This window comes from Podarcis gaigeae (genome assembly GCF_964106915.1).
Source record: "Podarcis gaigeae genome assembly, chromosome: 6".
Taxonomy (NCBI): Eukaryota; Metazoa; Chordata; class Lepidosauria; order Squamata; family Lacertidae; genus Podarcis; species Podarcis gaigeae.
The window spans coordinates 72,256,736-72,374,058 of record NC_139682.1 but is presented as its reverse complement, the minus strand read 5'-3'; the positions used below and the strand labels follow the sequence as shown (position 1 = coordinate 72,374,058).

General features: G+C 40.9%; 2 protein-coding genes across 12 annotated transcripts; one reads left to right on the top strand and one right to left on the bottom strand.

Annotated features, from left to right (window-relative positions):
* Nucleotides 1-1,471: 1,471 nt before the first annotated feature.
* On the bottom strand, nucleotides 1,472-29,028 carry CDC7 (cell division cycle 7). 6 transcript variants are annotated; one of them, XM_083743432.1, is made up of 14 exons: nucleotides 28,876-28,984; nucleotides 28,030-28,121; nucleotides 21,339-21,398; nucleotides 20,431-20,517; nucleotides 16,239-16,322; nucleotides 14,473-14,608; nucleotides 13,621-13,714; nucleotides 13,392-13,534; nucleotides 11,993-12,242; nucleotides 10,201-10,296; nucleotides 8,425-8,597; nucleotides 7,303-7,385; nucleotides 4,539-4,688; nucleotides 1,472-2,042 (listed from the first exon to the last, which is right to left on the bottom strand). In XM_083743432.1, exons 4-14 carry the CDS (start codon nucleotides 20,504-20,506, stop codon nucleotides 1,651-1,653), a joined length of 1,677 nt encoding a protein of 558 aa, XP_083599558.1. In that variant the 5' UTR covers nucleotides 20,507-20,517; nucleotides 21,339-21,398; nucleotides 28,030-28,121; nucleotides 28,876-28,984; the 3' UTR covers nucleotides 1,472-1,650. The 6 variants fall into 6 exon arrangements, with proteins under 6 accessions (XP_083599558.1, XP_083599559.1, XP_083599556.1 ...); XM_083743433.1 differs by lacking the exon at nucleotides 28,030-28,121 and having other exon boundaries at nucleotides 28,909-29,028; XM_083743430.1 differs by lacking the exon at nucleotides 28,030-28,121 and having other exon boundaries at nucleotides 28,876-29,015.
* A 17,288-nt stretch (nucleotides 29,029-46,316) lies between these two features.
* Nucleotides 46,317-95,800, top strand: HFM1 (helicase for meiosis 1). Of its 6 annotated transcripts, none has more exons than XM_083743217.1 (39): nucleotides 46,317-46,584; nucleotides 47,759-47,853; nucleotides 49,302-49,414; nucleotides 51,000-51,042; nucleotides 53,181-53,440; nucleotides 55,055-55,099; nucleotides 55,727-55,797; nucleotides 58,765-58,897; nucleotides 61,465-61,616; nucleotides 62,239-62,316; nucleotides 62,402-62,563; nucleotides 63,268-63,468; nucleotides 63,567-63,655; nucleotides 65,189-65,232; nucleotides 65,320-65,421; nucleotides 66,312-66,457; nucleotides 68,518-68,612; nucleotides 70,603-70,736; nucleotides 74,153-74,200; nucleotides 75,454-75,534; nucleotides 76,314-76,405; nucleotides 78,077-78,183; nucleotides 79,084-79,131; nucleotides 79,715-79,812; nucleotides 79,910-80,041; nucleotides 81,240-81,325; nucleotides 82,876-82,959; nucleotides 84,155-84,312; nucleotides 84,394-84,497; nucleotides 85,680-85,832; nucleotides 87,463-87,558; nucleotides 89,220-89,338; nucleotides 90,337-90,419; nucleotides 90,555-90,652; nucleotides 91,267-91,512; nucleotides 92,361-92,451; nucleotides 94,275-94,386; nucleotides 94,815-94,954; nucleotides 95,206-95,800. In XM_083743217.1, exons 2-39 carry the CDS (start codon nucleotides 47,792-47,794, stop codon nucleotides 95,267-95,269), a joined length of 4,170 nt encoding a protein of 1,389 aa, XP_083599343.1. In that variant the 5' UTR covers nucleotides 46,317-46,584; nucleotides 47,759-47,791; the 3' UTR covers nucleotides 95,270-95,800. The 6 variants fall into 6 exon arrangements, with proteins under 6 accessions (XP_083599343.1, XP_083599341.1, XP_083599342.1 ...); XM_083743215.1 differs by lacking the exon at nucleotides 46,317-46,584 and adding an exon at nucleotides 46,853-47,145; XM_083743216.1 differs by lacking the exon at nucleotides 46,317-46,584 and adding an exon at nucleotides 46,853-47,158.
* The last annotated feature ends 21,523 nt before the right edge of the window (nucleotides 95,801-117,323 follow it).

The window sequence follows — 117,323 nt, the reverse complement described above, 5'->3', positions numbered from 1 at the left end:
AAGTTAAACGAATATATCTTTAGTACAAGGTGACAAAAGCTAAAGATTCAGAGGCTAACCTCTTGGGGAAGCAGAAAATCCACTACTATGGTATTCAGTTCTACCAATTAGTGCTTATGATGTAATTATTAGCTTATCTTACATTGCCTTTAATGTGGTGAATGATGTAGCTTTAAAAGAGGATTTGGCAAATTCATGAAACATTAAAGCTATCAATGGCTCATCATGATGGTTGTATACTATCTCCAATATCAGAGGCAAGATGCCTCTGTCAGTTTTGAGATACGTGCTGGCTGAGCCTGTCCTTTTTTTTTCTTTTCTTTTTTTGCAACCAAAGAACAAAAATAAGAGACACACACAATCCCATAACATATTGTTGTGCGATAATAATATCCATTTTTATAGTGTATGAAATATGTTTACTTTTGGTCATTCTAGGAAAATCAAACTGTTTTGACAATCGTACACATTATACAAAGTAATGTAAGCTAGTACTCGACAAACTAGGTCTTGCATATGTAGATATTATGGCACACAATGCAGAGCAACTGGTACCCATCTCAAATGCTAGCAGAGCAGGGAGGAAAGGTAGAAGTTTTCAAAGAGGACAAAAAGAACACAATCCATATTTTCCTTAAACTCCAAAAATTTGGAGGGGGGGGGAATCTTTATGGCAAGCACTAAGCCTTATTAAGCTGAATGGCCATTTAATTATATGAAAATTGTTCAGTCTTGATAGTGACATGGATAGGGAACAGGAACGGCTGGCAGGGAGGGACAACACTGCAGATATGGCCAGCTGGCATCAGTAATGCTGATGTGGGTGAGGCAAGGGAATAGCAAGCTCAGAGTGGCATGGCTGCACCAGCAGGAGTGGCAAGTTGGCTTCACTGGGGTGCTGGCACTGCCCTGTCCTAACCACCATTCTGCCCGAAATGTTCCAGTAAGCGACAGAAAACATCTGCATGGGCATCACTCCCCACCTGCCAGCTCCTGGAAAGAAGTTAAACGTGGGTCTTTTAAGTTGGCTAGGATTGGGCACACTAGAGTAACTATGTTCACAGCTGCTTCTCGTTCCACCTAAAATGCATGCATTCCAAAGCTGTAGTCCAAAGCCTTTAGAAACTACTGTTGTGGGCTCTCAAAACTTCAGAATTCTCCGTTTCTTCCTCCAGAGAGAGAATGTGTTTTGATGACTAGGACAAGTTTTCAAGTATACTTATCGGTCTGCGAGGCTAGAAGTACAGCGGGAATCTTTTCTCCATCAGTCTCACATTAGCACCCTTCACATATTAAAGGCACATTTGTACAGGTATTCGTGCCAAGACCAGACTGGGACCACTGCGGATGGCAAGCTGGTTCATGGAGGTTCAGTGCATCTGCAGATTGCATCATCAGCGACACAACAAAATTAAAATAATTTAGAAATGTATGGTGTAAGAGCATGGGGAAAAATCTGTCCTAGTCTGCCTTTGATTTGGACTTCAGTATGTTTAATAGCTGACAAGGTTTTTGTTTTGTTTCCGCAAGTTGGATGTAGCTATGAAGCAATTTGGAGGAAACAATGTCCCTCTAGGGATTCTGATTTCGTTTAAAGATAAGGAAACTATGACTTCCAATGCTTCTGGTGGTACGGAGCCGAGCATCTTTTCACTGCTTAATATTTTTGAAGAAAGGATGAAGCAAGGCATCCTTTGCAGTTATTCTTGTAGCAGGATTTAGGTCTAGCAGTTTATCCAGAAGATCATAGGCCTCATCAGGGACTTTGTCCCATCCCAGATCAGCTGGCTTTTCAGAAGTCCTAATAACCAGGCCATCACGTTCATGACAACTTGGCTTCTGATACTGCAGGTGCTTTTTAGATGTCTGAAGTGCAGGCTCTGAAATGTTGAAGATTTCAGCTTGTAATGCAGGTTCCTGAGAAAGGTTCATCTGCCCATCACCTGTCGAGATGTCAAAGCTGGTTTTGCTTCCCCTCAGCCTTTCACAGAGCATTCGTAAATCCTGTGCTGGGATATCTTTACTACACAGTATTGATTTACCTGTGTGAAAAGCACTGTGGTTAGAAAGGATGCTCGACAGCTTTCAGAAGACACATTATAGCACTGTAACACAGACAGTGGATGCACACATACCATACATTAAAGCAGTACTGTCGACTTTTCAAAAAACATAAGCTAGTTTGTCACTTAGCAAACTGGTTTGCACTTAACATTAAAGCCATAATTTTAAATAAACTATGGCTTAATGTAAATGTGCAGTGTGCTGGCAAATACTGCTCAAATGTCCCCACTTCGTCCCTACCTATCCCATGCTTGGAGGAAAAAACCTGCATCACTGGCTTGGCACTGCATGTGTACCAGAGCTCATTGTTTTCCCCAAAACCATGAACAGGAAGCCCTAGGGTTCTGCTTGTGGTTTAAAATAGAGAAAGTAACTAACAAAACTGGGCTTGTGAATTGTTTCCTGCAAGCACAGCACAGGACGTAGGAGCCAACTCCTAGGGGCTGTGTGGGCTTTGGCCCCCACAATAAAATATTTGAGGGGCAAATGGCCCCCACAAAGTTGATGGGCATTCCCATTCAAATGGTGTGTGTGCACTGTCATGTGATCTGATTATGTAGGGCCCCACAATATTTTATTCAAGTTGGCACCCCTGGCACAGGAGTAAAGAGGGACTTTTGAACTAAACTGGTGACACGTTATGCACAAATTGGGTCAACTGGACCTTTCATAGAACCAAAGCTTGCAAAACAGATCTCTCTCTCTCTCTCTCTCTCTCTCTCACACACACACACACACACACACACAAACACACACACACAAACACGCCAAGAGATGAATCTGCCATATTGCTATTTTGTAATGGAATACAGAACAGCTAACAGAACTGAGTTAAATCCTAAGTCCAAAAGAACTTTTGATAAGTGTGTTTTGGGGATGTGTGGGCATGCAAAGAACTCATGTTGCACCCCTGGATGAATAGGGATAGGAGGAACACAGGAAGCTGCCTTGAACAGAGTCAGACCATTGTTCCATCCAGCTCAGTACTGTGTACATTGTCCAGCAGCAGCTCTCGTTTTACCAACCGGGGACATTTGCAGGACTACCCGGGACGCAAAACAGACGCTCTGCCTCTTAGTCATATACACCCGTGTGAATCTGTAAAAGAGCAGTTCTGGTGACCCTGGCAGTAATTCCCACTGTGGATACATGATGCACAGGTACATACTAAGACAAGCAGAGCGTATGGCTGGAATACAAGATTATGAGGCCAGTCGTCTGCACACTCTCAACTATGCTAAGAGGGAGGCGCCTTTAGAAAATATGCAGCCAACCGCTATGTCCTTCGGTTTAGGGGGGGACGGACAGCAATTTATTTCGAGAGACACTGCAGCCAATGCTGTGGGACATTCCTCATCAGCTGTTGAGAGGCAGGAGAAAAGACTTGTTGGAAACAGGCTCAATTCCCTCAGTTTTCCGGATTCGCCAAGCAGCAAGGTACCGATGGAGTCACTGAAAAAACAATATACCTGCCTACTTCCCCCTCCCCACCTCGGAATAAACTCAAAGAGTAGGACTAAGATACATGTATGCACTCAGGAACAAATAACAATTGAGAGCCCCACATTAACATCAGTGCATCACAGAGCACCCGAGGATGAGGTCCATTGGCTCTTGTATCCCCCTCTTAAATCTACACTTTGGGTAAGGCCAATTGTTCTTTTCCATATATTTCATTTAAAAAATAATAATCAAATGTTAAGTAACTGACAGCAGCGGTTTTAAGGTGTAATTAGCCTATGTATTACCAGTTGCTACTTTTATTTGCATGAATGGACCTTTAAACACAATCTGTTAAGTACATACCAACGTATTTGGTTGTTTGAACAGTTTCTGAAATATCAGGAGTAACAGATACCAGATAAATATTTATAAGATGATGCATGGAGGAATAACGTCTGTGAGGAAGTAGTGGTGGTGACAATGAAGGCGCTGGCAGCTACTTGCTGGACTGCCTTCAAGTCACCAAGGGATGAGAGGTCAGACGGTTTTGTCCTAACAAGTGCCAGGACAAGCACACAGGGCTTAGAAAAGGAAGTGGCAGGGGTCCAAGAAGGCAATCAGGCCCATGGGAAATTGGCAGGGGGCAGTCTAGGGCAGGAGGAATGAAAGAGGAAATGGTACAGAGGATTGAAGCAAGAAGGTAACTATATGGGAGATTTTAGGAGAGGAAAATGGGAAGAATTCAGAACAGTGGGCTGGACCAGAAGCTGCTAGAAAGCAGAACTTCATATATTGATGAAAAACAACCAGACACATCTTTGGTTGCAATCCTCTATGTCTATAAAGCTTAATTTCTACTGGGATTATTTACTTGAGGTCAGCCTGATTCTGGTGTTTAGACCGATAAATTCCAATGCCATTCGAAAGTCTCTGGGAATATAAACACAAATTATCTACAGAAAGCGGATGGCTACAAAACAGTCTGAACGTACACTGAATTACAAAAAAATATAAATACAAAACCTGCACACCAAATGTTTTAGCAGCTTGAATTGTCTCCCTGGATCCACGAATAGTCATAATCTGTGCCAAAGCTGTTAAATCATCACTTGCTTTGTAAAATGGATACCGGCCACTCAGCAGAGAAAGGAATATGATTCCTGCAGACCACATGTCAATTGCTGCAATTAAAAACAAACTTCAGTTACAATTACTTATACTCCCAGTGTGTTTGAAAGACTGAGTCAAAATCGAAAGCTGATTTTAATTTACATTTGCTCGTGACAATGATAACTGGTATTATAGAAAGTTACTTTCAGAGCTAGACTTTCTGCTCAGCATAAAACTGCTGCATTTACAAAATGGGACTGCTGTTATAAAAGGACAAAGTTAATAGGATTGCCATATTTCAAAAAGTGAAAATCCAGAAACAAGAGTTGTTGAGCTTTTTATCACCAAAAAACCCCCCGACGTTTCTGAGCCAATTTAATGGAAAATCAGTAAAAATGGCACTGCCAACACGGGCTGCCGTACATTCAGATTTTCCCGGACATTTTTCCCATTTATGCCTGGACACTGCTTCCAACTACAGTATTCTGGGTATGTCTGGGACATTCCAGACATAGGGCAACCCTACAGTTATAGCTGTTTTTTTGCTTTGGTTAATCTCAGTAACTACTGCAGGCGCACTGAACAAAGCAGACTCAAATACATCCCTGAAGTAAATCAGAAAAGCTTTGAATTGGTCTGAGCCAAATCAGGCTGTTTCACGAGGGAACACATTGGGGTCTCAACCGAATCTTGTGGTTGGTGCGTACCCCTAAACCAGTTTGGCATGTATGGGCTGCTTCATTCACTTCAATGGAAAGGACAGTTCTGAACTCTTAAAGAGATGCTCCCACATAAATGGGAAAGCACTTGAAAGCAAGAGCACATGGGATCCATTGCAATGGACAAAGTATATCCTCTAATTTGCAATGTCGTGCCATCAAACTCTATGGGTACTATCCCAAGCTAAGTATGTATCTCTCACTGACTTCAGTGGAAGAGAGCTAAAAGTACGTGCTTACAATTACCAATGAAATCACGTCAATGGAACTCAAATGTGCTTAATTTTTGCTAGTGCTGTATTGCCATATGGTTACATCTGAAAAGCGAGATGAGCGCCGTATCCCATAGTCACCTTTGACTGGACTTAACCATCCAGGGGTTCTTTACCTTCACGTCAAGCCAGTGACATGAGAGTAGTGTTGGTGAAACATATATATTTATAAGGATGATCAACATCAAAGAGAAGAGGTGGAATAAACCGGTGTGGCAAAGTCCATAGGGTTGGAATGGCTTAGTTAGGGTTGCCATATTTCGAAAAGTGGAAATCCGGACACAACAGTTGTTGAGCTTTTCTTGGCAAAGTTGTTGCGATATTTTTTTGTGTGAAATCTATTTTTAAAAAATGAGTTTTTGAGCTATTTTTAATGGAATCTGTCAAAATCTACACCACTGCCAGACTGGGATTTGCTGAATTGCTGCTGGCAGGACTGAACTGGTGAGGGAAAGTCCTGGCTCCCCAAGCAAGGGAAGGTTCTGTTCTGGCTTCCCATGCCTACCCCCAAACCTTCCTGAATGCCTCTTTCTTGGGGCCCATCAGGCTGTAGTTGAAGTAGTAAGGGTGCAGAGAAAAACCATTAAAAGCAAAACAAAAACGAACTCCTAGACTTCACAGACCTTGGCTCTTGCCTATTAAACAGGACTTATCTGGAAGGGCAGGATGTTTCTCCCCCTAGCAAGTCACTTGACCATGCCTTCCAGTCGTCATGAGCAGATTTCCATCTGCTTAAAAAGATTAAATATCTAATGTCAGCTTTTTCATGTAATCTTTTAAAAAATCTGGTGTAAGTGTATTATGTTAGTTATGCTTGCTCTAAAAGAATACAAAGATGGATATGATCTCTCACAATCCCTGAAGAATAAGCGGGGGGGGGGGGGGATTAACAAATTCTTCAGCTGACGCAAAACCCTCAGTGTTGGAACTTTCTGCCCACTTTCCACCATTTAAAAGAGAAATGCTGCTAACTCCCAATATCATAGTAAATATCTATGTTCTTCTTCTTTGGCAATCACTTGTAAGTGACTGTGGAGGCCAATTCTGGATCCACACGTCCTTCCACAGTGGGGACACAAGTTTCCGGGTGAGAGTTGATAACGGCAAGGCTTCCTCCTTTTAGCTCATTTCTCCCTTTCGTCCTGAGTTTGTGCTTCTTCGAAGTCCATGACACCTTTAGTAAAAGCTGTTCTCCAACTGGAGCACTTGCAGGCTAGTGTTTCCCAGTTGTCGGTGTTTATATTATATTTTGGGGGGGTTTGCCTTGAGAGCGTCTTTAAACCTCTTTTGTTGTCCACCGGTATTTCGCTTCCCATTCGTAAGTTGGGAACAGAGTAGTTGCTTTGGGAGACAATAATCAGACATCTGAACATGACCAGTCCAACAAAGCTGATATTGAAGAATCATTGATTCAACTATGGGGATCTTTTCAGTACGCTGACATTAATTCACCTGTCTTCCCAAGTGATAGGTATAATTTTTCAGAGACACCGTTGACAGAATCTTTCAAGGAGTTGGAGATGGCGTTTATAATTGGTCCATGTTTCACAAGCATACAGGTAAGAAGCTTGGAATAAAGAAATGTGTTTTATAATAGCTTTTCTTTAGATAACAGTCCAACTACATACAGTCTGGAAGACCTACAGTGGTATCTAGTGCATGGAAATATACATTTTCAATTTGTTATACTGCACCTGTAGTTTGATTCGGAAACTTGGTTAACACTTCTGGTGCTCTGAATCCTGGTGTACCACCCCTTGGAGCAACCTGCTGGCGCCTTGGGGATTAAAACATGAAAAGCACATTTAGCAAATAACAGCACAGTTTGAGCTTTTAGGGGTCCGACAGTAAATAAACCAAGCGCTATGACTTTATGGGGTAACATGAGTAAGCATTTTGTAAAGTAATAGAATGCCACTCTCATTAATTCCTCCCGATGAGATGGCTGCAACACCTTTCAAATTTAGAACTGGGATCATATTCCTCCAGATACCAGAGACTGAGAACTACGTGTGTGCAGGGGATTCACAGCTAGCTACCACACTAGGATCACAAGGAGTCTGCTTATGCATGCAGATCTCATTCAGTCTCAGATGGCTAGCAGAGCACAAAACATCAGAAGTACATCTTCAACTGTTGCATGCTGCCAGCAGAGATCTTTGACATAGTTAAATGACCTAGACCACTGGTCTCCAATTAGCGGAGTACAGGACTCCCTGTTTTTCAAACAGCCATGAACCCCCTACTTTTGAAAATTTTGATATCACTGTGGTAGTTTTTGTTACGTGAATGGTGCCATGGACCCCTTGAGTGGGATATGCAGACCCCCTGGGGTCCACAGACCACCAACTGGGAACCACTGACCTAGACCCATTTACAAGCCAAGGCATAACAACCGGCCCTCTGAACCTGTGACACTACATTGTGCTTCCAACTCCAGTGAGTGTTCTATAACACTGGACCAGCTTTGTGGTGCGAGACACCGTGGAGATTGTGTCACAGAAGAGAGTTGAAACTTAAGAGGGATCAAGTTGTTTTCTGCAGCCTTGCACAGAGAGTATTATAAAGAAAACCTCCTGCAGAAAACATTTAAACAAATGCACTAAGTCAGAATTTGTGGGTGCTGAAAATCTAGTTGTGAAAACGAACACCTGCATGAAATAGGCTGCCCAAAATGAGCTTTTGGAATATTTATCTGCTGTTGCATTGCAAAGATCTAATATTATCTTGTGCTTTACTAAACATGGATTAATTGGACAAATGTTTTTTCTTTAATCATTTCTTGCCAGTAATGCGATTGCATCAAAGCTAATTACCTTGAAAGACAAACACTGCAGACTCTATCTTTTGCATAACAGTCACAGGTCACGTTAGTTGGATAACTGCTGGCAGCTTTCTTCACTAAGCCATTAGTCACAGCCGAAGTTGTCTTCTTCTTCGCCAATAATTTTCTAGCTGCAATATCTGTCACCCTAGGCTGCTTTATGAGCTGCAATATAAATTATATTTTTTAAATCCAAGACACATTTAAACACAATTTTGACTCTAGCTGCCCTCAAAGACATAAAAGTTCTATTAGGTAGCATTTTTAAAGGCAGGTTGCCAAATTCAGACTAGTGAGTGATAAATCCCAATGGCTATTAAACCTAACAAGGTATTATAAGAATTCAAATTTAGTGGGTTTCAAGGAAAAGGTCTATTGTGTTAATATCTAGAATATGTTAATATTATAAAATTATGGAGATGTAAACTCCAGGCCAGAATCTGAACAAAAGGTTAGTCAATTTTACACTAAAGGGCTTTATACAAGAACCAGGTGATGCTCAACAGAGGCTGCTGCGAAAAACAGAAATCCAATCTCAAGGACCATTGTCCCTCCGTAATGTTCTATATTACCCCGTGCCAGTGGGGTGAGTAAACACATGACTTGGGAATTTACATGTTATAGGGAAAAGTAGGGGGAATTCAACACAAAGCTGCCATTTTGTGGCCATCTACCGTCAAATCTATTTCAGCACTATATCTGTGGCAAAGTTTCTCGTTGCTTTCAAAGGGATTTAAGTGTGACCAGATTTTTCTGTGCTGGGGCATCATGCACCAATAGACAAAGACGAAAGGGGGAACTAATTCTCTCACAATTTACAAGAACTGTCATACCTCTTTGCTTAGAGGCAATTCTTATTCATTAGGTTAGCGGTTATTGAATATTATTCAACAGGAATATTGGTGCTCCTGTATCATCTCCAGTTGTCTACAAAATATCTCTCTCTCCTCACTTTTCAGGCCATCAAAGTATGTCTAATGGCTAATGTTGATTAAATAATAATAATAATAATAATAATAATAATATTTATACCCTGCCCCTCTGGCTTGGTTTTCCCAGCCACTCTGGGCGGCTCCCAAGAGAATATTAAAAACATGATAAAACATCAAACATTAAAAACTTCCCTAAACCGGGCTGCCTTCAGATGTCTTCTAAAACTCAGATAGTTGTTTATTTCTTTGACATCTGATGGAAGGGTGTTCTACATGGCAGGCGCCACTACCAAGAAGGCCCTGTTGAGCCATGTGGACAACACGCATGATAATCAAACTGTATCTGGGTTAGTAACTTTTGTATACTCAATTGCAAGACTGTTCTACTGCTGAGTAAAAACATCCCTGACAAAGTTATCCAATTCAGTTCAGTGGATCTGCGCTACTTTGTATCTGCGTCATGTCTAGTAAAGCAGAGCAGAATTATTATTAGACCTTTCGCCTCTGTGTTAAAGGGCGTTCACAAAATACCATTTCACATGCCTGATCGTTCTTAGCTAGATGAGTACATTGCTTGAACAATGACGACAAAGCTAAAAAGAAGAAAAGGTTCAGATGAGAAGACACGCATGCTGCAAGCATATCCACCAGCTTTCAAGCAGTTTGGGTAAAAACCACCACCGCAGTAATACAAAATAGGCATTGTGCCAACAAGTGCAGTTCACATTCCACATCTGCCTAGCAAACTTGACCTATGTAGTCTTAAAAAATGATAAACACTGAACGTGCTGCTGAATATGCAGTTGATTTATCTGTGGTTAACCAGCAATGCTTACTTTAACTGTGGAATTGTCTTGAGATGCAGAACTGCGGACATTGAAATTCCTCTCCCCAAAGACAGAGCGTTGAACATGAAGACTCTCAGGCCCCTCCTGCAGTGTCAAAAAGAAGAAAATAAGGATTCCATCTTTAACACAAAGTCAACTGTGGCATGGCTTTTAAAAAGCGAGATAGTGCAAAAACAAAAAGGTGCATATAAGCTGTCTCACGGGACTAATTTACTGCAAAGAGAACACAGTCTAGGGTGAATGCTTACTCATCCCGATTCATGGTAGTCCTCTAGCAAGATTCAGATGGGTAATGCTATGGGTAAGGATAGGCTTTCAAAATTCTGATAAATGACTTCAGAATGTCCTCACCATTTGGAGAAAGGAGGCCGAATTTTATGCCGAGAAATATTATTGTTGAGATAATGGAGCTAAACTATAAATCTAAAAATTTAATCTAACATGATGACAGAATTAGCCCTCTGCAGGGGAGAAGAAAATTCATTTGGGGAATGAATCAACTTTCTAACTGGCATGTAAATTCTCCTTATATGGAGATGCTCAGTCAGTTAAAAGGGCTTAGCAACACTAAACACACAACGGCCCTGACTTTCTGATTTCCTAACACTGCATTTGTGGTTTTATACATGGATACATTTCGACTCCCCCCACTCCACCTGCTCAATCTACTGAACTAACAGATAAGGGTTGATTCTCCCACCACTGTCGTCAGTTCAGGGACGGAAGAAAGTTAGCTAAATCGAAACATTCAGTGTCATTCATAAATATCAGCTTGCACATTAGGGGCTTACAGTGGAATCCTAAACACGTCTACTCAGAAGTGAGTCCTAATGAATTCAATGGCACTCCCATGTTAGGTGGGGCTGGGATTTCAGCATTAGGAATTTTTTAATTATCCTACGTATACTTGCTTGGGAGTAAACCACTTTAAACTCAAGAGGACTTACTTATGAGTAAACTTGCTTAGGACTGTATTGTAGCAAATCATGGCAATTAAGAGCATTAAAAAGCAGATCTACCCACAAAGCTCTCTTAAAAATAATCTTAGTAAGATTATTTCTAATCTTAGACCCTGATTTTGAAAACCGTTTAGGATAACTGATCTGAAATAATACATATAAGGCTACAAGGAAATTCTAATAAAATGTAACCTGGAAAATTCATCCTGTTGCTCTAATTTACACTGACTAAAGAAGCGGTAAGATAGTTAAACATATCAAAATGCCAGCTTATTCAGAGTTAGTTTATTGACTGAAGATGGGATCTGGGGTTGGCATCTCAGCACAGGTGTACTCTTGTCATATCTAATGCAGCTTGTCATGTCTAATACATGCCTATATACAGCCTTCCCACCATTTTTAAACGGCAAGAAGCTACAAGTGATTACAGCTCTCCAATGTGCACATGCAGTTAGAGAGAGAGAGAGAGAGAGTGAGTGTGTGCCACCTGTTCATAGCGTACACTCAGTCAAATGTTGTGCACCTGACTGCGGAAAGGTGTTTGTGACAGCAAGAACCAGCCCCAGGATTTTAGTCATTCCTGCAATAGCTAGTCTGGAATACAATCTCTTGGGCAAGGCTCTCATACAAAGGTTGTGCAAAAACCATTGCTCCACAGAAACAAATTCCTATTTTGTAAGTTCTATGGGTTGTTGTTTTTTTAAAAAAAAAATTCCGAAAAAGGAGACTGAAGTTTCATTTTGGTACTACATCTCCCCCTGGTGGATGAAGTGGCTCATTAAATGAATTCACGCAACAAAATTAAGGAAGAAGCACAGAACCTTTCTTTTCTGTCCTTGTTTAATCTGTGTTTGGGAAAGGGAACAAGGCCTTTTATTAGCCGTTCTTGCAGCTGGCTGACGAACTAGCTGCCTAGGTGCTCTAGCAGTAACTGAAACCTGGGGTCCCAAAGTTATCTGAGGCTTATTCCATGCACAACTTTCCTGCTGGGCTTCCGACTGGATAACTTTGAGAAGTTCTATTTTGGTGTCAGGAGTTCCTTGCGCCAAACCAAAGTCGACCAGGGCATACCTAAAAGACAATTTGAGAACACACAATTTGTAAACGATTTAATACATACCTCAGCTGCAATAGGGTTGTGTTAGAACCCCGTGAGCTTTAGCTGCTATCCTGAAGGAAGTTTGGTTGTGCTATAGCAGCATGTAAAAGGGGTGTGGCCTGCATTCCCGTGTTCCGAGGATTTTAACACTTTTTTTAAAGTGTACATAATTTGGCTCCTTAATTTGAACAAGGGAGCCCTCTCCGTTTTGACAAGGCGCATTATCTAGATTAGAGAAAACTACTAAAGAAAAGCAGGAAGCAGCAAACCCTCAACTAGTAAAATATATATATATATATATATATATATATATATATATATATATATATATATGAGAGAGAGAGACATCACACACACTTTTGTAAATCAAGAAAATCTTTAATTAAAAAAAACAACCATAAAAACCCCAAAAAACCAAAGGCTGTAGTAGCCTCTCTCTCACTGACTAGGGTGGGAAGCATCCCTGAATGGTCTTATATCCTACAGAAGATGTGACAAATACCCATTGTGAGAGCCCCCTTTGACGAATACCGTATTTTTCGCTCTAGATGCACCAGATCATAAGACGCACCTAGTTTTTGGAGGAGGAAAACAAGAAAAAAATTATTCTGAATCCCAGAAGCCAGAACAGCAAGAGGGATCACTGTGCAGCAAAAGCAGCAATCCCTCTTGCTGTTCTGGCTTCTGAGATAGCTGTGCAGCCTGCATTTGCCCCATAAGACGCACACACATTTCCCCTTACTTTTTAGGAGGGAAAAAGTGAGTCTTATAGAGCAAAAAATACGGTACTTATAAAACTTTGGGTTAGCGGGGGTGTTCAGCAGAAAAACAGCAGGACATATTTAACTCTTTCACTACCTTCCCTGAAAAAGCACTAGATGCGGCAAATACTGGTCTGGAACCTGGCCTGACAGGCAGCAACGCATTGTCTCTCCCATTGTAAAATATGCTATACTTTTGCCTGCTGCTTAGCAGCAGATCACAGCCCTGTGCTTGTCACTGAACATCTCGTACAGCCTTTACATGGCATACTGCTGGACACTGAGAAATGGCAGTTTGTTACGCTTAAGAAATGTATTCCTACAGAAGATCATAACAGTGTCACACTTGGGCAGACGTACCGTTTCATTTGCCTGTTGTACAAGAAGTTACTGGGTTTGACATCACGGTGAACAATGCCAAAGTAATGAATACGCTTCAAAGCTTTGAAGAGATTAAACATATAATCTCTTACTTCTTCAAAGGAGAGAGAGTTCAAGATGTCCTGTAAGAATGCCAGAATAAATAATTGTGCAGCAACTTGCAATTAAGCGTGTTTAGTTCCTATAACAGAAGGGATTTGTAACTCACCAAAAAGGATTCGTGTTCCAGATATGGCATAACAATAACCACATGATCGTTTTTTCTAAAACAGTACCTAACTCCCATGACATTATCTTGTCCCCTACAAGGAAAAAAAAACACACGAATGCTCTCATTAAGCCCATGTATTCAACATTTGCTAGCATTATTCTCTCTCTATACTCCAATTCTTAAAACCTTTCATTTAGAAACAGTTATATCTAACACTTAGTTACTAATCAGTACATAGGGCTATATGTATGCTATGACACAGAACGAGTGCAGAATGCCATATTAGATGGATGTCAGCGTTCACTCCCCTTGAGGTAGGGCATAAATTTAAAATAATGTAATTGTAGCTCTGAAGATGGGCTTGGACAGTTACGTGGGCAATACCGGCTGATACTTTTTTTGCTGTGTTAGGAGTAGCGTTGGCATACAGGGCCCAATATATCTCCTCGTCATGGCAAGCAGAAATAAAAATGGGGATGCAAATTAAAGTGAATTTCAGCACGAACTTTGTAAACTAAGCGAGTCATGCAATACAAGCATTTTCAAAATTACAGAACCTTGATTTTTGAAGGAGTAGGATTTACGATAGTTTGCATTAGCTGTTTCCCTCCCCTTAATTGGCACACTAAAAAAAACACAACAGCCCTACATCGTAACATACTTCTCTGGAAAACTGATCACTTTATGAGCCACATTTGATGTGTTGTGAGCATGGGCCCACCACATTATTAAAATTTCAGGAATGTTCCTCTACAGGTAGGCTTCCTCAGATCAAATAAGGCCATGTGACCAGGCTTCAAAAACCAATTCTCCTGTAAATTTAAGAACTTGGTACATTTCTGAACCTACCCTGCTATTATAAGACACTGAAGTTCAGCAGCAATTCGTACAGGATGACTGGTAGGAATCAAATGCTTCAAAGCCACTTTTTCTTCATGGCCTCCTCGTAGCTGGGCTATGGCCAGGTAAACAGAACTAAATGTACCTGCAAAAAGGCAAAATTTATTTAGTATACACTGAACTTTCATGAGCTACAAGAAAAAGCAAATTTCTTGTAAAGCAGATCTGCTTCCATGCTGACAGTCCACAGTTTCATAAAGCTACAATTGGGGTACATAATCATGAGAGAAGCAGTATTTAGAGACAAGACTTTGTGAATGTTGAGCTGTTAGGGGAACAAGGAGAAAATAATATAGAGTACTGTTTTAAGTGAACAGTTACATTTTGAATAAAGGTATTTCAGAAATTCAGAGCGATCATTAAAAAGGAATACCATCTGAAAAGACTGAATAATTTATCTGTTGGGTTAAATGTGACAAGAGATTCTCAAGTGGGGCAAAAGCTTTACAAGAATCTTCAAAGGGAGTAGTATCTTGTGGAGAGGTTAAAAAAAAAAAGATCTTTTCTTATAAAATAAATAAATAAAGTATACTATATGCTCAGTCCATTTGACACATTTGCATAGTCCAAAGCATTTATTATAGCTTACAGGAAACTAGGCTTAGAAACCTCTGCATGACTGGAGATTCTGATAACCTCCCAATTGTGGGGAGGTTTCTAAGCACCAGGAAGGTCAGGAGTGGAGCACACCAGGACTATTGTGGGTGGGGACAGCACACACACAATTTGTACACACTTTACACCTTCAAACATTCTTTGAATATCTGGACAGGGCTAAAGGTATACCACTCCAGCAAAAGATGTCTGCTGACATTAAACAATTTTTTTAAAAAAAATCAGTTGTGGACTGAATTGGTAGCACAAAGCAGTTAGGCTGCCAGACAACTGTCCCTCTCCTATATCTAGCAAGTAAGTAACACACTTATCAAACAGAGGAACCAAGATGTTCCCACATCCCTCCAGAGTTGTTGGCACTTCCTCTTCCCCATGCTCATCTAAAGCACACCTTTCTCAACCTGTGGGTCTCCAGATGTTGTTGAACTACAACTCCCATCACCCCTAGTTAGCAAGGCCAGAGCTCAGGGATGATGTGAGTTGTAGTCCAACAACATCTGGGGACCCAAAGGGATCTTCTTTAGCAGATAAGGGAGGGCATCTAAACAGAATACTGGGGAAGGTTCCAAACAAGCAACCATCCACACATCCTGTTGCTGCTGCTGAATAATGTGAAAAATGATAGCAGCCATGGAGCTGGATACTTTGCAACCATATGCATTTTTCCAGACATTCTTCTCATGGAACAAGCATTAGGAAGACCATGTGGTCTGGCCCTCAAAAATGACAGATGAAATGGCTAAGCCTGTTTCTGGACCATAGCACCTCCAACTGCAAGTGGGGGCTCACACGTGGCTGAATACTCCACAAAAAAAAATTCCCTTAATGCCCCTGCACACACAAACTATTCCCTGCATACAGGGAACTTTTCTGTATGAATAAGGATTCAGTCACACAGGCTCCCACCTGCAACCTAAAATGGACAGACCGGGTGGCATTCAACTAAGTTGTATTTGGAGTACATCTACTGAAATTAATGAACATGACCAAGTTGGGTCCCTTAATTTCAAGTCTGTATAAAATGTAGTTGAATACCACCCACAAGGATAGGTTAAGCAACATTTTCTAGGATAAAAAGCAAGAATTATCATGATTATTACCTTCACCAATTTTCCCCTTAATTCTGAACACATTTGCAAGCTGTGGCACTGCTTGATAAAGCTGCTCAATATCTGTACTTGCTCCTGTTGAGAAATTAAAAAACAAACAACTTTCTCATTCATATGTTACATATCATTATTGCAAAGTGAACGCTTCAATAGTGAAATTAAATATTAGCATAAACTATCTTAGTCCTAAACAACCCAATACTGAATATAACACCAATGTTTCACAACAAATGTAACTGATCTGTAGAAAACGCAACCTGAAGAAAGAGGCAATGCATGTGCATTGTAAACGAGGAAAATCTTTAATAATAAATTAAAGTAAATAAATAAATGAAAAGTCTCCCATGGATTATATGGATATGTGACTTTCTCTTTAAAATAAATAAAACCGTTACAACACTTCCACTACATGCACATTCCATTGGAATACTCATCACACAGAACAAGAATGTCTGTGGCTAACATCTGAAAATAAGTCGCCAGTTCTATTCTATCAGCACAGCTCAAGACACATGCTATATACCTCCCGTGATGACGGGAGAGGCAGGAACACGAAACCTTCCTCTGGTATGCAGAACAAACAGTAACAATATTAATGCACAGCGCAATCCTAAACAGATTTACACACAAGCAAGACCAGAGTTCAACAGGGCTAAGTGCCAACAGGTAGGAACCCTGACTGGGCAGCAGCAGCAGCACACTGGCTGGCTGGAAGGTTCAGGGCATGCACATCACTGTTCCAGTCTGTAGTTGCCTGATACCATAAAATGATAACAATGGGGCCAGCTTGGGCCCTCCCTGTTTTGGGTTTACTGCTGGCAATACCTGCTTCCCAATTCAGCAGGTGGGAGTAGGGGAACTCCAAGGCCAGCAGAGAAGGGTGTGCTGGGAAGAGAGACACCTCTACCTAATTCCACCCCAGCCCAGTGCGAAGTGGACTTTGATCACAGCCTACGAGCACACAGGACCGTATTCTTAGTGATCTCCACTTGACCGTAGATAGAAACACCATAGCATACTTTACTCAACGAGTACTCATAGCACCCACTTGCTATATAGTTCACACAAAAATACCATTAGTTAAGAGTTTGCTATTGTTCAATAAAGCGGCAGAGAAAATAGCAAACCCATTGCAAGCTGCAAATAGCGTCAATTAAGTTTTAGGAAAGACAGGACAGGAACGCAATGGAGTGTTAATTACATCCATTCAGTTCACGCATTTGAGCTTCATTTTTCCTCCAAAGTGTGAATCAATGTTTAAGATTATTTTTTTTCTATACTTTGATTAGAACTAATCGCTTAAGAACCTACAGCTGAGTCCCCAATGTGGCACCTGTTGGCACCATAGCGCCCTGTTCTCCCTTGGTGTCTTGCCAAGGCCAACTGCACCTCCAATCTTTTTACATTTTTAAACTGAGATTCTTTGGGGACAGGGTTCAGGCCTTTTGTGTCTACGTTTCATTTGCTCTGTATGTGAGGATGAGGGCTTTACCAGTTTTTCTTTTTTTGCCTTCTCACTTTGCATTGCAATAGTCTATATTCCAAGGATATACTGTTGTGCTTCGGTTCAAAATAGCAGGGTGCAATGGCAACAACTGTTTTCTCTGCACTTCTATGAGCTATCAGGTTAGTAGATCAGATTACACTAAACAACATCTCTATTGTCTATGTTACCAGCACACAACAAACTAACCATCAAAGGATGTCAAGGACCAGGCTATGTCAATCACTAAAAATATTTCCTAGAAACAAAACGTGGGCTTGGAAACAAAGCAGGCAGCAGATTTGCACTATTACCTAGAGCTGTTGAATTCAAAAGCTAATTCAAAAGTCACTGCTTTTCATACTCTTTATCACTAGATGGCATGGCAAGGATGTTATACTGCATTTTCTGCAAAAACCAAGGCAACACAAACAAGGTACCCTAATTCTGTTAGACAACTGTTCTGCATTACATGACTGTTCTCTGTAACACAATTAGAGTAGGCTAACCTGTGACCTTTCCTACGCTGTTGGACTACGAAATTCATCATCCCTGTCCATTGGCTGGCTGAGACTGATGGGAACTGAAGTCCAACAACGTTAGAACAGCCTTGCTTGACCAGGCCAGTAGCCCATCAGTTCCAGCATCCTGTACTCACAGTGGCCAACCAAGTGCTGTGGGAAGCCTGCAAACAGGACCCTGAGCACAACAGCACTCTCGCCTCCTGCTGTTTCCAGTACTGGTATTCAGAAGCATACTGGCTCCGAACAGGAAGGCAGAGTGGGGCCACCAACAGCCTTAAAAGCCATCCATAAGAGCCTCCTTGAAAATCCTTCTTAAAAGCCATCCAAGTTGGTGGCCACCATTGCCTCTTGTGGGACCAACTTCCATGCTTTTTAACTATACGCTGTACTTGCTTTCCTCGTTTTGAACCTTTCAATATACCGATTCATTGGATGTCCATGAACTCAAGTGTTACGAGGGAGAAAAACTTTTCTCTGTCCTTTCTCCAGGCATGCATAATGTTCTATATTTCTATCATGTCACCTCTTACTTGACTTTTCGCACAAGTAAGAAGCCCCAAATGTGGTCATCTTTCCTCATAGGACAGTTGCTCCAGCCTCTTGATCATTTTGATTAATTCGCTACTCTTGGAGGGCCACAGATTAGCCACCCCTGGACTTGACATTACTCTTTCTAAAGCTTAGAAAAATGCTGTAACCCTGTTATCTTACTTTCATACTGTTATTTTACAAAGGGCTGTTGGTGTCATACCAATAGAGTTAAATGAAAAAAAATCTGAAATAAAAATATACATATGAGCCTCTTGGGCTTGCTGATGAGAAGGTCAGCAGTTTGAATCCATACAACGGGGTGAGCTCCCATTGCTCTGTCCCAACCCCTGCCAACCTAGTAGTTTGAAAGCACGCCAGTTCAAGTAGATATGCAGGTACCGCTGCAGTGGGAAGATAAACAGTGTTTCTCTGCACTCTGGCACTTGTCACAGCATTCTGTTGTGCCAGAAGCGGTTTAGTCATGCTGACCACATGACCCAGAAAGCTGTCTGCGAACAAATGCCTGCTCCTTCGGCCTGAAAAGTAAGATGAGTGCCACACCCAATAGTCACATTTGACTGGACTTAACCATTCAGGGGTCCTTTACCATACCTTTTTACCTTTACCTATAATTTTGGTAAAATATGCTTTCATCTGTGAACCACTTGAGTGTCACTGAATTATACTTAACCAGCTGAAAGCTACTGAAAGTTGTTTATAAATGCAGTTTTCCTGTTCTGAGGCTTAGCATGATGTAATGCACTGCTCTTTTCCACAACAAATCTATTTTTGATAAGCCAGGCTAATCCCAACCCACTTCAAAAGATACCACACACATTACATCTTCAGCTGCAGGACAATGTACACAATTTTCGCATCTGCTCCCCCTTAAAGGACAGCTTACTCAGTTGCCTGGCACTAGAGCCACCGGGCAGTCTCTCATGCTGTTATGAAGTACACTTTTTATCCTCTGTTGGGCTGCTGCAAGCCATGTCCACAATTACTCCTCATGCCCCACAAAATTGTGAGTTAAAGCTAGGGGCCAGGATCCAAAGAACCATAAACCTACATCTGTTATGTGAGCCCAAAGGGGTTTTAGACTTGCATTCCTCTACCAACATCCCTCTATTCTCTTGCTTTAAAGCAAATTGCTTTTGAAACTGAGGGGCAATTCAGAAAGAGGTTTGTGATATAGGGATCAGTTGTTCACCATCAAAAAACCAGGCAGGTGAGTGTAAGCCCCTTGCATGATCCCAAGCAGTTTCTTGGATCCTAGCCATAAAAACCTAACAAAACCCTCTCTCTTTAACCTCCACACAGCTCTCGTCTAGCTTGAATGAGATCAATTATTTAAGAAAAACAAGTTTGGCTGGAATTCAAAACAAGAATAAACCTGTACATATGAACCAACCAAGTACATCAAACGTCCAACTTCTTTCTGCTACAAGTTCCTCTGCAATAGCATTCACCAGATCACTTCTTGGCTCTGATAAAGTTAACATCCATTTATCATCTTAAGAGAACCTAGCAATCATTGCACAAACTAGGATGCAAATGTGCAACAATATGAAGACAGGAACAGGGAACGGACGGGGGAATTAGTGATAATATCGCAGAGGACGTTAAGATGTGTGACAATGTATACCTGACAGTTTCTTGCTGTGGTCGTATTTCATACGAGAGTCTTCACAATGCAAGGGAGGGTGTTCATCTGCATCCATCACAAAACTACCTGCAAGCAAACAGGGAAACAATGATAACAAAGTTCAGAACAAGCAAGCTATGCTTCTGAGGACTAAACAGGTTCAAACAAGTCTGGTCCCTTCCAGCTATATAAAGAACAGTAATGTTGTATGAGAATGAACATTGGATAGTCTGTACTGTACAGTCTGATCCTATGCATCAGAAGTCCCCATGAAGTCAGTAAGATTTACTATAAAGTGTGCATAAGACTTTAATAAAAACTGAAAGTTCTTAATGAATATGGAAATATATTTGCTTTTCTATTCAACAGGAATTAAACAGATATTAGGAATCAAACGTTTATCCAATTATCAGAAAGTATTGGTCAAACGTTGATTTTTCATAAGGATAATAAGCAATGCACACCAAATTTTGAAGAGCCTATTGAAGAGCTTCTCCACTCTACTAGCTAAATATAGTTTTAAAATCACATTAGGAGACATTAATGGAAAATATGCAAGTAATAAAAATCCACAAAATGGTCAGATTCTAAACTATGACGCACATTAACAGCTGTATGTACACAAGAATTCTTCCAAGGGTAGAATTTATTTCCTACATTTTAACTTCCTTCAAAATGTCAAGTAGATGTCACCCTCCATGTCTGAGTACTCTTTGCAATTATCCATTTCATTTAACACCTCCAATTAGGGCAGAATTGCGAAGCTGATCCTGAAAATACGTGCTATTTTTATTTAAGTATGCACATGCACAAAAAGCTCAAAATTGCACATTAGGAAATATTGTTACCAGAAAGCTGCCAGTTACTCAAAATTCCCAGATAACCACAAATCTCTTTTAACTACATACCCTCACATCGGGGTGTTCAGACCATGTACCTTTCACAGGATGTTCTCGTGTCTTGATAACCTAGAACACATTAAACGGTATTAAAGACAGTGATGTGCAGGCATTGAGACGATTAAAAGGCCACGTGGCAACCATTTTCAAAATATCTGGAGGGTTGTCATGCAGGACAGCAAGGCAGTAGCTTCAGGCAATTCACTGGAACCTATCTATTGGGAATGGCATAGTTGCATCCTGCTCCTCAGATTCTGCATTGCGTTGGACTAAATGATGCCAAACATCCCTTCCATCTCTTAAGATCCTATGTTTGAAAACAGCAGGCTATCTTGTTCATTATCTAATCACTTACAGTGGTACCTCTGCTTACAGACGCTTCAGGTTACAGACTCCGCTAACCCAGAAATAGTACCTCCGGTTAAAAACTTTGCTTCAGGATGAGAACAGAAATCGCGCGGCAGCAGCAGGAGGCCCCATTAGCTAAAGTGGTGCTTCAGGTTAAGAACAGACCTCCAGAACGAATTAAGTTCTGTAATTCCATATGCTTCAAAGGAAGAATTTTACTAGCATAGGACACTGATATAGCACTCCATTCCTTTATTGATGAATAACTGGATTTGTTTTTAACAATAGTATTAAAACATTATTGTTTGTGGATAATGAATATCTCAGGAAGTGTATGATGAAACAAATTCCTTTACCTTTCATTCTATATACAGCTCAGACCCCATCACCTGGAAAGCATCACTGCCCAACAGCCATTGGGAAGATTTTATGCAATCACTTGATGGGCTCAGTTGATATACTAGTAGTCAAGTGATTACATCACAAAGGACATTATCTTAACTGTTAATAAAAGACACACTGAGTTGAATCCAGCTGTCAAGAGTAGGACTCAGTTTGACATATCTTTTAATCAGTGGACTTCTCGTTAGCCCCATTGATTTCAATGAGTATGACTTCAACCCTTGATATCTGAAGATTGCATTTTTATATACAATGGGTCTTTTTTTTTAAATGGCTTTTAGAAACTGATGGACTTTATTCTGAAGATTTAAAATTCTAGTGAGTAAGTTCTCAGCTTGGTAAAGTTCTTCTAATTTTATTTTGAAGAAATTTTTCAGGAGAGAGATTAACATAAAATTTTACTTGTTACTAAGGTATGGTTTTTTGTTGTTGTTTTTAGTTTGCTGTATATTGTTATTATTTCTGGGGGAACTGAACCAGAGTAATTCAAAAACAAATTCTGTTCAGTTACTGCAATTTGGGGAACAGGCTTCTATAAAATAGTTGGTAAGATTTCTCTTATACTCGGACTTACCTATGCATTCATCTTTGAATTATGTACTATAACTACATCTACTTTTTATTCATTTTTGGGGGAGGAAACCTATAGCATTTCCATTAGTTAAAAACCATAATAAAAGTGATAGAATGAGCTTAGCTGCATAGCTTTGCTGATCCTGCAGCTTTTAGAATTCTATTACAGAAATCAATATAGTTATCAAACATAAAAGAATTCTCCCACTACTCAATGGGTCTTGAATCCTCGTCTCTGGAGGGCTGTGCGTGCATTTTGCAGGCCTTCTGTCCGGGGAACCATAAGGGTGCTGCAGTTTGAACTTTTCATCTCTTATTTTTTGTACTGCACTCCACAACAGTGCCTGTGCACAGTCTGTAGCTTAAGGGGGCTTAAAGCCCTTTGCATGAAGTATAACTGGTAGCACCACTGGGACAGTTACTGCCTGTGTCAGAGAAGCAGATGGAAGAATAAGCAGGAATGTGTGGTGCCATCGTATGCATTGTGATGCAGGGAGATGTCCTGGGGGAATCGTCCCATCAATTAATGGGTTTCTTCTGTGTGCTTGTGTCAACAGCACAGACTTTGACTAATAGGCACTGGAGATGCTTCCACAGATGTTAAGGGCATGGCTGCTCTTTTGGGATATGGTGGTCACTGACTCGTGTTGTAGAGGACTTTCCCTCCCTTTCACAACTGGCCCATAGAATCTCTCAGTAACACTCACCTGCAAGCATAGGGATATGGGTTCCTATGGCCAAGGGGGAAATTGGTCAAAAGAACCTCACCACTCCTATCACCCCTTTTGGCAGGAAGGTAATTTTAACTTAAGTAAAAGGATTCAAAGCATCAAAGTAATGCAGAACAAAACAGAGTTTAGGAACCAAAAGCAAAGCTTACGATAATTAAGTATTTCAGATAATGACCTGAATAAATGTCATTTATATCATGAAATTCTGATAAGCCATCATTCCATTAATTTTTTTTCAAGAAATCAATAAACAAAAAGACTGCATATAAGGAGTCTTTTATTAAGCTCTCTTTATTTCCGCCCACTACAAGCTTGAACAATTATTGACCGTTTTTAACAGATTTAGGAATCCAGCATTCAGCTAATTGATTGCAAGAATATTGAACAAAATATGTAGTAAGAGCTATCTAGGCTGCTTTGGAAAAGAATGTGAAATAGCTGTCAAAGTATAAAACAATATCAAATTCAAATTATACTATTTTTTCCTTTTATCAATATTAGATTAGAGATCAAGGGCAAATTTTAATACCCTTTGAACAATACAGTAACTGCAGTTAAGTTTTTGTATTTTCTCATTTCTTCTTGCTGGACAAATATACCCATCTATTATAGCTCAAAATGTGGAAATCATAGTTCCATGATCATTGTTTGAGCTCTATCAAATCATTGGTCTGGAGAGAAGAACAACATCTGGGGCTTGTCAGAGCAGGTTAACTTTACAAGGTAGCTCCTTGTAGCAAGACTCCTGGTCAAATACAAACCTTCCACTGCATTTAAACTGAAGGTTGCAAGCATAAATATTAAAATAACCAAGCACAAGCTACCTTAAACTTTGTCGTTTAGTTTGTACATGATGTGAAACTATTTCTAAAAGCACTGAATGGAATGCCACCCATCATATGGAATGCCCAATACTTTGTGTACAATTTTTAAAGTCATTTCAAATTTACATATTGATCTTAAACATAGCTTTAGGTTATTTGTTAGCCTTTTGCCGTGAAACCCATACAGTATGGCATAGTAATTTCTTAATTGTACCACATGCTGATCTGGTACACAAAGCAAAGATGGGCTTTGGTCAAAGCAAGATATTTGCTATGGCGATTTTTGTAAAAAGAATATTTCTAGTTGAAGATTTGACAGTGTCTACAATTATTCTAAGAACACCCCCCATACACTGATACAAAAAGCAAACAATTGTATTGCTTCTACACTCAAAAAAAGAAAGTTTTATGACAAAAGTAATCACTAACTGAAATCTGTGCACAGTAAAGGCTCTCAGAATTCATCCATTATATCATACAGTTTTATTTATTCATATTTACTTATATCTAATATTTCAGTCTCAGGCTTACTCAGAGATCCCACTGAGTTCAAAGGGATTTCCTGGTAAATATGAGAAGTAAAAGGTAGAATTTTTGGCCCTTAAGAAAAATGGGCAGTATTTTTATTAGAACAACCAAAAAGGCAAAAATTGTGTGCAAGTTTCAAATGGTAAATACTGCATGCTTTGGTTTGCAGTCTAAATCCTACTTTAAGCAACAAAGCTGTCCCAAAGGTGGGGGGAAGGGAGTCAATGGCATACTTTTCAAAAAGTATAATGCACATCTTGAAAATAAATTACCCTCTAGTTATAAGCTTTTGCTAACTGTGCCAAACTAGGTTCTTAATTCACTTACTTTGGAAAAGTTTCACTGAAGTAAATGGAGCTGTTCTATACTTACTAGTTCAAAGTACATAGATACAGATGGGTAATTTACTCCAGATTTATTATCTATTACTTTTGCAAATGTATTAACAATGGGCATGGTATTTTATAAAGAAAAAAATGATAAAATTTCTGCTGTGAGCTACTTGCATTCTGACACCCCCCTCCTGGGGGTGGGGATTTTCTGTGAAGATAGGTGGCAGGGATAAAAATGGGAATAAAATGCATTTAACACTTACATGTACTTAGGCTTAAGTTTAGTAGAGTATAGGATTGTGAGTTACGCAAAAGGCTTCATGGAAAAGAGCTTTAAAGAAAGTACCGTAAGGGTGGTAGTAATCACAGAGATGTTCTAGCCTGCAATTTCACACATAAGCAGAAGCCAGGAATAAAAGACAGAATTGTTTGAGGAAGCAAGACACCTTTAGGTGACTGGTGGAGCAGAGACCTTCAGAATCCAATTGTTAGAACCAGAATCCTGGAGCTGCTGAAGTCAATGGCACAATTAAAAATTAAGAGGCTTTTTTTAATAACTAAGAACTAGCGTTCCACCTTTTTGCCTGCTCCCTCATCATTACAAAGAATGCCTATACCCAGAATTACTGGATACTTAAATTAATTCAGTATTTATTTAGCTGTATAGTCTTGCTTCTTTTTTCCTTAACACAAGTCTCTTAGCAATTAGGTAAAGGTAAAGGTACCCCTGCCCGTTCAGGCCAGTCTTGCCAGACTCTAGGGTTGTGCGCTCATCCCACTCTATAGGCCGGGAGCCAGCGCTGTCCGCAGACACTTCCGGGTCACGTGGCCAGCATGACAAGCTGCATCTGGCAAGCCAGCACAGCACACGGAACGCCATTTACCTTCCTGCTGGTAAGCGGTCCCTATTTATCTACTTGCACCTGGAGGTGCTTTCGAACTACTAGGTTGGCAGACGCTGGGACCGAACGACGGGAGCGCACCCCGCCGCGGGGATTCGAACCGCCGACCATGCGATCGGCAAGTCCTAGGCGCTGAGGTTTTACCCACAGCACCACCCGCGTCCCTTAGCAATTAGAGTACTTTAAACAAAAATAAAGTAAGAAAAGATGCAGGAATTGTGAGAGTAATGAATGGAGCTTTTAGGCAGGCTAGCGCTCCAGTCTTTCATTTCAGAAACTAAAGCTACAATCTCATGCCCACTTACCTGGAAGTAACCACCATTAAACTCAGTGGGACTTATTTCTGAATAGACACATAAATAACTGCACTGTAAGCTATGCATACTCCTCCCCCCGGGGGGGGGGGGCACAGAGTGGGGAAGACACAAAGATCCACTGAAAGGTAGGATCTTAAAGCAGTATGAGCCTTCTTTTTTTGAACTCAATTAAGACCCGGGTGGGTTGAATAATACCCTGTCAGGGTACCTCCACTGATCCACACTGTATTTAAGGGAGTAATAATATTCACACTACCTCATCATTCCATGAGGTGGGTTTTATTTTTTGAAGATGGGAGGATGTGAGCTGTCTTGTTCTACTGTACTTTTAATGTCAATTCATTTTTACTTTGACAAAATGTTAATTTAAATGCTTGATTGCAATAAAAATATTTTAAATGGTATACAAAGGGAATGAAAGATTTAAATTATCAATGAAACAAAAACAGGTATTGGAAACTTTCAGAATACAATTAAAATCAACAGCAAGGTAAAAATAGGTTAAAACATATGTGAATGTGTATTAGAGTAGAACTTCACAAGCAACAACAGGGCACATGGAGGTATTAGACTGCCAGAACTCATTATCAGCATTTATAAGGGATGGAGAGTAAGAAGAGGACAACCTGTGGAGAGTTGTTAGGAAAGGGCTCAACTTTAGCAAAACACTGAATTGAGAACCTGGAGTAAGCACACAATGAGGTCAGAGCAGAAAGAACCTCAAAATCAACACCTCTTCCATTTTAAGAAGCAGATTTCAGAATGGTAGCTGAAATTTACAGCACAGTTCTAGTTAAGTTTACTGGGAAGTAGGTTTCAGTATGTTTAAGCTTACTCAATAACCATAGTCGTACCCTGGAAGTTGAATGGAATCTGTTCTAGAAGTCCATTCGACTTCCAAAACGTTCAAAAACCAAGCTCCTGCAGCCAATCGGAAGCCCCGTCAGACGTTCGGCTTCCAAAAATAATTCGCAAACCAGAGCAGTCACTTCCAGGTTTGTGATGTTCAGGAACCAAAACATTTGGGAACCAAGCTGTTAGACTTCCAAGGTACGACTGTACTTAGGGGTGGAAAAGCATTCCCAGCCAGAAATCAGGGCCAGCAACGGATACGGCATGGGGAAGAATCCAGGATTTCCATGGTTGGCCATCAAGCTTTTACTCAGAAGAAAGTCCATATGCCTTCAGCGGGATTTCCTCCCATGTATGGGCACAGAGGATTGCAGCCATGCAGTGCAACACCGTGAATGTTTACTCAGAAGCAGGGCCTGCTGTGTTCAGTAGAACTTATTCTCAGACATGTGTTATAGGATTGCATTGTTATTTGATTATATGTCACCTTAAAAGCTAAAATCATGTATACTTGTGTCAAAACCCCAGGAGGATTTTTTTGGGGGGAAGGGTGTCGTATTTAGGAACACAAATGCCTAAGATTGGGCTACAGCACTTTCAGGTGTCCCACAGCGTTCAAATATTGCACGCTAATTCTTCTAACTTAGATTAGCAGTAGGAAGCAGAACACCTCAGGAGGGGCCAAGCAAATCGAAGGAAGGGAGATGGGTTGAGTGCAGGTCCAGTGATATCACTGGGCCAACTAGGCAGCTAACCACAGAATGGACATTTGAATGGCATTTTAATTCTAAAAATTAGTTCTTGTTATATCTTGCAAATTTCCAACAATATTTTACTTTTATTCTACAACTTCAACGCAGCTTCTCAAAGCCCAAACTTGCCAAAACTTACATACACTCAACCACACTGCAAGACAGACCAGCTGGCTTGGCAGCAAATTCCAACTGAACCTGCACCAGTCCTGAAGAAACTGGTGGCCAAACCTGCAACGCGAGATTTTGACGTGCTTTTTAAGAGACTTGAAAGCACCGCCATTGGCAGGAATATTCAAAACGACTTGTGCGCAGAAACATTTTCATTTTATTTATTTATTTATTATTATTAATTTATTTTATTTCTATACCGCTCTATACCCAAAGGTATTTAAGGAAGCTAATCGGAAATGGCTGCATTACTTATTCTCGCAATCTGGAATAAATTTTGCAGTTTCAAGTTTTTGCGTTTCCTTACAAGTTTTTGAAAACTGAAGTTATGAAAAAAAAACAACAACTGGGGGAGCAAGTTGTTAGCCTTGCCTAGGGCGCAAAAGAGCCATTGCACCGTGAAATCCAGAGTGAAAACCTGGACAGAAAAGTTGTAGAGCTTTCGGGGAGGGAAGTCATTGTTTTTGAGCTACGTATTTTTGAGAATGGGCAAAAACCGATAAGGGCTGCCACACGTCCGGTGTTTTCCGGGCACCTAGGCGATTCCCGCCGGGACACTGTGGGCGGCCGCGGTGTTCCTTATGTGTCCGGGAAATTCCGGACGTATGGCAAACCCACTCCCCCCAAAAGGTCCCTCGCTACGATGCTAATCAGGGGCTCAAGGAACGACCCGTGTGGGGAACTCTCCCTTCTCCCTTCCCAACGATTTCAGGCAAGAGCCACCCAAAGCGCTGAGCGGGAAACCCACCCTCTCAGCCTTCCCGCCTGAAGATGCGGAAAGACGGTGTCCGTTCGGAGACTTATCCGGGGCTACCTCAGAGACGGGCCGGCCTCTCGCTCTCCCTACCGGGAAACTTCTCCCTCACGCACGCGCGCCGAAGTCCGATCTCTCCCTCCGCGAAGCGCTTGACGGTGCCGCCTTCCGAAGCCTGCTCTTGGGCGGCCAATCCCCAGCGCCCGTGCGAAGCGGTCGGATCAACCAATCCAGCCGCCGACTTGAAAAACGCGGAGGGGGATTGGCTAGGCGAAGTTGCTGACGCGCCCAACACACGCACCGCCCTTCTCAGTGCTGGGGAGGAAGGCGAAGAACGGCGCCGAGCTGCCGAGCATGCTCGCTGGCAGAGGCTGAAGCTGCGTTGCCCTTAAGTTGCCGTCACTTGCCCTATACAATACCTGCTTCATGGCCTAAGGCCTAAGCAGTCAAAAGTGGGGTTTTTTGGCGCATCATATTTGGGGGAATGGCCTGGGTTTTGTGATCCTACCAAGGGAGGGAGGTCGAGAAGGCCCAGGACATCATAATCAGACTGACACACGCAGAGAAACGGAAAATAATTAGGGCACCTCATTGGGAATCCTATGGAAAGTTAGAGGAGGTTATTATTATCTACACTGATGGGAATCGCTGAAAATGCAGCTGCTGCGATTGATAGACCAACCCAAATGTAATTGGATGTCGATTTAAAAAAAATACAAAAACCACAGCAATATAAGAACTGGACAAAAAACATTGATCAAGGAGCTCAGGAAACCACTTTGGTTAAATTCTGCAAAATTGGAATCATTTTGATATTCATTGGAATCCATATAATTGGCAAAACTGTGTAAATATTGGAAAATTAATTTTAAAAATATTTTTTAAAAGAAATAAATCTATCACATCTCCAAATAGCTATTTCCCAGAAACTCCCATTTTGTTATTCTGAACCTTTCCCCATTTCAGAATAGTTGATCTTCAACGGATTTGCACTGTCTTTCAAAGTGGGGTGGGCGGAGGGGAGCTGTTTCTAGTTTAAATGGCTACAGATCTGGAGGAAGATTTTGTATTAGAACATGGGGCAATTGCCTTAGATTTCTGAAAACAATTTGTCCCCCCTCCAACATTTCCAAAGTGGGGAGGGAAAACTTGACTTAAGCACCACAGGGTCTGTCAGAAAGAGGCTATCTAATTTCTAGAAATGGATAAAACTTCAACCTGAAAAATGCCAAACATTAAAGGAAGCAATATACTATTCTTGATAATAATAATAATAATAATAATAATAATAATAATAATAATTTATTATTTATACCCCGCCCATCTGGCTCGGCCTCCCCAGCCACTCTGGGCGGCTTCCATAAAAACCAAAAATACAGTAAAATCACACGTTAAAAACTTCCCTGAACAGGGCTGCCTTAAGATGTCTTCTGAATGTCAGGTAGTTGTTTATTGCTTTGACATCTGCTGGAAGGGCGTTCCACAGGGTGGGCGCCACTACCGAGAAGGCCCTCTGCCTGGTTCCCTGTAGCTTTGCTTCTCGCAATGAGGGAACCACCAGAAGGCCCTCGGCGCTGGACCTCAGCGTCCGGGCAGAATGATGGGGGTGGAGACGCTCCTTCAGGTATACTGGACCGAGGCCGTTTAGGGCTTTAAAGGTCAGCACCAACACTTTGAATTGTGCTCGGAAACATACTGGGAGCCAATGTAGGTCTTTCAAGACCGGTGTTATATGGTCTCGGCGGCCGCTCCCAGTCACCAGTCTAGCTGCCGCATTCTGGATTAGTTGTAGTTTCCGAGTCACCTTCAAAGGTAGCCCCACGTAGAGTGCATTGCAGTAGTCCAAGCGGGAGATAACCAGCTGCTCCTCTGCCTCATCACTTCTAGCAACTGCTTTTTTTGCCAGTTATTTATTTTGTTAATTTATGAATCTCCTTCCATGTGAGTCTTAAGCCAATTTAAACACATGCCATTAAAAAAAACAACTAAATTAGTTTTTAAAACAGTGGCACTGAGCAGGTTCATTCTGTCCAGTTTATACTAATTGATACAATTCATGTGTAAGAATTTGTGTTTTCTGGATTCACAGAGGCTGCTTTCTACAGAATTGGAGCAGTAGTCTATCTGGCTCAGTAAATAGGTAAAGGTAAATGACCCCTGGTTAAGTCCAGTCAAAGGTGACTATGGGGTGCGGTGTGTTAGAATTCCTGATCTTTCATTGCAGTCATGGGATTTTTGTCTATCACATGACGGTATATGTTTTGACTCCACAGAGTGGGAAGTGACGGAGACAGGATGTTTGTGTTACTGTGTTCCATGAAGTGGAACTATTGTCCTTTGTTCTTTTTCTTTTTGCTGTCTGACGCCAGAGAGAGCCATGTTGCAGTGCTCCATGTGTGTTTATATGTAAATAAAGTAGATTAGCCCAAATGCTGAGTTGCTGAGGTCTGTTATGCGAAATGTGCTAACTCTGCATATCCCTAAGTGTGCTGGTGTCGGTTGACATTGGTCGCTGTGATGTTCGGGCTGAAGAAAACTTATGAAGCTTCCAAACGATAGACCCAGGAGGGAGGGAACATGCCAGTTGGGCATGTGTCTCTGCCAGGGTGCTACTCGAGTGTAGGCTGAACTCCTGACAGGCTGCTCATCCCACTTCAGGCTGAGGGAGCCGGCATTTGTCCACAGACAGCTTTCCGGGTCATGTGGCCAGCATGACTGAACCGCTTCTGGCGCAACAACACCGTGACGAGTGCCAGAGTGCCCAGAAACAATGTTTACTTTCCTGCCACAGTGGTACCTGTTTATCTACTTGCAATGTTGTGCTTTTGTACTGCTAGGCTGGCAGAAGCTGTGACTGAACAACAGGAGCTCACCACCATCGCATGGATTCGAACTGCCGACATTCCGATCAGCAAGCCCGAGAGGCTCAGTGGTTTAGACCACAGCGTCATGCGTGTCCCTATCTGGCTCAGTATTGTCTATTCTGGTGGATGGTGACTCTGCCCACTTTCGGAGAGGAGTTTCCTCATATTCTAGCAGCTCTTTTTCGGGAGTAGGGTGGAAAGTGATTCACTGATGGTCTGAAACATTACCTATTTGGCAGCACCTAGATTTTGTGCTAATTCAGCAGGAAGTTAAGTTTTTGTCAATATGGGACTGTTTTAATTTTTAATTCAGAATGCTGTAGGAATGCATCACATATTCAAAAACCCCGCTTGGCCTTAGAGTTCATCCGCTTGGCCTTTTAAAAAAAATACTTTCCTCTCACACCTGCAGAATTCCAAGAGAACTTGCTTGTTTTTCTCTTTTTCCTATTCGTTCTAATACTCTTTCCAATGCATAACTTCGATTCTGTTTATTTTCATGGATTAGCATCTGGTCCTTTGTCTTCTACTATCAAATAAGGTTTTGAATCTGTTCATATTATCCATGTTAATTCATGCATTGGACTCTGTGACTATTCACACAAATATGGCAAAGCAGGATTTGGCCTCTCAGTCACACTTTTGCAACAGAAGATAAGATGAGATGTTAGAAAATCTCAACTTATGACCTTAATATTTATGATAGTGTCAGGACTGCACAGTAAAACTTTATATTATTTAATTTTCAACTCTGACACTAAAGCATCATTTCATTTATATGCAAATAAGAAGAGACTCTGCTTTTTCTTCACGGTAGAAGCTGTTTGAATTATTCACATCTTATTAATAAAGCTTCATAAATGCATATTTTTTCACTCAATTGGTAACGGCCAAGGGAGAGAATCTATATATCAAGCCTTTGTTATTATGAGAGCTGTAACAAAATACAAAGATTTAAGGAGTACATAATTGTAGGTTATAGAGTTATAATGGAAACAATGCATTATATAGATGAATTTTTTACCCCTTTCATTATCTTGTTGCCATTCTCCTTAGTCCTTGGCAGAGATATCTTTTGGAAGGTAGATTAGAAAGAATTAAAGTTCCATATATTTAGTGACTGAAACCATGCCATTTAAGGAGAATATTTAACTCTGTTATATCATTTTATTTCCTTCTCTATGAACCTCATAATGTATATTGGCATTTCCAAATCTAGTATCGACAGTCATTGGGCACATGTATGCAGCATTATCATTTTTCTCTGCTGACAAATGAGTATGACCCTTTATTGATGTGGAGCGGGTGGGACAAAAGTGGAGCTGGGGAAATTTTTGTTTTGTTTTGTTTCCCTGAGGGGATACTTTATTGTAAAGTGCGTAGGTAGAAAATGAGGAGTTTGAAGCTTCCTCTCAATGAAATAGGAATGACCACTAGGCCGTTGTGGTGTTTCACAAAATGATAAGCAAGACAGTTATAGGCCCAGGGTCACACAGTGAGCCTCACAGAGGAGTGGAAATTTGTACCTTGGCCTCCCAGATCCTAATCCAACACCCTAGCCCCTATAGCGGCAGTTTCCCATCTCCCTTCACCCCCGCTGCAGACCACTTCAAAATCACTGATGGTCTTGACAGCTCACTCGGTGATTATCTTTTTCTGCCCATTGTCACAATTGTGATGCTCTGAGCTAGATGCCGCCTGTTTTTCTAACGGCATTTTTAGTGCATCTTTTCGTACGTTGCATGTTGTCGTGTTACGATTTGCACGGCAAAGAATTCAAACGGTGAGGCGAAGGCATGCAGCGTAAAAAGTGAAGTAAGTGATTAAAAAAATAGCAATTCAGGATCTATGTGGATCTTGAATGTGGACCACCTGAATGATCTTGCGGACCACTGGTGGTCCGTGGACCACACTTATCAGAACCTCTGTGCTTCAGCGCTCTGCTTCGCCGCACCGCAGTGCCTTTCTTTTAGATGTTGTGTAAATCTGCCAAGTGTGGCTCCCTCCTTGCATTCACAGCGCTGTCGCCTCCGTTGACGCCAGCTCTTTTTCTTCTTTAACACCAAAGGAACTGGCAGCAGAGTCAGGCCCTTTGTGCACTGAATAGACAGCCGTGGCAGGAGGCAACAAAGACACTGCGCTGGTATAGTTGCTCACTTTATCTGCCATTCTTTCAGCTCTAAAGAGCTACCAGCAAAGAACAAACCCCGACGATTCGTAAGAAAAACTACTTCATACTCCCGACACGAGAGAACAAAGAAACGTATGCTGAGAAAACAGCGCTTCTCCCCCGCCTCTCTTCAGTTTCTACGGCCCAAGAAAGGTGTGTGTGTGTAAATCCCGGCAGGCAGAGCAACCCGTTCTGGTGCCCACAGCAGACAGCAGCATTAGGGCCTTGAAACGAAAGCAGCCCATCAAAGGCAGGAATTCTGTACTGAATGGAAAAGGAATACATACAGCACTCAAGGCATCTGGCTTAAAATATTAAAAAGGAGGACAGCCGAATGGAAAGGGTTCTTTACTTTGAGAAAATTGCCTGTGGACTGTCTCTTAGTGTTCTGAAGCCGTTCCCTGAAGCTGTTTTATATAATACCTAGTTTTCTCCTGTTTCAAAAGTGCTAATGATTCTGTGGTTGCAGAATTGGAGAAAGCTCCTGGTCCCTCCTTCTGCCCCCTTTTATTCTCTTGAAGTCCTATACGCCAGCAATTGTTTTAAAGTTGGATGGTACTGGGGGCAAAATGCCCTCTAAAGTATTAACTGATACTTGTTCTGAAGGGGTCTCATTTAGAAAGGGGGGGAAATGGGTAAGTTAGGTATATACTTAAAGTCTGTGTTGTCCCTTAAGAGCGTTGGTAGAGAACTGAAGGAAAGTAATATTCTTTCATACAACTGCTGAGTTAAATTGCTGTTTACTCATTTAATATCTGTATCCTCTTCATTCCCTGTCTTTAGTTGCTGTGCATATTCTTTAAGGTAACTATAGCTGTGGTTGTGATCTGTTGTGGAGAAGATCTGGTATGTTGAGAAATGAAAAGTTTTAGATTTGTTCCCCTGACCCCTCCCTCCTAAAATATGAAGAATATTGCCTGATCCAATTAAAGCAAGTATTCTAGGGCAAATTTCAAATATACAAATATTTCCCTACAATTATGCAGCACATATCATCTCTATACATAAATCATACTGTTTTCATACTGGAAAACATATGCTTATATTTATCCCTGCAATAAATAATACTGCAAAAGAAATATATTAAAATGACATTTTAATAAAATATGCAAAATGTAACTGAAATTTCAAAGCAACTGCAGCTTGTGAAATCTTGTCTTTCTAGCCTCTTGAGGAATATTCACCCTGAGAGCCTGTTCAGCTGGAAGTAAATCAAGCTTTCTTCTCTCAAACAAACAGTTTTGAGTTTTATAGTTAGTCTTTATTTAGACTAGAATTGGTGGCGGGCCTGGAATATCACCAGCTGCAGCTTCTTGTGCAGTACACAATTAAAGCTTTTATATTATTTGGATATTTACATACTGTTCTTCCCTGTACATTCACTGGGCAACGTTAAAGCACACTGATACATGTTTCTGGAACCAATGAAAACATCAGTACAAACTACAAATGGCATTACATAAAATAGCAATGAGTAAAATACAAAACTGACTTCGAATAAATTTTAACTTCTTAACTCCAGAAATCTATCATAAGTGTGTTTCTTCAGCATCTTCCCATAAGAGTATAATGTCCAGGTGAGATTCACCTTAAGTGTAGAGATCATTCCAGAGTTTTGGAGCTTCTACTGAAAAAGCCCTACCTTGGGCTGCTGCACTGCTGACCTTGCCCTTTGCTGATCTTAAAAAATGTGCAGGATGGTATGGGAAAAGGTATTCTCTGTTTGGGTCTCCCACCACTCCAGGTTTTAAATGTCAGCTTGGAAGGTATTGACAGCCAGTAGTCTATCCTAAAGTCCTTGAGATAAGAGGGGTTATAATTCAATGTAACACAGCTCAAAGAGACAAACAGTCATAACATAGGAATGGAGCCTAGGTTTATTATATCATCTCATCGTATTTACAACAGCAGTTGCAGCAGTGACCAGACTATAGTGTGGATCGCATGACTCAACTGTACTGTGGTGTTTATGTAACGGACAATCAACGAGTGATACAAACAGAATAGGCTGGATGTGCATCAGTGTATAGGTAATGCAAAACTGCCCAATTTGCGCCAGTGCAGATGTACCTAAGGAATCTGTAAAATTGTTCAGAGGACAGCAAGGAGTTCAGGAATGACGTACAGCCTGGGATCAGCTGAAATATCAATTGCTTTGTGTTAACAGACCCAAACTTTTGGATCAAACTCTTAGCACTCACTCTACTGATTCCCCCCTCCCTTTCTATTCCCCAGGAAAATCAGAGGCATCAGTAGAAGCTAGAAATTCAAATTCCAGTGTTGAGTGCCTGCTGAAGCTCATCTACCAATGAATAAATATTCTCTCTATGAGAGCGGTAGCTGGAAGGAACGGTTTGGCATCCTGATTTCTCTGAAGGGAATTATTCTAACGGCGTGTTTTCCTTGATTCTCCTGCTGTCTCTACTTATGTTGCCCAAGGAGACATGCCTGTCTTAAATTCTTCCACCACAGAAGCCTCTGCACCTTAGAATATAGGTTGAAGGTTACCCTATAGATAAAAGAAGAGAGGGTGGAATTTAGACCGCAGGAATTCGGAGAATAATAGAAAAAAGCAAATAAGGGCGAAAGATGTCGGGGGTGGGGACGGGGAAGGACAAAGAAGCTTATATTCTCAAAAGGTATCAGTAAGTACCAGATTATGAAGGGAGAAAAATGTTTTTGAGATCACAGTGGCATATAACAAAGTGTATGGATGGTAAATAATAAGCCCAACGTTATGATTGAGGCATCATTTTCCTGGGTGTGAATTTTAGACAGTGCTTGAAATTTTGATGGGCAGTAGTCATATGAGCATTATTTTCTTTCCTTTGACTCGGTGTTTAGCTGCAGTGGTGCAAACAGTGGTTTGGGGCCTTGCATCTAAAGCAATACCCTAAGCTTGAAAAGTACAATTCAGCAATACCTAAGTCAAGAATCTCTCACTACCCAAAATTTGGGGCACAGGTCTATAGAGTTTGTTCAGATCTTAGGATGTCATGTGTAGGAGAATTAGTTGCCTTCCCATCTTTTCTATTCCATGTAAATGATACAAACTTTATTAAGCTAGGGCTAGGGTGATGAGGTCCATTTCCTCCATTTCTGATGTTCAGGCTATGTTTGTCATGGAGCAAAATGGTCTCGGCAAGCTGGGGGCAAACCCAAGGTTTGCAGAAATACAAAAAAACCTGGGAGGAGTAAGAGCCCCATGGGAACCCCAAGCTGTCCAAATAGAACCGAATGTGCATGGTCATGATGGAACACTAACTGGAACAGAATGGCTGGAATCTTGGACTGCACAGTCCACGCTGCAACATTTTGTTGCATATCACACTTGCATATACTTTATCTTTTGTTTTGCTGGTGACCTTATGTTTCAAGTGGAGCCGTAATCAAAAGTGACATGAATCATGTATGTGTTCACAAAGTTCTCACAACTAGTATTTGAATAATATATATACCCAGACACGTAAACATCTGGAACATGCAGTTTTCATAGGCAGCATTTATTTTCCGTATAAGCAGCACACTTAAAGCATTTGCATTTTAAAATCATTGTGCATCCTAAGTAGTTCTACAGTTTTCCTGCAAGGTGAGCAGGGAGTACTACTGTGGCAACCGTTACATCTGTTTAAGTATGGCAAAGGAGAAAGAAAGGGAAAGGATTAAGTGATATACTTCACTGAAATGATGATAGTGACAAGTTACTCTTGGGTAATTTTGATCTTCAGCATTTGCTCTTGCATATCTTCCGGCATTGCTCAGGTAACATAATAGATTTTGATAGGGTACAGGCAAACAGTATAACCTTTGCCGAATACTTATGACAAGATATTTATGTGATGTTAATTTCCTTCTTATGAATTCTATTTAAAAAGCAAAATCGTGCTGCACAAATCCCTCTGTCTCTGCCTTCATGCATCCACTATCCACAGCAACGCAGTATGTCAGGACAGTTGTGAGAACGTTGATGCGAGGTGTAGTGCTCACAGCAATCCTTTGACCTCTATAGCTATTCTATTTGGAAGGAGCATCCTGACCCCGTGTAGGTTTGCCCTGGCCTGAATCAAATCCCATCCAGTTCAGAGAGTCTCAGTTCCAGAATAAATGCTTATAGGATTGCAGGCAAAAGATATGCATGTTTTCTCAAAAGTACCATTATATATGCAGTGAACGTGAATAGAATCACATATGGAACGGAACCTTTAGCCTATTTCCTTTGAAAGCTCAGGCTGAGATCCAAAGAACTGTAAGGAACGCTCCAGAGCTTGAGAAGACCCCAGACTCCTTCTGTTCATCCCTTTGACATGTGGCTTTGGGGCTACTTTGCAGGAATTAGAAGCTCAACGTCCCCTTAGATACATAGCACTACCCATGGAGTTCTTTGGACTGGAGCCTCACTCGGCCCAGTACTATTTGAGTAAAGGTAAAAAGGTAAAGAACAACTGGGGTTGTGGCGCTCATCTAGCTATACTGGCCAAAGGAGCTGACGTTTGTCCGCAGACAGTTTTTCCGGGTCATGTAGCCAGCATGACTAAGCCACTTCTGGGTTAAACCACAGAGCCTACGACTTGCTGATCAGAAGGTTGGTGGTTCGAATCCCCGTGACGGCGTGAGCTCCCGTTGCTCGGTCCCTTCTCCTGGCAACCTAGCAGTTCGAAAGCACATCAAAGTGCAAGTAGATAAATAGGTACTGCTCCAGCGGAAAGGTAAACAGTGTTTCCGTGCGCTGCTTGGGTTCGCCAGAAGCGACTTAGTCATGCTGGCCACATGACCCAGCTCCCTTGGCCAATAAAGCGAGATGAGCACCGCAACTCCAGAGTCGTCCACAACTGGACCTAATGGTCAGGGGTCCCTTTACCTTTACCTTTAGCATCCATTAGTGATGATAAGCTCCGATTACAAGACTGTCTATTCTTTCTGATTTGTTAGAGAAATGGGAGGTGGTATTTTGTTTCAGTTTAAGTACTATTTTCCAGCCTTGCCATCACAGAGCACACAATTAGTTTGGAAATAGAGTCAACACAACACAACAAATTCGGGTGGGAATTTCTGAAAGGTGTCGCTTGGTCCTGGATCTTAGACAAGTCAATTGAAAAATCGCTTTTGACGGTTTTGTAAACAACTTTGGGAAAAGCTCAACAGTTTTGGGGTTTCCTTAAAAACGGTTTTGGGTTGTCCTGATTTTTACTTTTTGAAATATGGCAACCCTAGACAAGGAAATAGACAAGGGAACAGAAGTGGAAAATTTCAAGTGTGGGAGAGAGTACATAATATTCTTCCCCTAAGATGCTGGTTATCCACTCTTGTTCTGAAAATAGACAATATCATCAACTGTTCTTTAATGTAGGCCTTGTTCAGCTGGTGGAGGAGGCTTTCGTCCATACACCTCTTGAAGAGAACCTGCTAACAGAAAACTACTGTACTCACATCTTTGTTGATATTTGAGAATAATAAAAAAGAGAGTAAAGAACTCCATACATAATGCTATAAGAATTATAACAGAAAGGTAAAAGACCATAAGGCACTGCTCCAGATTGAGTATGCAAATTATAAAGTTTACCTTGATGGGTTTTATCCAAGGAAATGTTTTAATAACTTTATCAACGTCAAAGGTGTCATCTGATATTTCTCGTGAAATCTCGAGACTATCCTTTCATCTGTGTTGTAAACACATCAGCAAGTATGTAGCATGTCTTGACTTTGAAATGCTGTCACCTACTTTCTGTAGTGTTGTCAGCAGTCATCTTGTTATAAAAGTGTTTCGTTTCCAGCTCCATTTCCTTTTGGTAGCGTCGACGTACCTCATTCTTCTGCTGTGTTCATAACCTCTTCTGTTTTTTATCAGAAATTTAATATGACAGAGTTTCTCTTTCCTTTTGCATCATGTTGTTTTTCTTTGGTCCTTTGCTGTCACCAAGGCAGTTGTGCTACTTTGAGGCTACATTGAGAGTGTTTAGCCAAGTATCTTTGCTGTATTTTGCCAAAATCGCTGCAGGGATTTGAACACAAGTAGATCCTTGATGGTGTGATCTCCCGAAGTTTCAGTCAGCTATTTTCTTTTAATTTAGAATATCCCCAAGCATGAATGCTAAAATGGAGCACTTACTTTCTTTTGGGTAAATTGCCCACTTGAAATGTGCACATATAGTTACAGGCATTTAAAAAATACATATACATTCTCACAAAACTATGGGGCTCACAAGACTGTATGCTCTTCCAAAGATATCCATGCAGATAGAAAACTGGATGCCAGGGCAAAATATATAGAATCCTAGAATTTTAGACTTGGAAGGGACCCCAAGGGTCATCTAGTCCAACCCTCTTGCAGTGCAGGTATCTTAAGTTGATCACACATCACTTCACCCCCAGAGGTTCACTCCATTGTCTCTTGAGACCAAGCCTTTTTTTTTCCGGCTGGAACTCAGTTCTGGCACCTCTCAAGTGGGCGCCATTGCCATTCTAAGAGCTATAGAACATTTTCTTTTATTATATTTAAAATTGCAAGTGACCTGACTCAGAATAAACTGGTTTTCTTTTCTAAATTGCACTAAAAACCACTTCTGGGTTTGAACCATCTTCACCCACACCTGCACTCTAAGGAGTACAATTGTGGATCTCCTTTTTTCACCATATATATATATATATATTCTGTACCAAATCCAATACCAATAGGAGGTAAGTCCCGGAAAAATCAACATGCCATGTTGGAACCAGGAGTTACAATGAAAAAATGGTAGCTACCAATTAATCAACTGGGGTATGGCTTAGATTTCAGGGCATTAGGAAAGCATCAAATGACAAATCTGTCTTGGGGTTAATCAAGTTGAGAACTAGAATGCTTTCCAGCGCTGCAAGAATACAAAGAACATCCACACAGGTTGGTGATACTCCAGTAGTTGTGTTTTTTTTTAGATACACACAGCAGTTTAAAACAGATCCTAGGCATCCCATGTATGCATGCTTTTTGCATCTACACAATGTTGTCATCCAAGTGACAGCCTGAATGTCCTCCCCGTTTAATTTGGATTTTCTCACAAGCTTTCTTTGTTAGGCATTGCAAATATAAAGGTAAAGGACCCCTGACAGTTAAGTCCAGTCGCGAATGACTCTGTGGTTGTGGCACTCATCTCACTTTACAGGCCGAGGGAGCTGGCATTTGTCCGCAGACAGTTTTTCCAGGTCATGTGGCCAGCATGACTAAGCCGCTTCTGGAGAACCAGAGCAGCGCACGGAAACGCCGTTTACCTTCCTGCCAGGGTGCTTTTGAACTGCTAGGTTGGCAGGAGCTGGGACTGAGCAACGGGAGCTCACCCTGTCGGGGGATTCAAACCCCCGACCTTGTGATCGGCAAGCCCAAGAGGCTCAGTGGTTTAGACCACAGCGCCACCCGCATCCCCAAATATAGGCCATCATAAAACATCCATATATAATTTTTATATATATATATATATATATATATATATATATGCTTTCGTAGATTTTCACGGGTACAGGAATGCAGGTTTTGGTGTCCTCGGGTGTCTTCCCGTGTAAAAGTTGGGGTGTCTAGGCGACGTTTCGACGAGGTCTCACTCGTCATCTTCAGGCTGGTGCTTTCGGCTTCTTGTTACTGGAACAGAGCGGGATCTCAATGTTTGAGTTCCTATAAATACTGTAGAGGGGGTGTGGTGTCTAGCCTCCAATGTTCTGGGCAGAGAGGAAGTTCCCAGGCTAGTGTGCCTTTTCTTCTTTTGTTCCTTAATTACTTGAGAGATACCTTGAGTGATTTCTTGAGTGATATCCTGAGTACCACTTAGGTGGGTCATTAGGTGTGGATTAGTTGCTAAAGTCTTTGTGTCTTGACCTCTTGAACTTTGTGAAGAGTTTTCCTGAGAAGATGGCTGTATTGCACTTAGTTGTGCTTTGGCTTGGCTTCGTGTATAGGGGCGAGCTGTGGTTTTGTGGCTTGTGTCAGCCAGATCTGTGTAGGGATTGCAGGGGGGTGCAGCATCCAGATGCAATCCCTACACAGATCTGGCTGACACAAGCCACAAAACCACAGCTCGCCCCTATACACGAAGCCAAGCCAAAGCACAACTAAGTGCAATACAGCCATCTTCTCAAGAAAACTCTTCACAAAGTTCAAGAGGTCAAGACACAAAGACTTTAGCAACTAATCCACACCTAATGACCCACCTAAGTGGTACTCAGGATATCACTCAAGAAATCACTCAAGGTATCTCTCAAGTAATTAAGGAACAAAAGAAGAAAAGGCACACTAGCCTGGGAACTTCCTCTCTGCCCAGAACATTGGAGGCTAGACACCACACCCCCTCTACAGTATTTATAGGAACTCAAACATTGAGATCCCGCTCTGTTCCAGTAACAAGAAGCCGAAAGCACCAGCCTGAAGATGACGAGTGAGACCTCGTCGAAACGTCGCCTAGACACCCCAACTTTTACACGGGAAGACACCCGAGGACACCAAAACCTCCATATATATATATATATACACACACACACACATATAACAATTTGGATTTTCCTGATCTGCGGATAATATGATAAGGTGGTGGTGGCAGGGACACAAATTTAGCATAAAATAGCATATTACCCAACTGTGGATGCAGTGAAGTGCAAGATGGTGAGTGTTCTTTAAAATGAATGTAGTGATGTGTTGCTGGGCACCATCGATCACCACAGCCCCTCCTTCTGTTGGCGAGGTGGTCCTCCGTGGCCTGCTGGTGGATCTGGGCACGGCATACACATTTTAAATTTTTTTATTAAAAAAACCCAATTGTTTTGTGCAGGCCTGGTGTATTGGGAAACTTGTGCCTCGAAAATAACAATTGGCCATGCACAATGGGTCTGAACATTGTGCTTTCCTGTTATTTGTGAGTTCAACTTCTCTGTTGTTTATCATTTTATTAGTATTATCATATGTTAATGTATTACTTGAGAGAAAGAGGTTTTATAGTCAGAAAGGTATGTTTTAGCTGTTAGCCTGGAGGGGCCAATTTTGACAGAGAATGTAGAAAAGCGTAGGTTGCCATATTTTTTTTGGAAACCCCTTGTCAGGGAACTGCCATCGGAGCTAGAGGCGGAGGCAAGGCTCCAAAGCGATGCTGGAGAAGGGCCCAGCAGGGAGAGAGGCAGCTCATCGGCTGGGGAAGGAAATCAGCGTAACACCAGGGATAAAGGGGGGCAGATGGGGGAATCGGTGAGGGGGCTCCAGGACTCCTCGCCGGAGACCAGCGGGGAGAGCACGGGTCCTCTGCTGCCCACACCCACCCTGCGCAGAAGACTTCCGTGCAGGGAGAGTAGGCGGAGACTTGGCGTCAAGAAACGCCCACTGACGGATTCTGCTAGCGACTGAAACAGCCACAAAGTGAAGGGCTGTCCAGACAGAAAAGGTTTAACCAGGCAACCTAGCCAGGAGTGGTGGCAACTTATGCACGAGCAACCCCTATAACCATTACACCCCTCAATTGTCAAGCATTTTTTTAACACAAAAATGCCAAAAAAGTGCAATATTTTGATGGGCTCGTCTTAAATCTAGGACAGAGCACCACCTTTCAGAAATCCCCCCTGGACGTCAATTCCACCGTTTGAAATCCCAGTAATGTCCAGGAAAATCCAGTCGTATGGCAGCCCTAGTGGGGGGGGGGGTCCCAAAAAAGAGAAATAAAATGAACTCAAAGCCATTTAGAATACTGGCTTCCAAACTTGGATTTCCTAAGTGGGCATGAGTTAGTGCAGTGCTGCATAAAATGTATGCTCAGCCTCTGGAGAGGAGAATGTTGCATCACTCCTGGGAGATTCCCTCTGGCTGACATACAAACAGTATTGGTGGGGTCCAGAGGGACCTGTATTTAGTTCTCTTAGGGCCCAATTTGGCAAACGCTTATGCACTTGACTAACTTCAGGAGAACTATTTGCATGCGTAAGCTTATTCAAGTGCATAAGTGTTTGCAGGACACAGCGATCAAAGGCCGGGTAATAAGGTCAGTAAACATATATTTTTAAAAAAATGGAAACAGGGAGAAGATCAGTCCCTGTTTCATCCAAGCAAATGAACTGTATTGCTTGCATTTTATTTCTTGTAGGAGCTGGAAAAAAATGCAGGGAACTAAATTTTTAATTCTTTTCTCCTTGACTTGAGTTGCTGTTTTTCATTTTAAAAGAAACTTGGAAGAATGGTGTTATGTACTGAAGTTCTCACCAACAAATGGGTCATTAAAAAACCCCAAAACAAAACATGGCCTGAGCATTCAGAAGAAGACAAACTGGAGAAAAGCTATTCAGGTAGCAACACTGCACTGGAAAAGGAAAAAAGCAGGCAAGGGATTCTCCTAATTTGCAGGTGTTTTCCCATAGCCACAGAGTGCAAATAGTTACCCCCTTCTCCCTTGCCAGCAATTTTTGATAGGGTGGGGGGAAGTTTGCTTATACCCGAGGTCATATTGCAATTTGGATGGACATACTGGCTACACGAAATAACTCTTTAAACTTTTAAGTAGGGCTGCCATACATTCCCTAAGAAAAATCTCAGCGTACCAACAATCACCCATTATAAACATGCAGGGAGGAAAAACACCCAACTATTTCGAAACAGTTATGTGTAACGCTTAGTTTAGGGCTGATTTTCCCAGACATTGTGTGGATTTCAAAGGCATAATTGACATCTTGGGGGGGGGGGGGACTTCTGAAAGGTGGCGCTTTGTCCTGGATCTTAGACAATCAATCAAAAAATCATGCTTTTTGGCATTTTTATTTTAAAAAAGGTCAACAACATTTTGGGGTCTTCCTAAAAAAAGCTGAACAACTTTTGGGGTGTCCTGGTTTTTACTTTTTGAAATATGGCAACCCAAGACAAGGGTCTCCCACAGATGAGGGGAATAGAGGCAGAGAATTTCAAGGGTGGGAGCGAGTGCATGTTTTTTCCAAGATGCTGGTTATCAGCTCTTGTTCTGAAAATAGACAATGTCATCATTTGTTCATATGACACCATAACAATAACTGCTACCTAGTAATTATCTGCACGAGAAGGAAATGATCCTGTTAAAGGTCCTGTTTCTCATTTCTCATTTCTTTTGTTGTCATTATAACTCAATCAGTGTTTTTTGGTGTTGAAAAGAGCCTGTGTTTCTTTACTCAGTGGGAAACTTCTTCAGAACTTCTCAGGCTTTTAACAAATTTGTACTCGAATGGGACATGTCTCCTCCTATTGTTGCATGGACCATTGACCCATGACTGTCTGGTGTTCGTGATTTTTCTGGTAACATTGCTCCTGAACATACAGGTTTATGGCTTGTTATGTGATCTCTGTGAGTCAAAAAGACTCAAAACATATGGCTGATCAGATGTTAGGCTTGGGGGAAATCAAAAATTAAACTGTCTCAGAGCTGTTGAGAGGCTGCTTTGCTATATATTTTATGTGATTTCCGTGTGTTGAGGGAGATGACATCTTGGGAAGAGACTCTGAGGGAGAGAAAAAAAGAGCTCTAAAAAAACCCTGAACAGTTTGTATGGTCGTTTTAATCTTTAAAGTCTGGTCAGCTAAAAGCAGATGTTGCAGACGAAGATGGAAACTTGCCTGAGGCCAAAAGAATTGGAGAGCACCCTTTCTGAAGGAAGAAAAAGAAAAAAGGCAACTGCTGTCTGAAACTACAGTGGACACGATCCAGTCAAAGTTAAGCACTTTTACATCCCATGGATTTCAGCCGAGACTTTTTAAACTCATGCTTAACTCTCACCTTGAGATCAATGGCTTAAAGGTGCTTAACTCTGGCAGAATTGTGTCCAGAGAATTTATATACATAATAACTTTATTTTGTTTTTGTGTTTTGATTTATAAAAGAGTAAGTTTATAAAGTTTTATTAGCTGTAGAGTTCATAAAATATAAAAATGTAACAGATTTCAAAATAGTTCAGGTTTTTTTGTACTCCAGCATCCTGAACAACTCCTTGTCATCAGGAACACTTTATAGGGTTGCCATAAGTCCGGAATTTCCTACACATGGATATGGAATACTGCAGTCAAAATGGAATACTTGGGTCCGGGCAGAAATCAGTAAAATGCTTTTTGCTGACTCCCCCCCCCCCCCAAAAAAAAAACAACATATCAAAAATGGCTTTTTTGCTATTTTGCTAAAAAAAAAGCTCAGCAACTTTGGGCAAAGCTAAAAAATAGCTCACCAGGTGGGAGTGGTAACTGTAGATATTTGGCTTAATAAATCTGAGTGCACACACGCACAGTTGGGTTGACAGCTATGCATCTTCATGAAGAATCCAACATGCCATGCAAAACTAGGTAGATATAATGTAACAACAGATTCAAAATGGCCTGCTGCTATGTAAAATATAACTGCAGACTGATTTGAAGGTACTTTGCTTCTAGCTCGATGGAACACCCATATATATCAAGAAGAATAGAGTACCGGTACATTTATGACTTAAACTCTGCATGGGATGCAGGTTGCCATATTTTTCAGGGGGGGTTGGGACAAAGTTATTGTTGTTGCTGCTGCTGAGAGGCTTTGATATCATACATGCTTAAAAAGACTGAAACGGGGACAAACAGTTAAAAGTAACTATAAGGGAGGGAGCGTGAAGGAGCACAGGTGTTGCATTTGGGGCCAAGTCTGTTTCAATCACCAAGTGTATAATTCTGTATTCCACTATCCTGGGTGCGTTAGAAGTGCCTTTTCATCTGACCCACGTTTGCTCTTCGAATCCTGCCGCACCAGACAAATGGTATTTTTCCAGCTAGTAAAATACTCCTAGCTCTCCTGCTAAACGGTTAATTGACAAAGGGCTCGAAATAGTGTAAATTCACCTCCAGAAATCGCACCCTGCATTATTTTTCAGGTGGGAATTGAGGTTAAATAAAAAAATGCACCCCCCAAAGCTCCAAAACTCAAAAATTCTTGTAGATTTTATTAAAGAGGAAAAAAGCTTAAGAGCGATTTTTTTTATTCCACGTTTGGAGATACGGCAGCCCTACATATTTTGCCTTCTTTCCCTTTGTTTATCTAATAAGGGAAAGAACAGTCTGGGCTAAGGAACTTAATGTCCCTCTCTGTTTTTATGAGGGCATTCCCTCTTTTCTTTGCCTTTGATTCCTGATAAAAGCTCCTTGAAAAGCGGCAATCTTTCTTCCCTCTTCCCTCTAGTAATAAGACAGCCGGTGGCGTCCATGTTGTTGGAGGACAAACAGTGATTTGGAGTGGCTGGCCTGTTCTCCTCAGCTTTCACTATTTCAGGCTGCTAGGAGAGACTTAAGGAAACAACCTGAGGGAACATTTGATTTTATGGGTGAGAAAGGAAGGTTGTAGCCTAGGGGCTCCGCTTGGCCAAATATACGGAGCCGGACACAGCCTACAGACATAGGCCATGGTACAAAACAGCCCTTTTAATTCATGGGGTGCTGCTTTAAGCAGTCCTTCCTTTAGAGCTCGTAAATCCACTTTGGATGGATGGGAGTTGCATGTCCCACAAGGACAAACATTGTCTTCTTCAGCCAAGGGCTGTTTTGCCAAGCAAGAGATATGTGTGTGTGTGTATAATGTATGCATGTGTACACACACACACACACACACACACACACACACACTTGTGCAAAGGTGTCTACCAAGTCAGTTGGCAAAATATATGGAATTTCAAAATGGCTGCCTGCCACTCTGTTCTGATTTTGCTCTGAGGTGAAAAATGACACGGGGGATCTTTGAATTTAAGGCTTCCTCCAGTGGGAGTTCTAAAGAATATAATATAATAATAAAAAAATGCAATGTTATAAAAATAATAATATCCTTATTGGGTTGAAAAAGCTGGTATACTTACGTGGCAGGGGAGACACCTTGATCATGAAAAAGCTGGTATTCCTTTGTCAGTATATTGAAATAATTATAGTTGTCATTGTCTTTTGCAGCTTTTCTGAGAATTCACCTCTCGTCTTAATACAATGACAGACCCTGCTTTTTCTTTGGATAATTTGTTTTTTGAAGGACCAGGTACAAAACAAAAGTAAGTTTGTTGCAGCTGTCTCCCATAAGTTGTCCCTGTGATTTGGCAGTGGTAGAAGTCGAGGGAATGTTTTCTGGCTCTAATATGTTTTCTGTAAAATGATATAAAGGGGTTTTTTTTAAAAAAAAATTATGATAATATTTTTGAAATTTTCAAATATTTACCCAATATTTGCCATTATTATTATTATTATTATTATTATTATTATTATTATTATTACTACTACTACTCATATACCACCCTATACCCAGAGGTCTTAGGGCGGTTCACAGAACAAAATCAAAATATAAAACCACAAAATATATAATCAAAATAAAAAACAACCCCCCCCAAAAAAACCACATTTTAAAATTATACAAATTCCAATTAATATAAAAAATAATTCCAGTTATTTCCAAATTTATAAATTTGATCAAAGTGGTTTCCTACACTCCTTGATTTTTGTCCAGTTCTTATATTGCTGCAGTTCATATTTTTTCTATTAACTCTGGTCTCTCTTCAGATTGTATCAATCTTTCACCTTTACTAAAGGTTTTTATTTTCAATGAACAATAATAAATAAGCTTCTCCTTTCCTAATTCTCTCAGTCCTCTATATTTCAAAGAATAACAAAACAAAACAAAACAAAACAAATGAAAGATAACTAAATAAATTCATATTGTTAAATATTCAAGGGGCTACCTATCTCTATATTCCAAAGAATGTACATAGTGGCAGGTAGGCCCCTAGAATATTTTACAATAACAATTTATTTAATTATCTTGCATTTGTTTTGTTTTGTTTTGTTTGTTGTTATGTTTTTTCCCCAAAAAAGTTTCTGTAGCAAATGATTATGATAACGTAAGTTAGTTCTGCAAGATAACATAGCAGCAGGACATCTCAGCTTATTAGGAGCCCTACGGTGATATCAGATGTTTTCCCTTTGCTGACTGTAGGCATCCAGGAGCAAAATGGGGGAAAGAGATGCAGTTTTACTTATTTCTTCTGTTCCCTACAACCCCACCCAAATCCGCTCTAGCCTCCAGAGCTAGGGTTGCCATATTTCAAAAAGTAAAAAGCAGGACACCCCAAAATTCCCACTGGATGTCAATTCTGCCTTTGAAATGGCAGCCCTATCCAGAGCAGATTTTGGGGTTCAGTGGGGAACGAGAATCTAAAAATAATTGTCTCTCTCTCCCCCTGTTTTACCGACTTCTGTCGGAGGAGAGGAAACATTGGCTATCTGCTTTGGTTGTGTCCCAAAGCATAGCAAATTCTCATTAAACTGAGGTGGGTTAACAGAAGTCTTACATTTAAAATATAACACGTCCCCCCCCCCCCCCAAGTGTAATGTTAAAAGGGATAATTTAGAAGTGACACAACAGTCAATATGTTCTCCTGCAGTTTGTCATTAATTTGGTTGGAAACACTTAATGTTTTTTCGCTTCATGTTAATATGTTGGAAACAGATATCTAGAAAATGAAGAGCCAACAGACTGGTATCTTGCACCTGTTCCGTCTGCGTTTGAAATTCCACCTACTCAGCAGCTACAAATGGAATTGGGAGGGAACAGCCAAAAAGGTAGAATGTTGTGTGATTAGTTTTAATAAGAGGAAGTATGGAATTTAAAAACTGCTGTATTTTTCCATGTATAAGACGACCCCTATTTTTTTGAACCCAAACTCAATATTTTAAAATAGTTAGGGTTTCCAAAATTAGGATGCCATATTTCAAGAGCCAGAGCCTGGACCTCTGTGCATTCACCATCCATGTATAAGATCACTCTCAATTTTTGACCTTCCTTTTAAAGCAAAAAAACCATTGTCTTATACACAGAACAATACGGTAATATTCAATTACTCACTTTAATTTGAGGGGGCAATGCCTACTTTTACTGAAGTATGTTGAATCATGGGCTATAGACTATATGTGAAAATGCATGACTGTATTTCACACGTCTTTTCTTTAAAAAAAATAACAGCCATAGTGCTGGGTGCATCATAATGGCTTACCAAACCCACATTGCTTTTCAACATAGGATGAAAATACCTCCCTCTCAGGTTGTTATTTGTTCCAGGAAGGAAGCTATCCAAAATGTTATCTACAGAACACTGAAGTACTATGGGGTTGCTTTTGGTTAGGTGCAGCAATGGAGGATTAAAAAGAAGAAAAGAAATTTAAATTTAAGTTTTTTTTAAAAAAATCTTTTTTTCCTACAACGAAAAAGTTCAGAGCTCTTTGCAACCCTACAAGCAGTATTGTAGGCAATAGGCTCATGGCTTATTGGAGAAAACAAGGCTTACCACAGAGCGCTTAGTTCAACGTGAAGGTACCATTTTTAAAACAATATAGAAGCAAGAATGCATTTCGCTCAGTCACCTCTTAAATTACTTTAAGGTAAGGAGCAGATAGCCTCCACCCAAAGGGATTATGGATTAAAGTGAATCACTTTTACTTCCCCTCACAAAAATCTCCTGGACATATTTGGATGCAATTTGGCAAGTTTAATCCACTTTGAAGGTGATTCTGTATCTCTACATGCCATACACTTTGGCCAAAAGGAGGAAAAGCTTCTCCATTATAGTGAATGAGGGAACACAATTCAATTTTATACAGAGTAGTTTTGGAGCTGATGACACAGTGAAGCAGAGAGAAAATACAGGGGGACTCTGGAACAGATCAGGATTTTTTATTTTAAAAAACACCAATATAAGTACTGTATAGGCCAGATATCGGGGCCTGTGCATGACCATAATAAATGAGGAATTTTAAGGATTGTCAAGCTGAGAAAGCGCAAGAAAACATTGAGAATAATGGCATGAAATTTATTTTCTTTTATGCATGTTTTGTTGAATCAACTTCTTGGTAGACATTATATTCTACATTTCTTTTCCTTTTGCAAGTAGCTTGCACAGAGCAAATGACTTGCCCTCTTTTAAGAGCATTACTAAGCGATAAAATCCAGTCTACATGATTACTTTGCTATGAATTTTAACAGGCAAAACCTATAGGAGTTCAGTTAGTGGAGGCAGGTAAGTTATTTTCAGGCCAATAGTCTGGAATTGGTCCCATTGTTCCTCTATGACCTTGATAAATATGAAAACAGAGCTTGTTAACTGTCTTCTAGAAAACCTTTAAAAAAATAAACTATTAATTAATTTTCCAGAAGAAGATGGTGATGAAAGTGCCTGCTCAACATTCAGGAAAAGGTAGGCTTTTTAAAGCCAATTATAATAATTCATCAAATATCAGAACCATATTATTTTAGATACATTTGTCAAAGACTCAGTTTTTGATCTTTGAAATGAAAGTGCTTAATAGGGCTCCAGGCAATTGTGTTAATATTCTTTTGAATGTGAGAAAACTGGGATAGTTCCTTTCGGCGGTGTTTTAATACAGTAATTAGATTTGCTCTAGGCACAACCCTTTTTTACAAGGATTTAAACACAGGATTTAGTTTATTACTTTAGTTAAGAGGCAGCTGATGTACTACCAAACACACTCTTAAAATTCCATACAAAGACATGGTCCTTGGCAGCTCACAGATATACTAGTTTATTTTTATACTTTAAGCTGTCACAGGGCATGCATGTAATCCAACTCCTTTAAGAATCAATCACAGGATAATCATTGCTTTAATAGGGCTGGACTTCACTCTTTGCCAGTTTGTTGCAGCAGACTAGAACTGTACTTTTCAGAAATGCGTCCTGAAAGTTCAGTTAACTCTAATATATTTTGACTCTACTTGAAACTATCTAGGTGACAATGAATGCTGATTCTCAGCCCATTTAAGAGATGGTGCTCCTCTTTTTGGATGTGTAGAATCCAGTGGGTTTTCTTTAATTAATGACAATTACCACAAATATTGAAAGTAAGAACTAACAAGCAATGAACTACAAGTAAGCAGCTCTTTGAAAGGGAAAGATTGTTGCACTCTGGCTACTTTTCCATTCTTGAATTATTCCTGTCCAGATGTTTATTTTTATATTTATTTATACATACAACTAAAATGCCGCTTAACATAAAACAACTCTATGCAGTTTGCAAGAAGAAGTAAAGTCATAAAATCACAGCAAAAATCTAAGAGTTACATCCGGGGAGCTTTTTTATTTAGCCTGAGGGTTGCTTTCCTTTCTAGGCGATCTTCTAAGGGCCACATGCCAGCAGTGGGTGTGGCCAGAGGCAAAGGTAGGCAGAGGTACAAATGCACATCTTACTTTTGTACAGTTGGCTAGTATCTGCACACACGTGCACGCTTCTCTTGACCCTCCATCCAGACGAGCAAGAGCATCATCAGAGCTCAAGTACACATTCCAGCAAGGCAAAGACACAGGGTTCAAAATAGGGCCTTGGGTGGATGGGACCTGGGGATAGTTGTGAAGGCTGAAGGTCTTTGTCACCTGGGCTTGGTGTTCCCTATTTCTCAGAGACATAGTAAAAAGCTAAATCACAGTACCAATCAGCACAATCTGGAAAAAAATGTTTTCAACAACCAGAGAAAGCCTGAATAAAGAAATGGGTTTTAAAAACATACCACATTTGATGCTTCCTGAATGGGGACTGGGTTCCAGAAGGAAGGTGCCACTGTGGGCAAGGCCTGTTTCCATGATGTCATGGTCCTCAGGGGCCTCATCCAGTGAACATATGGGTCGTCTAGGTCAGTATGAGTGAAGGTGCTTTGCTAGGTATCCTGGCATACAGTATCCCACTCACAGTATACTCTGTGACATACATTGAAATATGCAGGCAAAGCCACTGCATGTTTTTGGCGTCAAATGTAAGTGGTTTTGATGTTATGCTCAAGCAGGAAAAACAGATGTACAACATTTTCAGAGCAACGTATAAAATGGAAAGACACATACCTTTCCTGTATGGCTGATACATCTCACTGTGTCAGAGATGCAAAATGTCCCACTTTGGATGTTATGATAGAAGTGTAAAGTCCAAAGCCACCGCAAGTCTTTCCTCTTTCAGTGTCATTGTTTCTTTTATCTGTACTCAGCTATTTCACTTCCAAATCAACAGTGAATTTATCTTGGAGATCTTGGTCTATGCTGCACAGCTTGATAGCCACTAAAGGAAACATGGCCCGCCAGCCCTGTATAATGACCAGCCCAAGGCTGAATTAACCCCTTGTTTCGGTTGCCTGCCAGAGACTGCCAGAATGGGTGTGGGGGAAGCTTGGTGGGTCAAAAATTGTGCAAGCCTGTTTCAAGTAACTAATAACAGGTTTGGTTTTCAGCAGGTATTGGAAACAAAGCAATGTAAGCTGTAGTATGTAATTGCTATGTAAGTAAGGTTGTAAATGTGTATATTATATGAAAATATCCCTTTGAATTTATTACAGCTTATTTAAACCAACCAATTATACATATGTAAATCCAGGCAACACTGAGAGTACCAATGCCAAGGGAGGAATGGACATGTATTGTAATATTACCAACAACAAAGAAACGAGGAAAGGAGACCTATGGAAAAATAATACGCAGTTAGCTCAAGATTCAGATTTTAATCTGCTTAGTGTAAATGATATTTTTTCTGCTTATGGAAATGGAATTGAAAAAGCACAGTCATTTCCTTCTGTTTCAAAGACTTTTAGGATGGAAGGTAAATTACACATTTTCTCTGTAATTTTTCGCTACAAAGGTATTTACGACACTGGCTTCATGAATAAACATTATTCATAGTTATTGCATGAACAAAACTGTAGATGGAGTCAAGAAATACACAACAATCTGCTTGAGTAATATAAAGTAAGGAACATAGTCATATTCATATAGAAGGTCAGAAGCAAATTAGAAAAAAAAGATGTGAATCACAGAAAGGAACACCTAAGCCAGATAAGACAGAAGTAATTATAATGTGGTGGATTAAATGCATGTCTCAAAGAGCTTAGTACTCTGCTATTTTTGAGGTCAGCCATGGGAACTGATGAAAAGAAAGCTATGCATTGTTCTTTCACATCTTCCTCTTCTGCTCCTCCGCATCAAATTTCGTCTGCATATACTCCAGTGAAAAATTTCTTCAGCATGTCACAAGCCATCCTTCTTCTTTCTTCCCACACTGGAAAGAAGGGCCTATAGGTAATTTGAAGGTAAATGAGGGCAAGATATAAGTCTGCACTTCCAAAGAGCAGTGGTAGTCAACATGGTGTCCTCCAGATGAAGTTGGACTACAGTTCCCATCATCTCTGATCATTGACCATGGCCATCTGTCATGGATACTTCAGCTGAGATTCCTGCATTGCAGGGGGTTGGACTAGATGACTCTTGAGGTTCCTTCCAACTGTAAGCTTCTATGATTGACCATGTTGGCTAGGGCTGATGGGATCTGGAATCCAAAAATGTCTAGAGGGCCATAGAGTCCCCATCTCTGATGTACCAAACCTTATTGCCCCAGCCCTCATTGCTAGACAAGGGACTTGAACTCTCAGTGCAGTTTGTGCCAAAGTCTTTAAAGACAAGGCACAGGTTACAAGATTTAGCAGATGTAAAGGAGGTACACATACATGGCTCTTGCAAGCTAGGACATGGATCCAGCAAGCAACATGCCCCTGCACCTTCCTTTTGAAGAGACAGATGGGCACAGAACTTAGCATGGCAAGTGATCAGAGTCCCAGGACTAGGCACACAAATGGGCACTCCCCATGTGTTTTTGGGCACCGCAACATGTGTTTTTGAGCACCGCAATCTCACACAAGACAATGTCCGGCTGTGATCTCAAGCATTTTTGGGTGCCATGCTCTTGCATGAGAGCATGGCCCCCCCAAAATGGGAAGTCTCGGGACAGTTGATGGGTATGTGCGGACCATCAATTGGGAACCACTGCTCTAAGTCATTGTTTTGTGGATACATTTGCTGTATTGAAAGATGTACAGAAACACTGTTGTAAAGAAAGGCAGTCGAGAATTTTTGTCTGCAGTCCTCAAAAAGATACTGGCTATTTGCTTTCCTAGATAAAGCTTTGGAAGATTGCAGCCTTCTACTCTGGCTTCAGACAACTCAACTGGTGTATCTACGTGCAGGATCAGTGTTATGCAACCTTTGCCAACCTGGCTGGGGCTGATGCTGGGCTTGCTTTTGGGGGTGGGGGGGAATTGTAGTCAAAAATATCTGGAGGAAACCAGACTGATGAAATTACATTCTATCCTTAGCATTTTTATTTGTGTTTTTTATTAATATTGTTAATGGATGATGATAAAAATAAAGTTTCATTCACTAGGAACAACAGAAGAAGACTTGATTTTGAGACCTGTGACTGAAATCCGTATCCTTTTATGCACTACAATTATGTAAAAGTGACTTCTTGTCTGTATATTAGGTAAACTATAATGTTTTTAAATATGCTTTAAGAATCTAGAAAGTAATCATGTGGCTGGGGGACTCCGTAAAGGTAAAGGTAAAAAAAATATATAATTGAGGAAACTTATGATTGTAGTAATGGCCACGGTCCATTGAATGAAAAATTAACATATTCAAATTTTCTTAATCAACTAGAGTATGAGTATGCAGTTTAGTGGACCAGCTGCATAATGCTACCATAGCAGGCTCCAGTAGCACAACCATCATAGTACAATCATTATTTGGGTTTTCCCAACAATGAATAATGCTTAGGGTTGATTAGTAAATCAATATTTTGCATATGTTTTAATTTTTATTTCATTCCACCCCATATCTTTTTTTTCTTTGATATATATATATTTACATTTCTCCCCAGCTCCAACCTTGTTAGAAATTTTCTATGTAGTTGAAGAACTGCTATTCCTCCATTTAATCATTTTCCAAACATATGTTTAAAAGTGGGAAAATTTATTTAAATCTGTATAAAGTACTTCATTGTGAAAGTTGTATCCATTCCTAACTAAATTGTTTGACTCCTTAATATGATTTTAAGCTGCCCAGTTTAGAAATATTTTCAAAGATTTCCCTTATTTTAATTACATTCAATCCAAGGCTCTGGATGATGTAAGTATGGATTAGTTTTAACTATGCAGGTTTCATAATTATTTTTACACTTACGGCCATGCATAAGGAAATGCCTACTGGTTTCATAAAAGTAGTTCCTGTGACCCGCCAGGATTCATGGTGCTTGCCATCAAGTTTGGCAGTCTACTAGGGCAGGGCAGGGCTCTGGTTCCAACCAGAGGACTGAATCCAAAAGTAGCTTGGGGAAAGTTATCCGCCTATAAAATCACCTGACACGCCATATGACTCCAACTTCAGTTTGTGACTGCAAAAGAACATTATAGCCATGGCTTCAACTACAGTGGAGAAATCTTCCTTTGTTTGCAGGCAAAGAAAGAGTTTGGTGTTCATCTAGAGTGTGCCTTCCCCATTTGTCCTTTGCAGCAGCCATACCTTGAACTTTCCTGCACCTGGTGTGGCTTATGAAAAAGACTTGGCAGACTGACCTCTGAGGTCTGGTACGCCTAAGTAGCTCAGCAGTCCAGAGGTTCCCCACAACCAGTGGTGACTGATGCCCGCTGGGACACACATATGGCAGAAGACAGGAGGGCCAATAATAGGCAGAGCTAATGACAAGTGGAGCCAAGTAATTCTAGTTTGGACTCATTCTCCTCCCTGCTGAGGAGGGCAACCCTGAGACCGAGGCAGAAGCTGCCACAGGCAGTGCTACCCCCAGACCAATTTTAAGTTGGAAAATAGGCAGGTAGGGACCTACTAAAGGCAGACTGAGATTTGTGGGGCCCTAATGGACCAGCCTCCACTGCTCACCACTTCCTAAGGGCTCAACGAACGTCTTGTTCTTGCTGCTTGCCTTGGATCCTAGGGAAAAAAGAGAATATTTGCTCAGTTGCCGGATTCTTTGGCTTGATATAATAACAAATATAACATAAACCCTTATGGCTGAAATCCTGTGCAGTTTTATATGGGAGTAATCCACATTGAACCCAGTGGGACGTAGTCTGGATAGATATGCATAGGGTTAGGCAAAGGTAAAGGGTAAAGGTAAAGGTACCCCTGCCCGTACGGGCCAGTCTTGCCAGATTCTGGGGTTGTGCGCCCATCTCACTCAAGAGGCCAGGGGCCAGCGCTGTCCAAAGACACTTCTGGGTCACGTGGCCAGCGTGACATCGCTGCTCTGGCGAGCCAGAGCTGCACACGGAAACGCCGTTTACCTTCCCACTAGAAAGCGGTCCCTATTTATCTACTTGCACCCGGAGGTGCTTTCGAACTGCTAGGTTGGCAGGCGCTGGGACCGAGCAGCGGGAGCTCACCCCGCCGCGGGCATTCGAACCGCCGACCTTTCGATCGGCAAGCCCTAGGCGCTGAGGCTTTTACCCACAGCGCCACCCGCGTCCTAAAGGTAAAGGGACCCCCGACAATTAGGTCCAGTCATGACCGACTCTGGGGTTGCGGCGCTCATCTTGCTTTATTGGCAGAGGGAGCTGGCGTACAGCTTCTGGATCATGTGGCCAGCATGACTAAGCCGCTTCTAGCAAACCAGAGCAATACACGGAAACGCCATTTATCTTCCCACTGGAGCGGTACTTGCACTTTGACATGCTTTCGAACTGGCAGGGTTGGCAGGGTTAGATGCATAGGGTTAGATTGCACAATTGCAATCCTGTGCACACTTAAATTGGGAGAAAGCTTCACCGAACACAGTGGGAGTTAATTTCTGAATAAATAAGTGTATGGTTGCACTGCAAGATATGATGGCATTTGTTGAGCATGCTGTGACCACGTTACTTAACTAAAATATTTAGAACTGGAGTTTCAAAATCTCTGTGGTGTTCTTAATTTAGGCGATAACTAAAGCATTAACTAGAATGGGCTTACTATAAAGCAGATATGGGGAATCCATTGCCTTCCATATGTTGTTGGACTACAACCCACATCACCCGTGGCTCCTGGGGCTGATGGGAATTGTAGTTTTCTGGAGGGCCACAGGTTTTCCATCCCTAACATACAGTAGAGCAAACCTTTTTAAAGCTTTTGGCCTTATTCTGGTAACAAAGTAGTAAATAGATAATAGGTTTATTCTTTATAACATTAGAACTTTGCACAAGTGGCTGCTTAAGCTACATATAATTTATGGAAAAAACAGATCATTAAGGGATGATTTGTTCTGAAATTGATGCTGAAGGACAAATCTTACTGTGTATTTTTAATGATAGACCACTGTCAAGGCCTATCATCTTCTATGTGCATGGCTCCCTCCTGAGACTTGAAAATGGGTTTTGTGTTAGCAACTCTACAGCAGGCTTTGCTACATAATGGCCCTAGCTGTGCCATATATTCTTCATAATTGCTCAGCGGCAGATCGCAAGGAAAAACTATTGCTTCTACTTTATCTTTTTTGTCCTTGTGTAAAGTAAAAAGTATTTGATGCATAAAAAGGTAGTCTTTAAAAAGATTGAACTTAGCTGTTACAGCATGTTGAATTCTTCAACTTTCAAATTCCAAACTTGTAAAATGACCTGGGAATTCAAAAGACAACTTGGTTAAATTAATATAATATAGTTTTGCTAGGCAAGTAAAATATGTGTAAGCTTGTATAGAAATAATTAAAATTGATTGCCAAGTACTTGCAATACTATTTATTTATCTAGCATTACTTGATATTTTCAGAAGGTAAATTTGAAATTTGTTTCGTTTTCTGAAAGCAGTTTATATGCTTTGACGTTGACATACCACACTAAATTTTGTCCAATAGCAAAAATAATGGCAGATTAGAATTCCTTATACCCCCCAAACCTATTTTAAACACCCCTCATTGAATAAATTTTCAAAAATTAATTTTTACCCCATAAAATGACATGCCCTAATGACTATACCATTCATGATTTGAATGTGTGTGCATTAATACATTAATAAATAGTTGATTGTGTGCAAATTATTCCAAACCTACTTGTCAAAATATATGCACCTGATTTTGTGCTCCACTTACTATTAGTTGTTCTTTTCTAGCTCCTTTACACAGATAGAAATTTTGTGATCTGTGCGCCCACCGGTTCTGGAAAAACTGTGATATTTGAGCTTGCAATTATCAGGTTATTAATCAAAGTGCAAATGCCTTGGTTAAATATTAAAGTTGTATATGGTAAGTATGTCATATGCTTAAGTTAATAATTATTAATTATAAAGAAAAAATGATAACATTATTTTGATATTTACACATGATCGTTTTGTTGATGAATATGGACACATGTCCAAACAAAGTTTGTCACATTGCTAAACATGGTTTATTTTTTTAATTTACACAACAGTTGTTGAAGTTATTTTAGCCATCCTTCCAAACTGGAATTCCTAAATGTTCATCTGATGTCAAGACAAGGATATGGTCCTAACAGGCAAAGGCGTTGCAGGCATATTTGGAGGCAGGTCACAGCCCAAGTTTCTGAGAAGGCAGGAATCTATGATGGCAGAGGTGTAATTAGGACTGGGCCAGCATTTCTGTCCTAGGGAAGACAGAGGACAAAGCAGGGCAAAAGCAAGGCAATGCAGTAGGAATCTGCTGCTACTACTCATAGTGACAAGTTGCTGTGCCAAACTCTGAGATAAGAGCTGCCTTATAGCTGACAATTTCCACAGTCTAGGTGGCAGCCTTGTATTGTATTCAGCCAGGTTTGCAGCAGAGTGAGGTCAGTAATGCAGGAGGTAAAGTACCAGGCTTTGTTGGATGCCCAGGTTCAAAACACTACCCCAGTACCCTTAAGCCCTGCATCTGTTTAAGAAACACAGGTTTCCCAGTATAACATGTAGTTCTGCCTTCAGAAGGTAAAGACAAGCCCATTTCATTTATTTATTTATATTTATTTATTTATTTATTACATTTAAATCCCACCCTTCTCTCTATCCAAAGGAATGAAACATACTGATTCTAACAGTTTGTAATAATATTGTTATGTTGTTGTTGTTTAGTCGTTAAGTCGTGTCCGACTCTTCGTGACCCCATGGACCAGAGCACGCCAGGCACTCCTGTCTTCCACTGCCTCCCGCAGTTTGGTCAGACTCATGTTTGTAGCTTCGAGAACACTGTCCAACCATCTCATCCTCTGTCGTCCCCTTCTCCTTGTGCCCTCCATCTTTCCCAACATCAGGGTCTTTTCCAGGGAGTCTTCTCTTCTCATGAGGTGGCCAAAGCATTGGAGCCTCAGCTTCATGATCTGTCCTTCCAGTGAGCATTCAGGCCTGATTTCCTTAAGAATGGATATGTTTGATCTTCTTGCAGTCCATGGGACTCTCAAGAGTCTCCTCCAGCACCATAATTCAAAAGCATCAATTCTTCGGCTATCAGCCTTCTTTATGGTCCAGCTCTCACTTCCATACATCACTACTGGGAAAACCATGGCTTTAACTATACAGACCTTTGTTGGCAAAGTGATGTCTCTGCTTTTTAAGATGCTGGCTAGGTTTGCCATCGCCTTTCCCCCAAGGAGCAGTCATCTTTTAATTTCGTGACTGCTGTCACCATCTGCAGTGATCATGGAGCCCAAGAAAGTAAAATCTCCAACTGCCTCCATTTATTCCCCTTCTATTTGCCAGGAGGTGATGGGCCCAGTGGCCATGATCTTCGTTGTTTTTTTTTATGTTGAGCTTCAGACCATAATATTGTTATACCCCACCCCAATCTCCACGAGCGGTGAGAGATTTTAGAAAAGTTCCAGGTGTTTACCCAGGGTCTTTGTTTCCCTTTGGGCAATGAGGTGGCAGCAGGAGGCCCCATTAGCAAAAGTGGTGCTTCAGGTTAAGAACAGTTTCAGGTAAAGAACAGACCTCTGGAATGAATTAAGTACTTAACCTGAGGTACCACTGTATATACAACCTGAGTCAGATGGTGGAAAATCCCAGCATTAAACAGATACAGAGGATCCCTTACCTCTGCCATAGGCACCGCAGACTGGGATCTAAAGACAGAGAGATCCTCCATGCTCCCTCTTTTTGTTACAGTCGGCCACTTTCAGCCCACATCACATTCTGTCCCACTCCTTCCTCCTTGTCACTGCTAACCCAGTTAAACTATTTCCCTCCAGCCTATGTCATCCAAACCTGAAATCCTAAACCCTTCTTGTCTCTTGGAGGGCACCCCTCATTTTCTAGTACCCCAGTGCCTTCTTAATGGCTTCCTTGATGGGTCAATGACAGGCCATCACCAGCCTTTGTTCCTCCAATGGCCCACATTCAACTAGCCAAGCTGGCCTGCCTCGGTAGCATAAGCTTAACCCAGAGAGCTTTCCATGTTTGGCATAGTTTAGTCAAATTTTGAATTATGGGAGACTTACACCCACAAACTCTGGCACCCAGAAGCTATAACATTATAAATGCTCTTGTTGCCCCCTGTAGCTTTATCCACCTATACTGGACACAGTTAAGGTTGAAAGCTATTTAGAAGTGTTGGATTTATAATAAAATTAATATGACTCACCCATATGCTGTTGCTTACATAAGTAAAATTGCAATTTTCAAAAACTATGGAGGGGGGATTCATCTAGTTCTAGGACCAGCTCAAATAGGCACAGGAATGAATAAAGATCTTGACTTGTCAGAAAAGAGGGGGAAAGATGGGGAGAGTTAGTTTCATTCAAAAATCTTATCAGTGTAGGCAATGTGTTTGGCGACCTGTTTATTCATGTCTTCTATTCTTCAACTGCTCTGTATTGTTTTTAGTGGCTCCAATAAAAGCTCTCTGCAGTCAGCGTTTTGATGACTGGAAAGAAAAATTTGGACCCATTGGACTCATCTGTAAGGAACTAACAGGAGATACGGCAATGGATGACTTGTTTGAAATACAACATGCTCACATTATTTTGACTACACCAGTAGGTTCCACAGTCCAATTAATTGCATTTGATTTTTTTTTAAATGAAGATACTTAACTAGACATAAAAAATTATTTCGCACGCATGCTGTTTGCGTGTAAACATTTTCCATCAGTTTCTGATGCTAGGAAATGACTGGAAAACTTCAGAATCACTTGAAAAAAATATTTTAGCTTTATCAAGCAGTTTGATTAATTTATAGTTTATCAAAGTGTATTATGTTTGTTTTGTGTGGCATTGTATGAGAAACCTTTATTCCTATGCCAAATTTCATGTGCTCTGATAGTATCATTTATACAATAATTCATTTTTAAAACTTAGGAAGGAGAATTAAATTGCATACTTCATTGGATTACGGTGAAAGATTTACTGCTTGGGGGTTTGATCTACACCATTTCTAACATAAAAATGTCCTTAGCTTGGAACAAGGACCTACCAGAGTAGTCTTTTACTTCAGCATTGAATAGATTGATAATAGCATTCTTTTCATAAGAATAGCAATATACATCACCAAATATTACTCTCAGAAAATCTCATTAAAAGTTAACGGAGGAATGATAGTGGAGGAATGCACCATTAATATGAATAATAATAATTATTATTTTGTTTGTTTTTCTACTAGGAAAAATGGGATAGCATGACTAGAAAGTGGCGAGATAACTCTTTAGTTCAACTAGTGAGATTGATCCTCATTGATGAGGTAAAGTAATAACAAGTTTTTTAAAAATGCAAGTGATTGGAAGCAGGGCATTGTACTTCATATACAATTGTGTTTAACTCAATAGGTACATATTGTGAAAGATGAGAGCCGTGGTGCTACTCTTGAAGTTGTTGTCAGTCGGATGAAAACTATTCAGTCTTCTCTTTCACGTGGCTTCGAGAATCCTGATGCAATACTTCTCATGAGGTTTGTGGCAGTTTCTGCCACAATCCCAAATGCAGATGATGTAAGCAAAGTTAATAGCATTTTATTTCTAGAATTCAAAATGCTGAGGTGTTTTCCCCCTATTCAGCTACACACACAGTACAAAATGAGATAAGCACCGTCATTTGTCCACCGACCCACAACAAACATGAATAAGCTAGGATTGCCATATTTCAAAAAGTAAAAACCAGGACACTCTGAAAGTTGTTGAGCTTTCCCCCCCAGTATCTATTGATTGCTCACACCTCAATGCTAGAGTACATATCTTGCATTCTGCTGGTCTTAGTTTCAATCCCTGGCATTTCCAGTTAAAGTAGGGATGGGGAAGCTGTGACACTTTGCTTATTTTGGACTACAATTCCCATCAGTCTGGGATATGTTCATGAAATATACCCCCCTCCCCAAATGCAGTACTAGACAATGCTGAGTAAATAACATCCCTCCTTTGATCATAACGTATACGGTAACAAGCCCTCTCTCACAGAGGGAAATGTCTGCCCTATCCACAGGAACCCTTTGTCAGTATTATGTGGTCTAAAGTACAGTAAAATTCTACGGCAATTATATTCATAACAGAGAAGAGCACATTGAATAACCAACACAGTATTTGTGTCAGTAGAACTTCCATGACTTAAACAGCTCTGCTTGAGCAAGTACGTTCAGGATTTCAGCCCAAGGCATTATTTTCCAGCTTCAAGCCTAACATGCTCTCTTTTCTCTTTAAAGATTGCAGAATGGCTTTCAGATGGCAAGGGGCCTGCTGTATGTCTGAAAATAGATGAAAGACACCGACCAGTGAAGCTTCGCAAAATCGTGCTTGGATTCCCCTCCAGTAGCAACCAAACGGAATTCAAATTTGACTTAACACTTAACTACAAAGTAGCTAGTGTTATTCAAACGTATTCTGAACAAAAGCCAACCCTTGTGGTATATATTGTGCCTTTCCCTTGTGATTGTAATGTTCTCGTGTATATTCTACATTATTAGTACAAACAATGGGTTTTCATGGGTTTTGTTATTTACAGTTCTGTGCCACAAGGAAAGGAGTACAGCAGGCGGCTTCTGTCCTAGCAAAAGATGCTAAATTTATTATGAGTCTTGAACAGAAACAAAGGTACCTTTTTATAAGACAAGCTTGCTTTTAATATCTATCTCTTCGTATTCAATCACATATGTAGCAAAGTTGTGAAAATCTATCCAATTTATAATGATATGTTTATAAAATCAGTAGCCCCAGGGCTTGTAGCTTATAGGCTCTTATGGTGACAAGATAATGAAACCTACCCCAATATGCCATTTGTCACTAAAAGTGACTTTGCTAAGGATACTTTTCATTTATCATGTGTTTCAAGTGGAGAATATGAGTACATATGTGTACAGTAATGCATGCGCTTATCATTGACATTTGCTCTAGGCAGTTTTCCCTTGAAAATCTGGAGTATATTGTTCATCTATGATCTGCATAGGGCAGTATCCATATGTATCTATTGACATACCCATGACAGGGATGTAGATACCAAGTGCAGTTTTTGCCCAGTCGCCACAAAATTGTCCTATAGATGCCCTGTAAAAGTCCACATCAATAAACGGAAGGCTGTTATTCTGATCAGAAAACTGTGTTCTGTGAAACCACCATTTTTGCTCCTTTACCCCATTTCACCTAACTTTTGTGCATTGAAATGATACAAGATCTGACATTTATTATTAAATTGGTTAGTTGCTTTATCTTGCCCAAAGCAACTTACAACCAACCAACCAACCAACCAACCAACCAGCTGTAGGGATCTGTGTGTTCAACTTCCTTCCCAGCCATAATGTGAAGCCCTGGGTATGCCATCATCTTTTAGACTCCACTGCTTATAGGGTTGTCATCAGGATAAATTAAGCCACCCTGCCCTGCCAACTGGAGCTCCTTGAGAGAACAGTGGTAGTAAAGATAGCTGAAAACTAAGCTGAAATATATTTGGCAGGGGAAATGTTATAACTCTCAGATTAGCCTTTGATATAGAGCAGCCCCAATGCTGGCTGAAACTTAGTAGGAAGTTGAAGATTCTCGCATGAAGAATTATGATGCATCTTTATCGAAGCAGGTGTACTGACAACACATCAGGTATTAGACTGCTGTAATCTATTTTGACTTGAAGCCTAATTTCCAACAAAGGTTTTCCTAGATGTATATCCCTTCTGCAAAGCAAAAACATGTATTCGCTGGCGCTTGCAATAAGGACGGGCAGGCAAAAGAAGAAGATGTTGCTGCATGAGAAGAGATATGAGGCAGTAAAAACAAGAGGAAAAATCATGCTCCTTCACTGTCCTGAATATCTGAATGGGATTGTTTGTTCTTCATGTATGATGAAGTCCAGTAGTATAAGACAGTTTTATAAACAGAGCCATTCTGGATATTGTTACTTGGGCCATAGAAAATTCTGAGTCCACAATCCAGTGTTTCCCTGCCCCCCATTTGATACTTGAACTTTTCTAGGGATAATTTTTATGTTTTGATATTTCACAAAATTCAGTTCAAAGGGTTTAAATAATGGTATAGATCATTACTCAAGCAAGAAATATGTGCAATTGCTATTGATGGTTTTTGCATGGTGTTTTATTTATTTTTAATTGTGATACACATACTCTCTCTCTGTTTCAGATTACAAAAGTCTGCAAATTCAGTAAAAGAAGCCAGACTGAGGGGTATGCAGTGTATACTAATTGCAGAAAAGTTGATGTATTTGTCCCAAGATGTTCTGGTAATGTTCTGGGTCTGATTTTCATTTATAGATCTCTTGACCTATGGAGTAGCTTATCATCATGCTGGAATAGAGGCATCTGATAGAAAAATCATTGAAGCAACTTTCAATATGGGAGCCTTGCCAGTTCTTTGTGAGTACAAAGCATATGAGAACAAACAGTGTAGATACCATATTGCAGTAAGAGGGATGGGGTTGCAAAAAACCAATTTGCGACCATTTCAACAATAATGTTTACAGAGATAATACTAGTTTGAGAAATAGTTGATAAAAGTGAACAGTTCCATGGAGTCTGGTGAATCTGCATTTTTAAATGTGTGTTGGTGGCCATCTCCACATCTTGCAGAAACAAATTTCAAAAACTCCTTCATTTTGCCCATCCTAAGCTGCCACTACTCTGTGCTTGGGTGACCCTGAATTGTAATATTTAGGGAAGTTTTAAATGACTGATGTTTTAATGTATTTTAAATCTTTTGTTGGAAGCCGCCCAGAGTAGCTAGGGAAACCCAGCCAGATGGGCGGGGTAGAAATAAATTATGATGATGATGATGATGATGATGATGATGATGGAGAAAAATCTGTACTACTTTTACTACACCATGCATAATTTTATACGCCTCTCTGATGCGCTCTTTACTTGCCCCTTTTCTAAACCAAGAACCTTTAACTTCTGTAACCTTTCCTCTTAATGAAGCTATTTCAACCCTCTGATAATTTTAGTTGCCCCTTTTCTGTAACTTTTTGAGTTCTACAATATCTTTTTTGAGATTCAGTGACCAGAAACATACACAGTATTTCTAGTGTGTTTGCACCACAGACATCACAGAACTTTCAGAACGATATGGGTGGGGACTCAAAGGAAGCATGTGACAACAACCAGTTTTTGGATGTTCATGTGTAATGAGAGAGAGAGATATGAATGGATCATATACTGGGAATAGCCAGAACACTACAGCATTGTACTTCATGTCTGTTGCTTTATGAAACATCCAAATTCTTTGAAAAACATTTAAATGTTTGCAGTTACTACAAGTACACTTGCTATGGGTGTAAATTTACCAGCTCACCTGGTAGTTATAAAATCAACAATGCATTATGTTGGAGGAATGTTTCAGGAATACAGTGAAACGGACATTTTGCAAATGATTGGGCGAGCAGGAAGACCTCAAGTAAGTTGAATCTATTATTTAAAGCCATTTTTATTATAATCGTAGCAAAAGTAGCCATGCACTTACAGAGGCAATGCTACAAAAATGTTAAGTGAAAGTTTTGTAGTTATAGTTGCTTGTGAAATTTTTGTTTGCACAGTAGAGTTTATTGCTGAATAATTAATATAGCCTTGTTTACTAGGAAATGTAAAGTTGACGCTACTGGCTTCAGTTTCCAAGCTGAATTAGGTTCCAAGTTATTTATTTAAGAAATATTGACCAAATATCTTTAAAAAAAAAAAAATCCCAACTCTACAAACAAAATCAAACCTAAACACTCTCCTACAAAAACCAACAATTCACAGGATATTCCACATTTGAAAACATCTATACACGGTATAAGTTTTAAGAACCGTTCTTGCTGTCTTTTGATATACTGGATCCACATCTATGGGAAACAAATTTAATAAATACAGAGGCATACCTAGGAGTTGGTGAAACCAGCCCCCGCTAGTGGCACAGGCCAGCACAAAAATCACCTATCCAGTGTTTCCCAACCTTGGGTCTCCAGCTGTTTTTGGACTACAATCCCCATCATCCCTTGCTAGCAAGACCAATGCTCAGGGATGATGGGAATTGTAGTCCAAAAGCAGCTGGAGAACCAAGGTTGGAAAACACTGTATTAGACTATGGAGTATACGACATATATTTGTGTGGTGCTGCAGACGCTTTCGTGGCGAGATCAAACGTGGGAAAAGCTTCCTGTCCTCCTTGCACTGCAGCTCAAAGGTGTGTGTGGTAAAGTGATTTCTTGTGGAGGGGGGGGAGCACCAATACAGTTCCCCTTGTGCAAGGGACCCTAGGTAGTCCTTTGCGTAAACAGGGTTCTGCAGTCCTGCTCCCACCCTCCCAAAAACTTGAAATGCAATGAGCAAGACAGACAAAATTAGCTGGAAAGAGGCCAGAATCTCTTTCATTTTCAAGGCTTTTGTTGATAATTTGTTGACCACCCCTACCTGTCTGGAGTAGGACTTGTTCTCTGCCTTGCATACTGGGCTCTAGGAAGGTCGTGCGAGAGCCCTGCGACAGGCCCTTGTGCTTACTTCCCAGAGGCTAGTAAGCAAGGTGGAGGGCTTTGAAAGCTATTTCTGCAATGGATTTCTCTATCTATCTATCTATCTATCTATCTATCATCTATCATCTATCATCTATCATCTATCATCTATCTCTATCATCTACAGTCGTACCTTGTTTTGTGAATGTCTGAGGTCCAGTGCCGAGGGCCTTCTGGCGGTTCCCTCACTGCGAGAAGCCAAGTTACAGGGAACCAGGCAGAGGGCCTTCTCGGTAGTAGCACCCGCCCTGTGGAACGCCCTCCCACCAGATGTCAAAGAGAAAAACAAATACCAGACTTTTAGACGACACCTGAAGGCAGTTCTGTTTAGGGAAGCTTTTATTGTTTAACAGACCACTGTATTTTAATATTTTGTTGGAAGCCGCCCAGAGTGGCTGGAGAAACCCAGCCAGATGGGCAGGGTATAAATAATACATTATTATTATTATTATTATTATTATTATTATTATTATTAGAACATTTTGGCTCCAGAATGCCACAAACCTGGAAATGAGTGCTCCGGTTTACGAATGTTCTTTGGAACCCGAACATCTGATATGACTTCCGAATGAGTGCAGGAAGCTATTGCAGCCAATCGGAAGCTGCGCCTTGGTTTTCGAACGTTTTCAGAAGTCGAACTGACTTCCGGAACGGATTTCGTTTGAGAACCAAGGCACGACTCTATCTGTCTATCTATCTATCTATCTATCTATCTATCTATCTATCTATCGGACATATACCTAAGGTTATGATTGCATAAGTAAATTACGCATAAGTGGTGGTTCCATTGTACAAAAGAACCAGGCAGATAGGGATACCCTCCTGCCCAGAATTTTGATCTGTCTAAATATTTCAATGATTGAACTTCACGTTAGTTGATAGTCCTATATTTTTCACTGCCATAAAAATGTTTCATTACTGCCTACTCGGTTTAAAGCATTCTTCTATATATATATTTCCTCCCTAGTTTGATACAACAGCCACAGCAGTTATCATGACAAGGATAAGTACTAGAGACAAGTATGTTCAGATGTTAAATGGTGCAGATACAATAGAAAGCAGGTAACTTGAGCCATTTTTCTGTATGTTGTTGGAATTACAGTCTAAAACACATTTGTTTATCTTGAAGAAATTTATCTGATGGATCATGAGGATAGGCCTATGGGGAAGCTAGAAAATCTTTATATTCCCAGCATGTGGGGAAATAGTAATCAACAAGACAAACAAAAATCCACACCAGCGTTTTCCTTGATTCTTCTATAATAATCTGCGTAGAACGGAAGCAATTTTGTGTTGCAATCCTTCATATGGTTATATGCTTCTAGGTCCCATTTATATAATTGTGTGCAGTACTGCAGTGTTTAATTTCAAATTAGCGAACTAGAAGAAGAAAATAAACACAAGCACCCTTTTCTCTCTAGAAGGGTAAAGAGCAGCTTTAGAGATGATAGGATAGGGAGATACAGATTTGGAGAAAGAGTCTAGATTCTGAGCCCCTTGTGCCTGCTTTTAATTAAAAATTAAAATGCTGGGAGAAAAGCTGAACAGCATGTGTAATTTGCTTAGGTTTGCACTCCTATAATAATTTCAGGTTTTTTTGTGTAATTTCTGTTGCACTTAAATTTTGGCAAATCAGAAGCTTCCAAAATTAGAATTCACAGTAAAAATGACATTGTATTATTCACTTTGACTCAACATAAGCAATATGTGTGTGGAAACAGGTTTCCACACACAGAGCTCTTTGCTGGAGCTGTACTTTGCAAGTCCATTTGGATGGGAAATCCCAGCTGTTGGAGGCACTTATAGTAACAGACAGGTGATCAGACCATCCCTTAAGGGTGCATGTGTGTTGATATTCTTGTAAACAGCAATGAACATTTAACCCAATAAGAGAACGAAAATACATTTAATTGAGGCTTTCTTAAAACTTTCTTATTGTATTGTTTTACTACTGAGAGTTCCTAGGATTAATTTTCAGTGAAATGAGTGCTATCTGATTGGTGCCCCTCAGCTAATGGATGGCTCATTGATGTGGAAACTTGCATTGTTGAATTAATTATCGTTGGTGATTCACACACCCCTACCCTAAATCTGCTGTGGAAGGTTGGGAAACCTTCAAAACAACATGCGACACGAAGTGGCGGACAGTAGAGGATGAGTGGGGAATCACTGAAGGTTGCCGTGGTTCTCTGTTCTGGAGCTGGTAGACTCCGCTAAAATGAAAGAACACTGGCCTGATCCTGCATCTAGTCATTTAGTCCAGCATCCTGTTCTCAGAGGGGCCAACTAGATGCCTATGAAGAACCTTCCATCAGTGAAGAGGCACCAATTGGACGCAACCTCTTAGAAAAGAGCTTTCAAAACTGTATGTTGCGACATATTCATGTGTTGGCTGCAGTGTGTAGATGTGTTGGGCGAATGCTCCCCGCACTTCTCCCGGGGCTGGAAAGGAGTTAACTTTAACCTCTGGTTTTTCTAGTAAAACTGCATTACTGTATTGTGAAATGATGCCCATCTAAAAAGTATGTCACCAAGCTGAAAAGTTTGGAAAGCTCTACCTTAGAAGCAATAAAAGATCTATTGGGCTGGTTGGCAAGTAATTCTTAATAAGGATTGTAATTTGTACTGAGCAGGAGCTGATGGGCCAGAAACATTTGCTGTGCCCACTGACTTGCTCCCATGTTAAATAAGCCCCAAGCAGATACCTTCTTTAATTGTTTTTACCCAGCGTGTAAAGCAGCAGTGTGTGTGTGTTTTGTGGACTTCTTCACTTATACATCTTCAGCTGTCGTCTCCCATACCCCCCCCCCCGGGAGTGAGAAGCAGAGGTGCATAAGGGTAAAAGAATTTATAGAGCCTCAGCATAATAGAGGAGTGTGGTGATTCTTGGAATTGAGGGCTATTCTAGTAGCCAGATGGGAAGCTGGAGGTGATGGATTTTGCCCCCAAACCTCTAGTTGCCTAATCTATTTTAAGAATGCAATGTACTGCTTGCCACTGGAAGACTTTTGGTATGTTTCATTTGTATGCATTTGCTTTCTGGTTTTCATAGTCTGCACACACAACTCATTGAACACTTAAATGCTGAAATTGTGCTCCACACCATCACGGATGTGAACATAGCTTTGGAATGGATACGATCAACTTTCCTTTACATCAGAGCTTTGAAGAATCCAGCTCACTATGGTTGGTTACTCTTAATGTTTTCTGGACTTCAGTGTTCAATTAAAATATGCTACGATTTGGCATAATAAGGTCTGTTGCAATAAAATAGTCACACCTTGGGAAATAAATTAGGTATATTGAGAAATTACAGGAAAGATTAGTGGCATCTTCTTTTGTCTTATATGAGTTCTCATTTTCAGTAGAGATTTTCGCAATGAAAACTTTTGAAGCCTTTTCATGAGTTGTGCTCAAATCCTTGCTACCTCATTTTGTCATAATCACATATACCAGCATCATTGCATTTGTCTTCCTAATATGCCCCCCTTTTCAAGTTCTGTGCATATCTTATAATAACAGAGCCTGAAGTTCTCTTAGTGCTTTCTGAGGAATGTCAAGACTTTAAATTTTCTGTGTTAATATTTGTCTCTTGAGCTAGCTTTATTTTATTTTTTACTTTATCCCTTCCCTTCCCTTCCCTTCCCTTCCCTTCCCTTCCCTTCCCTTCCCTTCCCTTCCCTTCCCTTCCCTTCCCTAGAAAAGAGAGACTCTCCTGGTAGGCTACTGTGCCATGGAAGCAAAATGGTTAGCTGCAAGAGGTCATCTACATAACCTGTAGCTACTGGATGCCACATCCATGAGTACAGTATTGGCTTCTGTTTGAAAGAAACTTCAGAAGCCAGTAGATCAGAATCTTTCTGAGAAAGCCAAAAAGGACAGATACAGGCATAGTGGATGAACACCAGGGAGATCTAGCAACAAGGCTGAAGTAGTGGAGTAGAGCATAGAGATACTGTGGGATAAATCAGCTTCATACAACCAACATGCTTAACTCTAATTAATGCATGAAGGCATTAAGACCATAGAGTAAGCTATTCTGCCAGGCTTAGCTACGTCACTCCCCCTCACCTTGGGAGGAAGGGTTACTAAACTCTTTGTTCTCCATTCTGCCATGTGAACCCTACCAGTGAGGAAGTCTAAGCTGGATGTTGTGTGACTTAAGCAAGCCATATTTGTGTTTCTGTACAAATGATTTAGAAACATTTACCATTTTGGAACATAAGTTATACTACCTGTCTTTTTTTGCTGCTGTATGGAATAGCACATGAATCTGACCTTTGAAGAGTTTGTAAGTAAACCATTTTTGACATCCTAAAAACGTGGTCTCTTTCTATTCTAGGGGAAGTGGGGAACTTTGAAAACAACTTAGAAGGGAATTCTAACAGCCTATATTTCCATGCTTTACTTTGCTTCATGTTTTGTGATTTCAAATTTCTGCTGGGGCTCTCTCACCAAAGAGTACTTGTCCCGAGCCTTGATCTAGGCATTCAGTGAATTCTCCTTTTATTATACCATATACTGTATTTTTTTCTTTTCCTTTTTACCGAAAACCAACATACACAACATTAAAAACAAATAAAAACAGAAATTCACTAATAACTGGGTGTGGTATTTGACGTCAGGGAAATCCTGAGCAAAAATATGTATTTACAATATTTCTGAAGCAATGGATGGATAATGTTTCAGAGTAGCAGAGGGAAAGACATTCCACAGTGTAGAGTCAATGGTGGAAAATGCCTTGCAATATTCTGTAGGCTGCGGTTCCATGAGTAAAATTTCCCCAAATGATCAAAGTGATCTTATAATCAATACAGGGGCAACTGGTCTCAGGCAACCTAGTCTCAAGTTGTTCAGGGCTTTGTAAAAAGACTTTGAACACGGCCCAGTAGCTGATAGAAACATAATGAGCACACAAAAAGGTGGTGCTGGCATTTCACCTCCACTTGTCAGTATGAAGTCGCAAGTCTGCTTTTAAAAGAAATACAATTCACATTTATTAACCACTGTGTGACAAATCACTTTTGTGAAGTAGTGTGTGGCATTTCTAGTTTTCTGTTAAATAGACTTGTTTTTATAGAGGATCAACATTAAAATTCAGAAAAACATTTCCTATCAAGTGAAAAGAGATCTATTTCCCCCCTGAAGGCAGAGTTTCTGCTTCTGCACTGATCCTACTTGCTGTCAACACCACAGCATAAGGCATTCTAGGGTGTTCAGCACAGTAGGATCTCTCTGTACATGGAACATCTGCTTTTCAGAGCTGTGAAAGAAAGGAAAGAAGTGGTAAACGGAATAGTTGCTTTGTTGAAATGCCCTTAAATGATAGCAGTTAGGACATTTAGCACCTTTCTCTACATCTGTTTTCACACTGACTTTGATTCTTTCAAGATACAGGTGAAGCCATTTTATTAGTAAATGGGAAAATAATCACAATAATAAGCTACTCCTTAAAACAAAGGTGCATACAGTATTTGTTATAGCCAACAGAATTGCAGGATGAAGATTTATCCAATTGTTTTCTTCTGATTTATTTATGTAGTAAGACACTGAAGAAATATCATTGGGAGGCAATAATATATTCTGCATTTGCAGATATTTTAAGCTAGGAAAACAAAAAATAAGGGTTTTTCTAAGCCTTTGCTTTCATTCTTATTCCAGCTTCTTATGCTGTGTGCTCATAAATAATCAGTGTATGGTATAGTTCATCAACACAAAAAGGACCGTTTCAGAGCTGTGACAGAAGAACAACACCCCCAAAGAATTCTGGGAACTGTAGTTTACCCCTCCCAGAGATACTATTCCCAGCACCCTTACAAACTACAGAATTCTTTTGTGGGGGAGAGGGATGTGTTTTAAATGTACAATACAATTAATATACAACCCCATTCAGCCCACTTAACTCCAATTCTGGGTGCTAATTGAATATTGTTATCCCAATTAGTATATATGTTAGATTTGAGATTGATTATATATCTGTGTAATATTTTATGCCAAAAAAATTGGGTTTATGTATACAGTTTGTTCTAGCTCTTTTATATATGTTATTCTTTTATATATGTGTTTTTTGCATTGTAAATCACTTAGAGATGCCTCATAGGAAGTGATTCATAAATGAAATAAACAATAGCAGCAACAAATTTAAGAAAGCATTAAACCAGATTTGGGGATTGAATATATAATTCACTAAATACTGAATCTGTAGAAGCACCAATACCTTTGCATGGAGCTTATAGAAGTCCTGGTTGAGTAGCACCCCACTTTTGGTCAAGCAAGAATCAGCCTACTACTAAAGGAGACAGAAGAAGACAGAAGAACTTATACAACAAACAGCACAATAGTTCTGCCCCTTAGAAACATGAATAACCCACTAGGCACATCAGGGCCCACCAGACACCCTGTTAGAATTGAAGAGCAGTCAGCCAGGCTATGGCCTTGGATGCATCTTAAATCTCAAAAACCCCTTTATTTCTCATGGCTGGTAGGTCCCCATATATGTTCATTATATAAATATATTGTTTTTAGATTTCTAGTGCATATAACAGCTGAGAGTTCTTACAAATTAAAGCCATAATCAAATGCAAATGTTTCCATTGATAAAGGTTTTCCAACTGGATTGGACAGAAGTGGAATTGAAGCAAAACTGCAAGGTTAGACACTTCCCACCATGCTTGAAAAGACCATGCATTTTACATAAGTTCCTATGTGATCTATTAAGCCTGTGCATCCTTTCTTCTTTATACCATTTATCAGTAGCAGCTTTGTTCAAAGTTCAGGTAATACTTGCGTAAGTTGTTAAATAATCTTTTCACCTGACTGACATATCCATCTAGATTCCATTTCAGATCTACGGCTTTCCTCACAACAAAGTAAGATGTAAAATGAAAGTACAGCCATTTTAAAAATGGCTGAGATAGGCAGCAGGTTACCATGCAAGGTCTTTACCATTTTTAAAAAAGTTTAAGCTGGGCCTTGTTTGATTTGTTATTGTTGGCATCCATCTGTCTTGAGAAACAATGGAATGCACATCTGGAGGTGAAGTTAAACCACTGAAGAATCACTGTACCTGCTGTGGCTGCAGAAACCAGTAACTTGTAATTGCTGCCTCCCACTTCTATTGTGTGCTGCAGCACCAAAGTGACCTCTCTGGGACTCAACCCTGGGCAGTGTGTATGGAGGTCCTGGACTGCCCAGAAGACAAAACCCCCCTCTTGGCCTCACTGATGTGGTCCAAAGGAATACATCTGGCACCAGCTTGTCTACAGGAGATGGCAGAAGGAGGCATACAAGATGCCATCCAATAATCTTAGGGAGTCTACTCTGGATTTATGTAGAGTTTACTCCTTAGCCCTTTCTTCTCCTCTCCTCTCAAGGCAGAGGAGGTTTAGGACCAGAGTTTTCCTTCTCCTAGATGGGCTAACTTCTCAGGTTGACGAGCCCCATCTGCCCCTCACTTCTTTCTGCAACATGTGCAGTAATGGCCTTCTTGACTGTTGGACCCACTATTATTCTTGTCTGCTCAGTCTGCAGGAGCCTGTCTTCACAGGCAGGGGAAGTCCCTAGCTCACCAAGGGTTTGATTAAAATATGTTAGTTATTGAGAGCACAGTCCAGCAACTACTACTTGCCAATTTTAAACTTGTATTGATATCAATAGAAGACTTAAGCTTGTTTAAATTTCATATCAAATTCCATGAGACCCAAAAGTGCTTAATTTTAGCTGGAACGTGGCCTTAGGTACATACCAAACTTTTTTTTTATAAAGATTTTTATTAGGGTTTCAACAGATTTTATCTATTGAAACCCTTTTTTATCTATTGAAACCCAGATTTTTTTATTGAACACAATAAAAAAAAACCTTTTTTCCCTACATGTACTAACAATTATTTCTCCTACTTGAACAGAATTATGTTTGAAGAACTTGAATGATTTATCTGCATTTGATTTGATCAAGATGGATGATAAACTCTATTTCAAGCCAACAGGTAATACTTAAAACTTACAAAAGTGAGAAGCTTATTTTTTTTTAGTATTTAGAATGTTTTCTGGATAGGGCACTGCTTCTGTTATGGCTAGGGCCCTAGATATTTTAGGGGTTCCTTTTCTGCCATTCCTTGCGATTTCCATGATAAGAGCAGCCTCTTGCTGACACATCTATGTTGCAAGCATGTACTAGAGAAATTAGAAAATGGCTTCAAATCAGGTGCATTAAGAGGTTAAGAACTGGTGCCAGTAAATACATGCCCAAAGGCTGTGGTTTAAAACACATTCAGGATTAAATTGTCCCACTAGTGCTCAAAGTTCTTCTGAGGATTGTGGAGTTCAGCCACAGAATTAGTCATTAGGCAGCAAAGAATGTGAAAGCTGCAATAATGCCCATATTGGTTCCCAAGATAGACATGGTTATTAGGCCAGACCAGACAGAACTGTTGATGCTGCTGAAGTACATTGTTGGGAGAAGTGTCCCTCTGCCACTTTATGCTAATTTGAGAGCATGGAAAGCTCTTATGTCAGTTCAGTGATTTCATAGTTGTAAATGGGAACAATTTTTCCCTTTAATCTTAATACTTGAAATTCTGTTATCGGAGCAAGCCACAGTACTGTTGTTAAATCTGCTTAATGATGTGTTGTCTCCGCTCTCTAAAGGTGAGTAATTAAAAACTGGTAAGTCTGCTCAGGGTTATGATATGCAGGGAGAAAAATGGATGGAACACTACACCTGACTCACCAGAGTGCTAAGTGCTTTATATTTCTTTTCCTACAGAAACTGGACGACTAATGGCTTGGTATTATATTGCATTTGACACCATGAAAAAGTGTTTTACGATTCATGGAAACGAGACTTTACAAGAACTGGTAATTTTGTTACACAAATGAAATATGAATATCGTGAGCAGAAGGAGGAAAGGGTTTGTTGCTGTTTCGTTAGCTCTTGCGCAAGCTGGTGGAAGGCATCTTGTAGTGTAGCATCACATTGTACCAGGCATACTAGATGAGGAGGGCAGGGATGGCTGGGACTTATAGTTGCCGAGCGGACCTGAGTGAAGCCTGACTCCCACAGGTCCATTTGTTGAGCCATGCCACCCTAAGGCTGCCGCGGATTGGCTCTTTTGAATCAGCGGATATGGCGGGAACCCATGAGCCTCCACGGTGGCCAAGGGGGATGTACTGTGCTCAAAGTAGCACATTGCATCCAAGCAGCAAGGGAAGCGCTGCGTCGGGCCGCAACCACCACTCACCAAGGAGGTACGCTAAGTGACCGTTCTGAAATCGGGCGAGACTTTCTACTAGCAGAAGGGTACTTTGGGATCCCAGCTGTTCCATATAATCCCATTTTAAATTTATACTTTACATAGTCATGAAGACTTAAATCCCATGACTAAGCCTGAATCCAACCCTGTTGTGTTCCATTAGGAATAGCGTTACAGTGGTACCTCGGGTTAAGAACTTAATTTGTTCCGGAGGTCCGTTCTTAACCTGAAACTGTTCTTAACCTGAGGTACCACTTTAGCTAATGGGGCCTCCCACTGCCGCCGCTGCGCAATTTCTGTTCTCATCCTGAAGCAAAGTTCTTAACCCAAGGTACTATTTCTGGGTTAGCAGTGTCTGTAACCCTAAGCGTCCATAACCTGAAGCATCTGTAACCTGAGGTACCACTGTACCTGTTTTAGAATTTCTTTTATCTGTTTTTGTAATGGTAGATTAAATAGCTATAACCCAGCCTGGGACCTTATGGTGAAATGTGGTGAAAGGTGGTTAAGAAATCTTACTAATTAATTAATTAATTAGTCCATTAATATTACCACAGTATATTTTATAAATAGTTTCTCCGGCCATTTGTCAAACTTCGTAAATCAGATATTGCAACACTTCCCAATTAAACTTCTTAAAATAATCATTTTACATTAGTTTTGGAGTGGGTACAATCCCCCCCCCCATCTATTTCATTCTGACTTAATTTACTTTTCTTTGCTTGTTTACACTGATGTGGTTCTGGCCTAGCCACTGATCACTCCTTGTAGTCTGTACTGTATATGCTAGAAATATATTGTAAAGGGCTGATTTCCTAACCAGCGACTCAGCTACATTAGCAAAGAAACAGCGATTTGAATGCGTTATAAACATGCAACACCAGCTGGTGCAAGCGAGCAGGAAATTATTGTATGTGATTTTCCATAAGGTGTTTTTCCTTTGCTATAACGATTTAATTTCTGACTTATTTATAGTGGTTTTTCCCCCTGTGTGTAGATCCATCCCAGGTTTCATACACATGAACAATATACAAATTACACACTGTGGTTTGCATTTAGCTGTACAATTGAACATTGAACACAATAATTTAATCCTGGTTTGCAATCCTAGTTTTCAGGGCAACCCCAATCATACTTTTCTGGTTTGATTGTGCTAGCAGTCCTGAAAGGCCTTATGAGGTATCAAAAGTAATACTGCTGTGCTTAAAATATAATTTAAATATTTAGAAAAGGCCAAGTTGGGAGAATTTTGAATAAATGAAAGAAACTATTGCAGGTTACATTGATCTCCAGCTGCAATGAATTTTCAGACATCAAGTTAAGAACAAATGAGAAAAAAATACTGAATACTTTGAATAAGGACAAGAACAGGATAAGCATAAGGTACAAGGTGATATGTTAAAAAAAAATAAAGTTTCATTTTGATTAGAGACCACTGTTGCTGTCCTGCACACAGTTACATAGGTCTAAAATCACAATTTCAAATACTACTAATTCCAGTTGCCACAGGAACAACATTTGGCTGGGTGTAGCAACTACCTGTTCTAACAGGTATTACAATCCGCTTGAGAGCACCATGCCAACACCCTTCCTTTGCTGCTACCCCTCACTCATTCTTCAAAGAAATGACAAAACAAGGAAATTACTGAAATTTCGCAATTCTTTGTTTCCCCCTCATGGTGCAAGAAGAACCTTAGTGCATGCTGGAGCGTCAACTGGTGTGTGTGTGTAGGGGGGGGGGGGAGACACACTGAAAGAACTGGACTCAGGCTGTGTGACTGCTTTTAGTTAGCACTTGTCCAAACCGACAGTTGCTACATCTAATCAACTTTTCTGCCCGTGTGTAGGTTCTTCTTAGGTCTAGTGTATGAACTGTGTCTTAAGTTATTCTGATTTCAGCAGAACTTCGTTTACGTGTACTTAAAACTGGCTTCTACAATTAGTGACACAATAAGTGAAATGCAGTCCCGGCAAAGTGGCCTGTCAGGTGCTTGATCATCCCATTGTTTGCTCCAGGCAAGCAGCAATACCAGGAGCATTACAGAACCATTTATGGCTGGTGGGCTGCATTTGGCTTTGTGGATCTCTTAATTCTTCAGGCCTTGTGTAGGTCACTAACTAAAACAAACATGTATATATCATTCTAGATGTACATTGCTGATAGTTCCTACAGGCTAGACAGTGTGTCACATATGAAGCCATTGTTTGTCATTGGACCATTAAGATGGGAGTAAGGTCCCAGTCTTATGGAATGAAAAGTGATATGTTGTGTTTCATGTACAGATATCCAATGGAAGGAAAGATAAAAACGAGAGAAATGAAAGTGAATTGGTAAGCATTTAGGCTCTCCTATTTTAAAAGAGAAATAGAGCAGCCACTCGCTGCTACTTAAGACAATGATAAAATTCTAGGTCAATTATTCCTGAAGAATCACTTCTTTTTTATATATAATAATTTTCATTAAATTTTCAATTTTACAATTTCAAATAAACATTTTGCAAACTTTAAAATATCTAATCGCTTCCCCTTTTCACTATCCATGGTTCATTTTACATATTGTACATACCTGCATATTTTACTATAACCATTTCAATCAGTTTTTCCCTTTTACATCCATCAAAAATTATTTACTCCTTTGAATTTACCTTAATGCTGCCAGCGTTTTCAGCTGTATACAGTTATTTTCCATATACTCAATAAATGTTTTCCAGTTTTCTTTAAGCGTATGTTCTTTTTGCTCTCTTATTCTGTATGTTAAATCTTCAAGTTGTGCATATCCTGTAAAATCACTTCTTAGCTTTCTATATACTCTAGATTTTATCCTGACCTTGATTCCCCCCCTTCAGTAGCTGACATGACTGAAATGTTTAAAATCTGTTTTGATAATTTGAATGATTCACTATTTCTTTTGCAGTCTTATTCAGGCGCAGCTAGGATGCATTCCCATACAAGATTTCACATTGACACAAGATATAGGGAAGATTTTCAGAAATGGCATAAGGCTTACAAAATGTATGATAAAAGATCATTTTTACTTTTGGATTATTTAAAAACAGTCTGTCTTGCAAGATTCCCCTCCCCTCACCTGTATGTTTGTTGTCTTGTGCAGGGTTGTCTGAATTTCTGGCCTCCCGTCAAAACAACTTTATTGCATTATTAAGCTCTCTGATTTTAGCCAAGTGCTTCAGGTGTAGACTTTGGGAAAACTCACTGTATGTATCTAAACAACTTGAAAAAATTGGTAGGTACTAGAGTCAACAAGAAAGTACAATGTATAGTGAACTCAGTTACGATATATAACACCCCATGCCCAATATTTCCTGCGGAGTTCAAAGGGTCATATGGGGAATTTCTGCATCTTAGGTCCCAACCACACTGTATAACTAAAGCAGTATCATTATCACTTTAAACAGCCATGGATTCCTCAAAAGAATAATGGAATTGTATAGAGTTGGAAGGGACCCTGAGGGTCATCTACAGTAGCCTGAGGTCCATGGGAAGAGAGATTCACTGTTAAACCACTCTAAGAACTGGAGCTCTGTGAAAGGAATACAGTAGAAGTCTGCTAACAACTTCTTAGAACCCTTAACAAATGACAGTTCCCAGAATTCCATAGCTGGGAGAAGCCATAACTGTTTAAAGTGATACTGCTTTAAATGATGGTGCCTTACTGAGGCTTCTGACACACCTAAGAAATGAGACCTCTTTTTAAAACAGCTGACTCCCAGACATGGGGAGATGCTGCAGCAGTCTCTATTTGTACACAAAAAGCAGCAATTGGAAAAGAAAACCAGAGATGCTTCAATGTATGAACATATGCACTTGAGCGTGCTCACAGCATCTTTTTGGATCCCAGCCTTTGCTTTTGGCCTGAGCGCAATTTGATACTGGCAAGAATTAACACACGCAGAAAGTGGAAAAGGCACATGTAGTAGATTAGGCATCCAATCCTTGGGCGTAAGCTCCATTGAGCTCAGTTGGACTTATGGTAAATATGCACAGGATTTCAGTGTAAATCAGTCAAGTCAGCCCTTGTTCTAAATAGGCAGAAGTTTGATCTTTACCTCCTATAGCCAGAACTTTTAACTATGACAGGTGCATGCCAGCAACATGGCAAATTGTGACAGAAATTCAGCAATCCATCTCTGTTTCTCATAATCCACCTATAATTGATGACCATTGCTATAAGGTTTTTGTCTTTAATTTTTACTTCTTGCAAAAGTCTGTTCAGAAAATGAAACCTGAAGGAGAATTGTGCCAATGTTTTGAGATCTATTTGACGTAACCCTCTTCAAATGTATTTTAAATGCCATTTTATATTTGCTTGCCTTTGGTGAAGATAATGATAATTTATTATTTACTACAGTATTTGTAAGAAAATGCTATTAGTAAAACAAAAAAACAAAACAAAATTCAATTAAGACTGCGATTTTCAACAGGTATGACACTGTCAAGTGCAATGATGAGCGCTGGTCTGGTATCCTTTGAAAAAATAGAAGATATAAATGCAAGGGAACTTGAATTGGTATTTATTTTATCATCTGCCTATTTTACAATTTTGTTTAAGTATGTTTAATTGGCAGAAGGGGAAAGCAATAATGACACCACAGACGGTCAGTGATTGCTTGGATGTAGGTTGGAAAATGAGCTTGGAGCAGAATGAGCGAGACAAGTCGTTGTCATATATTTTCTTGCTTCCACTGTACTGTCATTGTTTGTGGTACCAAATACAATCACTTGAATAAAAGACTGGCTGATTATTATTATTATTATTATTATTGTAAGCACATATAAGGGCCCTGTAGATTGCAGTTACTGGAGGCTAGTGAAAAAGCAGGCTGTTAGGGTATTTTATCCTTCTATCTTTTTCATCAAAATCCAAGGAACCTGCCTCTTCTAAATCAGCACCTGATGTCAGTAACAGACTGAATGAAGGTGAACAATCTGAGACTTAATCAGACACGACAGAGGCACTCTTGATCAGTCAGAAGGCAGATAAAGAAATAACGATTCAACCTGTGTTGGGTGGGGTTACACTTCTCTTGGAGACTCGTAGTTTAAGTATACTCCTGGATTTTGCCCAGGTTTCAATGGTGTCCAAGTATATGTTTGCACAATTATAGCTCATGTGTCAGCTGCATTAATTCCTAGCCATGATGACTGATCCCTGGGTTGCATCCTGATTGGACTACTGTAATGTACTGTACATTGGGCTGCATTTGAAAAATGTTTGAAAGTTTCAGCTGGTCTGGACGGCTGCAGCCAGACTGTTGACTACGGCTGCTAACGGAGAGCATGTCGCTCTTTTGTTAGAACAACTTCACTGGCTCCTGGTCCCTTTCCAGGCACAATTCATGACCTATAAAAGCCCCAGATAACTTGGGCCCAGCTTAACTGAAAGTTCATATTTTTCTTTACAAACCAGCCCAGGTGCTAAGCTCTTCGGGTGAGCACCTTCTCTTGGTCCCATCAACTTCAGAGGCACAATTAGTGGTTACACAACAAACAGCCTTTTCTGTGGCTACTGTCTTGTTGTGGAATTCCCTCTCTAGAGAAGTTAGATTGGCTCTCTCTTTGTTATCGGTCCTCCGGCATGCTAAGATCTTCCTATTTAAACAGGCCATTGAAAATTATGTGCAGCAGATATTATTACTAGGCTGCTGTCTGAGCTATCAGTATTTTAATGGCTGTTATAAATGTGTTTTATTGCATTTAACTACTTTTCCCTGGTTTGTTTGTGTTACTTTTTATAGTGTTTGATACTATAAAATATACTATATATAGTGTTATTTAGTATATGTAAGCTGCCTTCTATCCCAACTTGGGAGAAAGGCAGACAATCAATCAATCAATCAATCAATCAATCAATCAATAATCTAACATTTGTCAACAAACAGTTTAATTAAAATATCCCAAAATAATGTTTTTACTATTTTGATGCATTATGGGGAAATGGTTAGCAATGATAATATCAGGGGGACAATCTTTCTCAAATTGATGCTATTTTGTATTAGGATGTTTCAAAATCAATGCATACTGAATTAATACGAACTCTTTCTGAAATTAAATTTCCAGATTTTGAATAGGCACCCTCCTTTTGGAAATCAAATTAAAGAATCGGTAGCACACCTTCCAAAATATGAACTTACTGTAGAACAGGTAAATAGAATGGCCTAATTGCATTTTTGTTCTGCCCTTCACCTCCAAAACAGTTGTATAGAGAAGGTTAAATAAAACTCTGTTCCTAAATTTCACAAAGATCGGTTCGGTTATTTAACTCTCATGACATGTGTAGTGCCCTCAATAATTACAAAGAAGGTCCTCAAGCTAAGAATTCCTAGGTTTACAGTGATTTTGTAGGAATGAAATGTGCTAACTTGGAGAGGAGGAGGAATAAGGAGCCTATAGAGAAGATTTTATAATTATAAATTGGAAAAGTAAACCTAAGACATGTTGATTTTTCTGTAAGATTTTGTCTGCACCGTGGTCCCTGTTTCTTGTAATCTCTCATTTGTTCCATTTTCTGCTTGTGCAGATTTCCTCATGTTTGCAGTATATACATAGAAAGGAAACTACAGGGAGAATTAAGAAGCAAAAAATTAGGTGGTAGATCAATATTGGATTAGGCACAATACCTAGCTCAATACAATGGTAGCTTAGGATAGATAAGTTTCTGGGTAGGACTCTCAGTTTCTCCCGCAGCCTATAAACTGTCAAATAATGCCCTCTTGCAGGATTTGGCTGAACATGTGAGGGTTATGTGTAGGGGCAGGGATGCAGAAAGAAGCCCAGGACCCAATATCCTCATGCCAACGCTCCTCTCTGAACTTTTCATGCTAATTGTGAAGGTCTGAAGGGGGCCACTTCTGGGTTCAACAGAATGCATGTAGAAGCAACTGCGGACCTTGTCTTATCAGGATTCCTGATCAAGTAGAGACTTCTAAGCACATTGTCACATATATACAGAGAAGCCCTTCTCAAACCTTCATGCTCTGTGTGTAAAAGGCACTGTTTTGAACTAAGCATGGTTTGGTGTAGTCTGAACTATGGTTTAGGAAAGAAACTCAGGATCAGAAACAACCGTTTGGAGTTGACTTGTTTCTGATAGGAAACAAGTTTCTGGAGTTGACTTGGTTATCTGAAAGCAGAAGTAAACATTTCCCATCGCCTTCTGGACAACCTGGAGGAGAGGGGAATGGGGCGTGTCAGAGCCAAGCAACAACGTTTACAACATTAAATCATACTTTAGCAGTATGTTTGAACCCAGCCAATATATACAAAGTAAAAGTGTATTTCTACATTTTGAAACAGGTGAAAAACTAGTATTATTTTTAAAATATTTATCTTTTTCAAGCTAACAAAATACAGTGAAGCCGTAGCTGAAATTCTAGTGACGGTCATATTAAAGAACTTTGAACAGCTACAGACAAAGAGAACTGCCCCAGATTTTCACTACGTGACCTTAATAATAGGAGATAATGATAATCAGGTGGTTTTTAAGCAAAAGATTACGTGAGTATACTCAAATCATTTTAAAACTTTAAAAAATTGCCCATTTGTGCATATTTAATATAGTATATTGATACTTTGCAGGGATTCCGCTTTGCTGAAAATTGGAAATTGGACTAAAAAGGTTGAAGTGAGAAGAGCTGTTAAGTCTGAAGAGCTTAGCATAAATCTAATCAGTTCTGAATATGGTAAGTTAATTTATGTGATGTAAGTCTTAAAACCAATTCTGTTCAAGTAAAACTGCATTCTATTTCTATAATATATTGCAAACTTAATGGATTGGATCCAGACTTAGCTCCCTTGACTTAAAATTGCATAACTATGATCTCCTTTTCTATCTGCTGCCTCACTGACTGATGTAACAAGTAGGAAGGACACCACATTCATTTGACCTGTAGCTCCATTCAGGGGGTGGAACCATGGCTCAGTGGTAAAACACATAAAGGTGTGGGAAGGTAAATTGCAAACGTCATGTTTGCATATTCAAAATCAGCTTCTGATCCAATGTTGTGCTGATTTTAACCTCTATATGATAAAACTCCAAAGCTGTCATGAGAATACTGGATTCAGTTTGTTTCCACCGCCTTAAATACCGCTTTGTGCAAGCTGTTTCAGTGATGTCTGCAGCATTTTCTGCTTGAAAAAGACTGTTCAGCTCACATCATAAATCAGAATTGTTGCAATTTTAGCATCTAAGATGCCATATTTTAAAAACTGAAAATGGACACGACAACTGAAATGGCCACAACTTTATTGAGATGTAGGGAGCTTTGGCATAGGCATTGGGCATGTATCCCTCTCAGCCCCCTGCTGGGGGAGTGAGGCATGACATGGCATATTTGGGAAGGTTTTGGAATCGCAAAACACAGGTTTCCCAAATGCTAAGGGAAGCCCTATGGCCCGCTAGCCCTACGCAACTGGCTCTTTGGACAGAGACTTCCCTCCAGACCCCTCTAATGGGGTATCCTGGAATCGCCACCTCAGGATATGGGTGGGATGAATTACCATGTCCCTCCCTAACCTAATTGGATGAAAGACTATAGGATTCTGCCCAAGGCCTAAATCGCCAAAAATGGCACAGTGCCACGGAGTGAGTTGAAGGAGGCACCACGTCTGGCCACAACCGCTGCTCACACGGGAAGGAGGTAAGTGGCCATTATATTTAGATAAAAAATAAGCTGGTGAAGGAAAGACTCTGGAGAGTAGCTGTTGGTCTGACATCGGTCTCCTTTGCACTTGGGTCATAGCATTCTTTTGGTATTTTAATCTTTCAATTTATTAAGGGAGCCGAATTATATAAATACAGACATATTTGAAAACTCAATAAATCATACATACATACATATATACATGTATATTTTCTGCAACAGTTGGACTAGATATCCAGAAAAAATTTAAGGCATTTTATCTTGGACCAAAGAGGTTTGGAAATGAAATGATGAGCATACACGGAACATTAAAAAGTGAATGTTCATCCAATCAGACTTCCTCAGAAGGATCAGCAATAGCAGAAATAAGTAAAGGTAAGTGATAGTTCCATACTAAATAACAGATCTGAGAGGCAGGGTTGGATACAGTTGCATATATACTTGCATATATACTAGCAAATCCCAGTGTCATCTTGCATAATGTGTGACTTGGCTTTAAAATGTTGATTGCAAACAAATGAAAGTGCAGCATAATCTCAGAGGATGCCTTTTCTTGCACAATGGCGCTCCTGCCACAGGGACAAATTCGTCCCACACACCCCATCCCTTACCTGAAGCAGACTCCACTAGATTCCCTATGGGGGCTGGGCAAGGAGATCACCAATGATAAGTGACCAATCACTTATCTTGGCAATTGTACCTTGGCAATTTAAGCCTGCTCTGACCCAGGACCAGCCCACCCATGAGGCAAGGTGAAGTAACCACCTCAGGAGGCAGGATCCACAGGAACAACAGATCCTGATGTAGATCTTTATCCCCACCCTCCTTGTTTCTGACACAGGTCTTCACTTACTCCTTCTTCCCTGGTATGGAGGGGGGTGGTGCCATTTTGTGGTTTGCCTCCGGTGCCAAAATGTCTTGAGCCAGCCCTAGCAAATGGAGGTGGGGGGTACACGGGAAGCCACTGTGTGTAGCAGTTGACATACCTTGGGTTTGCAAGAGGGTGCTTCCCCCTTTATACGATGAATAAACTCACCTGCTTTCACTGTTTAGTTGGCTGTTGATTTGAAGATATTAGGTTATATTTCAATAAATAAAACCACTCCACCAACATGCTGGCTCCCAAGTCTTCTTCAGGGATGTTGGGGCAAAGCCCTTTTCCGCAGGGACTGATGGCCTGCTCCAAGTTTGCAGGAAACTAGAAACAATTGGGGACGCAGTGCCTTTTTGATTGCTGCTCGGAGGCTCTGTGATGAGCTGACAAGAAGAAAAGCATCAAAAAAGAAATGCCAAGACCACCCTTGGGGGCATTGGGGGGTATATCTGGGGAAGGTTTCTTTTTGTGTATAATTGCCGGATTTTTGTTGTTCTGTTTGTCGCTCAAACATTTTAAATGGTATTTTACAATCTTTTGCTTTTAATTATTATAAGCCGAGCCCCTCTTTGTTTTAAGAGGTGGGGTTAAATTGATAAATAAATGAAATAGACTTAAAGTAACTTACTTAATGGCACCCCATTTCTGAATGTACTTGTTTGAAAGTACATCCTGTTAATTTTAAATGGCATTTATTTACAGGCAATTGGGATTAGGAACAGCTTTTCCAGTGAAAGGCTCAATCACTGCAGTGGGACATTTATTGCCACTGAGTTGCGATAAATAGAATATTCATGCTCTTTGGCTTTTATAGCTTTTCTTCAATGACATTAAGCTTTAAAATAGTATAGGAGCAAATATTAAGGGTAGACTCACAATTCACTTTAAGTGATAGCAAACATGCAATATAGGTTAACTACCTCTGGAATTGCTTACCCTCTTAGGCAATTAACTGACAGGACAACCGACAATTGTCCATAACAACTGTTCTACATGTTCATGTTTTCAAATTATGTCTAATATCACTTGGATAATGTATGCTCTCAAAATCAACCAAGTTCCACCCCACTGCCATATGTCACCTAATAAACAACATAATCAATATTTTAAAATAGGTATTTATTACTTTAGGAGGCCCTCGTAGCCAAGGGAACCTCAGCATGAAGGACGGGAATAGGAAATGCAACCATCACTGCAAAAATAAGGAAATATGTGGACATGACTGCTGTAAGTTTCATCCATTTTTTGGCGACCTTTACCTGCGAAAAGGAGGAGGATCCAGCCTTTGATGTGAGCATTGAAATGTGCACTGCTCTGCACACATCTGAACACTTTTATGAGCCTAGAACGTGGGTTTGCTGGAGGTAATATCACATGTGGGGCTGCACACACAGGAAAGAATGTGGAGATTGTCTCACAAGTTCTTCTAGAACGAACGTCACTGCAAAACAAGGGATGAGGGTACAATGGATATGACATCATATGCAATTTATACTGCTTTTATAAAATGAATAACATTTTTTTTTACAAAATATATGCCTTTGGTTTTTTAAAAACATAACTATATCTTAGAGTGATATTTATAGGGACTTCTGGAGAGTCGTTTCTCTTCTTCTTATCCCAGCATGAGCTATTCTGTGGTGGGGGTGAGGCTGTGTTGCTGACCCCCAATGCCGCGCATCACTGCGATTTATCAAGAGTGGGAAGGACAAGACTGGGAACTTGGTGTGGTGCAGGTGCAGTGGCGGAGCCAATCTGATGCTCCCACTGCTGCTACCCGCCACTGAGGCAACACTGTGCTGAGCTTCCACTGCCTTGCCTTCCCCCTCTTGGTAAACTGCCGCAATGCATGACATTGAGAAGGCAGGTCTGAAACACAGCCAGCCGCTACAGCCTAGCACTCAAAAGATCACTTGGTGAATTACTTCACCTTCGCTGCTGGGATTAAATTCACCGCAGAGCAGTCACAAAATCAAGAGCTGTCAACTGCCTACTGGGATAAAGAGCAGGAGGGCTCCTTTGTATCTTGAAGAAGCACTTCGGGACACATTCCTTTCCCATGGCTTCCGTAATTTGCTGTGACTTCAATGCTGGCACTGTATATAGAGGAGAGCGGGATCCCAGCAGTGAGCCCCACCCGCAATCAACATTTAGCCACAAGACTGTCTATACATCCTGTCCCCAAACTCTGTAGATGTTTTGGACTACAGAATAAATACATTAATGTGTGACCATAGCAGAACGGCGATAATTCCTTAGATTGGATAATGCAGATTTACTTAACTGGAAAGAAATAGGTTTCTTGACGAACATATAGGTCCAAGTGGCACATTTCCGTAATTAATGGTTTATTGTAGCCATGCTGAGTTGGGCTGTTTTGCACCCGGCTCCCCACTTGCACATGGGAGAAATAAACAAAGATCCCTGGCTTAGCATTACACAGTAGTGGGTGGAGCAATGCTGCACACCAGGATGCTATGGGGGGGGGGCTCTGAACCAATATGGTACTCCTATCAGTGCCTCTTTAGTCCACCTGTGCAGCCCTGACCTCACTGCCATTCAGTGTTTCCACCTGTACAGGTAACATAGATCTTGGTAATCAAAGACTATTAGCCAAATAAAAAATATGGGATGTACATTTATAGGAAACTTGGGTGTGAAATTACACAAGGGCACAACATGATTTACGAATGGCTTCCTGCTACAGAAAATGCAGCAGAAGAATGCAACTTTGCTCTTTAGAAACAGAAAGGTTGTTCAGATACAGAATTACCAAAGAATATTTTTAAATTTACCATGTTGTCTTCCTAAAGTTGTATGGGATAAAAATTTTAATTGAATGCCAATAGAAAGTAGACACAAAACATGTAGACTTATCTTTTTTCAAGGTAAAATTGGAGTTTCACAGAAATATGAGATGAGGAAAGATTCAAAGTTTTCTTCATATCTCGCTGATTTGAGGAACAGAAACACAGAATCTGCCATTCCCCCAGCCAAACGATTAAAGGTGCACAGATGCGGAAATACTTTTGCTTTCACTTTGTTAACAGAATGTCTGTCTATTTCCAGTTAACATTTTTATTAGTAATATGGTTACTGCTGTCAAACATTTGCTATGAAATTGGCAAAGAGGAAAAGCTATATGCATTGATTAAGAAGATGCCCAGAAATGATGAAAGACAACCTTGTTAATGGGAACTATCCCAGCAAACTTCTTTGAAAGTAACTTTTATTGTAAAATGCAGTAAGACCTATTTTCAAGTAAGTTTTCTCAGATAATTTATAATCATTGGGATATATTTCCATGCAAAATTGATTTAGGATCAGGCTGTAAGACTGGAATAATTATTCATCATGGAACAGCTTAAAGATTGGAATGCAAGTGTCACACATTGTTTGGCTGCCTGATTTGGGTATGCAAGATTTGCAAATAAAGACGGTACACAATATATCTGTGTTAACATACTTTTATTGGAACTCGGTAGAATTAAAACTTGGACAGAGTGAAGATTTTTCAACCATATGTTAGCAACTTCAGGATGATTCCCACCACCTTTCTTCAGATTTCAAAGCTGAATAGTTCTACCACTGTAGGACTGCCATTCATTCATCCTCCTTTGCAGAGTTACACATAGGAATGAGGAATTGCTCTTCCCTTCCTTGCAGGAGAATGACTTGGACAATTGATAACAGGGAATGAAATATGGTTAACAAACTATAGATTACAGCCAGCCCAGGCTTGTTGACATGCTTGCATAGTTCCAAGCTTCTGCTGACTAAATTTGTTCATTTAATTCGTTTTCTCCCCTAAAAAAATTATACACCTTCTCAACCATATAAAAAACACCTCTCATAAAGTGGGGAAAAATAATGTTGTTCATATATGACTTTCCTATTCCTGACAAGGTGTCAGAAGTATTCATTTTCTAGGTTTATTTGTACATACATAAACCAAACCCATGCTATCATATATGTCCATTGTAATGATCTCTCCCTGTATTTTAGATGCAGATGCCAAATAAATCTCAAAATGTGGATCTTAAACAATTTGCTTATACTCCTAAATCTTTGCTTCCAAGATTGCCAAGGTACTGTACTGCCATAAAAATAGTCTGTCACCCAGTTTACTTGTTCATTTTAATATCAACAAACACAATGTATATTTTCTATATAAATAAGATTTAATTTACACCTTTCCTGTGATTTTGCCTGCTTTTATAAAGGTATGTACAACATTCAGGGTCCCCGTTGCTGGAAGAAAGGAATGATCCTGTTCTCCAGGAAAGTTTACCACTGGAATCCGATGGTTCCAAAGAGGCTGGTAAGTTGTAAATGGATTCTAGGATTCAATCCAATGAAAGTTAAGCGTTTTAAAATACCAGAGGTTTCAAATGAAGAAATTATTTCAGTTGCAATCAATGTGACTTAAATGTCTTACCTTTGGCTGAAACTTCTCTGTTTTGTTTCGCTTTTCATTTTCTGGCAGCTTGAGATTTCCTTGTAGCTTTTTCTTTTTGATGGGTGACATTCAGGTAATATTGGGATATCTTTGTCCTGGTTGTCAACTGGTTCCTAGCTCATTCTTGCTTTTGTAGAATTCTGAGACTAAATGATATATTTGATTATGCTAGAACTCTCTTGATTTCAAAGTCAGTCTCTTGATCATCCTTATGGTTTTGAATTTTTAGGATCAGTAGTTGGCAATGATTTTTGCAGCCTGTGTAATCCAAATGCAGTTAGAATATATTTTATAATGAGTATGGGATTAAGCAGCTCAGACCTAAAAAACATTCCTATTGCTGTGTACCTATTCCCTAAAATAGTGTTGACACATGCCTTCTTGTATAAATTTAACAAATTCTCTAGCTTTTTTTTAACCCTTTGTGAGAAATCATTTTACTCTTTCACCTGTATTTTTATTATGCTCAATTATAGGTTTCATTGTAAGCAAGCAACCTGCAAGTTGGAATGAAAAGAACTGCTGGACAATGCCTTCACATGAAAATTTCAAAGAATCTTCAATAAATAATAACTTGACTGATGCAGATAAAAGCAGCTCTTTGTTTTCAGAACCTTTCAGTGTAAACTTTGAGTTAGATGAGATTTGGGGCGATTACGATGACAGTAGCCTTGTGGACGCCAGCACATTTTGTACTGATATGGAGAAAACTAAGACTTCAGGTAAAGCAGCTGCATGTAACATACAGTTATGTATAAAATAACCGTTATCACTGCATGTGTAGAATTCATATCATTGGCATCTGGGGGGGGGGAGTATCGAAGCCCACCCATACTATACAAAAGATACAAAGGGGTGCCAACTGGCTTTTGTTGGGGGGGAGAGAAAGAAAAGTGCAGAACGTAGCTTTTGAAAGGTACCATAATTTGCTCGTGATATTCAAGATGAATATCAGAACTTAAGCTGTAGTTCTTAGTCTGTATGACACTATAATAAATGGATGGGGGAGTGGTAAATTGATGCTACTTCCAAAGCTCTGTTGGCTTATGTCAGCCAGGGTAGGAGATGATGGGGAGCAGACTTCCCTGCACAGTTTTTGACACTCATCTATTCGTTCCAATAGGAAGGAAATTTAGTTTTGCTAGTTCCAGATTGATGGCAAGGGGAGGGCTGGCCCAAGGGTTTCTCTGAACCCAGTGGATCCAAGCTCCCCTCTTGAATTAGGTCCATTTCAGGACTTGATGCTGGCCTCTGCAAGAAGCATCAGTGGTTGATCGCTCATTGAGATATCCACGAGTGTTATTTCAGTGGGGTGGCAGTCAGACTCCAGTATATGGGGTTTGGGGTTGCTTTGCCAGTTGCTAGTAATGCTTCCTCTTTTCATCTCTTGAATTTTTAGATAAAAATTCACGGGAAATTGGTCCCAATTTGTTTGCAAAATATAACTGGAGAAGCAGCTTTGCATATCTGATTAATTTGCTTTTGTTTGGAATAGTAAAACCTTAAGATAGTGCTTCAGTTATGTTTGCTTTCCACTTGAAAGTTGTTTTGGGTTGTTTTTATGTTTTAGAATCTTCTCATCTGGGATCTATAAATACATGCTTCCAGAACACCCAGAACCAAATTGCACAAAGCAAATCTCCTGGTGCACTTTTAAAAAGGTATGTGTAAGCCGGTACCAATAGTGCATACATACAGTCCAGTAGCAGCTGGCAGGGCAAAGTGGCATTGCTTACCTGGCTAAGAGAGGCAGGTTGGCGCCATGCAGGTGCAGTGGCGGAGCCAATCCTAATATATTTATCATTGCCTGCAAACTGTTACAAGAATTTTAGATTGAGGGCACTAAAATGGAAAACCCTGAATAATGAGGAAACACATTTTTATTGATTCGGAAAACTTTGCAAAGTGATGCTGTGCAATAGTTTCTTACGTAATGTAGCTATGTCTGTATAGTATGTTTCTTCTGTTTTCTCAAATACACAGGACTGCTCTATACATTTTTTTACTCCTTCTTGCTCCTAGTAAAAAGTCCTAACAGGGTAAAGCCTTTTAAGATTTGGGAAAGCCCAGATTTGGGAAAGCCTTGTTTAAATCCACCTGATTCTGGAGGGAAGGAAATGGACTCTGCAATGTGCGGAGTTCAATGATGGGAATGCTTTTAAATAGCAGTATTTTATGCTGTTAAACCTAAGTGTCTTCAATGAAGAGAACACCAGTAGTCTTCACTCCAAACACAGCCCAAAGGGGAACAATTTGCTGACCTCCCTGAGGACAAAGACATGTTTCTGGGCTCTTGATCCTTAGCCTGCAATTAAAATCAGCAATTCAGAGAGGAATCTGAATCCTGTTCTGCATTGGTGTGTCAGCTGCTTAAGGCTTCTCATTCGCATGCACGCCTTCATTTGAAATGGACTCTACTGGAGGACACTTAACAGTGTGACGCTTGCCCTTAGTGGAGCAATGATGTGCTGGGTAGGACTGGTTTTGGATGCTCTGCTTCTGTCTCTATTTGCGCCCTTCTGTTCAGCTGCCTAACCAAAGATACTCCTCAGGCCAACCTTTGCCAACTCCACCTGATGTTCTGGACTGATCTTACAAGGCCTGGCTCAGGAAACTTGATTACTCCCATCTGGGAGGGCTTTCTGTTCAAGCCCTTCGCCAGCAGCCTGGCATGTGAGAGAGAGCATTTAAAACACCTCAAGTAGGCCCAGTGAGCGCCAGTTCCCACAGTCACTTAAGGGGACTGGCAGTCATTGAGATTTGTTATCTAAGCCCAGAATTTAAATCCACATCTCTGTATGAATATGTGAGGAAAGCGCCTTTCAGAACCAAACATTCCTAGAGCACGGACACCATTCTATATCTGGGGTGGCTAACCTGTGGCCTTCCAGATGTTGCTGGGCTACAGCTCCCACTATCCTTGACCAATGGCCATGGTGGCTGGGCTTCTAGCAACACCTGAAGGGTTGGCCACAGGTTAGCCACCCCTGTTGCAGAGGATAATTGCTATGGAAAAGGGTGTGTGGGTGTGGAACATTTTTGTACAGCTAGTTCTGTGCTTTAGAGAAAGATTCGGCATGCAAGTGTCCAGAGAGACATGAGAGGTACTTTTACAGGGCAACACATGGAACCTACCATGTAGGTTGCCCATTCAACTGTGGTCTTTCATTTATCTATTTCGGCTGAGCTGAGGACCAGCACATGCTGTTGTAGTCCGTGAAAACTGTATCTTCTCAGTGAACTGGGGCTCTTTTGTAAATAAGCTCTTTGAAGAAATGTCCTAAATATGGGTAAATATAAAAAGAATGTCTATGTTTTCTACATCTTCCCAGAATATGCATATTTTCTATGCTCAAAATAAAAGTGCCCTAAAAGGATGGCATGACTCATTTTACCAGTGTCTTGCCACACTTTAAAACTATATAAACTCTCATTTTCTGGTTTCATTTCCAAACATTTAATTTTGCTTTGGGTTCTTTTTTAGTTTTTCCATATTTAAAGAGAAACCTGATATCTGCCTGCCAAAATCCACCTCTCCGTCATTAACTCCACCATCAAGTGTGAAACCAATTGCTGAATATGGCAATAAAAATATTGTAAGTGAAAGTAGATAGCTGATCATCTTGCTTTCTAATTATCTGCTCATTGTATGTATGTTGACATGCATATTTTGTGTGTGTGTGATCAAAATGTTTTTTCTAGAGTAGCAAAACATCTCAGACCACCCTGGCTTTGACCCATGTTTGTACAGAGCAATATTCCGTATCAGCTTATCATGCTTCCAACAGACTAATTATTGTTGCTTGGAATCACTTGTTTGCTAGGACAAACACATTGTGTCTTAAACCTAATCTTATATAATCTTAAAAACTGTGCTTGTAAATTCTTTAACCTGGCATTCTGAATAATACCCACAATAGGACAATAAAATGTAGGTGATATTCCTTGTGTAAATTACACTTTTGGAATGATAGGGCCACTTGCTTTGAAATCCACATTTCTTCTTGTGATTTTTGCATTACAGTTTGGCTTTCGAGAAGAATATAATCTCCCACAAAAACCGAAACCTGCATGGTTGACTACAACCTCAGGTTCTTGCCAAGTTACCGGAAAGGAGGACTTTCTTATCAGTAAGAAGAAAATGACAGAAGAGGCTGACCGCAGGTAATGAAAATTATTTGTGAAGGTACTGTCCGAGCTTGGTCTGCAGTCTGCATAATTGTATCTAGATAGATATTTCAGAAAGGTCATAAGATTGCAAGTAACTTTCTTGAGCTTTCTATGCAAATAATTGTATTCTAACACAAGAGTTTGGTTTAATAGCACTATATATTGTGCTACAGATAAAATAATCTGATCTTACAAGGTTTGGTATAGTAAACCGAAATGTTTCTTGGGTGCTTTCTTTTTACTAGGCAACAGCTTTCTGATGATGACGAAATTAAGCTTTACCTTGGGATATTTGATGGCATTTTCTAACACCAGGAAACAAATGTACATTGCTGGTGATGAAGCATAAGCACTCATTTTGAGGATGAGATCTTCAAATACCCAGTCTGGATTTTCTACTTTTGATGTATAGCAGTTCATTAATAGTCAGTTTTGCTACATACGGTAATGACCAGAATACTATACGGTTTGCTTGCAGTATTTAATGTACAATGCATCTTTAATAGTTATTTAAATAACTTTGTTTACATGAAGTTTCTGTTCATAATGGTGTAGAAGATAAAGCCCTTTGCAAGCCTTTTATTAAAGGGGATTGTTTTTGAGCCAAGCTATTTGTTTTGTTTCAAATTATACCCAGTCTTATTCTTGGAAATAGGATTATCTGTATAATATGCATTTCCTAGGTAAATACATTTGTGAACAATGCCTGTGTTATCCCTGGAAAAAATATCTTCTTGGTAGGATTTTTTTTATTGGGCAGTTATTCGCATTAAACTGATTTTATAATGACTATACATTATGTGAAACAATGCATTTTTAAAATAAAATGGAATAAAGTTAGTTTGCAACCTCTGTTTTCTTTTAAGAACTATAATCAGAATCTGTCCATTCAGTGGATAGAAGGCATTTCAGTTCACAGAAAAAGTCTTCTAAGAGCAAAAGGGATCTTTCAGTGAACAAAGCTCTCCTTCTATGTGGATTCAACCAAATGTTTTTGCCTTCCGAGAGCTCTGCAGAAATTGGGTCCAGGTTTCCAAAAGAAATTTCACCACGTAGAACTGGGTTCAGTAAACTGACAAGGCTAAATATAGAATCACAGGATTGTTGAGTTGGAAGAGTTCCTGATGCTCATCTATCTAGTACAACCCCATGCAATGCAGGAATATCAACTCAAGTATCCATGGCAGATAGCCATCCAACATTTGCTTTAAAACCTCCAATGAATGAGACCCCACCACCTTTAAAGGGAGTCCATTCCACTATCAAACAGCTCTTACCGTCAGAAAGTTCATCCTGATGTTGAGTTGAAATCCCCTTTCTTGTAACTTCAGCCCATTGGTTTGGGTCCTACCCTTTGGAGCAGGAGAAAACAAACTTAGATGTAGACAGATCTTATGGGTGCACCTGGAGGTTTTTTCCGCTCCTCCTCCTGGTAGCATTTCCATGCATTCCCAAGTTTGAGGGCTGCCTTGAGCAGCATTCTGTGACAGCAAAAAGTTGGTATTGAGGGGCGAATCTGCTATAAACATAACACTTTTGGGTGCACATATGAGGCTCTCTAGACCCCAGCCATTAGATAGAAACATCTCCTTATGTCACCATTGTTTATTTATAAAATTGGTACAATGCAGCATTAAAGGAAACTACAGAAATTATTCTGTGGTAGTTTTATAAGTGGACCAAAGAAAAGTGGCTGAAGTCTTACATTATGTCATTACTAAGAGTGTGTTAATAAATATGTGATCGCCATTCCCTGACACTTACAAATGTATTGCTGTTACATGTTCAGACATGTTTATATGGCCATAAGGTCTATAACAACCCTTTTGGGGGAAAAACACCAGAATTTTCAAGGTCGTAAAAAGTCTACTGTACATACCAAAGTGCCAAGGCAAATGATATAGCCAAGGAAACAAGATAGACATTTTCCCTTGGGTCTGTCAATATATAAAAATTTACCTTAAATTGCAAGTTAGGCCTAAATGCATGTTTTTTCTCCCCAATTGTCCTAGGTAGGAATTGTAGCATGTGGATTGTTTTCCTTTCCTTCTTTTGTGGGAACCATTGGCCCTGGTCCCAGGAGTGGCTTATAAAATGGCTTGCAACATATCAGGTTTTGTCCCACCATTGCGGAAACTATTGACCATTTCAAAATACATTTGAGCAGCCTAGTGACCCACTGTTCTGATTATTTGTATACTCCGAATTTTGTAACAACCATCAATGTCTATCCAGGCCCAAGATAAAATGAAAGGACTACAGTCTCCATATTCTACAAGAGTTTGAATTAGTTTCTTTTTATTATTATTTCTGATAACATCTTGGAGGGGGAAAAAGTTATTATCCGAGTTACTTTCTCTTTCCTCTTAAATTAAATCTTGCCCAAGGAGAGGATTAGTAGTTATTAATGTTTTTATTTCACTCTTAAAAGTGATTAATTTTCAAAAGATAAATTCAAAGTTTCTTCTTATAATATTGTCTCCTTGTCTAATATTCCCTTCATTTTTCATATGCCTCTCATCAATAATCTGTCCTGCATACTTTGGGGAATAGCTTCAGTTCTTTTTACAATATATTTCCACTGTTCTTTTGATTTTAAGAGACTTTAATTTTCATTTTTAACCACAGACTAAGGGCACAATCCACCAGGAAGTTTATTCTCCCAGCTGGGGTCTGAATAGAAAAATTTCTGGTGAATTGTGTCCAAAGATGCCCAACACTTCAAATAATCATTTTGAATTATTTTTGCCTTGCTCATAAGTTGCTCACAGTAAATCAGCATCATATACCGTACTTATTTATTGTTGATATTTTCACACTTTCAGAAGAAGAGTTTCATCAGGCAGAAGTTCTTTTAGTAGCACAGAATCTCTAAGGCACCCCCCCCCCCGTAAAAAGATAGGTTTCTCCTCCATTAGCTTAGCTGATTTGTCATTTTTGTTTTGCATAATTTATTCATGGCAGTTTTATGTTTCTTTTAAAGTCTAATTTCCCTTTCATAAAATTGGTTTGAAAATTTTAATAGAAGCAAAAATATTCTGAAGTCTTTTTTCAAAGGAAGTTTTTATATTTACATCCACTGTTTTTCCCCAATTGCTTGCCTTTCTGGTTTTGAAGTAATTGTGATACCTGATCAAGATCAAAGGTGATAAAATACCCCATTAGCATGGCTCCCTCAAAGTATTTAGTTTATACTGACATGCAGTGCATTCCACAGAAACTGCTCCCATAAAATACCCTTTGAAATTCATAAGGCCATTTCTGTACACTCAGTTTCCACAAGTCTGGCACCGAAGGCAACACTGTGGAAGAGATGTTATTTTTCAATAAAGCCATGTGGCCCAGGTAGACCACCTGCTGGGACCAGGCAGACACTGAGACTGCTGTTGGTTTGTGTGTGCATGCAGAGTACATAGATTGGTTCACACTGCAATGCATGTCATGACTGCCAATACTTGCTCTCTCATTGTGACCATGTGGGGAGCTGATGTGTGCACACAATCTTCTGTTGTACTGGCACAAGGAGTGCATCTTTTTCTGTTCCAGTGGTCTGTTCTGTTATTCTCCAGCCTAGTATATTAGGGTAAAGTGTACATAAAAATATGCTTCTATTACTGAAAGTAGTATTCCAAATTGCCTTATACCGTATTGGCCCGAATATAAGCCACACCCAAATATAAGCCGCACCTTTAAAATTGAAGGGGAGGGGGAAGAAAAAATACCTGAATATAAGCTGCTCCCTTCCTCACTGCTCCTGGCTGCAGAAGGGGGGGGGGGGAGGAGCTGCACTGCATTGCTGGTGGCCTTTCCCCTTCCTTGCTCTCTCCCTTTTTGCTCTCTCCAGTCCTATGTAGAGCACATTGTGGCAGTCAACCCTTGAGATGATAAAGGCATAAATTATGGCTTGTAAGTTTGAAATCAGGCCCTCACTGGGTCTTAAAAAGACCTAGGACTCAGCTATATGACTGCAAATAAAACATTTTGTTTTATTTGTTGTAAAGTGCAATATACAAATCTGACACTAGATGGCGAAAGTGAGCTATGCCAAATTCAGTGTGTTTTTCAAAACTCTTCTTAAAAAGCATTTTCACCGTGTTGTTATATGTGTGTAGATTGCACCCTAATTATATTCAGCAAACAGTTTTACTCTAATTCAATGACGCACACACAAAAGACAAGGATCTGGCTCCAATGGAAATTACTACAAGTGAAGGTGCTTAAATCATTGATATCATTTACTTCTTGAATTGAAATGTAACACTATGGGAGTGTTTTGTTTAGAAAGAAAGGGAATAGGGCAACCAATTCTCAGGTGATATAGTAGAATGCTACAGTCATTATTCAGCAGAAGATTCTATATAATTTGCATTATATCTGTGCTTTCTCTCCTAATGGAGTAGAGAAAGCAAAATTCAATATAGCAGGAGTCATATTTACCATCTTACTGGTCTGAGTCTCTGTAATAAACTGCATGCTGATACCTGCTTTTAATTTTATTTCAGCTGCCTTACATGTTTCTTTGTCCTATCAGATATATTGATTTCAAACAAGAAAGTGAGGTTGATGAGATCTGCACCTGAACATGGAATTGCGGAGGCTGGGGAGGGGATATTTATTCTGCTCTTGAATATCAAGATCCGAAAAGGCCTGCCGTAAAAAAATATATGTTTGCTTTCAGTGCTTAGACATGCTTCCAGTAACACACTGAAGCATACAATATCACACATTGGATAAGCTCATGAATGCAGTAGAACACACAATTTTAACCACACGACACAATTTTATTTTATTATTATCTTCTGTAATGGTATTTCAAAAGCTTACAGTATGAAGTTCAAAGTGGTGATCAAAGGAAATTAAGGAGCATGTATTATTCTAAAGTAAATTCTTAAAAAAGCAAAGGTAACTATATTTACTGCAGGATATTCCTTTGCACTTTTTCAGTTCTACCCTGTGGATGTCTACACAGAATTTCTTAGAATGAAAAGCTGGGAAAACGCGGACCAAGTTACTCGGTCATCCTCACACCAATGAAGGCTGCTCTCTGCCTTGGGTTGATCCGTACTAGTCAAATATGGTCTTAGGGTGGGCCTGTCCCAAACTGAATCTGGTGCTGCAGGCTTTTGTCGCAATAAAAACATCCTGGCCCTCAGTGTGGCAATATGTTATCCTAGCATACCTACAGACAGTGGCAGTTCATTAGGGCAAGTGGGGCACTGCCCCACCAAGCTCAGTCTGGCCTCAGCCACCCCACATGTACCTACCTCCAAGTCATAGCACAATGGACCTTTCCATTCTTTACTGTGGTTCAGCACATGGACTCTGCATGGTATCAGAGCCACTTGCCTGCTGTTTCAGGGTTGTCTCTGACCCTTCAGATGCCACTTTCAACTTTGCTAGTAGAGCATCCTTCAAAAAGAAACGCTTTAGAAGGTGCGCTATTAAAAAACAAAACTCCCCAAAACTGTATGATTTTGATTGACTTGCTCAAGATCCAGGACAAAGCGCCGCCTTTCAGAAATTCTCCCCTGGACGTCAATTCCGCCTTTGAAATCCCAGTAATGTCTGGGAAAATCCAGACAAATGGCAGCTCCAGGCTATAAGAGAAGGAAAAGAGCACAAAGGCAGTGAGGACCAGAAGACAAGAACAGGAAATTGCCAATGGAGAGATAATGGTAATTTTGTTCAACATATTCACATTTCATGCATCTGAGAGTGTTTGAGGGGTAGTGGCAAGGCAGAAAGTAAGAAACAGGAAGCCAGCTAGAGATGAGAAAGTGAACAAAGAACCTGATACGGGGAAATGGTGCCTTGTTTTTGAAAACGGAAGAAAAGAGCCACAAACTGGGATTCCTCCAATTCTAATTTGGCTGCTCCAGGCTTGCTAGTGTTCCTGCAAAGTGAAGTACCTGGAAGTGGCGCTGTAGGTACAAGGTAGACAACAGCCAGAATCTTACAAAAGAGGATTTTACTCTGTGTGTAAAACACAAACCAAAACTAAAACAATGGAGGCAAAACTGTTTCTGGTCACAGTGGTTGAATGAAATGTATATAGAGGCAAAGAGAATGTTACTTAAGAACCTGCAGCTTATGTGCATGCTGTTTTCTTCTGCCTTTGAATGTACATTGTATTGTACCATGTGTTCAGAAGTGATTTTTTATCTTACTGTTTATCCCCCCCCCTTTGATTTGTGATTTCTTTCATCAGGGCTGGTGGACCTCAGGCCTGGAAGGCAAATGCATACCCTTCAACATTTCTCTGATGAAAATAGGGACGTCCTATTCCACAATGATGATGATTGTGGTGTTATTATTTATACCCCGCCCATCTGACTAGGTTGCCCCAGCCTCTCTGGGTGGCCTCCAACACATATAAAAACATAATAAAGCATTAAACATTTTTTTTTTAAATTCCCTATATTGGGCTGCCTTCAGATGTCTTCTAAAGGTTGTATAGTTACTTATCTCCTTGGCTAGGTGTTATGTACTGGATTGAATAGGATCCAAACTGCAACAGTCTGATTGGTCCTAGAACAATAGGATCCAAAAGGCAGCAGTCTGATTGGTCCTAGAACAATAGGATTCAGAATGCAGCAGTCTGATTGGTCCTAGAACAATGCAGCAATATGATTGGTTGGCAGGAACCACCCAATCATGCTCCAGATAGAAGTGAATCCACAACCTGATTGGCTTACAGTAGAATTCCAGAATTAGCCAATCATGTGCAACCCATTGTGTAAATAATGTATATAAAGCAGATACTTTGAGGGGACATTCATTCATTCCTCCTCACCACTATGAGCTGAATAAAGAGCATGAAATCACTCTGCGACTCTGAGTATATTTCACTAGGGGGTTGCATAATGCCATATCCTCCAACATTTCTCCAATAAAAATAGGGATGTCCTAAGGAAAATAGGCAGGGATGCGGGTGGCGCTGTGGGTAAAACCTCAGTGCCTAGGACTTGCTGATTGCATGGTCGGCGGTTCGAATCCCCGCGGCGGGGTGAGCTCCCGTCGTTCGGTCCCAGCTCCTGCCCACCTAGCAGTTCGAAAGCACCCTTAAGTGCAAGTAGATAAATAGGTACCGCTTTATAGTGGGAAGCTAAACGGCGTTTCTGTGTGCTGCGCTGGTGCTGGCTCGCCAGCTGCAGCTTTGTCACACTAGCCACGTGACCCGGAAGTGTCTTCAGATGGCGCCGGCTCATGGCCTCTTGAGCGAGATGAGCACGCAACCCTAGAGTCGGACACGACTGGCCCGTACAGGCAGAGATACCTTTACCTTTACCTTTAAGGAAAATAGGGACATTCTGGAATCAAATCAGAAACCAGGACAGCTTCTATAAATCCGGAACTGTCCCTGAAAAATAGGGCAGACCACATGACACTCACAGCTCTGTCCCCTTCCCACCTAGGGGTCAAGTCAAACCATTGTGTTAGCAGCACAACCTCAGCACAACCTTGATGGCAGAAAGTGAGGAGGAATTAAAGAACCTTTTAATGAGGGCGAAAGAAGAGAGGGCAAAATATGGTCTGAAGCTCAACATCAAAAATACAAAGAGCATGGCCACTGGGCCCATCATCTCCTGGTAAATAGAAGGGGAAGAAATGGAGGCAGTGAGAGATTTTACTTTCTTGGGCTCCATGATCACTGCAGATGATGACAGCAGTCACGAAATTAAAAGAGAAAAGCAATGACAATCCTAGACAGCATCTTAAAAAGCAGAGACATCACCTTGCCAACAAAGGTCCATATAGTGAAAGCTATGGTTTTCCCAGTAGTGATGTATGGAAGTGAGAGCTGGACCATAAAGAATTGATGCTTTTGAATTATGGTGCTGGAGGAGACTCTTGAGAGTCCCATGGACTGCAAGATCAAACCTCTCCATTCTTAAGGAAATCAGCCCTGAGTGCTCACTGGAAGGACAGATCCTGAAGCTGAGACTCCAGTACTTTGGAGAAGGGGACGACAGAGGACGAGATGGTTGGACAGTGTTCTCGAAGCTACCAGCATGAGTTTGACCAAGCTGTGGGAGGTGGTGGAGGACAGGGCTGCCTGGTGTGCTCTGGTCCATGGGGTCACAAAGAGTCGGACACGACTAAACAACTAAGCAACAACAAAGCAGCACCAAAGCGACCTCCCTGGGGCACAAGCCTGGGCAGTGTGATTGGAGGTCCAGGGCTGCCCAGACAACAAGACCCGCCTCTCAGCCTCGCAGATGTGGTTCAAAGGAAAGCAGAGCAATACGCTTGGCACCAGCTTGGTTGCAAGAGTTGCTGGAAGGAGGCATACAAAGTGTCATCCAACCATCTTAGGAACTCCTTAGCCTATTCTACTTCCAAAGATATCCCACAAGACAGCAGAAGGTTAGGTTCTGAGTTTTCCTTCTCCCAGATGGGCTACCTTCCCAGGTTGTTGAGCCCCATCTGCCCCTATTGGAAAGCTATTATGTGGTTGAATTGGGGAATAACCGCAGAACAACTAAGAAAGCAGAATAAATCCACCACTAACTCACTATTGGTGGCGCTGTGGGTAAAACCTCAGTGCCTAGGACTTGCCGATCGTATGGCTGGCGGTTCGAATCCCCGCGGTGGGGTGAGCTCCTGTCGTTCGGTCCCAGCTCCTGACCACCTAGCAGTTCGAAAGCACCCCTAAGTGCAAGTAGATAAACAGGTACTGCTTTATAGTGGGAAGGTAAATGGCGTTTCCGTGTGCTGCGCTGGTGCTGGCTCGCCAGAGCAGCTTTGTCACGCTGGCCACGTGACCCGGAAGTGTCTCCGGACAGCGCTGGCCCCTGGCCTCTTAAGTGAGATGGGTGCACAACCCTAGAGTCGGACACGACTGGCCCGAAAGGGCAGGGGTACCTTTACCTTTTACCTTTAACTCGCTATTATGGAGCGAAGAACATGCGGCTGAAGACATCTGCAAGAAAACTCCCATTCTGAAGCCCTGCAACAAACAGTAAGTACAGGAAAAATCCACTCAGGTGGCTCATGTCTTGCCCTGCAAAAAGAAGTTAAAAAGCCCTGAAGGTTACCATCTAGGTGGATTAGGAGAAATCCTTTTTGTGACCCACAACAGGCCGGTTCTTCTTTGTAAAATGTGCAAAACATTACAACATTTATTCTTGTGTTTTTAGAAGAAGTCTCGCCACAGACAATGGCAAAAGGAACGGACGGAAGTACGCTTTTGTTTGGATAAATGAAATTGTGTTTCTCTTGTAACTGTGAAACTTTCTATTAAAAGATGTATATAAGTTTCAAAATACGAAAGAAGCTTGGAATGGCAAATAGATATGATAGATTTGCTACTCCCCCACCTGTTTAAAGGCAAAACCTATTTATGAGGCTTTATTAAGTGCAAATAATTCCCAGAGCTTCAGCAGAGAAGAAACAGCTGCAGAATGTGGACTCATTTGCATATAAATGACATGATTTCAGCTCAGAGAGGAATATTGAAAAATATACATTTCTACAGTGAAAGCCTGGAGAGTCAAACATATTAAGGTCAGATTGTGTGATTTCTGTCTCTCCCCCACCCAACTCCTGCATGTCAGTGGTAGCGAATGATCACACTTCCAAATATGTGTAGGCAGTGTCAATTTTACCCTCTCAAATAATATGTATTTTTAAATGTGCATTAATTAAACTACCACTTTTAAGTGTGCGTGCACACACATCCCCCACCCCAAAAATAAATTAGGTCAACTATCTAAGCCTTTTTTTAAAAAAAAATTAAAAATGGTAGGAACAGGCATGAGGGGTGTGCCTGACTGTGAATATTCCTTATCTCTTGTTCTGAGAGGTTGTGATGTGAGAGAAACATTGTGATTTAGATGAGGCAAAAAGAAAGAAAGAGAAAGAAATTAACTAGCCTCTTCAATCTCCGGAATATACCTCTCAACACTAATATGTAAAACACAAAGGGATATTTATTTTAACAGCTCAAGAAAGGCGGTCATTATGTATCTGCACAGAACTGGATTTAGGATGGTAAAGGTGGTTCCCCCCCCCCCACACACTGGGGGCACAAAATAAAATATAATAATAATATTACCTATATTTATGCAGGTACCTACTGAGAAGATCCATAAAAAAGCAACTGTACCAAAAGGAATTATTGTGACAATAAGAAATATTTAATGTGTTGTTTAGTCGTTTAGCCGTGTCTGAGTCTTTGTGACCCCATGGACTAGAGCACACCAGGCACTCCTGTCTTCCACTGCCTCCCGCAGTTTGGTCAAACTCATATTCGTAGCTTCGAGAACACTGTCCAACCATCTCGTCCTCTGTCATCCCCTTCTCCTTGTGCCCTCCATCTTTCCCAACATCAGGGTCTTTTCCAGGGAGTATTCTCTTCTCATGAGGCGGCCAACGTATTGGAGCCTCAGCTTCAGGATCTGTGATTCCAGTGAGCACTCAGGGCTGATTTCCTTAAGAATGGAGAGGTTTGATCTTCTTGCAGTCCATGGGACTCTCAAGAGTCTCCTCCAGCAGCATAATTCAAAAGCTTCAATTCTTCGGCGATCAGCCTTCTTGATGGTCCAGCTCTCACTTCCATACATCACTACTGGGAAAACCATAGCTTTAACTATGTGGACCTTTGTTGGCAAGGTGATTTTGTCTGGGAAAGGTGCAGGTAGAGGGAAGGAAGCCTGGTGTCATGATGACCCCAGACTCTGACTCCCCTTCTTCTGGAGATGGGGTTGGGGGTTCAGAAGCCCCTTCACCCACTGGAAGCAATTCTGCAAGAAGAGCTGATGGAGACCATGCTTGGAGGTGTCATGGTGACTTCCTTAGATTCAGAGGACTCTGTGAGGTATCTCCCCTGTTCTGTTGGAGTCCACTGGAGAACACTGGGGCCCCCAGGAAAGGCAAAGCGAGCCACGGAGCCCCTCTTTTGGCGAGAGTTCCTGAAGCAACATCTAAGCACTGCTCTCATGCAGTCTTCAGCTCCGCATGGAACTGCCACCTCTCCGCTGAGACATCAGAACATCTGTTTCCTTCTGCGCTTCTCTCACCCTTTGGGAGCTCAGTGACGGAGACAAGATCCCATGTTCCGGATCTTATATGCTCAAAAATGGAACCAAGATGAGGTTCCAGCAAAGGAAGAAGACTTATTAAAATGATGGCTCATGCTAACAGCAAAGATTAGCAATCAAAATTGCGAAACATTCTTTGAGGATTGGAAAGCTTTTGCAGAATATCTAAAGAACTATTATAACTGCAAGAAAACACGAGCAGGATTTGAAATACGAGCAACCGTGGAAAGGCATTGAGGCTAATAATTTAGGATATATATATTGAGTGTTAAGCGACGCGGGTGGTACTGTGGGTTAAACCACAGAGCCTAGGGCTTGCCAATCAGAAGGTTTGAATCCCTGCGACGGGGTGAGCTCCCATTGCTCGGTCCCTGCTCCTGCCAACCTAGCAGTTTGAAAGCACGTCAAAGTGCAAGTAGATAAATAGGTACCGCTCCGGCGGGAAGGTAAACAGCGTTTCCATGCGCTGCTCTGGTTCGCCAGAAGCAGCTTAGTCATGCTGGCCACATGACCCAGAAGCTGCACGCCGGCTCCCTCGGCCAATAAAGCAAGATGAGCGCTGCAACCCCAGAGTCGGCCACGACTGGACCTAATGGTCAGGGGTCCCTTTACCTTTACCTTATTGAGTGTTAAAAGGTAAAATATGCAGCGTTAAAGAATAAACATAGAACATTGTGGAGGGGGGATGGGGAAGTCAGTGGATAAATTAAACGTGTTGTTGAGGGTAAAGAATGCAAGCTTTTGAAAACTAAATAAACATATATATATATCCCATGTTCAATGCCTGGCATCTGCAGCGAAAAGAATCAAGTAACAGGGGGTGGTGCAGATTTCTGCTTGAGATTCTGGTCAGCCACAATACCTGACTGGATGGACAAATATGTAATTAAGAGGTGATCTAAGGCAAATTCTTATGTTCCCTCTGCAGCAGCATCTCTGTTCCTTTTGCAAACAACGGTGCTGTAGGAAGACTAGGTGGCAACAGATGGGATGGGAAAGAGTGAGCCATGAAACCGACATCCTTCAAACTTTGCCAGCCCGAAATGATGCATTCTTGAGTCAGGAGAGTTGCCGAGAGACTGAAGCCATATAAAAGAAAGACAAGGCACCGGCGTGCGAATGCTGCCTGCTCTCTCTGGGGCACAATTGTCTCCGACAACCCTGTCAAGAGAGGCTTGGACACATTCTCACTTCCTGGAACAGCTTTCCCGAAATGCCAGCATACATCGGGGAGGATGGTAATAAAATGGACATTGTGTCCTGCAAGAAGATAAAGTTGGCAGTTTAGATGGTTGAGAAACAGTTTGCGATAAGCTTGTGGTTCCATAGAAATTAATCCCAGCCCCTATATTTTATATCAGCCAATCAGAGTGTTCTTAAAGTTCAGGCAGTTAATAATATCTCACATCTTTGTAGCTTAAGGGATACAGTTTTCAAAATTATTGTAGTGGGGGAACAATAAATTCCTGCACCAGGAAGGCTGCATGCCATATAATTTATTTTAGATTTCCATCTTGGGTACATTATGACACTCCACATGAAAGTCAAATTGTCCATGTAAAATGCTTTCCAGGTGATAAGTTTACCCCGAGGGTTCCTGTAAAATAATAGATTCAGAGTTATATCTGACTCTCACAATCTATAAAGACTAGTTATCAGCTTTTTGAAGGATCTGATAAGCAGGAGCAAAAAAAAATGTAGCACTTGGAGGCTGACATTTTTCTCATTAATGGGAGTGATGTTAGAGCCACTCGTTCCTTCTGGATTCAGCTGCAAATACTCCACTGATGTACATTTTGGGATGCGGCAGCTCAGAGTGAGTCAAAGTCCATTTGTCTAACCTGGTTCAGAAAAGTACTAGGCTTCTGGCACTTGTAATATTTCTGCCTTGTACCCAAGCAGCTTTTAAAGCACGGTCGCTCTCTGTATCTTGACCCATTGCTGAATTCCAAACCATCACAATATTAATGATTAGATTTGATCTATAGCATGTAGCATATGGATTTTATAAGAAGAGGATTGTTTGCCTATTATGCTTGGAAGGGGCGAGGGAGGGAGGCCTCTAATAGGCAGCGCCACACCCTTCGTGTTCTTTTCTTAACATTCAGAGTCAAAACTAGTTCAACACAGTGGCGTAGCGTGGTTTGCTGGTGCCTGGGACAGGCGTGCACGAATGCACTCGCTGCAAGTGCATGCCCCCCCCCCCTGCAGCCAAACGTGGCTATGTTGCGCTGCTTGCTCACTCATAAAAGGGGGAGCTGGCTGGCCAACACGGCCCTTGGGCAAATCCTTGCCAGCCTGTATGCCTACCTGCAAACTGCCCACTGTGCAGGACGCGACAGCCACGCAAAGCGAGACTGAGGCTAAGATGGAAGGGCACATGGCTTTTGTGTCCCTTTACTGCCGCCCTGCCAGCCCTGTGTTGCTTTGCAAGGTTGGGATCCGATCTGAATGATTTGCCAGGCGAATCAACCTGTTGAACTCTCACCCTGCTTGCTACTAAATGTAAGGAAGAACAAACTCTGCTATAACTTTCAGGGGTTAGAAGCTGGGTAGCCCCAAAAGTGTGATGGAAACCCATCTCCTTCCTGTGTTGAATTTCATTGCACCAACCTCTCGGGCTATGCAGCCAAACACCATGCTTTGTATCTGTGGCTTTGGGGGAGCAACCTGATCTGTTTCAGAGCCGCTCTGTGTCCTTCCGAAGCGACTTGTTTTTCTGAACTGGATCTGTTAAAAATGAATCTGTTTTACCCAGTTAACAATACACACATGGTTATAACCCTCCTGTTTCACAGATGTGGGTGACATTAGCAGGCCTTCGACTTTCAGAGTGGATTAAGCCAGACAAATTCTTGTATTCTTTTAGAGAGTGGGTTTCTGGGGTGCTTCAGCTGCTATTTTGGAGAGGCAGGTAGGGGGGATAAGAAGAGAATTGTTCGCCTATTATGCGAGGGAGGGAGACCTCAAATAGACAATGCCACACGCTTCATGTTCTTTTCTTAACATGCAGAGTCAAAACTAGTTCAACACAGTAGCGTAGCATGGTTTGCTGGTGCCTGGGGCAGGTGTGCATGAGTGCACACCCCCCCCCCCCCCGCAGCCAAGCGGGGCAGTTGTTCCTGCCTGTATGTCTACCTGCAAACGGCCTGTTCAGCCTGGAAAATAAACTGATATCGTGAAAGATCCACAAACCCCAACAGTTGCTGTCTTCCAAAGAAAAGTAACTCTGTAAAGCTGGCCTGACACTTCCCATGTCTGGGAGAGGTAGGGAGAGTAAAACCATAAATTTCTCCTTACATCTGGCATTATTTCTCACTTATGAAAAATTGCACGCTTTGTAAACCTTTTGATCAGCATTCTGCAAACACAAACAAATGCACATTTGGGTCTAGTTATCCTGCAAGGTGCTGTGTTGCTAGCGTATTCAGAACGTTTATTAGGCAAATGCAGCAAGGGGGGGGGCAGTCTTCTTAGGCCTCCTCTCCTCTTGCCTGCCCCTTCCCTCCTTTTTTTCCCTAGCAGCATCTTTATTTTTCCCTCCTCCGCCGAAAGGTTTTGAAAACAGATCATCGCTGCATTCATATTCCCAGTTGCGACACAAGTGGAATGAGAGATGAATCTTTGCCAGGAAACGGCATTGGTAATATTGTTTCATGTCCTGGCTAACATCTGTAAACATCTGTGCTTGCATACAGATTTCGGCAGGAGATTTCAGAACATATTTATTTAAAAGGTCAAGGAGGAATACAAACCCCATGATGCACTGCACACTAAGTGCTTTAATATGGCTTTCATACAGGTCTCATATTGGACATTTTCCCCTTCTAATTATGCTAACAACCTCCAGCCTGAGGCACGCTGAAAAATCCTCCATCTGCTTTAGGAAAAACACACACACAGAAAAGCCCTCCCCCCTTTAAAGCGATCATTCCTTGTTTCTATTCCTAATACGAGCACTTAAAGAGGCACAGCCTGTTTTTAAAAAATGGGTTGTGTTCAGCATCCCCAATCTCTTTTGAAAGCAGAACATAGGAAGCTTCCTTCTGGAACATGAGACTGGCCCATCTAGTTTAGTATTTTTCACACTGGCTGGCAGCAACTCTGGAGGAGATATTTTCCTTGCAAAGCAGATCAGATACTCTACCTCTCAGCTGGGGCCTGTCCCCCAGAACACTCTATGTGAATTTATAGCTATGTGGTCGAGATGGCTGCAATCCTAACCATGCTTGTGGGCGTGTAACTTTGAACCCTGAGGGACTTAACCCACACACTCCAACATTCCTCATATGAAAATAGGGACATTTCTCACTCCCCCCTCAACTGGCCCTTCTGGCACCCCCCCCCCCCCATTTTTGTCCTCCGCTCTCGCAGAGTATTTCCTATCAGAAGAAGGGCAAATGTCAGCATCACTACACTGACAGGACACGGCACACACGCCCTCCGTTGTCCTGAGAAAAACCCTTAATCCCGATTTTATTTAATTCTTTGGTAGATTTACAAACACAGACACACACACCAATAAATAAATTTTGGAAAAGGGGCAAGGTTAGATGCGGATGCACAAAGCACTGGGCTGCCATACAGTGGTACCTTGGTTCCCAAACTTCTTAGTCGTTGAACAAATCGGCTCCCAAATGCTGCAAACCTGGAATTGAGTGTTCCAGTTTGTGAACGTTTTTTGGAAGATGAACACAGCTTCCGGGGCTTCCGATTGAGTGTAGAAAGCTCCTGCAGCCAATCAGAAGCCGCGCCTTGGTTCTTGAAAGGTTTCGGAGTCAAACGGACTCCCGGAATGGATTAAGTTCGAGGACCAAGGTACTACTGTGTTTCAAAAAGTAAACACCAGGACTCCCCAAAAGGCGTTTTTAAGGATTCCACCAGGAAAGTCCAGACATATGGCAAGACTCCTTCCGCTTCGCTCCCCCTTTCTTCCTACCCTTTCCTCTGCCTGTCCGTCAGAGCCAGCACATCATGAGGGGCTGGGACTCAGCAATGGCAGCCTCTCCTCCTCCTTGCCCGTTCTCCAGCAGCCTCTACAAACTGCCCAAAGAGGGAAACTGGCTGAGGCAGCCATGGAGAGGCAAGGAGATGATCCTTCACTATCACCACTGTCAAGTTGTTGGTGAACATATCAGACGACACAGCGATTCTTCAAACAGCTCTTGTTTATTCACAGGCCAGAACAGAACTGAACTGAAGGGTTCAGCCAGCCTGCTTATACAGAGCTCCAGAACAACGTAATTGTAACAACTTTCTGTAACTATCCAATCACTGAACGTTACTTTCGATCCCTTATTTGCATATGTGGACCTGAACTATCTACAGTATCCCCCTGCTGGCCCAGGGTGAGAATTTCAGTACATAACAACCACCACCCGGCCATCATCACTGCAGCTTCCCCATCTCTGTAGGAGTTGTGGACACAATTTGATGATTTTTCCCAACTGTATACCACTTGGCTCCTTGCCACTCCTTGGGTTGCTTGCTCCTGTGTTTTGAAAACTTTGGAATGCTGGCTCCAAAGCCTCAATTCTCACATTCCTTTTGAAAACGCTCGAGTCCCTGTGTCTTACAGCATGAGAGCCAGGTCAAAGTTTATTATCACTGCACTCGCGCCATGAAGGATAGCCAACTCTTTAAACAAACAAACAATTAAACTGCTAGTACATAGGAGAGCCAAGGAGCAGATCTCTCTGGCATTAGGAACAGAAACCATAGCAGGACATAGCCAGAATTATGTTCCAGGTGAAACACATCTGAAATATTGGTTCAGTGAAAAAAAAATACAGTAGGTACAGTGGTACCTTGGGTTACAGACGCTTCAGGTTATAGACTCCACTAACCCAGAAATTGTACCTTGGGTTAAGAACTTTGCTTCAGGATGAGAACAGAAATCGTGCAGCAGCGGCGCAGTGGGAGCGGGAGGCTCCATTAGCTAAAGTGGTACCTCAGGTTAAGAATAGTTTCAGGTTAAGAATGGACCTCCGGAACAAATTAAGTTCTTAACCCAAGGTATATGAAAAGGAGAATTCCTGGATGCCCGGATCCAGGTTTGGGGCGAGTACTCCTTGGTGTGAAGACTTCAGCACAGATTTAAAACCACAAAACATGCAGCAAAGTAAAGCATGAAAATAATACTGGCTGATAGGCCTTTAAAATATGGTCTTCCAAGTTCCTTCTGAAGTTTCCCTCTTGCCCTAGCATAGAAAAAGACCACACATTTGGTAAGTTTAAAATGGTTTACTTACAAACTCTTCAAACATCAGGTTCATGTTCAGAAAGTTGCACAGGCAGTAAAACTTGGCTTACTTGCAAAGTGGTGAAAGATCTCAAATTATTGCTGTAGGAACTCAAGAATGCCTTGTGAGAGCTACTGGTATGTGGTTGAGCTGGACAAGCTCAGCCTCTTCACATGATGAGCTTCTCAGGTAGACTGGGAGGGGAACAATAGGCTTGATTACCCATTTCCTCCCAAAGTAAGGAAAGTCGACATAGCTAAGCCTGGGAGGACAGCTTAACTCTATGGTATTAACCCCTTCATGTATTAATTAGACTTAAGTATGTTGGTTATAAGGGACACGGGTGGTGCTGTGGGTAAAACCACAGTGCCTAGGACTTGCCGATCGCATGGTCGGTGGTTCGAATCCCTGCGGCGGGGTGCGCTCCCGTCTTTCGGTCCCAGCGCCTGCCAACCTAGCAGTTCGAAAGCACCCCCGGGTGCAAGTAGATAAATAGGGACCGCTTACCAGCGGGAAGGTAAACGGCGTTCCGTGTGCTGCGCTGGCTCGCCAGATACAGCTTGTCACGCTGGCCACGTGACCTGGAAGTGTCTACAGACAGCGCTGGCTCCCGGCCTATAGAGTGAGATGAGCGCACAACCCTAGAATCTGGCAAGACTGGCCTGTACGGGCAGGGGTACCTTTACCTTTTATGTTGGTTATATGGGACACGGGTGCCGCTGTGGGTAAAACCACAGAGCCTAGGACTTGCTGATCGTAAGGTCAGCGGTTCGAATCCCCGCGGCGGGGTGAGCTCCTGTCGTTCGGTCCCAGCTCCTGCTCACCTAGCAGTTCGAAAGCACCCCTAAGTGCAAGTAGATAAATAGGTACCGCTTTATCAAGTAGATAAATAGGTACCGCTTTATAGTGGGAAGGTAAACGGCGTTTCCGTGTGCTGCGCTTGTGCTGGCTCGCCAGCTGCAGCTTCGTCACGCTGGCCACGTGACCCGGAAGTGTCTTCGGACGGCGCCGGCTCCCGGCCTCTTGAGCGAGATGAGCGCGCAACCCTAGAGTCGGACACGACTGGCCTGTACGGGCAGGGGTGCCTTTACCTTTATGTTGGTTATATGAGAGAAGCTATCCCACATGGAGGGCCCTCCTTCCCGCTTTATTCAACTTTTGAATATCTTAGGGTTTTTTAGTTGTATTAGCTGCACATTCCATGTCTTGAGGTGCATGATTTACTCCTGTCCTGCAAGAAGATAGATTTGCAGTCGTAGATTGCAACAAGTCACACCGTTTGTTGAATGAGCACTGACTTGTACATTTCCCTGCGAATAAAAGCAAACAGTGGTCACACATAGGCTAGTGTTGTCAGGCTCAGATCAACAATTTGTACTGTTTTTGGTTTTGGCTGTGGGGTGGATAGTTTAGAAAGCCTCTGACAGGTACCCTCAGATCCTGGTGCCTCCCAGGTCTGGTATCATAAGCAGGCACTGGGTAACCTGCCTCTCAGTCTGGTCTTGGGTTTGGAGCTGAAACTGGCACCTGTGAGAAACTGGTCTTCTCTTTTGGTTCCTGCCCAATCTAGGATGGATTTGTCTACTTTAATTGTGTGTCTCAATTGAGCTAGGCCTACATGTCTGAAATAATGTTCCAAATGGCCCAAAATGAATCCTCACAAATATCTAAGGAGCCTACGGACATAATTTTTGGACTCTTGCAAGCAATGGCCGTAAATAAAAGCATTACCTTCTATTTCTTAATCAGCTCTTATTTCCTCAAATAATCCAGTGTTTAATTTTATACTAAAGCATCGTCGAAAGCCATGTTTAAATTCAAAATTTATAAGAATGCAGATTCTCTTCTCTCTCTACGTTTTTTAAATTAAATCCCCCATTGACTTTTAAGGTTCCTATTGTTGTTTTCATCTCAATAGGAATTTTTAAAAGCTCCTTAACAAGATCTCAAAGGGGTGATAAATCTAAGCAATTGTCCTTATTAGTAGTAGATTATCCACTTGGGTCTTTAACAGCCATAGAAATATTTAAAACCATTGGGATTAAAGTAGAAAGACACCCCCCCCTCCATCCGCCTCAAATACTAAACAACTTGTGAATCGGTCGCCCACCTTCCCAAATTAAATTAAATGGTATTTTGTTGATTCTACACATTTTTCAGCAATTAGGTGTTTGCTGATAAATCTTAAGGGTTTGGCTCTTCAGGCAATTGCCTTTATCAAGGGAAATAAAATGCAGGATTTCCCTGGATTCTTTTGTTAACGGCTTTAACGAGACTTGTTTCTCATCGCTTTCTCCTACGCAATACATCGTGAGAAAAGTCATCACTGCGAGGCAAAGTACCTATAGGTTCTGAATACTTACTCTCTTTTTAAAATGAAAGCTGGGAATTTGGGTATTATGGTTCATTGGAGTAGGGTGGGTAGGGGACTGTGTCCCCCCCACCCCCACCCCAATTCATACCCATGAGTGCGATATATACAGACATGCATATGCAGAGAGCCAGTGTGGTGTAGTGGTTAAGAGCAGTAGTCTCGTAATCTGGTGAACCGGGTTCGCGTCTCCGCTCCTCCACATGCAGCTGCTGGGTGACCTTGGGCCAGTCACACTTCTCTGAAGTCTCTCAGCCCCACTCACCTCACAGAGTGTTTGTTGTGGGGGAGGAAGGGAAAGGAGAATGTGAGCCGCTTTGAGACTCCTTAAAGGGAGTGAAAGGCGGGATATCAAATCCAAACTCTTCTTCTTCTTCAGTACTTTTTTTCTTTAAAAATGTTCAGGGGTACTCTCATTAAACGCTCACTTCCATCTGAGACTCAGGAAACACCATGACAGGAAACGAGGCTGCCATTGAGGTAGCAACTGAACTGATGGTTCACCGTGCTAGAGAAGAAACTAATTTTTTAAAAAAATTAGTTTCTTCTCCCATTAGATTCACAAAATGTTTAGGAGCATGTGTCCCCCCAGAAAAAAAAGCACTGTGCATATAAATTATGTATTTCCGTCCCCAAAATTCAAGTACAGGCTGTGTTAAGCCGAACAGAGATAAAGTTAAACAATAAAAGTTTCCACAGGGATGTTTTCATATCTTTCATTTTCTTTTCCCAAGTAAAACATTGCTTTCCACCCTCCTCTAGTACAGCTGTATTGCGAGCCAAGTTTGCATCCCAGTATACACAGAGGTGGTTAGCTTGGGAAAGCAACGAGAATACTAAATGATTACTAATAACACTTAATCAAATGCCAGTAAGCCTCTTCTATATTAATGCTCTTCTTTTGAGGATAGATTGAGTCACATTTTATTAAAGAATGGAGAAAGTAACTCAGGAGTAACTCTTTAATCTTCAGCTGGAAAATGCAATTTTGAAAACCATTATCTTAGGAATGCAGTAATCAAACCAAGTAATCACAGATGTTAAGCCTACTTTGAATATTATTTAAAATACTTCCTGGATGAAAACAAAAATTGACAGGGCCATGTCAGCATCTGCTGGGCTGCTGCTTTGTTTAAGCAGTTGCACATATTAACAAGAAAGGTTTATTCAAATGTGTTTTTGTGCCGGTGTGATTCTTCCTGAAAGTATCAAAGACTCTAAAGTCATTACGTGATTCATAAATATTTTCATTTTCCATTTGTTCCCACACAGGCTGTTAGGATTACACCGCAATTATTATTATTCTTTTGTTTTAATAAGCACGTTCTTCTAAGAAGAACAAAATCATTTTCACCAGCTGCATACTGGGGCTCAGATGATGCAAAGGGAAAGAACTGAAGGGGAATCTGGCCCATATCTCTTCTAACATTATGCTATCATCTCATTTTCACCCTACATTAGGGCTGCCATACGTCTGGATTCCCCTGGACATTACTGGGATTTGAAAAAAACTTTAAAACAACTGGTTTCCGAACAGAAAAGTTGTTAAGCTTTTTTTAGTTTTGCCCACAAAGCTGTTAAGGAGCTGCTTTTATGGAAAACAGCACTGTCGAGATGGGCTTCTGTACGTCTGGAATTTCCCAGACCTTTATTTTATCCATTTCCACTCAACCATTGCTACTGTATGCTTTCTTTTAGCAAGATAACCAGGTGACAGCAAAAACTGCAAAAAAAAAAGTAGCAGGGGCAATTAGAATAATATCTAATACAGTGGTACCTCGGGTTAAGTACTTAATTTGTTCCGGAGGTCCGTTCTTAACCTAACCTAAAACTGTTCTTAACCTGAAGCACCACTTTAGCTAATGGGGCCTCCCGCCACCGCTGCACCGCCAGAGCACGATTTCTGTTCTCGTCCTGAAGCAAAGTTCTTAACCCGAGGTACTATTTCTGGGTTAGCGGAGTCTGTAACCTGAAGTGTATGTAACCTGAAGCGTATGTAACCCGAGGTACCACTGTATTTGATTACTGATGTAAAGCTCCAGAATGTATTTTCTCTAGTTAAGTTTTTACCTCTAGCTTCAATACATTTTTTATTTTATTTTAGTGCTTTGGCTCGTGGCTGATGGAAATAAAGGTTCTTCCAGCTCTTGTAGGCTTCACAGCCGAGTGAGGTTTTGAACCCAGGTCTCTACACTGGCCAGCGGTGGCTCTCCAAGGTTTTTCACACGGGGTCATTCCCAGCTGATCTCTTTGTGCTGTGGACATCCCTAAGCTTGGGAGCTATGTGCTTTCTACATTGGGATGGTCTCCCTTTAGAAATGTTGCTGAATAAGGAATAATCTGATCTGTGAGAGGACAGGAGAGGTGACCACAAAGAGAGATGGTTCGGCAAAGCTACAGACCAGACAGCAGGCGCCTCAAAGTTCTGGACAAACATCCTGGTTCAGGAGGGGCACAATAGACCCAGGGTCAAGGTGGGTGGGTTGCCAAGGAAACCATGACCCACCCTCCTTTATGACATCTCTTGTTGATGGTCTATAAAACAACCACCGCAGGTGTCCATTGTGGGTTAGGAAGCAGGAGAAAGGGCAGTGTGGAGTATTAGTCGTGAGAGAAGCAGGCTCTGTTCTGGTTCGTTTTTGTTTTCTGACTTTGCGTTTTCTAATTTTGATTTGGCTTTTAATTTTAGTATTTTTTTTAAGTGTCTT

Coding starts and splice junctions, on each gene's coding strand:
- CDC7 (XM_083743433.1), bottom strand. CDS start 20,506: ATGGATGCAGATGAACACCCTCCCTTGCATTGTGAAGACTCTCGTATG. Junction 16,323..20,430: donor CCACAGCAAGAAACTGTCAG/GTATACATTGTC, acceptor ATTTCTCAACAG/GAGCAAGTACAGATATTGAG. Junction 10,297..11,992: donor AACAAGGACAGAAAAGAAAG/GTTCTGTGCTTC, acceptor TTGACACTGCAG/GAGGGGCCTGAGAGTCTTCA.
- HFM1 (XM_083743217.1), top strand. CDS start 47,792: ATGACAGACCCTGCTTTTTCTTTGGATAATTTGTTTTTTGAAGGACCA. Junction 78,184..79,083: donor AAGAACAGGATAAGCATAAG/GTACAAGGTGAT, acceptor TTTCATGTACAG/ATATCCAATGGAAGGAAAGA. Junction 84,498..85,679: donor TCTAATCAGTTCTGAATATG/GTAAGTTAATTT, acceptor TTTCTGCAACAG/TTGGACTAGATATCCAGAAA.